Genomic DNA, 144,179 nt, shown 5'->3' with positions numbered 1-144,179 from the left:
AAGCTAATATATTCTAGCCCACTTCTCTGCTGAGGATTCAGAATGTAATCAATCAACTGCTGTTCTGTTAAACCAGCTTCACAAAACTCTGCCTTCACCTTAACAGCATTGGAGTTTACAGTATTTCCAACCTGAAGTATTCAAAAATCATGTCAGGGTTCAAAAAATGATGAGATTGGCTTTAAAATTATGAGATTTCAAAATATATTTCAGGTTTTTTATTTACTCTCTTGATTTCTGAGCCTTTAAAGGGCAGTTCAGTCACATTTTCAGGCTTAACTCTGTAACCACATGGGCTAAAAATCTATTTTTTTTAAATGAATGCTCACAGTCACACAACTTCAGAAGCAGGGTTTTATGAAAAACATCAAACACTACAAGACTTTGCTAAAATTAAAAGAGTTGGGAACTTGGGACACATTTAGTTTGGATTAGTGTCCTGTCATGTTCTGATTGGTCATTTGGGTTTTATGGATACAGTCTCCATGTACCAATTGACAAAGATGCACACTGGAACTTCTCCACACACAAAAAAGTGGGGAGACAGGTGAAATAATAAAAAGAATTTTCCAACTACTTTTAACGGGATATTTTAAAAATGAATATTATACAATTTAAATACAAAAATCAATCAAAGCTAGTAGTCAATTACTTCATAAATCCACTGGTTGCTGTTAGCATGTAGGTAGATTCATTTAACCTTCTAAGCTAAATTAAAAAAACAACAACCCTGAATTAAGAGACCTAAAATAGCTCCCAATTCAACTTTATGTCTAAAGTTTAACACCACCCTGACAGTGCTGAAGAACTGGAATTGGACTTGAGGGGAAATGTCATGGACTCCTTTGAGGTTCATCCATTTGGAGGACATTTATCAATGGAGTCATCTTAAAAGACCCAGAACAGGGGCCCACCCACTTAGCATCCAGGCCTATCCCCCAGCCACAGCTCTGCTCCGGCCCCAGCTTGCCCCACTTTGCCCACCTGCCTGGCGCTTCAGCCAGTGAGCAGGGTTGGGGCACGCGGGCTTGCTCTGTTCCACCCGGCGCTCCAGCCAGAGAAAGGAGTGGTGAGTGGAGGGGGCACATCAGGCGGGGGCACCCATTTTTCCAGGACCCCCCAATGGGCTGGAGCCCCTGGGCACGCCCCTTTGGCCTATTGTCTAATCCGCCACTGAGAGGAGGGTGAGCTTCAGGCGACCCAGTGGCAGAGCGTCCATCGCCCCCCACAAGGCCGGCTGGAGAAGTAAAATATGCCAACTACAGTCATGAGCAGAACAAATAGCCGAGCACGGGGATTGCCCAGAGAGGCGGTCCCACACTATGGCTACCACCAGGGCTACCACCAATCGGCGGCACTTTGGCTGCAGCTCAATCGTGCCGCTTCATTCTTCGGCGGCGGATCCTTCAATCCCTCTCTTCCTCTTCGGCGGCAGCTCTAAGAGGAATAGGGTGACCAGATGTCCCAACCAGTGGGAGAACACTTTAACCTGTCTGGCCATTCTATGACAGACCTGCGGGTGGCTATCTTAAAACAGAAAAACTTCAAAAACAGACTCCAACGAGAGACTGCTGAGCTGGAATTGATATGCAAACTAGACACAATCAACTCAGGATTAAATAAAGACTGGGAATGGCTGAGCCATTACAAACATTGAATCTATCTCCCCTTGTAAGTATTTTCACACTTGCTTCTTATCAAACTGTCTGTACTGAGCTATCTTGATTATCACTTCAAAAGTTTTTTTTTCTTACTTAATTGGCCTCTCAGAGTTGGTAAGACAACTCCCACCTGTTCATGCTCTCTGTATGTGTGTATATATATCTCCTCAATATATGTTTCACTCTATATGCATCCGAAGAAGTGGGTTGTAGCCCACGAAAGCTTATGCTCTAATAAATTTGTTAGTCTCTAAGGTGCCACAAGTACTCCTGTTCTTTTTGCGATTTTATAGGGACAGTCCCGATTTTTGGGTCTTTTTCTTATATAGGCTCCTATTACCCCCCACCCCCTGTCCCGATTTTTCACACTTGCTGTCTGGTCACCCTAAAGAGGAAGAGAGGGACTGACAGACCCGCCACCGAATTGCTGCCAAGGACCCGGACATGCCGCCCCTTCGCTGGTGCCTGGGGCCGGCCCTGCCTACCACTACCCTACTCAGCCCCCAGGGCACAGAGTCAGGCCTCTGCCGAGCGCACAGCGGAGCGAGTGCCCTGCTTTCCAACCGCCCCGGGCTTGGCTTGCGCTAGTGCCGGGGTGGGGGCATCTGGCAGGCCAAAGCCTCGCTCACGGGGGGCAGAGCCGGCGGGGAAACGCGCTGAAGAGCAGGGGGAGTCGAGGCAGCGGGCGGTCCCCGTCAGTCAGCGCAGTGCCAGAGAAGAGCCGTGTGCGGCGGCGGGAACCCTTCGCAGCAAAGGGCCGCCCGCAGGTGGGCCAAAGCTGTGAGGAGCCCCAACACCCCTCACTCCGGAGAGGAGCTGGGGGGGAGGGGAGGGAGGCGGAAATCGGCCCAGCTCACGCCAAATCCCAGCCCTTGGCCAGGCTGGCGGGCCTGCCTCGCACGGCAAAGCCTTTGGCCAGGGGGCGACCCAAGTCGCTCCTCTCTCCACGAAGTAACGTCCTTCCATCACCGCCCCCCAGAGTGCTTAGGGCTGGCCGAACGGCTGGACGTGAGTCCGTAGCCCCATCACCTGCTTCGCCCGCCCGGAGCAGACTACAGCTGCGCGACCCCTCACACAACGGCCGTTAAACTGCAGCTCCGTTGGTCGCGCGCAGCAGCCTCACGGCACCGCGCGCCCGAGACTCAGCGACGAGGGGACGGGGAAGCGCTCGCAGCGCGAGCCGCGGCGGAGGTCTGAACTTGGTGGGGGCGGGGCGGAACTCCGGTGGGAGCGCGCGGGCAGGGCAGGAGGCGTGGCTTGCTAAGACGTATAGCGGGAAGTAGCTTGCGCGGGGATCGGGGTGAGGGCTGCCCCTGAGCCGGGTAGGCGGTTGCCCTGCTGGGCGCTGCGGCCGCCACTGGGCACGCAGGTGACCCACCTGCCCCCATAAGGGATCAGCCCGGGGCCCTGGTCTCTGACGGGGTTTGCTGCCGGAACTCTGCTGGCCAAATCTCTCAGTCAGTGACCGTCACCCACCGCTGTGTCAGCGCCTCCCTCACCCTTTAAAGCACTAGACAAAGGACAGGTCTTTGCAGATAATACAACCACGCGCACTGATAGCATGGCTGAAAACTGCCAAATAGGTGATTACACGCGAGTTCACTGCCCTTTTAAATATAAATGCCAGTGCTTCCCTTCCCCCATTCAAAATCTAGCCATCCAGCTAAGGTGTAATTAAATACAAGATGTAAAGAGAACATACGGGATTTGGGGCTAAGTGTTTAGGTGCCAATGGAAGCATCGAGTAAGAGGCACAGGAGGTTTGGAAATAGAACAGGACATGGCCATAAATAAAGTACATACAGAATTATCCATACTACAGAAAACACCGCCTTTAATAAAGGCATATGGAATTTGGTTTACTGTAGGTCTAAGAAGCAGTAGCTAGAAAGATGATTTTGAAGGCACAGGTACGGGGAGCCTGCTGCTCCTAGAGCAGTGGTTTTCAACTTTTTGAAGTGGAGGTGTGGATCCCTTTGGAAATCTTAGACATAGTCTCTAGTGCCCCCCAGGGGTCGGTGGACCAGAGGTTGAAAACCACCATCCCAGGGGAAGCAGCTGCTGTTTCCCTCCCGCCTAGCAATTGCACAGATGAGAGATGCTATATACTTGAGAGGTGACCAATACAGACACCCAGTGGCTACACATCTTCATGTATTTTTTCATTTACTTTTTTTGGTCATAATTACAAATATAATAGCTCAGTGAAAAAAACTGCAGGACAACTATAGAGCAGAAGAAGTTGCAAAACAAATTACAATAATTCAAAAACACTTCCTTTACTGTATTTGATTCCTTTAATACTGCAACACTGAAAGCTAAGAACAGCAGTCTTATTGCTGTAGATTAGAAATATGCAACTGAAAACAGTAGATTAAGTACTTTGGAATTCATTATGGAAGGATAACAAAATGTGTTTGGGGGGGTTGGTTTGGTTTTTTTGAGTGGGGTCGGAGACAGGAAGGATTGAAGGTACTTTGGAAATAAAAGTGTTATTTAGATTAAGTGTTATTGTATTATAATATTTAACTATATAAAATATCTACAACAATAACCACAGCCATAAATATCCACAACAAATGGTTACAAATAGTTTTAGGCACAGTAAATTATGTTGTGGCACTGGAAACAGCAGTTACTTTTATCTTAAATCAAATTGACATTTTCATTCACCAGATAAGTTAGGAAAGAACAATATGGCAAGTGCAAAACACTTTAATACATCATACATAGTACATGCTTTATGGATCATATGGACAATAAATATTAAACAAGTACTGTTTAAATTTACTGAAAGTCCAAGAGAATGGTCTAATCAATAGATGAATGAAAATATGACTGCAGCAATATACTGACATGTAGGTAAAGAAAATATTCATTAATTTTTGTATGTGTGTATGTTTTGTAGTACCGGTGCAATATTATACTGAAAAGTTGTATTCTTGATTCATAATCTTCTGAATTTTTTGCTGTAAATTGTAATGGCTGAATATAATTATGTACATTCTCCCCTGTTCAGCACCAGCTCAAAAATCTTTGTGAAATTATTCTCCAGACCAAAGGTAGTTGATTATTTCTTGTCAAGGTCCAAATTTCTTCATCAAGGTATAGCCAAGGTCCAGACTCCAGAGAAAATAATAATAATAAAAAATAACAATAATGATATTAAGTAAATAAAAAGATTTTGGGGTCCATTCAAAAGCATCTGGCAGTCTGGATTTGGCCTGTGGTCCACCTATTGACTACCCCTGCTCCAGATCTAACTGTAGTTTTTATTATCTATAATCAGACATAGAGAAAATATTTAAAATGGAATAGTCATCTTTGTTTGAACCAAAGGTAAGATGCTTCCTTAAAGAGTTTGGAGACTATGGTCCCAATCCGACAACTTGATCTGCACAGGCAGTACTCCTGGGGGAATTCTGGGCCACTGTGGATGTACAGAATTCATGGCCCCTGCAGATTTCTTTGCTTCTCCCCAGAAAATGATGGGGAAGCAAAGGGAAGCCACAAGAGCAGTCATGCGTCCCTCCCCAGTAGTGCGGCGCATCGTTTTGGGTGCCTGGAGCAGCCAGCAGAGAGGTAAATCACCGAGGAGGGGGGCAGCTCTGGGGATGCCCCGGCTGGTGGCTCCTACCCTGTGCCGGGCTCAGCTGCTAGTCCCAGCTGGGGTGAAGGAGGACAGGACTTCCTCTTCCCCTGCAAGGAGCGGCTGAAGCTGGTCAGACCCACCCCCAGAAACCTCCCCCCGGCTTCAGGAGGCTCCACACCCCCTCCCGCTTCCTGCCCCCATTGCTTCTCAGCCATGGGTGGGAAGGATCACTGTATGAGGAGTATCAGAGGGGTAGCCGTGTTAGTCTGGATCTGTAAAAAGCAACAGAGTCTCCTGTGGCACCTTTAAGACTAATAGATGTATTGGAGCATAAGCTTTCGTGGGTGAATACCCACTTCGTCAGACGCGTGTGTCTGACGAAGAGGGTATTCACCCACGAAAACTTATGCTCCAATACATCTGTTAGTCTTAAAGGTGCCACAGGACTCTCTGTATGAGGAGCTGCTCCCCCATCCACCTCCTGTGCATCCATAGCCCCTCTGAACCTAGATGCCCTCCTCGCACTGAGCCCCACCCTACCTGCATCCGGACCCCCTTCCCCGAATTCCACCCCCTGCATCCGGGCCCCAGTCTGCCTCACAACAGAGGCTTAATTCATTATTAGTTCCGGTAAAAGATCCTTAGATGGAAGGTGTTATAGAAATGCAAAGTAGTATTACCATTACCTTATGATCCCCTGTAAGATAGTCAATTTCAACCTCAGAGAAAGCAGTTCCATAAAGAAAATATTCAAATGGTCAATCTTCCCCTTTATCCCAGTCCATATTTGTAACATGGCCTCTGATGGAGGAAACAAAGTTTTTTGGTAAGACTTCTGTGAGTTTTGGAAATACTGTATGTCTATGTGAAACTTATGAATTCTGGTTGATTTTATGAAAGTGTTGTATCACTGTATGTGTCAGTGTATAACAAATCAGCCAGTTGCTGCCAGGGCTGGAGTCACATATCTCCCAGCCCAGGTCATTAACCTGAATAGCCTTCCATTCAAATGACAGCACATTTGAACAATGGAATGATGCTGCCTAGGGGAAAATCAGTTCTACACAGGTTGTCTGCAGGTGGAATGGTTGGAGCAGTGAAAAATACCCAGCAGAAGAGAAGGAAAAAAGAAACAAAGTGTTGGAACTGGCTTTCAAAACAAAACAAACAACAACAAAAAGCCAGACTCTGGAAGATTCAGGGAACACAAAGGATGATGTCATGAGTGAGGGGAACCTTTTGACTGCTTGACCTGGCCAGACTGCTTGTTGCAGGAATCAGAGGAGACTCCATGAACAGGAAGAGAGGATGAGGACAGGGAGTGGGGTCCACAAGATGCACCAAAGGCAGTGACCAAAACTCAAAGAATGCTCAAGAGTAGTGAGGACTCTGAAGGTGGGAATTGTGTACATGTGTTTCTTATTTTGCCTAGATCTGTGTATTTCCTGTACTTTGTCTATAAGTAAACGAGTGATGATTGGTTTAGAAATTCTACAGAGTCTGTTTGATTTGCTTCAACTGTCATATGACCCCAAAGGGTTAAACTAAAAACCAGGGTACCCATCAGGGTGTTGCTCTGGGGAAAGTGTGCTTGAGCCACTGGAGTATCTTGCGAGCTGAACCATAGGGATCCATTCCCTAGAAGTGGCACCAGATAGTGAGTCTGTGCCCAGGAAGCGTACCTGAGAGGTCAGAGACTGTGACTGAAGCCTGTCCAGACCGAAAGGAACCTAGAAACACACAGATCCAGCATGTGGGTCCAAACACAGTTGCCTGTGTCACAAGAGGGAACTCGGCCAGGACTCTGACATCTTTTATATTAGCACAAATGTAAAATACCAGTAAACTGGATTTTAACAATTGTCAAAAAATTACACAAGTAATTATTTCAAAGTCTGTTTGCATTAATACATCAAATGCAAGTGGATATAATGTCCCAGGCATATACATGTAATAGGCATGTCCTGTGGGCACCTCCTCTATAGCCAAGCACCCTTGAAATCCCGGATTTCCTATTCATTTGGATGAATGGTCCATTCAAAACTACTGCGACACATGCATAGTCTAACAGCCCTTGACAGGGCAAATACATGGTCTAATCCACCACAGTGAGTGAGTACTGCCCAGGGGGTTCAATAATGGCCCTTCAATTTCACCCTAGGGGTTTATAAGAATGAAAAGATCCTTCATTTTGACTAGGGAAAAATACTAAATGCTTTGTGTACATACTAAAAATAGTTTATAGCAAATCCTTTCCCTACCCCCCCCAAAAAAAGAGAGACATAAAAAAACAACAATAAGATAGGTTAGTGGATTCACCTAGTAAAAAACCTACATGTTGCTTGGAAAGGAACAAAGAAAGGTTGAAATTGTCAAGGGGGCAGAATTAAAGTAGCTTAAGTGTAATATGTCTTACACTTAAGTGTTTTCATTTCTTGCACTTTTAATGATAACCTTGAATTTTCTGGCTTTTTAATGTTTGCTTCTTGCTAACAACCTTCTTGTAAGGGTTTTTCCCCCAAATCTTAACTATGTTTCTATATGGGAATCATAACTAAAGTCCACTGAAAACTCCTGAGACTTATGTTAAGTGACTTTGAGAATGATCATGTGCTTTCTGCACAAGCAAAATTCCCACTGAAATCAATAAGAATTTTGCCTTCATAGGGATTTGAGGGTTTGGCCTTTTATATTACAACCCTTTTTTGTATTAACTTTTATTTATGCATCTACATGATCTTTGCATGGAGTCTCAAATTGGTTACTCCAGCCAAGTAGAGCTCTTCATCCATAACACGGATGTAATCACGGTATAGTTTTACCAGTGACATGTTTAATGCCAGTCAGGTGCATGAGGGGATGACCCACTGGATCCCAGGAAAGCCGTTCTGTGTCTACAGCCTGTTTAGTAAAAAAAATCACATTATCTTCACACTGCAGTCTGAAACCTTGAACAGAGATATTTAATTAACACCTATTTGTTATAATTTAATACTAAGTGCAGAATAGGGGACCATCTGAACACCTGAGAGCTCAGCTAAATTCAAATATGGATTTTAAATACTCACACAGATTAATAAACAAGCTATTTTAATGAAAAGCCACTTTTTATGCACTTACACCTTTAACTGTTGATTTGGAAAAAAAAGATATGCCAAATGGGTCACAGAGGTCACTGATCTACACTCTTCTACAGCACCACAAGAGTGAAGGAGACGATGCATGGATGAAAACTCAGTATTTTACCACCAATGTCTTCAACAACAGACAAATAACATCATTTGTCATATTATATAGGATTCCAACAAACTCATGTTTAGAGCATTTACTATATGATCCGAATCCCACTCATTAGAGGGGGGTAGGGCTATCCCTTTATTTACACACAGCTATGAAAAAAACAAGCTTGCATGCCCTCTGTTGGTGAATTTTCACCAACATACTTTGTGTCTTATTTCTCAGCACAATCACAATTATCCAAACAACACTTACCCAAAAGCATTGTTGTCCCTCCCCACTCCAGCTGTTTCTGCAGTCAAACAGATAGATGCCCCTCCCCACTTTAGCAGGTTTCAGAAACATCATTTAGTTTATCAGAACCCTTGATTACTGGAGGGTTCATGTAAACCTTGAGACTTTTTTTTATTAGAGGCTATGCTGAATATCATTGTCTAGAGCTAAGAAAAGTCTGTTACACTCTAATACTAGCATTATTTGGTGTTTTAATTCTTCTAAGCACTCTTCAAACCAATCAATGCTCAGAGCTCCCCTTGAAATTGGTAACACAGGTAAGTATCATTAACATTATTTTACAGATGGGTAAATGGCATCACAGAGATGTTGTGACATGTTCAAGTCCACATACTAAGCCAATGGCAGAGGCGATAAGAACCCAGGAGATACTGGCTTCCAATTCCATGCTCTTTTGATTTTTGAATTCTTACAAGGTTAAAAAGCCATCATAACTCTCCTTAAGGTACACATGTGGGACTGTAGTCAGAATTCTTAATGATTTGCATAATCTCACTGACCTGGTACATTTATGAACGTCGAGATATTTTGGTTTGGAAGTCTTCTAGGGTGCTCACGCATGTCTCTGGTATATCACAATACCTACACTGGGATACTGACAGGAAGACAAGCAATGATCATTTCAGTACCGTTTTTAGAGATTTATATTTATTTCTTTTGAAAATTGAAAAGAGTTTGCAAATTATGACAGAGTCTGAGATTTTAAGTGGAAAATCCTATAAGAAATAACTTTAACTATTTAATGATTTGAGCAAATTGTGTAAAGAGCTTGTGCATAATTGTGGAATATATATGTACTAGACCCTTACTCCTTGTGAAGGTATAAGGAATACCATTCCTCTGGGGTCAGATGCCTGCAGCTAACTGATTAGCTCCATCTACTGCACCTGAGAAACAGCTAGAATTTAATTAGCTGATTCTTATAAAAGAGGGCAGCAGGAACTGGAGGGAGAGACTCTGACATGCTCCAGAAAGCTGAAGGACCAGGGGCAGTACTCCCAATGTATTGCTACTGGAACTACTACAGAAAAGAATTGTTCTGGAAGCCAAATTGACAGAATGGAGACAGAACATGTGGAGTCCTTTATTCCTGAGACTCTGAGGTAAAAGCCAGGAAATTTTGGTTATTGGAGTTATTGGAATGAGGGACAGACTTGGGGAAGGGACTACTCAACCTGCACAGACTTCTGAGGGAAGAGTCTGCAAGGTATTAATTTTGTTTGTTAAGAAGGCTTAAATAAAACAACTAACCCTGCTGGAAACTGCTTCCCTGGATTCCTTGAGCGAGCTCAGGTAGAATTAACCCAGGGAGTGAGCTGACTCAGCAAGAGCAAAATTGGACCTGGTAGGAGGAGAGCTCTATAAAATAGGCCATAATCCTTTTACATTCCTGCATAAACCAGCTGTGCACTGGGCTCACAAAACCTGAGGACAGCTGAGGCTGAAGCAGAAGAGGGATGGAGGGATTTTGCATTCATTCCACCTATTTGGTTTGTGCAACTACTCAGGGGACAACAAGCAGCAGTCTTTCATGGATCCCAGTCACCTTCTTTCTCTGAACAGCGCCTGTTTGGAGTTAGTGACAAGCAGACTATCAGCAACAAAAACTAACATGGTTGTAAAAAGACACCCGTCATCTGCTTCTTCCATCATACATCTTGCCCTGTCAGCCAGATAGCAAATTTGACAGTAATGTCAGGAGCCACATCAGAGCTGATCAGGAACCAGCAACTACCTTAGAGAGCTGCCTTGTCCCGCTGCACTGGGCTTGGTCTCATATCACTTTGGTCAAATGGGTGTTGGTTATAGCCACCCATGGCCATCCCATACACTTCCACACCCTCCTTCCTACCCCCCTCCTTGCCCCATTCTTCTTCAGGGAACTTTCTCATGAGAGTCTATTACAAAAACAAGCGACCTTGTTACTTCATCTAAGACAGGTGTTCTCCAACTGGGGGTCGGGACCCCTCAGAGGGTCGCAAGCTTATTACCTGGGGGGTCACAAGCTGTCAGCCTCCACCCCACACCCCGCTTTGCCTCCAGCATTTATAATGGTGTTAAATATATAAAAAAGTGTTTTTAATTTATTAGGGGGGTTGCACTCAGAGGCTTGCTGTATGAAAGGGGTCACCAGTACAAAAGTTTGAGAACCACTGATCTAAGAGTAGTAGAAGAGATTCCACAGAAGTATAGAGGAAGAGGCTTCTGCTTGCTGTACTTCCTTACTCTGAAGAAGAAAGGTGGTCCTTGTCCTATCCTAGACCTGAGGAGACTAATATATGATTCAGGATGGTTATATTTGCCTGTCATTCAGTATCTTCAGGCTCAAGACTGGTTCATGGCTCTCAACTTGCAGCATGTGTACTTCCACATAGCCAGCCATCCACCCAGCCTACAGGAAGTACTTGAGTTTCACAGAGGGACCAAACCATTACTAGTACAAGATACTGTCATTCAGACTCTCCACAGCACCAATAATATTAACAAAATGCCCTGCAATAGTAGTGGCCTGCTTGAGAAGACAAGACTTTCACATCTACTCCTACTTGGATGACTGGCTGATCAGAAGCAAGTCACAACAGGAGCCATCAGCAAGTAGGGTTGCCAACCCTCCCGGTTTCGCTAGGAATCTCCTGGAATCAAGCCCTATCTCCCAGAGGCTACTGATGTCAAACCAGGAGATTTTAGGCGCTAAAAGTCCGGTGATGCAGCGGGGCTAAAGCAGGCTTCCTGCCTACCCTAGCCCCGTGCCGCTCCCGGAAGTGGCCGGCATGTGCCTGTGGCCCAGGGGCTCTGTGCGCTGCCTCCGTCTTGAGTGCAGACTCTGCAACTCCCATTGGCTACAGTTGCCAGCCAATGGGAACTTCAGGGGGTAGAGCCTGCAGGCACGGGCAACACGTGGAGACCCCTGCCCCCCTTCCCGCCGCCTAGAAGCCACTGCTAGAGGGATGTGCCAGTCGCTTTCGGGAGCCACCCAAGGTAAGCACTGCCACCTCCTACCCCCAGCCCAAAGCCCGCACCCAAACTCCCTCCCCAGAGCCTGCACCCCCTCCTGCACCCTAACCCTCTTCCCCAGGCTCAGCCTGGAAACCCCTCCCACACTCTGAACCCCTTGGCCCCACCCCAGAGCCTGCACCCCAACCCCCTGCCCCAGCCTGGTGAAAGTGAGTGAGGGAGAGCGAGTGACAGAGGGAGGGAGGAAGGAAAGAAGGGGGGCCTCGGAGCAGGGGTGTGGCCTTGGGGCGGGGCAATGATGTTTGGGTTTGCGTGAGTAGACAGTTGACAACCCTATCAGCAAGTTGGGACCTATTCACCTGGCTGGACCTCTTTTTCAACTATGAAAAGTCATCACCTGCTCCATTGCAGACAACAGGTTTTCATAGGGGCACTGGTTGACTCCACATCAGAAAGAGCACCTGCCTGAGAACCTTCTAGTCTCTACACCAAGTCTTACTTCAGTTTACATCACAGCCAGCTACAACTGTATGAACATGCCTTGCCGCACTTGGTCATATGTTGGAGTGCACATACACTACACTGCTAGCCAAACTTTTCCTGTAGCCCCTCCAACTCTGGCTCAGGATGATCTAATTTCTGGTGAAACATCTAATAGATAAAAAGGTCACAGGACCATATTATGTCACCATAGAACTGGCTTGGTGGCTGGTCTCTGCAAACACGCAGAAAGGAGTCCTCTTTTCATTCTCCTGCCCAAGAAAGACCCTAACCACAAATGCATCAGGGTCAGGTTGGGTAACTCACATGGCAAGAATGGCAGATGAAATATAATATTGATAAATGCAAAGATAATGCACATTGGAAAACATAATCCCAACTATACCTACAAAATGATGAAGTCTAAATTAGCTGTTACCACTCAAGACACAAATCTTGGAACCACTGTGGCTAGTTCTCTGAAAAAAATGTGCAGCGGGAGTCAAAAAAGCGAACAGAATGTTAGGCACCATTAGGAAAAGGATAGATAATAAGACAGTAAATATTATAATGCCACTCTATAAATCCATGGTACACCCACACATTGAATACTGTGCAGTTCTGGTCACCCCATTGCAAAAAAAGATATATTAGAACTGGAAAAGATAGAGAGAAGGGAAACAAAAATGATTAAGAGTATGGAACAGCTTCCATATGAGAGGAAAGATTGAAAAGAGATAATTAAGGTGGGATAAGATAGAGGTCTATAAAATAGTGAGCAGTGTGGAAAAAGTGCTCAAGGCAGTGTTCACCTACCACAAGAACCAGGGCTCCCTCGATAAAAATAGTAGGCAGAAGGTTTAAAACAAACAAAAGGAAGTACTTCACACAACTTAGTCAACTTGTGGAACTCTTTGCCAGGTGATATTGTGAAGGCCAAATGTATAAGTGGGTTTAAAAATGAATTGGATACGTTCATGGAGGATAGGTCTATCGGTGGCTGTTAGTCAAGATGGTCGGGGCTGCAACCCCATGTTCTGGGTTTCCCTAAGCCTCTCACTAGCAGAAGCTGGGACTAGATGACTGGGGATGGGTCACTATAATTGCCCTGTTCTGCTCATTCCCTTTGAAGCATCTGGCATTGGCCACTGCCTGAAGACCGGACATTGGGCTAGACAGACCATTGGCCGTTCTTATGTTCTCAAACGTGTAACCGGAGTGTAACTACACGGACCTCTCTCCTCTGGAGTCTGCAGATAGCCTGACACACACGCGCTGAGAAATGTGACCTGCCCCACTAACCTCACTCCCCAGGTAGGGATCAGAGGAGTTGGGGGTGGTGGTGTCGCGCCCATGAAAACGGGGGCAGATTCGCGGTGCGGGTCCCCCCGTGGGGGATACGGGGCAGTTTGCAGTGCAGGGTGGGGGTGCAGCACCCCCCGTCCCGTCTCACCCCTGGCCCCACGCCCCGGCTCCGAGGCGCAGCCGCTGGGCTCCCGGCGGGGCCGCAGGGTGGCGCTGTGCGGGCTGCGGACAGTCCCTGTGGTGGCAGCGGCGGCGGCGGCAGCGGCGGGCCTGCGCTCGGTTACTCTCCCAGCCCCGGGGGTGGCGGAGCAGGTACTGACTCCTCTTCACGCCCGCCGGTTCGCGCCCCCAGCCCCTGCGCGCGGGCGAGGCCGGGCTTCTCCCGCGGGCTACGCTGAGTGGGCCTGAGGGGAGAGCCCGCCCCCTTGCACGGGGAGGGGGAAGGGCCTTGCTCCTGCGCTTCACCGGCCCGGCGCGCACGTTAGGTGAAATACGGCGCTCGCCACGGCGGTTCGCCTCCTCTCGGCGGAGCCGGGCCGGCGTCTCCCCTCGGCAGCCCTGCAGCGCCCCGCTGGAGGGGCCGGGACAGGCCGGCCGGTCTGGGCCGAGCGCGGCGATCGGCAGGCAGCCCGGCTGCGGGAAGCGAGGGGAGATCCCGGGCTTCGCCCGACTGCCCCGTGGGGGCGGAACGCGGGGGGGGGGGGGTGCCTGAGGGCAGGCGCCGGTCATGGGCGGCACCCACCGCGCCCTGGGGTTGTTTTGCGTAAACCCAGCCGCGCTAGGGGTGTGAAGGCAGATGGAGACTCCCGCCACGGCGGGTGTTGGACTCCCTGATCTTTGTATGATGCTGGGTTGTTGTCGGCCTGTCACATGAAATTACACCGCTGTGTGTAGCCCGGCAGCACAGACGTCACAGGGTAAAGAGCACTTGTGACTCTCCGCAACTCTGTTCATGAATAAAATATCATTGCACAGACTGGAAGTGCAGTGGCTTTTTAAAAAAAAATGCCACTGTTGGAGGCAGCTGCTTCGCCCGACAGTGAGATTAGCAATATGGGAATCCAGTGGAACAGTTGCCAATCTGCTTTGGTCATGGCTGCCATAATAAAAAGGATTCTAATATGTCTTTTACCTCCTCTAGTGATAGTGCAAGGCGTAATCAGTTCATACTTGTGACTGACTGGAAGATCCTCAGAAGGGTTGAGTGAGAAGTATTAATATACACAATGTGTACTTTTAAAAACAAATATTGAAGTTTCTCTTCTGATGCTTATGCCAAAATCTAAATCATACTGGGCCCTCATCTGCAGTCAACTCAGTGCCAGTAGACGCTTGCATCCACAAGGAACCCCACTGAAGTCTCACATTATCAGTATGACCGGTGAAACCACTTTTTGACAACACCGCCCTGTATTCAGCAACACAAATTAAAAACAGGTTTTTGAAGAGGCGAAAGGCACCATATCCCATTACTAGTCCTTTGAACTATGCAGTTTTTCACCAATGTCTATTTTTAAAATGTTTCCAAAAATACCTAAGATTTTTATTCCATAGTTGTTCACCACTACTTTCACATTATAGAGTGGCCAGGCAAAATTCTATGTACACATTTGCCTAGGGAGAGTAGTTGTGTGTGTGTGTTTGGTATTTTTTGTTTTTTTTCCTGAGTTAGTGAGATATACAATTTTTTTTTTTAACTTTGGCATAAAGGCAGATGATTCGCTTTTGGGCACTAGTAAATTTTTAGGATAATTTTCAAGATAGATGTACAGTATTTTTTGGCTTTGTTTTATTGTGTTACATTAAGATGCCCAAGTTGAACAATATTTACTTAAATGTGTTGTATGAAATATGCTTTCCTTGTATTAGAATTAACTACTTTTATTTCTGCAAATTTATTACAGGTTTTAATAGAACATAACGATATTAATATTGAAATTTGCAAATGCAATGGAAGACGGCAAGACTGAAGAGGTGCTAGATATTCTTCGACTTAATGTGGGAGGTTGTGTGTACACAGCCAGACGCAAATCTTTATGCCGCTTTAAGGATTCAATGCTAGCATCTATGTTCAGTGGACGTTTTCCTCTAAAAATAGATGAGTCTGGTAAATAAATCTAAGTTGTAAATATCTAACATCTGCTCAGGTGGCTTTAGAATCAGTTTAAATTGTCAGTTTAAATACTTTTCTACGTTACGCCGTATTCAAGTTACAGAGATACCGTATTAGTTACTGTAGCTAATAGGCAGAAAGTGCCATCATATATTCTTTCAATCTTGAGAGGCACCTATGAAAACTTTGGTTACAAATAGAAAAATAAATAAAAGTAATACATAGAAAGGGACAAGAATACTTCTCAAGTAATCTGAGTCAAGTCTCCAGAATCAGAGACACTGTAAGAGGATGGAATAGTGATAAATTATAAAGCTGCTATTTGGATACAATCCTGTGGCCTGAATTGCAGAGGTGGTGAACACCTCCAGATTCCATCAATTTAGTGGGATTTGTGGGTGCTAGGTACTTCTGAAAAAATCAAGCCACTAGCCTTCAGTTATGGACACCACAAAATTAGAGAACACTTTTTTTTTTTCTTTAAAAATTACGTTTAGTTTTTAGGGATAAAATCTTTTATGATTAATTGACCTTTACTAGCCTCCTCTTGTTTTTCAAATTAAAATGCAGTGTAGTCATTCAGGCTTAGGGCTTGTCTTCACTTACATTTTATAGCGCTCTAACTTGCTGGCTCAGGGGTGTGAAAAATCACCCCCCTGGGTGCAGCAAGTCTGAAGCTTTAAAGCGCTAGTGTAGACAGGCTCCGAGCACTGGGAGCTAGTCCCCTCGTGGAGGTGGATTACCAGGAGCGCACTTCAAAGCGCTGCCACGGGAGCATTCCCGCGGCAGTGCTTTGAAGTTTCCAGTGTAGACATACCCTTAGGTTGGAGTCCAGGCTCTGGGACTTTTTCACCTCATTGCAGGGTCTCAGAGCTCCTGAGCCCCATATCTACACTACAATTTTATAGCCCTGCCGCTCAAGCCCCACAAGCCAATCAACTGACCGGGGCCCGCCTCAAGTGTTTTGTTGCAGTGCAGACATATCTCTAGACTTTATCGGAAAATGAAGTTGAGAATTTAAGAGTTTACGATAACATTATATTCCAAAGTTGGCGTAAATTAAGTGTTATCACTAATTTTTAAAATGCAATGGAAAACTTTAAAGTTAAATGATAATGAATGATTTTCTAATATGGTTAATGAGCCTTTATACCATAAAAATTGTTTGAAGGGATTGATTTTAAGGGTGCAAAGTAACTTACAGAATGCGTCATTGCCAGTAAAGAAGACTGCATTTTTTAACTAGCAAAGAAGTTAGATATGAAAAGCTGATTTAAACTATTTTCAGTGGAATCAAATTCTGCTTTAAGTCATCGCTATGCAGCCTCACTGCAAAGAGTGGGGTTGCACTGCTGTTATTGGAGGCAGAATTAGACTCATTACTGTGTGCTCACTTTTATGAAGGGACACAGTCAACTTAAAAATCACTTCTGTTTGAAATGTTTTATCTGTTTTTTACATGTAAGATTACTGTAATCGAAAGACAGAGAAAAACAGCACTTTGTATATAATCAGTTTACTTGTTGGCCCTGTACAGTCAATTTCTCCTTTTGCTTCTGTGGCTCTTAGAAAAAACAAATAAGAATGTTGTAAAAGTCAAAAAGGGAAACTTAGGGACAAGTGCAGTACTGCAGATGAAATGGCAGAACTCTTTTTGAAGCAGACTGGATTTCAACTTGATATTGACTCCCTAAGAGCAAGATCGGATGCATCTAGAGTTAGTTTGATTTTATCATTTAAATAGAAGACATGTTTTGTAAGGTTATATTTGGTACAATCAGTTTAGGCCCTTATCCTTTAAAGTGATCTGCACAGACTGACTCCAGATTTCTCATTAGGACTCCAGCTAGCATAGGACTCCACTCCAGGATTGTAGGATTGGGAGTTTAGTTTGTTCATCTGCAAATTAAGAAATACAGTAGAGAAGCAAAGAAGCAGTTTTAAAATAAGTGATGACATATTGCTGGGAAAAGGATACCACTCCCAAGCAAGATACCTTTTTAAATAACTATTAAGAAAGTCATATATATTCACCACTTGATACATTATTAATTAAAGGATCCACTTGATAATTTGGTAGAATATGACAAAAATTCTGCCTTTAGTTACAAACCGTATTTTAAAAGATTTTATTTTATTTTCAGGGGCTTGCCTTATTGATCGAGATGGAAACCTCTTTGAGTACCTTTTAGATTATCTTCATGGAGAAGTTCGGATTCCTAAAGATGAACAAACGCGAATTGCATTGCAGGAAGAGGCAGATTACTTTGGCATCCCTTATCCTTACAGTCTGTCTGACCACTTAGCCAATGAAATTGAGACATATTCTTTAAGGTCAAATATAGAACTTAAAAAGGTCTTGGCATTTTCTTATGTTTCTAAAAGTGTTCCATAATTCATATTGTTCAGTTGGTACCAAATAATATTTGAATAACCTGTATATGTCATCAATCAACTCAGAGTTTTAGAGGAAAAAATCACTTGCTACTTATTAGAATTGCCAATAGAGTCATGGTAATTAAGGATACACCAGCATTTCTCTTCATTCTGCACCCTCTATTTTCATGGGTTTGTTTTTTTGAAAATTGTCAACATTTTCTGTAAAGCAGTACTCTAAATTTTACCTTCAGTTTCAAATGCAGATCTTCTGTGAAAAGTGACTTTGTAAAATTGGCATTGTGAAGTTCGATGTTTGTGTTTCAGTGACTTCAGATTTAATTCGATCATTTTACAAGATGTTTCTTTATCAGCCTTGAAAACTTTTCCCGAGATCTGAAAGACAAACTGTGTATTTTAATTTTCTTCTATCATCCCACATAACCATTGCAGTGCCACTCTGCTAAACTCTAATTAGATAATGCAGTTCAGGGATGCATAAACAGGGACATATCAGGAGTAAAGAGGTTATTTTACCTCTGTATTTGGCACTGGTATGTGCTGCTGGCACACTGTCCAGTTCTGTTGCCCACAGTTCAAGAAGGATGTTGATAGGAGAGGATTCAGAGAAAAGCCACAAGAATAATCAAAGGATTAGAAACATGTCTAATAATGATAGACTCAAGGAGCTCAATCTATGTAGTTTAACAAAGAGATGGTTAAGGGGTGACTTGATTACAATCTATAAGTACCTACATGGGTAACAAATATTTAATAATGGGCTCTTCAATCTAGCAGAGGAAGATATAACATGATCCACTGGCTAAAAGGTGAACCTAGACAAATTCAGCCTGGAAAGAAGACATATGTTGTGAATGGTGAGAGCAATTAGGCATTGGAACAGTTTACCAAGGGTCATGGTGGATTCTCCATCACGGACATTTTTAAAATCAGGATTGGATGTTTTTCTAAAAGATGTTCTAGGAATTATTTGGGGGAAGTTCTATGGCCTGTGTTATACATATAGTCGGACTAGATGGTCACAGTGGTCCCTTCTGGCCTTAGAATCTATGAATCTATGGCAACTGAGGGCAGTTAGAATTTAGTTTATTCTGTTGAGGCACAGAAGGAACACAATGCAGCACTCACTGTTTTAGGGCTTGTCTAGAGGATATTTTTTACTATGCTTGATTGCTAATTAGCTCAAGTTACCTATCACATTTAAATGTGAGAATCTAGACACCACGAACAGAAGTTCCTGATCTACTTTCTCTAGACCATTATTTTATATACTTTTATCATGTCTCCTCTTATTCAGCGCCTATCTAAAATAAACAATTACAGTCTTTTCAGTTTTGCTTCCATGTCCCTAATCATTCTTGTTGCTGTTCTCTGAATTTCCTCCAATTTCCAATATTCTTTGAGGTAGTAAGACTAGTACTGCACACACTCTTTTAGATGTGGCAGCACCATTGATTTACTTAGTAGAGTTCATTATTAAAGCCAAATAAACTTAAATGTGACAAAATGTAGTCATTTAAAAAAAATTCTTAGTATAACAACATTATATTTCCCCCCCCAGGCTTTGATAGACTTCTGTGATTCTTACGGTTTAGCCTGCACCAAGCCGACCGTTTGGGTTCTGCACTATCTCAACACATCTGGAGCAAGCTGTGAGAGTAGGATTATAGGTGTGTTTGCCACAAAAGCTGATGGGACTGATGTACTTGACAAGGAACTGGGAGGAAGAATAAATAATAAAAATATGTACAAAAGGTAAGATGATTGGACATCAGAGAGCATACTGAAATGAGATTGTCAGTTCCTCAGGGTGGGATCCTACCTTCTTTTCTGTTTGGAAAGCATCTAGTTAATACATTGTTGTTACTACTGGAAATTAGTAAAGTAAATATCTAAAATTAAGCAGGGAGTATAATAATTAGAGCCCACAAAAGATGGCCAGTTTACAGTTACTGTAAATCCTCATTTTGTTTTAAGGACTGTTTTAAAAACATCTTTCCCTTTTAAAATTACATTTTCATTTAGGCAGATACTTCCATTAAATAGTGGTGAAAAATTGTATATATTAATCCTTACTCAGATCAGAAAACAAATGCAACGTTTGTTAGTTACTAATGGAGTCACATTTTAAAATCTTATCTGACAAGACAGGAGGAAGAGATAGACAACAGGGGAATGAAGAAATGAAGGCAAAAGGAAACTGCCTAATTTATGCCCAGACTTATCAAAGGACATAGAATCCGTTGTGGAATCTCCATCACTGGAGGTTTTTAAGAGTAGGTTAGACAATCACCTATTAAGATTGCACTCAAGGCAGAACTAATTATTAGACCAAGGGACTGGAGTAGAAGATCTCTTGAAGTTCCTTCCAGTCCTACGATTCTATAATCATGTTCTTCAATACCACAACCGTTGTGCATTTTAAGAATAATAATGCTAGTTACTAGTACATCTACATATTTTTGGGTGGCTGGAAGCACTCTGCTTTTAACCTTGTACCTCATGGTACACCCAAGGGGCGTGTGTTTTGTAACAGTACACATATTTTGATTTTTTTGCTTAAAATAAAGGTGAAAAAAACAACAACAAAGTAGTAAATGTGGGAACAAAACCTGATTATATTGTAAAAAAATATTGGGAAAAAAAAAAGGTTGGGGAAAGTAGTCCTAACAGTCAAATCAATTCCCTTCAGAAAACGTTGGAGTCAGAAGTCATGTCTATACAATAAATACCAATTGCTGACAATTCATGTCAGCAGCAGGTGCAGTTAAGCTGGAGTTGGACACTTTTCAGCTACAAGTATAAGCAAGGACAAATTTTGTTCAGCTCAGGTTTCTGAAACTGATAAACCATTTGTCCACGTCAGCCATTGCACAAAAACAATGTTCAGCATGAGTTCAGCAGCATGCATGGCTGATGCCCATTTTCAGCAGTGGGTATTTTTTGCAGAAGACAGGTAAATCAGAGGGGTACTGATTTATAGAAATTAAAAGGATGTTAAAGTATAACATTTTCATATCCACTTTGCAAAAAGCCTACTAAGAAATCCTTGATTCTTTGTGCGTAAAGGAAGGGAGTGAAATATTGTTTTGAGGGTTTCGTACAACATATGTTGTCTAAAAAGTATAAACTAGATTAATACATAATTTTTACTTTTAAAATATTTCTAGAGAGGCTGGAAATAATGTCCAATACATCTGGAGTTATTATTCAGTGAGTGAACTGAAAAAGATGATGGATGCTTTTGATGTCTGGGAAGGGAAAGGTACAGTATTCATTTTTTTCTTCCATTTTAGTAGTTATACCTCTGTAGGGAAGTATAAGAAATCCCAAGTGCTTTGTTCTTCACCAAATGACAACAAAAATTACATTTCTGAATGTTTTCAATAACTCAGTAATGGCATGAGGTAAGAGAGCAACCTTAGTCATTTTTTGAAAAACACGTTTTCAGGTGTTCCTTAAACTGGGAATGTTGAATGGAGATGAATTTCAAGGAGTATTGAGCTTCATATCCTACGAGCTACTATCTCAAAGGTGCGATAGGCTGGCCAACATAAGGGAGGAACGCCTAAAAGACACATAGTATTGATGCACAGATACCTGTCAGTCATAATTCTAAAGCAGAGGTGTCTTGAATATAATAATAATTCTTAGCTTTTACATATATACACATGCATTGAGTATGTTCCCTCAGATGTTGTTAAGTATCTTGTCTTAGGAACTTCAGGTTTCAGCTATTGGAGAATGCCCCAGCTGATAGAATGTTGGACTCTTGAAGAACGCCCTTTGAGAGGAAGTCTCCATCATATGTCTCCAGTTTGTAAAAGGTATATTCACTGATTCAAACTCTGATTACTTGAGATACACCGTAGAATGCACTACTGCTTTTATAAGAGAAAACAACTTAGGGCTTGTCTTCACTATGGGGAGATCAACCCTGCTGCAGTCGATGCAGCAGGAGTCGATTTAGCGGGTCTAGTGAAGATCCGCTAAATCAATGGGAGAGCGCTCTCTAGTTGACCCTAGTACTCCAGCTCTCGGAGAAGAGTAAGGTAAGTTGACTGGAGAGCGGCTCCTGTCGAGGCAGCGCAATGAAGACACCGGGGTAAGTCAACCTAATCTACGTCGCTGGAGTAGCGTATTCATGTAGCTTTAATAGCGTAACTTATGTCGACTTACTCTGGTAGTGAAGACAAGCCCTCAGTCTCTTTATTAAAAATTTTAGACTCCATTTAAGTAAGCTTTTGAAATAATTATGAACTTCAAGTTTCTATCTTTCATTCTTCACTGTCTCTTCATTACACCTTCATTTCTATAAAATCTGTTTTTTATCGGGGGGAAGAGAACTGCAAATCTGACCTCAGTAGAAGAAATTTAACTTAATTTTGGCCTGTGGGAAGGTCTTCCTTATTCTACAGTCCTTCTCCTACCTCACAAACACACACTTTAAAATGGGCAGAGAAGGTTCTAAAGTTTAGAGAGAAGTTGTGTTTTGGTTACTGATCCAGTTATCTGTTGTTAATTGGATTGGCAGCCAAATGAAACGTCTGTCTGAAAACTGTCCTAAAGTTTTAACTATTCACTTGTTTATTTCTTGCCTTCCATTGCCTCCTTAATTATACCAGTATGATTTGTTTGTGTATTTGTATCTAGAGTTTTTGTGCACTTCTTATCTCTCCACTCCTTCCACAAGTTTTTCCTCTTCTTTATTTTGTTCTTTCTTGTGCTGGTGTTCTTCCCTACTCACTTTTTTTGGTGATACCCTTTCATTCTTACCCTGTTCTGAAGGATCCTACATAAAAGTGATCCCTGCATTACTCCTAGTCCATTGTTGGTGTGATGGTTCTCAGGGTACCCAGGGTTGTGAGCTACCTTGTTATCCCATGCCTCTAGGGAGAGGCAGTCTTTCTTGTGGTAGTTGGGTGTCAGCTCCCTGGTACCCCCAGCCTTTCAGCCACTCAAGGTCTCTTCTCTGGATTATGTCAGTGTTAACTTCACCTGGCAGGTTAACAGTAGGCGCACCCCTATTCCTAAATCTCTTCACATCTTTCCCCCCCTGTGATATCCAGTCCCTAGCACTGGCTACTTACAGAAATTCCAAATCTTCTGCTCCCTAAGGACCAGTGTACCCCAGTTTTGCCAGTTTACTTTAGACCACCAAACCTATAAACCACACAGCACTTGTGAGTACTTTTAACAAAACAAAATAAGGTTTGTTGAATAAAGGTTTAACTAGAAATGAGAGAGAGAGTGGTAGAAACAAGTGGTTACAACACTAACAAAACATAAAACGCAAACTTGGGTCTACACTTATCAATGATTACCTTTCCTATGTAATAAAGTAGATTTTCTCCCCAAAGTTTGGTCTTTTGCCGAGCTGGCTGATTTCAGACAAACCAGGATGCAAATATTCATGAAAACACCCCCCCCCATCACCAGGGGTTTTCCTCAGTGAATGGAGGTCCTTCCCCTCACCCTGTTATATTCAAAACAATCTTTTGTTTTCTATTCATAGGGTAAACCCCGTCTTGTTGTAAAGTTTCTTTTTTTCCCTTCAAGTGGTTTCGGCTGTTTTTCGTTGCCTCTGCTGGTTTCCCATTCAAAGTCTTAGTATTGCACAAGGCTAAACAATTGAACTTTGCATTGCATTACTGGCCATACAGGGTGGGGTAACTCCCTCTTGCCCAAATTGGCCGTTGCTGAGACATCCCCATGACTAATCTTTACTTTTTTCCAAGTCCATAAAGCATACTTTCAGTACAGATACATTGTTCCTTAAATATTACCCATATGTACATCTCACAATGATTATGAAGATTGAAAAGTTAGATGCTTTCTGTAGATACCTTACATGTTAGTCTTTATGGATAAATATCAGGCAAGATATTTGTTTGGCATAATGAGTTTGTCAGGTCTGAGGTGAGAGCTGTTCATAAAAAACAGGGTATCCTTTCCAAGGGGTCTCTGTGTCATAGTTGAGTTATCTGTTTTCCCATTAGATTGCCAAGCAGCCTCCATTCCCTCCTGTACACTTCCAAATTCTATTCCCTTGTATTTGTATGTTCACTGTCTCCTCCACTTACCCCCATCCCTCTCTCATGATGCAGAAGTAAAGGAGTTTGAAACTCAGTAGAATGGTATAATTGTAGTCCATTTCAGTGTGCTTTGATGCATCTTCATAGGTGCAGTCAATATGCAGAAGCACAAATGTGTGATTCCTGCTCAGTGGGATTTTCAGACACCCAGTTGAAACCCTTGATCTAGCCCATTATTCTGATGAAGCACTGTATAATTTCTTTTAGTTTACATTAGATAATCCTAGTTATTCCTATGGGAATATTTCCTCTTAATTACTGCTGATAAGAAGTGGGTTGAAGATTAGGTTGTTAGTTTTCATTTCCTCTCCCCTTCCTCCTTTTGTTCTGGTATGTATTATATGGACATGCAGGATACATTCCCTTCTCGTGTGTCTCTCTTAAAAAATGTCCTTTGCCTCATTACCTTACACTGGTTTTGCAAATCATTCCAAATAGTATTGCCTTTATCCTTCATATTGACTTCTCAGTTTTACAAAATTAGTGAATAACGATCTCTGATACTGTTAATTCTTCCAATGTGAATCCATGGGGCACTCACCAATCCCTTTTATTCCAAAGCGTTAAGTACTCACAAGAACATCCATTGTTTTGTCCTATATCTAAATCTGTTCTTTCACTACTCAGGTAGTTCACAAACTTCACATTCTATTTATAGTACTGACTTTCTAGTTGAATGTCTCTTGGTGATCACTACAGAAATCTTTCCTGAAGTTCAGGTCAATCATATCTACAGCTTTTCTTTGTCAACTCCCCAAAGTTCTCTCTATGGCAAATACTTATAGTTTGTTTCATACTCAGTGTTCTAGGCTTTGTTACTCATTGATAACAGGAGAATTTCCTTGTCTTTTTCACTGTGGCAGTCAGCATTACGGATTAATAGTTTGCTGGCTTTTGCCTTAATACATTTTAAAAGTATTGACAAAATTAGATAGGCTTCACTGCAAACTCTGTGCTCCCCTTTTTAACCCCCCCCCCCCCCCCGAGGTTTATATATAAATTTGCTAATTCTCTCTTTGACCTACTTTTGGCTTGGATCAAATATAGCCCTTATTTTGTCAACCCTTAAATGTTCTAATTTCTTCATCCGCTGTTTCAGTGTGACCTGGATTTCCACCAGTTTTATTTTTATTATATCCCTGATGAATTTAAATCTTCCTGGCATCTGTTCATTTTCCATTGCCACACAGACTGAGAGAAAGTGTTTGTTGAACATTGTAGAAATGCTAGCTACTTCTGCCAAGAACATAAATTTGCCTTTTTTTTTTTTTTTTTGGATGAGATCCTATTGTATCTTTCCTTCACTTACCCTTCATTTGTTCTCTTGAAAGTCTTTAGTGGAATCTTCTTTTCATTTGGGATCTTTGCTTTTCCTATAGCTGTTTTACTCTTTAAGTTGGTAATCTTGTCAGTGCTCTTATGTACCTGAGGTCTTTCATTTTTTAATATATTGGGGTCTTTTTATTGGGTATCACAGGAGACCTTTGGCCATACCCTAATTTATCTGAATATTTTCAACTTCCCCCACTCTTTTATCCTCTCAGTTCTCTCCTTCACTACTCTCTCATGCATTTTCATCTAGCACTTTCTGTATATCATCTCCTTTTAAGATATTCTTATAGTACTGTCTTAAAAACCTTTCATGACAGGTAAAAATATGTGGGGGTATGGCTGATAGGAAATAATGACTGCTAACAACTTGGAGTAGCATAAATGAGTAACTACAACTGACCTTGGAATAAACAAAAGATCAGATCTGTGGATGAATGTTGGAGACAAGCCATTTCATAATGATAGGTTAATTATGTGTGATGCATAGAATAACTAAAACACCTAGATTGCTCCTTTACGACATAGTCTTTTGTTTTACAGACGATTAATAGACTTTACTGAAGAGGAGGAAGATGGTCAAAACTTTAAAGCTGGTCCTAAACCAATTAGATTTTCTGGTCCTTCAACAAGTACCCACATCAAAGTCAAGAACTCTGCTTCATTAAAGGTAGCTGCCTGTAACACTTCTTCACATTCTGTGGTAACTCTTAAACGACCCATCAGTGATAGTTTGGTACAGCGCAAAGTAGTGCCAAAAACTGAACTTACAACGTGCCCATCATTGCCTACAAGTTCTCAGGCATCTTATGGAACTGAAGGTGCTGAAAATGGGGCAGCATATCAAACTACATTCAACATCTCAATGTCTAAGAAACCCATGACCACTCGTGTGGTAAAACTGAAGCGGACTCCATTGCGTATTGTGTCACCATCTCAGTCATCTTCCTCACTGAGTAAAACAGATGAACAGGAAGTTCCTGCTGTTGAAATTCCTACTACTTCTACATCACTAAGAGAGAAAGAATCCAGTATATCAACAGTGAATAGTAAGATCAAGAATAATTTGGAGAATGACAAACTGGGGGGGAGGGATAGCTCAGTGGTTTGAGCATTAGCCTGCTAAACCCAGGGTTCTGAGTTCAATCCTTGAGGGGGCCATTTGGGGATCTGGGGCAAAAATCAGTACTTGGTCCTGCTAGTGAAGGCAGGGGGCTGGACTCGATGACCTTTCAGGGTCCCTTCCAGTTCTAGGAGATGGGATATTTCCATTAATTATTTTATTATTATTATTATTATTATTATTTGGATGATGATGTTTAATTCTTTAGCAGAGATTTCCTGGCATAATCTGCTAAACCAAGAGTTTCTGACCCTGGTGTCAAAGGACACATCCTGGATTATAATTTATTACTAGAGCTGGTAAGCAATTGTGGAGAAAAATAGTAAAAAGTACATGGACAAAAGGTTTTGAAATTTATAGTGAGTTTTCTCGCTTTACTTTTAATTTTTGGGGGGATGGGGGCAGGATGTGTGGATTTTGAAAAACATTTTTGCAATACATGGTGACCATCTCTCAGATATTTACTTAAATCAAGTTGCCATGATGTTACTGTCTTTTAAAAATAGAATATGCACGCATACAAGCAAACCAAACCTAGCTAATTCCATTATTGATAAAGGTCAAGATTTAAAAAAAAAATTGAGACCACGGTTAGGTTCCTAAATTTATATTTTCAAATCGGAAAAAATAGGTCACATTAATTAATAATGGGGGAGATCCAGTCTTAGAGCCCGACTCAGTCTTCTACTCTCCAGGTATGTAAAATACTGGATATTGCAAAGGTATCTGACTTACCAAGAGTAAGGAGCAGGGTTGCTGGCTTCCAAGTGCTTTTTGGGGAGAATATAGGAAGAGCAGTTCAACAGCAATGAAAGGAGCCATCCTCCCACCTGCCACAGAGGAGGGACTAGGAAATGTAAGGGGAAATAGCTTGTCATGGAAGCAACAGGGCAGGATCTTTTCATAGAATTGAGACATACATGTATTACATTCCCAAAGGGGAGTGTTCTCCAGCGGGGAATTGAATGGGCGAGTTAGGCTTACATTGAATTCCTTAGAAATTGGAAACAGCCTGGCATTGCACCGTTATGGTCCATCCTGTCCTACAATTGCAGTAAGGCTCTTATGCCAGACGCACAGCTGTGATTGCTTTGTTCTGCCCCCGCTCCCTTCATATATGCGGGACTCTGATATATGAGCAGGGACAAGTTCAGCCTCTTTCAAGCCCAGACAACAAAACAGCAGAGTTTGAAAAATGGGTAAACAACAAAAATATGGGCTGAATACTGCTTTCAGTTGCACCAATGTACATTTGTAGGAACACCAATGAAATCAATGGGTACTGCAGATCTACACCCGTGTAGCAAAGCAGAATTTGCACCAATGTCTTGAAGAAGTGCCTTGATTCTTCTTGGGTGTTTAGACCAGCATTGCTTAATGAGATTTGTATAGTGCATATCTTTGCTGGTCTTGCTTGACTAAAAAGAGTTTTAACATTGCCAACCCCAAGTGTTCAAAAATCACATGATGGACTTAAATCATGAGACTTTTCAAGCTTTACTCTGCAACCATGAGGGCTAGAAACTTAGCTTTTATTTTATTTTTTAAAAAGTGAGATTCTCATGTAATAACATGCCTCCTGTAGCTGAGGCGCTAAGAAAAACACCAAATATTATGAAAGTTGGCAAAACTGCAGTTTTCTGGCCATCAACTTACATTTTGAAAGCCAGCTTGCATCTTTAATGGCCCAAGATAGAAACTTTGATTTTTTTTTTTAAAAGAAAGTTTGATTATGTAGAAAAGAACAAACATTATGGAAAAATGGTAACATAGTGTAGTACATTGTGTCCATAGGTCTAGAGTCTGAAATATTTTTAGAAGAGAGTTGGAATGAAAAACCAATTTTTTCATACATACTCAATTTTGTTTACTCATTACTTCATTGTTTTATAATGGCGCTGTTTGTAATGTACTTTTTATCTTTCTAAAATAAGTTTCCTAAGACTGAATATTTCCTTCCTACCTGGTCTTCAATGTTTGATGATTTTAAAAGATTTAAAAACATACACTAAAGTTCAGCAATAGTCTGGAATTATTTTACACACACACACTCTTTGAGAAAAAAATCTTGTGCAATTTTCTGTGCTGGCATCAGTTCACTATTGACTCTAGGTAATCTTCCTTGGGCAGTAAAGTATTATTATTATTAAATACATATTACTGCCAAATCCATAACATGACACTCAGAAGCCTGAACAGTCCAGCACAAGACCGAAATAAATGGCAGAAACTCCATCTGAGGTTGCTGGAGGAGAAATAAATAAATAAATTCATTACAATAGCCTTTAGCTGCACTGGTCAGGTCCCCCATTATGCTAGACATTGTATGTACTTGTAGTAAAGACAGGCCCTGCATCAGAGTTTACAATTTAATTTTTTGGCAAGATTCAACTGGTAGATGAAACAGTCGAGCAGACTGCGGGTGGTGGGGAAGTAAAACAGGATTTCTTTTTAAAGGGATTGATCAGATTCCCTGTTGACATAACTGGAAGTGGGCTCAAGCCCATCATTAATGGAGTGGGCACAAACATGCTTTCCTTTAGTTGGAGACATAAATATCTCTTTTGATCCATTTTTTAAATCTGTAAAGCTAGATATTGCCCCCTTTCACATAACCAATGTGTGTATAATTTTGTGCGTGGATAGAATTATGTATTAACTAGCTCCAACCTACAACTATCACGAGATTTTTAGGGAGGAGCAGCAATTGCACTTAGCTCCTGCCTGTGAGCATGCAGGTAACCTGAAACCAAAAGAAACTTGCCAGCTCAGTGAGTAGTTTTCATGGCATGGGACACACTTGGTGTTTTGGGAGGAGGGAACATTGGGCAGAATCTTTGCAAGTTAAAGGTTTTTGTGCAGATTTTTTACATTCCTGTGGTTCCCCTCCCCCTCCCTCCAAAAATGCAGCATGGGGCCTAATGTCTTGAACGTTTGCTATATTAAATTACAATGGTCTATTTCAGCAAAGGATGTCCTGTATGGCATTGTATATCTGCACTCAAACTCTTATGCAGATACAGGTAACATGAAAGATTTGGGGAAGTTGTATTAAAGATGAGAGTTGGTTCTTCATTTGGGATTTTACATGGTCTATCAAATTGTGCTTAATAACCAGGGTACTTTGAAAAATGTACCAAGTTAAATCTGTAAAAGAAACTGAATTCAGAAAATAACTTCAGTCTAGCAATCCATTGTGCTGACTACTAGCGTCCAGTGGCCATGATCTCATGTATAAAATGTATTGCCTATTTAGTTTGATGGATTAAACATTGCTGTCATTTTTTTGTTAACATTGTCACTCCTTCAGCCCTCTGTATAAGCAGAATTTTGTGTTTTCCAACAACCCAATCTTTGGCAGTGCAAGTGTTAAGTATGCAGAAGAGTACCATTCCAAGTTAATGCCTAGAAACTCATTCACATGTGACTGAGCATGGGGCTGTGAGACAGAAGCCTGTTATCACCAACAGTAGGTGTGATTCATACAGCTGTAATTCAATAAACTGCTTCAAAATATGGAGAATTTATTTGTATTTAATTGAAACAAATCAATGTTGTTTCACGTGATAGGCACATGTTCATTTTGAATGTCTAGGAGGAGAGTATTGATGGTGCTAAAAAGTTATTCAGCTAAGTCACAGAAATATTACAGAGTTAGTAATTGGTATTGGGTTCAGCTAACTGTTAAAATAGCTTTTTATAAACAAATAGGATGTTACTTGAAGGGAAACTGCCTGTTTCTAAACCCAGCATTATGATAGTTCAGTCTTGTTTTTTATGTCATCTCTTCTGCTCTGCTAATGACATCAGCTATGCCTGGCCATTTGTCTGCTTCTCCCACAAATATCTACATGCTTTCTTCCACGCTCTCCCTTATTCATGTAATGCCAATCCTAAACTGATCTGTAAGGCCAATACTCTGTTCCATTTCAAATCCTTCCTTAATACCCACCATTGCTGTAACCCCTACAAGAAAACGGACAACTAATAATGGATAAATTGAGCAGCCAGATGGCATAGCTGATTGGGCTATACACGGCTAGGCTTTAGTTCCTTCTCTGCACTGAGAAGTCTTCCTCCTGGGAGAGACTGGGATGCAGAGATTGCATACAATAGATATTTAATGTCTTGTCTCTTGTCTTTGTAATCACTGTAGTGGTCTCACTTTCCAACATTTTGCCAGAGAAGAGAGGAAACTAGTTTTAAATAATTTCTGTTTAAGCACCCAACTGATTAGTGCACCGTGGCTGCAGTTCATCCAGGGCCGGGAAGAGAGAGAATGATGTTTCCCAGTGAAAGGAAAATTTCATAGGTTTTTTTTTTTCTTTCTTCTCTCTTCAATTTATGAAGGTCAAAGCTCTCACCTGAGAAACTGAGCAGGAAGGAGTAGGTGGTACGTCTCTGAAAGTCTGAGAGAGAATGAGGCTTATAGGCTCCAGCCAGCCTTGCTACAAGTAATTAAAGGAGTCACAAGTGCAGTAATAATCAATCAGTAGGCTGTGAGGCAGTATGGGTGTTCTGCTATAGCAAAGCCCTGCAGTAGCAATCTAAGGTTCACTTCAGGCAAAAGCTCAGAGGAGGGGTGAGAGGGAAGTCTCAGGAGATGAAGTTTTAGAGCCTGGCTGCTTTGTGAGCTTCGTGGGAAATGTTGTTTGGTTTGCTCTAGTGAATAAATTTGGATGGCTCATGCAAGTTAGCTCCCTGACCCAGGTTCAGGGTCCCAGGACCCTGCAGGCCTGGAGGGTCTGAGTGTGCATTAAGCCAGGCCCCATGGTCTGAGCCCTATCACTTTGCAGTATAGACACAGCCCTGCTTGACTTGGGGCCTGGGAGTCAGCCTGAAGTATCCCACAATTCCATGGGACAACTTCCTTATTCCTTTCTAGCCCAACCATCTGCAATCCACTCTGGAAAACAGAAGTCACTCCCCCCATCCACCTTTGCAAACAGCAGGAGCTCAGGTTAGCATTAATCCAGTCTCTTCTGATCATCCATCTGCAAGCATGCGGTCAGTGAGCCTTTTGGGTTTGAAATGGAAAGCAAACCATTCAAGCCTTTTGCAAAGTGAGCTGCTTCCTGGTAATCTGCAGGGTGAGCAGTAGAGAAGCAATGCCTTGTTGTTGAGTAAATATTTAAGTACGAAATGTTTGTCCCCATATTTTTATTTTTTTCCTTCACTATCTCTCAAGATGAAGAGAAGCTAATTGCTTCTTAGAGCCAGATATAGCCCAATATCCACCTAGGGAACTTCCATTGATGTCACTCAGAGAAATGAGCAAAGATTGGACATAAATGATGTCCCTCATTTGAAAAGCAAACAAGGACATTCATGCTTTAAGATTTTTTTTGAAGGGGAAATAGCATCATGTAGTGCAACTGAATAAAGCTCTCTAGTAACAATTAGGCAGACGTAACTATGACAAAGTGAAGGGTAGTAAATAAGCCGCCTAGTCAGGCATTTCATTAATGTGGTGACAGAGGGCCAGATTCTCATACCTTCTGCTGAGTAGTAGGTTACTTCACAAGCAGTCCCTTTGAAGTCAATAGAGCTACTTGTGGCTCAAGGTGCTATTCAGCGTGACTCAGGGTATTGGAATCTAGTCCACAACAGAAAGTAAAGGCCGGATCCAGAATCCATTGAAGTTAGTTGAAAGACTCCAGTTGACATCAGTGAGTTTTAGGTCAGGTCCCAAATGTTGAAGATAAATTTCAACAAGCAAGGAATAAAAAGCCCTAAAAATCAACAAATAAGAGAACTGATCTTGGTGGGACTTTTACTTGAATAAGAACTGCAAGATTGGGCCCAAAGTGCATGTTGAGTGTGGTTGTTGCCACAAAGATGAGTATAAACAAATGAGACGCTCATGTGGTTTGGTACTGCAAAGCAGCAAACATTAGAGATTTTAGGGAGTAACTTAATTTTTTTGGAAGAAACAAGGTTTTTAGAACATTTAAAACAATCTAGGATTGTTTTAAATAGAAAATGCAGATGGATGTGATATCCACTCAAATATCCATCTCCACTTTCTGCTGCATGTTGCCATAAGAGATTTGTAAGAGTCATAGCTCTCCTGTGGGAGAGATGGTTCCTATAGCGAAAAACAGTTTGGATTCAACTGCAATTTTTCATACGCAAAAAAATAATTCCAATTAGTCATAGAAAAGTGACTGATAAAGGTGGAGAATTGGACTGTGCACCTGGATAACCGTGACTATATACATTCCAAACTTAAGAAATGAGCATTTTTCCAGACTCTGAGTAGTTTACCAATGAAAAATACCAATATATTATGTATTAAATACAATTTATACTTGATCTTACAGATCTTTCACTATGGAATAACAGACAGAAATCAAATGCATTATGTTTTTTAATTTGTTTTGTATAGAGCAATATTGTGTGAGTATATAATATAGATATAGATGGAGAGAAAGAGTGCTATATAGACTTGTACTGAAAAATTCTATAAGAGCATTTGTTTTCATTGCAGACCATGATGTATGAACTTCCTGTTATTTTTTCTAACATTAGCTGCTCTACAAACAACAGAGTGGACTGGTACAACCACATATCTATAGCAGGCATCTTGCTACTATGCATTTAATCTTCAATTTATTTTGTTCAATCTAGATTTGATTTTTCTAAGAAGCAAATACTGCCTGGCAAAAATGCTGCATTGTTATGACAAAAACAACCTTGAGCATATTGAGCAAAGCCTTGAAAGTATGAGGTGAACTACTGCTGATTATTTGGAATTAATAAAAATGCCAACAGGTTTTTAAGCAGCAACTGATTTAAATTGATTCTGTTTTCTGACACACTAGCTTTTTGTCAGCATTTCAACTAGCACCTTGAGTGAGAAACTGAAATGGAAAAAAATAAATCTGCTCTGTCTCTCTTCTTGGCGAGAATTTAAGCCACCAAAGTCACAGCTGGCACTGAAAGAACAGTGGCATCAGCAGAGGCCTCTATTCTTGCAGGGCATAAATTGCACTGAGATCCCCTAGCAACACTGCTGCGGAATGGTCTGGGCTCGGTGCTGGCTGGTGTACGATGCTTTCTTTGGTTTTTTTCTGTATTTGTGAGATTCTCTGTGGTCCTTGTAGCTGTGGACTGGTCTTGATTTTTCATAGCTCCTTTATTTTTAGGTCTGAAACTATTCTGCTGTTGTCTTCTGTGTTCATATCTGGAACTGCTCTTTATATTATTTTGATCTGTTTCGTTACTGGCACCTTGTGACTTGACAGACCCATTGAGCCGGATGCCGTGATACTGTGAGTTAAATCTTCGTCTCTGGCTAGACGGCCCATTCTATCAAGAAGGAAAATGAATGATCGTTAGGTTGCACGCCCCCTTAAAAGATGTTGTTAAAAACAAATATAACACAGTGAATATTAATAAGTATATGCAGAATCAAATTCCTTATGCAGCCAGTGCATTTGTTTAACCCTGGATGTAACAGAACATATAAGCTTGATCATTGCTAGCGCTCTGTTAAAAACAGCTACATCTACAAGACCATCACTACAGAGTTTGCACCTGAGCAGTTTGCAAATGCGTGTGCTGGTCAAAAGGTGATGATGTATTAGACAGCTCCACAGAAACACCAGCAGCAAAGGTAAGTAGCAGTAAAAAACGTGGGCCCTGACCCTCAAAGGTATTTAGGTGCCTTACTCCTATTGGAATCAATGGGAGTGAGGCACCTAAATACCTTTTGAGGATCTGGACTCAGGTTCACTTTGACTCCCCCCTCCCTGGTCCGGCAAAACTCAGCCTGACTTCCTCAGGAGCTTTACCAAAGTAAGCACTACAGGACAGGGTATTGCAGGGTACTCCTGTAAATGAAACAGATATAAATATGCCACAATATAGTAAGCAGAACTACTGAGCTTGTGAAATACACCTCTACCCCGATATAACGCGACCCGACATAACACGAATTCGGATATAACGTGGTAAAGCAGCGCTCCGGGGGCGGGAGGGGGGCGGGACTGCGCACTCCGGCGGATCAAAGCAAGTTCGATACCACGCGGTTTCACCTATAACGCAGTAAGATTTTTTGGCTCCTGAGGACAGTGTTATATCGGGGTAGAGGTGTAATATAATTCTCTTGAAATCACGCAGATTTCAAATTTCAAGATCTACCACGTCCTGAAGGCATGAGTTGATCACTTACCAATAGGAATAAATATTTCCCCATAGCATAGTGTAGGGCAATTAGGTACCATGCAGGGTCTTAAAAACCTTGCTCTGAAGCAAATGGTAGTGGTCACAGGGCATTGATCTGTTCCTGGTATGGCAATTCCTATCTTCCTCCATCACATATGTTCCACACAGTCATGAAACTGGATTTGGAAAACATCTACTAGTTCATTTTGTCCATCCCTGCGAATGGCGAATTGCATATGATGTATTGCGAAATGGTATTTGGTTTTGTGTTGTTCACTTGTAATGCTGCAGATTTTCCCATGAGTTTGTGAATGTTGAACTTCAGTCTAGCTTGTATCTAGTTTCTCACCTGTTTATTTGTTGGGGTTACTTGGGGAGAGGATTCTGTGGGATTGGAAATAAGATGATTTGGCATTTTAGTGCTGGCCGTTTTACTATCAAAGTTCTTGATGTGACTAGAGGATTTTCGGGAGTGTGTACTTTGCTTGCCAGATGCCACATGCGAAGTCACTGACAGCAGCACAGAACTGCATGGTGTTCTTGAGGAGTAGTTGTTCTTTGGATGAGAAACTACAAAAGAAAAACACTCAGTGTTATCAGGTACATCATCAGCACCAAAACACAAGGCCCAGATGCGTATCTCAGTTACACCAGAATTCAGTGGAGTCATTTCAGAATCAGCTCCATAGCCTTTTATTTTTTGCTGTGAAACAGCCTTGTTCCAGAAGACATTTTTGGAGATGAGGGGCCAATCCTGGTGCAACCCACTGACCCTGGTGGAGCTACCCCAGGGATGTGTTCAGCAGGAGACTATCTTGAAGAAGCTCCACAATTTCAAAACTCTTAGGAAGAGGTCAATATTTAGGAAAGGCTGCTCTTCCAAAGGGAAATATGGCTCAGAATGCAATAAAAACGAGAGGAATTGCCCTGGCATGGGCATCCATATTGGGCAGGCCTGGATCCACATTATGTTCTGCAGGATTTTTCTCTCTGTGCTGCTAAGACCCAAATCTCAAATTCCTTTTTATGGATTCAGTCCTCCAAAGTGCTAAGTACTCTCTTCTCCCATCAGCTTCACCGCTCAGCAGCTCACAGGACTGGGATCTATGTCAATCTAACCCTTCCTGGGATGTAATCCGGGTCAATACCTCTATGGACACAACCCAGTGAAACTGTGAGCTGGATTGTAGCACAGAGCTGTAACACCATGTTAGGGGCAGCGTGGAAGCACATCACCCCTTCAGGAGCTCTGGGAGCATGCATAATGTTTCCCAGGAGCGTGGCCACCTCACCCCCTTTGGGAAGGGTGCATGCAATACCCAGTTCTCTCTTAGTGCTGACACTGGTGTGGGCCCTGGGAAGTCCTTGAGTTCCCTGAGTGGAAAGTCTCTCATTGTACCCTTTGCCCTCTTGTCCAAGAGGCTTCTTGCTTCTTCTCCATCCCTTGTCTACCTGCACAGGGCCAGGCACAATCCGTACCCCAAAGGCAAAGAGAGAGATTGCTCAGTAGAGCTGCCTGAAGGTAAAAAGCACTGTCCCCCAGGAGTAAAACCAGAGCCTGGATGTCTATATTTGTGTGCTGGGGTGACCATCTTGGTGAAGGGAGGTGCTGTTTGTGACATTGGCAGAGAGAGGCTGTAAGCTGGTTTTCAAGCTGCTTTGATGCTGGCTAAGAACTCTAAACACACTGTGTAAAGACTGAAGGTATGTGAAACTCTGTTAAATCAGCAGTGAAATCTGCCGTCTCTTCCACTGGGTGTTTCCATTGCCAGCATCAGAAACGGCATCACTCCGATGGCTGCCTCCAGCACTAGGCTAGAAAAGGTCAGCTGGATTTGTAGCTAGTATTTTTTTAACAATAAAAAATGTAAAATATTGGCTCTTTATTCCTGGTGCCTATTGCTTCTTAGTCTGTGAACTTTTAAACTGTTGGGCTGAACAAACTCGCTGCAGGTTTCCTCACATTGAAATACTGTCTCAGTGCTTGTAATGTGAAAAACATAATGTTTTAATGAGCATCCCCTAGCAGCAGAGAGAGAAATACACAAAAAGAGTCAAGTGCCAATAATTCCCCCACTGCTCATGGTCAATGGGAGTTGTACCCAGTGCCAGCTTAACCCACTGTTGGCCTCTTTGGCAAACATACACTTCTGGGTCCCTACCTTCTAATATGCACAACAAAGAACAGCTGTACAGTACAGTCAGTGTGGCTGGGCTGGCCATGCTGTGGATCCACTGGGACTGGCTGCTCATCCTGCTGCTGCTAGGTGCACCGCTCACCCTAAGTTCCCTGTAAGCTACGCGGCTGCGCAGTTGCCTTCTTAGTGCCGCACAGGCACTCAGGGAACCTGCCCGGAGGACCGGCCGGGGAAGGGGTGCCCCTCCCCGGGCCCCAACCTAGCCCGGCCGCCCCTACCCCGGCCCGAACGTCCCGGCCAGACCCGAACCCAGCCGCAGCCAGTGCCTATCCTGCGGCCCCAGCCCTGGATGAGTGTATTGCATGGCTGTTCGGTAGGTCCTAGGCCTCCTCCCTGAATTTGGGCCCTAGGCACATGCCCACTTTGTCATGTGATAATCCAATGCTGGTTGTGCCCCTTTACACCTTGGACTGAATTTGGCCTGGAAATTGAAGTGAATTTCATGCTGATAAAAGGCTGCAGAGATGGAGTTTTCACTCCTTCCACAGAAGAGGTATAGCATGACTTGCAAGTTGCAAAGGCCATCTCTAGGAGTGAGAGGATAGTCCAGTCTCCATGGCTCATTCAATAATTAGCCTAGGGAGCCTGCCAACCCAGAGGCTTGATTGTGATATGGATGCTTGTCAACTACTACCTTGATGGAGACCACAAACTCATCTCATATATGCCACTGGAAAACTACTTGAGGAATTGCCACTGTTCAATCTCACATGTTTCTGTCATTCCTGCTACCACCCCATTCAAAGGGTTGCATCTCAAACACTTACAGATTTTGGCTTAAAGTTCACTAAAACCAACTCTTCCGTTCTGGATTCCTACAGCACTTCCATAGGGTCTTCAGCCATCTGAGTTTCTGGCCCATTAGCAGTCTCAGAAAGGGCTCTGGTGCGGTAAATAGATTATGGCTGCCCCACCTCGCTCTGCTCTGACTTCTGATTACAGAACTTCCTTGTCCCACTTTGTCTTACAAGCACATATGATGCAAATATGCATCAAGAGCAAGAGATGGTGGACAGAGTCTTCAGCGTCCAGAGAGAAGGGAAGTTTCCAGCCAGATACATAGTTTTATCTAATGTTCAATATTATTCAGGGAGGATTCCCCATCTCCCCACCACTAGGATGAAAAAAGAGGTTGCATCCTAACGCCAAGTGTATTTACAAACCAAGCACTAGCTAGTTTTTGTAGTGTTTTTTTTAATCTCTTATTTATTTATTTCCCACCACTAGGTGACCTCTTAGCAAAAATAATGTAACTCCATACTGCTGAACTGCACAGAGCAAAACAGTGAAATAGAGATCTCTCTTTTATAAGCAGAGAGGATGATCTGAGCTGCGCTGGCATTGCATTCTACCATTCTGTCTTTTTATGACAGACAGGCTGGTGTGGAAGCCAGTGCAAGCATCAAGCTACCTGTCAAAGTGGGCTACTTACTTTTTAACAGAAAATACATATTTTCCTTTAGGAAATTGTAAAAAAAAAAAATAGTACAATGAAGATGTGTTATATTTTAAAGTGATCTTATAGAGATGATTACACTTTGGAGAGAGAGCAACTGGAACACTTTAAAATCCATCACCCACAGATGTATATCATTCCTGTTGCTTTCATTTCACACTGACAGATGTCTTACACTGTCAGATTGTGCAGCTTACCCTCCCTGGCTGCTCAAACCCCACAAGTTCCTTACGTTGCACAAACTTGTGTTAGTTGCTCCTGCAAAAAGACCCCAATTCAGCAAAGCCTTTCAGCACATGCTTAGCTATAAGCACATTACTAATTATTATTTGTACTACAGCAGCATCTCAAGGTCCCATGATGGTAAGCATTATACGGACAGACAGTCCCTGCCTTGAAGATCTTACAATCTAAATAGGCAAGCCAAACAAAGGACGGGAGAGAGACAAAGGCCCAGAGAGAGGAACTGACTATTCCAGCAAAACTAGGAATAGAGTCCAGTTCTCTTGAGTCCCAGTCCAATGCCCTGCTGTCTCATCACTATCCTTAATAGTAGTAGCCCTACAGATTGCAATGTTCTGAATTCAGTGGGCCAACTCATGTGCTCAGAGTTAGGTAATTGCATTGATGAGCCAATTAACCTGTGAAGTTCACTGCAGCTGCAGGTTATTTAGGGAAATATACTCATTTTTTAAATTTTACTAAATATGTTTACATCAGTAGCAGCTGTGGTTACACTAGCTAGGATGACAATAAAAGAACTTCCAAATTCTTAAGCTTTAGGGCATGAGATAGTTACCATGAGATCACTGTGCATAATTGGATGCATTATTTGGAAATTCATGCTTTCCTCCAGCACATCTGGGATTGGTCACTAACAGAGAGAGGATACTGGGTTAGATGGATCCCTCAGACTGTTCTGCCATAACAGTTCCTGTGTTCTTGTGCATTAAACTGTTTGTGACTTGAGGGAGACAATTCTTAGGCGATGGAATCACAAGATTCATTCTGGCAGATTCACGATTTGTTTTTCTTGCTATTGTGACAGACCCAGACCAGTGGGGTACAGGAGTCTGGTAGAGGGCAAATATACTGGTCACTGGATGAGTAGTTTTCTGTTCCCTGAGTGACCAGAGAAGGGGCTGCCCTAGCGTAATCAGGAACCTGCTAGAACCAGTTAAGGCAGGCAGGCTAATTAGGACACCTGGAGCCAATTAAGAAGAAGCTGCTAGAATCAATTAAGGCAGGCTAATCAGGGCACCTGGGTTTTAAAAAGGAGCTCACTTCAGTTTGTGGTAGGAGTGTGAGGAGCTGGGAGCAAAAGGTGCAAAGAGCTGAGAGGGTGTGCTGCTGGAGGACTGAGGAGCACAAGCGTTATCAGACACCAGGAGGAAGGTCCTGTGGTGAGAATAAGGAAGGTGTTTGGAGGATGCCATGGGGAAGTAGCCCAGGGAGTTGTAGCTGTCATGCAGCTGTTACAGGAGGCACTATAGACAGCTGCAGTCCACAGGGCCCTGGGCTGGAACCCGGAGTAGAGGGTGGGCCCGGGTTCCCCCCAAACCTCCCAATTGACCTGGACTGTGGGTTCTTCCAGAGGGGAAGGTCTCTGGCTGTTCCCCAACCCACATGGTGAATCTCTGAGGCAAGAAAATCCGCCAATAAGCGCAGGACCCACCAAGATAGAGGAGGAACTTTGTCACACTATTTATAGTAACTCCTTGGAAACCTGAAACTGGAAATTGTTTTCTTCCTGAAATCATTTTTCCTCCACCATGCCATGTTTTTGTTTGCTCATGAGTGCTGGGGCTGCTAGCATGGTTTTTTCGGGGGTGGGGGGATAGATGGCTGGAGGGAGGAGAAAAGCATTGAAGTATTTGTTTTTTTTTTTTTAAAACATACAAAGTCTTGCACGATATAATGAGAAATAAGAGAGGTCAAATTTTGCATCCGGGGAACATGCCTTTTAGAGCAGACAATAGTTGTGAGCAACTCAGTAAATTTACAGACAGACAGGTGTAAAATACCTTGTGCCAAATTTAGCTTCTGCAAAAAACAATACACAACTTCTGAAATCAGTGCAGTTGCTCCCTCTTAGGCTAGGGCTGAATCTGGTCCCTTGACATCATGGTAGTGCAGAGAAGTCAAATAGTCACTACAATCACACAACACTTACTTTGAAAATCACCAGAACTTACTTTCTCCGCAGAGCTGAATTTGGGTTTTTAGCTGTTCTATGTCGCAGGAGAACCGGGCAGACCTACCCAGCTCTTCATCATATTTGCGTTCACTCACAAAGTGCTACAAAAATACATGGAAAGTAACATTGACTAACATTCTAATGTATCCCGCTTCATTATATGGATGGTGAAGAAATCACCCTAATGTTAATTATCCCAAAGTCACTGTAAGGTCTCCGCTGTCTGTCATCCACCAATGCTCAGGCTCTCTGCACAAAATCTGAGCAAATAAAACAGGAGGAGTTTCCCATTCTGTATTAAGTTCTGGCAGTGTAAAGGGACCTTGAAGTAGGTGTACATTACACTGTACAATACACCCACTTTAAGGTCCCTTTTCAATGCCAGAGATGGAATCAGGCCCAAAGTGGCCTGATTGTTAGCCCTCTCAGTGGCCTTTGATTTTGACCGAAAGATTTTGTTGACTCACTTGCAGAACCTGGTGGAAGTGGCTGGGAATGCCCTTCTGTAGCTTTGCTTCCTCCTCTGTGATAGGTACCAAAGGGTAGAAATAAGTCTCTTGGCTTCCTTCCTGAGAGCTCTGACATGTGGGGTTATACAGAGCTCCAACTTGTAGCCCCTCCTGGTCATTGCATATGCATCCACCAGGCAGGGGAGAGAGCAAGGTATTTTGGTGTGCTACAATAATATATCAGCAGTACTCTGTTCTGGGGGTTACCTGGTCACTTACAAGTGCACTTCAAGGTACTGGCTACAGTCCAAAAAGCCTTAGCAGCAACCATTCAACAACCATTATGGGGGGGATGGCCTCTTTCCTGATGTCATGTCGCCCCCAGTGTCAGTTTCTGTGCCAAGGCAATCTCAGCGAAGCTGTCACCTGCAGTCTGAGTTGGTGTGCTTCACAGCACAATACAAAAAGAACCTGATTGACTGATGGATCAATTTGATATTTGGGAAAAGGAGCTTGTGTCATTCTGCCACTGTGCAGAGGTTTTTGTTCTTTGGCCTTTAAGCTTACAGGCTCAATTTTGGCCGCAACAAATTGGGACTAATAACTCTGGGATGCACACACAGCAGAAGCCCCTGCTACACTATTTAATGGGGTGCAGCTTGGATCTCCTCCATACTAGTTTCTAGTCACTGGCCAGAAGTACAGAGGCTTGCCCTGAGCAGGTGCCCCTCCCTGCCACACCCACAAATGGTCAGCAACATTCAGGTCCTAAGCATTTTTAGCACAGAATAGGGATACAAAGTTATGTTGGCAGCACAGGCTCAGTATCCATGTAAAGAGAGCACACATCCAAATGGAAGTGTCTTGATGGACTAACCTTAATTTCAGCCCTGAGTTCAGCCAGTTGTGTCTCCGCCATCTGACTAGCTAAGTCTGTCAGTCTCTTTAGCTCCTCAGCTCTTTTCTGACGAGCAGTCAAGATTTCCACTGTCAAGCAAAAAGGATAATACATTAGTGCTAGGAACATAATCGCTTTTTAACTAAGTACTGTTTGTACATTAACATTGTTTGCAGCGCTGTTGTAGCTGTGTTGGTTCCAGGATAGTAGAGAGACAAGGTGGCTGAGGTAATATCTTGTATTGGACCAATTTCTGTTGGTGAGAGACACAAGCTTTTGAGCTTACACAGAGCACTTCTTTAATCTGGGAAGAAGAGCTCTGTGCAGCTGGAAAGCTTGGAAAAGGTATTATCTCACCCACCTTGTCTCTGTTCATTAACATTGTACATCAACATGGGGAAAACATACAACATGCCAAGCACATTTCCACCCATATGACCGTCTGCACCGATAAATCCATTGATTTGGATTAAACGTAACCATTTATTGTTAAGAAAGCTATGAAATTGATATGTTGTTAGGCCAGGTCTACACTACCGCGGTAGTTTGACGGCTGGCAATCGAAGTTCCGGGTTCGATTTATTGCGTCTGGTCTGGACGCGATAAATTGATCCCGGAAGCGCTCGCCGTCGACTGCGGTACTCCAGCTCGGCGAGAGGAGTACCGCGGAGTCGACGGGGAGCCTGCCTGCCGCGTGTGGACCGCGTCTGAACCGCGGTAAGTTCGAACTAAGGTATGTCGACTTCAGCTACGTTATTCACGTAGCTGAAGTTGCGTACCTTAGTTCGAATTTGGGGGTTAGTGTAGACCAGGCCTTACAAAATCAAAATTCCCACCCAAAGTTAAACCTGCCCTTCCACATTTAGACAACCAGATGGTACATACGGTGTTTTGAGCTTTTTCCAATGCTTTTTTTTTTTTAAAAGCACAAAATCATCGAGGACTCAGCTGAGATGTAGGAAGTGACTTGAGCCAACAGCCTTACATCCGGGTGCATGATGTCTTTTATTTAGATGTGACCATTTTATCCCCTTCTGAAAGAATTCTGTTAATATATAGTTTGTCTAATTTATAAGAGTTATGGTTTTGCTTTCAAGTACAGATTATACTCTTATGTAGTTTATCTAATGAAGCCATATTCATTTATGAATAATTTATGTAACAAATTCTAAATGCATAAGATTTTTATGAAAAATATTAAATATACAAGACTTCACATGTTGTATACCCTGTATAAGGAAATGATTATTTTACACTCCCTAATCTGCTATTAGAAAAAGTTTTTATGAACCACAATAGCAATGGCCAACTCTTTCTTGATGCTTAGGATTATGTAATATGACAAATTGTGGAGGACAATGAAATTTGCAGTTACTGCACACTAACATCCCATGTAGACAAGCCCTTACCCTCTTTATGCCTCCGTTATACCATCATTAAAATGAGGTGTAATATGACCAAATCTTACAGAGGGTTTGTGTTGATTAATCCCCTAATTTTTGTAAAGAGCTTTGAGTTCCTCACATGGAAGGCTCTGTGGCAGTGAAGAGCACTGATAGTTATGCTTAAGTGGTGGCCTTTTCTTTGCTCCTTAGCTGATGTTTTCATTCCACCCATCATCCTTAGCCATACGTGGAATATAGCCTCCAGCGTTGTTACGTGGGGAATCCCTGTTGGATTGCTAAACAAGTCACTACGTTTTATAGTGATCACCTTGCTTATACTTTATTCCTGGCTGAAGGATTATTTTAAATTGTGCTAACTGTGCTGTCTCTACAGGTTCAGGACCACATTTTCCAAAGTGACTGTCCAAATCATGTGCTCAAATTCCACAGCTGCAGATGCACGCTGGCATGTGGTACACATGCAAATACCTATTTTTGCACACTGTTAATGTTATCAATTTGGGAAATTTGACCTATAGAAATACACCGATATAACGCAACCTGATATAACACGAATTCGGATAGAACGCGGTAAAGCAGTGCTCCGGGGGGGGGGCTGCGCACTCTGGTGGATCAAAGCAAGTTCAATATAACGCGGTTTCACCTATAACACAGTAAGATTTTTTTGGCTCCCAAGGACAGCGTTATATCGGGGTAGAGGTGTAGTAAAAATGATCATCAGTTAAATAATCCTCCCACGTGGCAGAAAGATGTGAAGATAAATAATAACATAATTATTAATTAATACTACACACATTTCAGTAATAACAGCAACCCGAAGATCTAAAAGCACTTTACAGACTCTAACCCTCACAATAGCCCTGAGAGACAGCAGAAGCTGCAATTTAAAGAAAGGCACAGAAACCTGCCCAAACACACACATAGTGTCAATGGGAGAGCAGGGAATTGAATCCAAAGTGATATATTAATACAGCACAAACCCAATAGGTACATCCTAAGTGAGAATCTCTGTATAATATAACTAGTTTTACTTAACCCAAAAAGTGGATTCTAGCCTCAGACTAGATTAATGTGTAGCCCTCTGATAACATCAGAGCTGTACTGTGGATTTCTAAAATGTGGCTTTATTTGTGCATTGGATCCTGCTCCACTGACATCAATGGGAATTTTGCCATTGACTTCACTGAAGCAGGAGCATGCCCACCAGGTGATTATAACAGTCTCTGCAGGTAACCAAGGAACTGCTGGCATGTTTGTATCATCATCATAAAAAAAAAAAAAAAAATCCCCCCAGAACTCCAGATCCACATGTCTATCACGTTTGTGTTAGAAGATCTCTCACAGGAAACATTTTAAGTGTACATTATGGTCAAACTTTGCTAGAATAATTTGTTCTCTTTGGCCTCCACACATGTATAGTCACAAGGAACTTATCTGAAAACACAGATTTGTTGTTGTTGTTTTAAACACCTTTCAGCTAACTCAAGAGATCTACATACAAATGCAGCACTCAAGAACATGCGTATTTGTGACTTGCCCCCATAGCGCTTTAGGTTCAAAAACCAATGAAAGACAGATTGTATCTTCATCTGTGACAGACACAAATCTTCTTCTTGAGTTACTAATATTGGGACAAATCCTGAGCTCACTGCTCAGCCTTTTTAGTCCTTACTCAGACATATTCCCACTAGAGCTGGTTTAAGTGTTATTGCTAATATGGGGTGTGCCGCTGCTGCTGCAGTGTCCCATTAAATCATTGTTGTGTGTGACCTTGTCCCTCACCAGAATATACCTATCTAGATGACACCTATACAAGAGACAGAAATTAGATGAAAGTCTGGAATGCATCTGACCAGATTTGCCTCAACAGATAATTAGGAAAACAGGTTTTGAGCAACATCTGTTTTTTAAGATACCTTTTAAATTCATGAGCATAATTACAACTTTCCTTAAAAATGATGTAAAGCCAAATATAGCCATATTATGTGATATTTCACTATATATCTTCATATATTCAAAGTCATGTATATAGTACTATAGTGAACCTAATGAGATATATTTTCCTGTTTCACCATTAGCAAACGAATGCAGGGATTGAGAACGGAAAATGCAAGAAGCACTCTACAAGCTGTAACAGTAGGTTAAGTCTCAGCTTTGAAATCTCTAGATTACTTGGGATCACAGGTTTAAATCTTAACTGGGTTGATTCTTCAGCCCTCCAAGACAGATAAAATGATTTCCATGTGTGTGACAGGGTACTATCAGCAGTTAAAATATATATGTCACTAAAGTCAGCAGGTAAGTTTCTGAATACATGCAGGGGCAGATCTGTCATAAGAAGGTGCTGTATTTACAGTCACTTTTCAGAACAAAAACATACTTTAAAAACGGAGGTTCTGTCCATTCAGAGTCATTAAAAATCCCATGGACATTTTCATAAGAGAAGGGGTTTGGCTGCGTGTATACAGGACTCAATCCTGCAAGCCTGGTGCAAACAAAACTCCCATTGATATCAATGGGGATTCCACACATGGAATGTTTGCAGGACTGGATGTTTAGTCTCTAAAAAAGTGTGTTGAGTCATTCAGAATGAAAGCTGCCATATAAATAGAGAACACTAGAGAATTAGTGATGTCACCGCATCCAAATATTCTGATTGGTTAATAAATTCCAAGGCAAAAAAGTGACTTCTTGACTATATGAAATTCTGCAGCCATCTTTAGATTTTTGACATGCCTGCATTATTGACTATTACTAAGGCTATGTTTTAGTCACAGGTATTTTTAGTAAAAGCCATGGACAGGTCACGGGCAGCAAACAAAAATTCACGGCCAGTGACCTGTCCATGACTTTTACTAAAAATACCTGAGACTAAAACTTGGGCCGGGGGTTCTCTGGGGGTGGTGATCTGGGGGCGCCGCTGGTCCAGGGAGGGGGGGGCAGTGGTGGCACATGGCCTGGGACCCTCACTGGTGCTGGGGGGGGGGGGAGAGGGTTGGCGGGGCTGGCAGGCTCCCTACCGGGCTCCGGACAGCTTCCTGGAAGCAGACAGCATGTCCCTGCAGCTCCTAGGGGAGGGAAGGCCGGGGGGCTCCGCGCACTGTCCCCACCATGAGCTTCGGCTCTGCAGCTCCCATTGGCTGCGCAGCTCCCATTGGACAGGAACCACAGCCAATGGGAGCTGCAGGGGCAGCACGTAGAGCCCCCTGGTCCCTCCGCTTAGGAGCTACAGGGATGTGCCGGACGCTTTCGGGGAGCCCCCCCCCGATGTAAGCACTGCCCTGCACCCCAGCCCTGAGCTCTCTCCCACACCCAAACTGCCTCAGCAGTGGCCGGTGCGACTGGCCCAGGAGCTGCCTGATCTGCTCGGGCAGCCCTGGAGCCAGCCGCACCGGCGGCTGCAGAAGTCACGGAGGTCACGGAATCCATGACTTCTGTGACAGACACGGAGCTTTAACTAATACATGTTAACACTCCAGCTGAATTTATAGGGATAGAAATCTATTAAACTTTGGTACACAATTCTTTTAGCCAGAACTTGTTCAGGAAGTGGTAGAGAATACCAGAGGCCCTGTATACAACAAACAATGCTGTAATGCTGCTAGAGGAATTGATTTACTACTAAATTTTTCTGCAGAATCAAAAACACATGTTCTCCCAACTCTTCCAAAACACACACAGGCTCTCTAGTATGTTTTCTACTTACTGGCTTCTTCTTTAACTTTATCAACTTCTGCCATTAATGACACTTCTTTGTCTATGATGCTAAAAAGGAGGAAAAAAAAAAAAAGATTTAACCCAAGATAAAACTATGATGTGAAGCAAAACTAAAATATATCTTGTACTAATAAATGCTATTATACAAAAGACTTCAGAACACTGTTACTGAGAGATTTGGAATTAATAAAAGGAAAAATTAAATGGAATTTAAACTAGAGACTAACTGAATACAGCAGCCGGTGCTAACCGATCTCTAACGAAAGTTAATACATTATTAGCCAGATACTATCCTTTTGCATTTATATGTGGATATCTCTGATCTAGCTGCACAAGTACTGTCTGGGTGCAATGGTACTCAAGTCCATATTCTCACTTGTGGATTAGTAAAATGCACCCTAGCTAATATCCGTGTTGACCTGGTTTACCTCACGGTGCAGTTTGTTACAACAATGTAATCATGGCCATGAGCTAACAGCTTTCTCTCCTTAAATGATCAGGGAACAAGTTTCTCCAGAAGATGGTATTTTAATTGAGTAATTAGTCTGTCCTTATGTAAGGTACATAACCCTTGGCACATCACCCAGCAAGGTCACTAGCTGGAAGATTCACCCTCCTTGCCCAGTTTTTGTAGGATTTATGGGACGAGACAGGTACATGTTTGACTTCCTTCCCACCGTCTTCTCCTGCAGAGTTGCTGAGCTCCCCCACTCTAGCAGAACTCCTGCAATTCTCTGCCACAGCGCTCCCCAGTCCCCATCTGTGCCTTTTAACTGGCAAAATGCAAGCAGACAGGTGGATCTGTTGAGAGTTAACAGTGGGTCAAAGGAACTTTTAACATAATGATGTAATTTAGTGAAGTAACAGCACTAGAGAGCTCCCTAATAGATGGCGCTTTTGTACATAGCTCTGATATACTTTGTAAAAGAGTTCTTGTTTATTAACCATTATCAACATTAATTTTTCAGTTTTGCAGAATCAAAAGGGTTTTGGTCTTGCTTTTAAAAAAGGGGATGGCAAGTAGGTCAGATACCACAAGTGAAATCAGGCAGGCCACTACCGGGGGAAGTGGAAAGAAACATCATAAAATCATAAGCCGTGGCACAGAATGAGATATTAGGAGTTCAAGACCTAAAAATAGCACCATGAAATATAGCTTTCTTTCTGAATCAAACCTTACTGATGTGAGGAGACTCTCAGAAGTCAATGGAACTGAAACCTTCCATGAATAAGGCAAGGTTGATCAGGCCCTTTACATCTGGGTTGTTATTCTTTCAGTACTCTAACATAATTGCATTGGGTGATGTGATTAGTATGAAAAGCAAGGAACAGTGCAGCTTCACACCACCCCCAGTGTAGGTCTGTGCCTCTTTGACACAATCGGGCCCACAACGGGAACAATTATATTAGCAATTCATGTGTAAATACAGATATTAATGTACATATGGTCCTACAGCCCAATAAAGAGTATAAACCAAGAGTATGTACGTGATGTAACAGCAACGTGAAGTGTAGTTACACACAGTGTAAGCTTAGAGTATGTATGTAACAGTAACACAAAATGTGGATATAGATAGGCTCACTTATAATTATAAAATTGCTGCTTCTTGCCAAAGACCAACTGTACGTGCTTTAACTGTGCATACGTCCTTTGTCAGGAGACTATATTCTGCATTGTCAGATGGATGAAACAAGAACTACAGATGGGCGCGGAGTAAAACTCTGGCTCCGAACAGTCCCTCCTTTTAGTAAGGTTCATTTTCTAATCCAAACTTTGCACCTCTCCTCTCTCTACAATGGGCCAAACCAAAATCCCACATCCAAACACCCCCAAACTTTGGGGTTGTTCAGATCAGATCTGAACTTTGTAGCTAACACAAGTCTTTTCCATCTTTAGCTATACAGCCTGACTGGTACTAGGAAACTGAACAATCAACCCATTAAGTCTCAATCATACCTTCTAAAACAGCATTGAAAATGTTTTTTTTTTCTAGTCTACACCAACACACACAGATTTCATTACAGGTTCAGAGGCACCCATTGCTGATAAATATTTTCAACAATTCAGTTTCCTGCTATAGACCAATCTTATTATGATCCTAAATAACTAACAGGATACAAGGATATTTGTGTAAAAGCAAATACAGGCCATGATTCTTCTCTCTCTTACGCTTACACTGAAATAACTTTACTGACTTCCCCATCCAGCATGCCCTTTTAGGCAGCTGTTACTTGGCCCATACTATATATAATAGTTTACAATACACGAGAGCAAGAGTTCAGCTCTGCAGTTTCAGTACTGTGAACAAAAAGCTCTCATGAAGTCAATGGGAGTTGTGTGGATAATGATTGGTGAACAAGGTCTTAAAGGATTCACCAGAGCACTGGAAACTACAAGTTAGTTGTGGTATAAACACCTGACCAAGTGGAAATGGTTGTTTGCAGTGCCGTTGTAGCCGTGTTTGTCTCTGTAATATCCTGGGACCATGTGGGTGAGGTAATATCTTTTATTGGACCAACTTCTGTTGGTGAGAGAGACAAGCTTTTGAGCCACATAGAGCTCTTCTTCAGGTCTGGGTTTCCATTTCAGACAGCTAAATTCAGTATCTTCCATTGTTGCATGCAGTGTAGTTGTAGCTGTGTCAGTCCCAGGACCTGAAGAAGTAGGACCTGAAGAAGTGGTCCAATTGGTGCTCAATATTCTCCAGGCATCTGAATAGACTTGGGATCCAAATGGGCAATTGATAATTCCAGCTTATTGCTCGGAAAAGCAATTGCTTCCCAGAATCTATTTCCTATTAATCATTCATGACTACACAGGGTACTGAACTTCCTTGGCTGAATTCTCCAGGTGACAACAGTGAGTCTTGAAAATTGCACACAAAACAAAAAAAAAAGCACTTACAAAAGTGCATCCACAGTATGCCACGGGTTATATAAACACAACCTTCAGATTGGAAAAAAAATGAAGAAATACCAAGCAATAGGTTCATGTAAACAGAGTTCACAAAAAAGGCCTGGGCCAAATCACTTCAGACCAGCTCCCTCCCCATTCCAATAATAGATCTTTGAATATATGCTAAACTGCTTGGCCAGTTACATTATATTTTGATTCCAAATAAAAAAGCTTTTATTACCAAAGGAAGAACGAGATCATAGCAGCCCCAAATTTCTTGTATATTGTACAATTAATCACAGTAATAACTTGTCATTTTCTAGATAAGTTTTCACTCTTGATCTATTCTGGTTGGCTAATAAAGAACCCCTCAGGAAGGTGCTCAGATACAACACAGAAGTTCCTAGATAGACAGGAATGATTTTGAAATTCCCTTCACAGCTATTAACTGTAATTGAAGATTGAGGCATAAACAAACATGACATGTCTGTGGTTCATTTGCCACCAGCAGAATAAATAATATGTTAGACTAAGCTAATTTAAAGACGAGATCCTCAGCTGGTGTAAATGACATGGCTCCACTGAAGTCAAAGGAGGTACACGAATTTATACTAGGAGAGGATCTGGCCCCATAGCTCTAGTATTATAGAAGGAGGATGGCATACCTAATCCCAGCAGGTGGCTGTAAATCAACGGTTCTTAAACTGGAAATTGCGAATCACCAATACATCATGAAGGATTTGTAAGGGGTCTATGAACTAATGAAGGAATATGCCTTTCCCCAGTGAATGTCTAATGCCAAACAGCACTGGAAGGTGGCGACTCAGTGTAGTCCGCTTCTCATTTACTCATGGCAGGACCAGGGTCTGCTGGGAGTGAAACTGACTAGTCTGATTCAATTTCCCTTTCAGCAGAGCCCTGTGCAAAAGGAGGTTAGTGCAGAACTCTCTTAACTCTTCACCTGCCAATGGAACTTCACAGAGAAGGGAACAAATGAAAAAGAGTGACAAACAGAGGGGGAAAAAGATAGAAGACAAATGTACACCGAAAGAAGAAAAATAAATAAGAGTATATCTACCCTGAAATTGAAGGTGTGTTTGCAGCTTGGGGAGACACACCAACAGCAGCAACATGGACACTATATAAACTTGCCCTAAACCCTAGGTACATAACAGCGTTGCTAACCCACACTGGGGTCTGTGCCACCGCCTATTCACTGCCAGTTTTAGCCACATTAGCTAAATTACACCAAGCATAGGTATGTCTATCGGAGCTGCAATTACCCCTCCAATTGCAATGTAGACATTCCCCCAAGAGGGAGACATGGATGTAAAGAAGAAAGAAGACAAGTGGATGCTCCTGGGGCTGGTGTTGAGGCAAACCCATTTCCCTGCTATCTTTAGGGTACTGCAAATAAAAACTGCCGGCTGTCCTGTGCCAGCTGGCTTGGGCTGTGGGGCTGTTTAATTGCAGTGTAGATGACCAGGCTCAGGTGGGACCCTGGGCTCTAGGACTCTGTGAGGTGGGAGAGTCCCAGAGCTCAGGCTGCAGTCCAAACCAGAATGTCTACATCGCAATTAAACAACCCCACAGCTCGAGCCTCACGAGCCTGAGTGAGCAGGCCCAGCCCCGCCGCAGGTGTCTACATGCAGCGTAGACATACCCTTAATATTCCAAGCCATTCTCACACCGAAGATTTTGCTGCTCGTGCTTGTATTGAACAGTTTCTTAAATTGTAAGTAGTCTAATTGGTTTCAATGAGACTTCTCAAGGACTAAGGTACCACTCACCCTAAGCAACGCCATTAGATTCTGGCCCTATAAGCTACCAACACTTGAGGCTGCTCAGAGCATTGCTTACCAATCTCTGAAATGAGTCCACAGTATGACCTTTCCCTGTTGTAAATTGGCTCTCCGAATGCCTTTACATTATGCCTCAATATTGTCACTTTCAGACCTCATCAGTCTCCACTGGATACCAAAGCTGACAGGTGACCTCCTAATGTGTGTTTTGCAGCTGTTGGAGTGAAGGGTGAGTGGGAGGCTGAAAACTCATGTAGGGTCTTGGGGAGCTTGGGCCTATTGTAGGGTCATGGAGTGTGAAGGGAAGGAGAACTCCAAGTTTAGAGAGCTGAACATTTGGAGAGGAAGTCCCTTTTCCTTTAAAACCGAGTGAATGTGAGGCCACAATCATTCAGTTCTATATAAAACTTACATGTAGTTGAAAGAATGTTCGGTCACCAAAAATAAAAAATAAAAAAGGACAGATAAATAACAACAATTAGCATTTATATAGAGTTTCTAAGTTGCAGATCTCAAAGCATTTTACAAAGATGTTATTTATCTTCATTTTAAAGATGGGAAAAATTAAACACAGACAGGTTAAGAAATTTGCCTGAGGACACAACAATAGCAGCAGGAGGGGAGTAGAACTCCGTTTTTTGATTCCCAACAAATATTATTTTGCACAATACCCATCAGTCTCTTGGACTTAGTACTAAAGCCAAAAAAGTGTTGGCTCCTACAGCAGTTTTATAAAACTCTGTAAACAGATCAGCTAGGCCACATGTTAGAGACTCAGACTGGTTGAGCTCATAGATGGACAAATAATGAGCTCATAGATGGCATAAACTCTGTTTGCCATATTGAATTATATTTTTATAAAGATTAATAGCACAACGCCCTTCCCAAAAGACAATGTGGGTCAGAAGAAAACTACAGGTAAATATAATGTCACTCATGCCACATCAGAGATGATTACTTACGTATGGAATAAGGTCTGCCTGGTTTTTGCACTTGCTTTCTCATATGCCTTTCCTGGGGTAAAAATTTTGGGGATGGCTTTGCACAAAGATTCGGTATTTGAATTACAATATTATAGAGTCACCTTTTGTTATTGAACATGAAAAGGATTTGACTCTATGGATAAGCAATCAAATAAAACATCCAATGACAGAGCTTATTCACATCCTTTTTCCTCAAACAGCACTGGAAAGTCACAAAAATCCATATACAGTAGTTGCAAACTGCCCTTCAGCATAGAAGTTTGACTCAGACTGTAATTCAGGGAGAGAACTCAGGGTCTGATCCTGTGAGGTGCAAAATGTCTCCTTCAGTCAAAAGGGACAGATCTTAGCACCACGGACTACACAATCCTTCAATCGCAACCCCTCTACCCATGGACTCCCAAACTCCCTTAATGCTTGTGAGAAAAGCTGGGCTTCACAACATGCCCAAAGGTCACCATAACTGGGACTCTGGGAGAGCAAGGAGGGACATGCATTTCAGAGTTAGATTCCTTAAGGAAAATGCCCTGCTAATAACTCCTTCAGTAGCCCTAGGCCTAAAGAAAGAGCAGTGTTGTGAACCTGGGTTACCAATTACAGACATTTCCTTAACCAGGGGTGCAGAAGTCACCCTTGCCAGTATTTCAGGTTGGTTCAACAACATAATTTCAGTCATCAGCTCTCCCTCATCCATTCTCCACCTTTAACACTTGGCTGTTCATTTCACTGCACCATCTTGGTCTGATGTGATGGAAATGTAGAGCTCAGAATATCAGCAAACTGAATACAACGCATCCCATGTTTCCTCAATATCATAGCCAGGTTGGACAAGAAGAGGTGACAAAAACCAACCCTGAAGAATCCTTCATAAAAGGCACAAATGGGTGAATAGAGACAGGAGAGGAATTCAGCAAAGTAGCAGGGGAGCAAGCCATCTGGTGGTGTTTATACAATGAAATTCAGGCAGCAGGTTAAGTTTTGATAGTCTCAGTTTGGTGGCCAGTCAAAGCACCCTGGGTGCATAACCCTCATCTGTTGGGCAGTTTTATTTTAAATCAGCTTCCTTTTATGTTTTCTTAATTTAATTGTATTAAATGCAGAATAATAAAGTGGAATATTAGATTTTTCATAGCATCTTTCACAGAAGAATCCAAAGCATTTACGTGTTTCACAAACAACATAGTGTACAAATGCACCCACGTTGAAGTGGAGGGTGGCAACCAACTAGTGCACAGCACAACAATGTAAGGGGGGGGAATTTCGGCCAAGGACACCAGGCAAATCTCTAATTTTTACCAAAAGGGTCACGTGGGCCCTTACCATCCACCTGGAACAGGCTGAAGTTCAGTTTTAAGCATGTCTTCTGAAAGAATTACATAAAATCAACTGCATAGCACTCAGTTTGTTGTGAATGTACGTGTGGTCACCACCCTTGGTCTTTGTGTGTTCCTAGAGACTCTAAATCTGAAGCAAGTAGCAGAGGTGACTTCCACTCTGTTAAGCCTGAAACTGTAGTTGCCAGAGCCGAACCCATGATGGTGTAACACCACATTACAAAATTCACTTTCAATAAAATAAAAGGCGACATTGTCCAGTATTCACTTTATCACAGAATTGAGATCTAATTTATCCCTGCTGGGAGTTGAGCATTTATTACGTGTGGTGTAAGAAGCTAGGTAAGTGTAAGAATTTTATTTTCTGCATACATCACCTTTAAATTTCCAGGATGCTTCTGAATGCACCTGCCAGTTTGTAAGGGGGAGCAGATGCAGCCTGTCCCAGAGAAGATACATACTGTACTTTCTTACAGAGGATTTATTTTCATTTGTTCTTGTTTTGTTCTCTCTCTTCATTTATAATAAAAAACACTCCTACTGACAGTGTGTGGTTGTTCTTTGTATGTATGAAAACACAGCAATCTGAATGCAAACACCGAGTGCCCAAAAAGTCCATATAATTAGAGAGGTAGGATTGAATGGGAAAAGGGGTTGGGTTATTTCCTATTTGATCTGAACCAAGTTACTCATGTCTAGTTATAACCTCTTCCCTTTCTAACCAGTAGTTTGTGGTCAGTGTCAAATTATTTACTGTAATGAAGTCTGAAACTTGGTTCAATGGGGCTAGTTGTCAGTCCCTTCAAATCATCAGCACACTCTGTTAATCAGAGCAGACTGTTGATGGTTTTGTACAGAGGATTAAAAGGCAGGTCTATAGCATTGTTTGGTTACCAGAAGAAAAGCTGGATAAATGAAACTTTTCTGTGGCTGTGAACAGTGTGTGCAAGGAACAGGATTTTCTAAGTCATAACAGCATTACGTTGCATTGACTAAACACAAGGAACATCGACACTCAAGCTGGAGTGGATGTACATGTGCTAGTTTTGATTGAGCTAGTGCACTAAAAACAGCAGTGTAGCTTCAGTAGCATGGGCGGCAGGATGAGCTAGCCGGCTCAAGTACAGTCTTGCCCTGGACCCTGCATACTTAGGTGGCTAGCCTGTCCCACCGCCCTGGCTACACTGCTATATTTAGTGCTCTATCTCAATCAAAGCTAATGCAGGTATGTCTACCCCAGCTGGGCATTACACCTCGAGCTTGAGTGTAGACATCTCCATAGAGGAGATGCAAAGAGCATCCCAGAATAGGCAGGGATGTCAGAGCCTTTTCCGCGCATTAAGCGACGTCTGATGGCATGGAAAGGATTCACATGGAAGTTCCCGTAGGTTAATTTTGCATGATAAGTACTGTAAGTAAGAGCACAAATCCTATTCTTGGTCGAAGGGATTATGACTGGGCTTTTGACACGATTTCAAAATTCACACTAGAGTATCATGGCAAAACAGGCACAAACGCCACCCTATAATGAATAGCTGGCAAAGCACTGATAGCGGTAAGCTGTGGTGACAGCTGCCTCATTTCACAATTTAATAACTTTGAATTTCTTCTGACTTCAGTGGGAACAAATTCATCTTTCTCTGGTTTACAGCATGGAATTTAGTTCATGCAAAAGAAAAAGAATAGATGCTTGCCTTGGTTTTCCATAAGAATAAAAAGGACAGTGCTGTATTCTCTCTAAGATCCTTGTTAAATGATGAATGTTATTCAAACCTTTTCAGAAAGCTAGCTTTACATTGCCACACTGGCTGATTTGTGGTTGTGATCTACTGATGAGGTTCAAAAAACTCCCAAGTTTGAGGTGATTGGAATCACCTCTCTCTCTCTCCCCTCCAGCTCTAGTCATTATTAATAACCTATTATTCCTGAAAAGTGGCAATAAAAGGAGGAAACCTGGCATAATGTAAGAATCTAAACCACAGACGCTATTCAGGAAGGCTATTAATACAAGGTGCAACCATACTAAACCCCAAATAAGACTACTTCTGTACTGTGGGGTATGTATCAATCTTCCTTTCCTCATGACAACAAATTCATTTCTTATAGCAGCCCCTGGGGAGAGAGGGGACTAACTAGGTAGAAAAAGGAAAAAGGAAAGAAGAAATTCTTGTTTCGAAAGAAAAGGCAATACCTGCCTAGAAAGGAAACGGCTTCACAAAAATCAGGCTATGGTATGACAGGAGGCAGGGTTTGAAGTGCAATGGGCCTGATTCTCCTATGATTTACCCTGGTAAAACTCCATTGACTTCAACAGAGTTACGCCAGCATGACGTTAAAATCAGGCCCCAGGAGCAACTCCAACCTGTGCTGGGGGACAAATCAGCATCTGGCAACCCCAGCATGGTGGAGGCGCAAAGATGCCCCCTCCTCCCACCACTCACGCAGTCCCTGTCCTGAACTCAGCTCTGGTGAATTTGGCCCAAAGGATTTACTGTAACGACGGAGATGTTGAATTTCCCCAAGGAAACCAGCACCTTTTATAATTTTACCATGGAGATAGAATGCATTTCAGCTTGGAGGCTAAAGAAGGTGTGGTCAGAGGGGACACATTAGAACAGGGGTTCTCAACCTTTTTCTTTCTGAGTCCCCCCACCCCTCTTCGCCACATGCTATAAAAATTCCACAGCCCACCTGTGTTACAATAACTGGTTTTCTGCATATAAAAGCCAGGGCCGGCATTAGGAGGTAGCAACCAGGGCAATTGCCTGGGGCCTCATGCCACAGGGGCCCCAGCGAAGCTACATTGCTCAGGCTTCGGCTTCAGCTGTGGGTGGCGGGGCTCAGGGCCCGGGCTTCAACCCCATGCAGTGGGGCTCTGGCTTTCTGCCCTGGGCCCCAGCCAGTTTAATGCTGGCCTTGCTTGGTGGCCCCCCTGAAACATGATCGCAGCCCCCCAGGGGGCCTCGGAACCACTGTATTAGAGGACTGCAGTAGGGCTTATCCTTTGAAACTGGAGACTGGGTTGCTTTTCATGGTCAGGGATATTTTGTGGTTGGGATCAGCAGACAGAAAGTTGGATTGTTGAGTTAGAGGTAGTTGAGTCTTTCCTTAGTGAGGAAAGGGTTGTGGACTGAGTCAGCAGAAAAATGGTCAGGGCTGGGGAGTTACTGGGGCTTTGACAGCTGGGGATACAGAGAACTACAACATACATGGCCTCCTTGTGACTGTGCCCTGTCTTGTGTGATAATTCCACTGATTTTGGCTTTTACAAGCATGTATTCCCTAAAAATCAATTATTTTAGCGGCAACCACTTTAGGTCCACTGAGTGCTTATAAGACGTAAGTGAAAACTTTCTTCTAGAAGTTTACCAAACAATGTTGGCTGCACACTTTATTAGCTACCAAGTTGAGGAATCATTTTAAGAGAAGGACTGGATGGCTCCGGCAGGTGGATATGGAGGCTTTCGCCTTCAGGCCATTTGTAGGAACATAGCAATTTAAGATGAAAAAGATGTATTAGATCTTCACTTCTATCCTCCTACAAGAGCAGGTTATAGTCCTCTGCCACAGGATTGATCAAATGTGAGCTGATGTTAAAAATTTATAGAATACATAGGTTAAAAAAAGTGTCTGTACATCTGGGTCTAGTGCTTAGATTATCCACAAATACAATGTTTATTTTAAAAGTCATAAAATACATATAGTACATAATCAGCAATAACCCAAATTTAGGTGAATAAATTTAAAAATACAGTTTAGATATTAACATCCAAACAGTCGGGTACATCACTCATGGAAAGTTATACAGAGAGTTGGTTGTGGAAAGCAAATATATCAATGAGTGAAGATTGTACCTCAGTAATTGAGAATTAGAAAATTCAATCCTATTTTAGCCAAAAGACCAAGAAGCCAAATCAAATCAGTAGTGACCAAAAACTATTTCCATTTGACAGTTGTTTGGGGGCCTATGCCAAATGAACTGGTAGTCTCAGTCAGATCCTCGTGGACAAGTGTCCATCTCACAAAGCCACCATGACTTGCTGGCAGCATCAGAAGAGATTTTAAAGGTTAAAGAGGCACAGAGACTGAACTATCCTCTTCCATGAGATGGGGTCACTTCAGGGCTTAGTTTAAAGTTGCCACATATAGGTATTTTTCCTAAGGATTAAACAAATCATGCTGTGATGTTGCATCATCACATACTAATAAAACATCACACCTGAAAGAAATCTTGGACTCTTTAATGGCCTAATCCAAAGACTATTGAAGTGATGGGAAAGAAGCTCATTGACTTCAATGGCCTTTGGATCAGGCCCTAAATATCCTGCGAAATTTTGTGACAGTTGGCAACCCACTGAAATAGTATAGGGAAGGCTGAGAGAAGCTTATGCTGTGTCAGATACCTCAGAATACCAAATGTAAGACAAAGGTAAGGAGAGGGACCGCACATCAAACTTGGCACCAAATGAAAGCTATGTAATGAAAGCTTTCTACTCCCCTTGCAGCACATGTGGAAGGTAACCCAAACTGCCAGAATCTGCCAGAGGTAAGGGAAAAGAAACTAGGCACAAGCCCCTCTGCTGCAGTTCTGTGGAGTTTGGGATCTTCAGGCATTTCAGGGTAGCAGCTTTCTGAGGCATGCTCCCCTCCAGACTTCACAGATATTTGAGCAAATAACTAACTAGGAGTTAATGCTGCTCCATTAACTCTTTCTGGGTCTCCTTTCACAGTTTCTACTGCACAGCTAGTAGAGGCATGGCTTCTTCCTGGTGTGATCCTGGGGACTGTGTGGAGGCATCAGGCACCAATGGGTTTTCCAAGGTTCACGTGGATCTTAGGGTATCCATGCATCTGGGGTAAGATTGGTATCAACACAAACACGAGAAGGAGCTCTGGGAAGATTTGAAAGAAAATAGTTCAAAGGAACAAGGAAGACAAAAAGTCAGATGGAAAGATCTGGTGAAAAGGAACCTGGAAATACAGCCAAAGAGGACTTCCTGGAAATGCTGGAAGTGGACGAGAAGATAGTGAAGAGGCATTATCAAATTGGCTAAATGAGTCCTGGTAATGCCTGCTCTTGCTTACCACACAGCCAATTATTACCAGGGCATTGGGGTCACCAACACCAAAAAGATCACCTCCTCTTTGAGGCAGCATCCTCATTAAACCCCACCAAGTCAGCAGAGCATGGATGGGACTATCTGAGCAATAGAGAACAAACATCTTTAAATGCCATCGTGTTAGATTGTCAGGATGGGCATGCATTAGGTTCATTCTGCTACTCTAAAATTGGGACAGCTGGCAGCGCTACTTATCAGCCAATGCTCAAAGAGCACAGATACATCCTTTTAAATTATTCCAGCCTCTGTTTTTAAATTTAAAATGATACCGAGAAGCTGCCTTTTCCTACACGTACATAGAATACATGCTACCCATCTTTGCCCAGGATTTGTTTGAATACGTCTTTGTTTTTCCAACATTATTATGGAGCCAGTTACTATCCACCATATGGAAAAGCTTTCAAGTACTATTTGTTCACATCAAAAATCTTGACTGTAGTGTTTTTAGTGCTCACTTTAAGGCACTGGAGCTATGAATATGTCTGAGATGAAAAGGAGAGAGGATGTCTGTTTGGGCCAGTTCTGCATGCGATGTAATTAAATCTGCCCCTTATTATTCTCTACAGATTATTTTCCATTTGTGGTGGGAAGTGGACCATATGGGCAAATAACAGATGGTTCCTTTTAGTTCTCCATATGACTTTGTGCGTAGATGTCTGATATGTGAAAATGATTTTCTGGTGAAAGGTGTTATGAGGACTGTGGCTCCTTTTGTGCTTCCTACATTTCACTCAAATTTCCCGGGGGCTATTTCCCCCCTCCACCCCCCAAATCCTTATTCAGCCTTTTCATGGGAAAGTGAGAACATGCTATTACAGTCAGAGGCGTAGCGAGCGCCCTCCGTACCCTCCGACCGAAGGGGGCCCCGCAAGGAAGGGGCCCCCTAAAAGTGGCAAAATAAATACTGCATTCCAGTTTCTGCAATGTAAGGGCCCACGCCCGGACATATGTTCGGAGGGGGCCACCGTTCAGAGGGGGCCATGTTCTTTGTTGCTACGGCCCTGATTACAGTATACGAATGTTAGCCCCAGCCACCGTGTCTTGATCAAATTCTAATTGGGGGGAGGGTGGGAAGTACATTCTGCCTTCCTAAATTCCCCCTGCAGTCTAATTGGCATATAGAATTCTTCTTCACGTACTGTCCCACACTGGTCTATAATGTGGCTGTGTGCTGGTACACAGTTGCATCCCATAGTTGGCCTCATCTGAGTAGTGGATGAATTGATTTTTATTTATATTTTAAGGTCAAGTATGCCTGATAGACACATGCCAGTGTTGGGTGTGCTGAAGAACCAACTGGCCAAGGAGGCACTACAGGAGGGATACTCTGTAATGAAAAGTGCAATGTAAAACCCCCTTGATGGCTTCCAGGTGCATGTGTAGGGCACAGTGTGCATGCACCTAGGGTGTTTTCTTTGCATCCAGCCAGTTCTGCCTGCTAGGGTGGAGGAGGGATGAGATCCTGGCTTTGCCTCCCCACACCCTCTTTGAGGTTTGCTAGTATTCTTGAGGAAATGAGCAGGGCATAATCCCTGTGCTCCTCCCAGGACAGGGACTGGGCCAGTGCCTACTTGCTGCACAAGAGAAGGCATGGGGACAAGGCACAATCTGGAGAAAGGAGGGATGGTACATTGTGCACCAGGGAGCAAAAGGGTAATATAAGGACCACACATAGTCCAGCCCAAGGTCTACAAAATGCTTTGGATTCTTTGGGATGAAAGGCACCATATAAAAGTACGTCATTATCACATTATCTGGGGCTTAAGGGAAGAATTACACCTACTCTAGTGCCTCTTAAACTTCCTGTCCTGTGGTGTTTCTTTATTTTTAAACTGACATATTTCCAGGATTGTTTTTTGGCCCTGTTTCATTACAAGTTAAATGAGGAAATAAGCGCTGCATTCCTTCAAGATGTTACAGTGCGACACAGCACATCTGCTCTATATCATTCCTTTCCGTTAAGATGGAGGAAAAGCACCATTTTGTCACATAGGTGCTGACTGAGCTCGTTCAGGAGTAATCTTCTGGCATCAGTTAAAAACACAAGGTGATTTACAAGCTGGCTGGCGACATAAGACTTCCTCCAGCTGTTGCCACCCCTGGCCCTATGGTCTCTGCAACTAAGGACAGAAAACACTCTGGAACAATCTGCTGAAAATCTCAAGATGTCTCTGTCCACGTGCAATGTTAATTTCCCTTTGTAATAATGGGACAAGTTGTTGCTTAGGGGCAAGAAGCAGCCAGATGAAGTTGTCTCTGCACTCCTTTGCTCCTGCTGCAATTGGTAAGCCAGTGAAGTGAAAAACTAGTCACTCCTTCTCAGAAAGAGATATTGGAATACCCTAAAGACTGATTTGATACTGATTTCAAGGGGAACAGGCAGTAAAAATAAAGGAGGGAGGGGATGACACCTACTATTGAATCAAAGGAAAAAACAAAACTAAAAGAAAACAATAGAAACAACAGAAACTAAAACGTCCTTTATCCTTCAGAGGAGACCTAAGAACAAAAGTCCTGACCAAGTGTGTTAATTAAAAATCCCATGGCTCTTTTCCCAAGAATAGTGGTGCTAGCTTCATGTACTAGGAATGGGCCAATTTCCAGTCTGGCTTAATGCATTCAGCCCATCTACATACCCCCTGCAGTTTGACTGGGGATGTTACTTCTCAGTTCCCATTCTACACTGGTGGGTAGTGTTGCCGAGACCCTTCCCACCCCATAGGTGGCTTTGCTTTTGTGTCCGGGAAGTGAAGTGATTCCTCTACAGTTTGTAAGTGTTTTGGAATCACCAGCATGAAGGGAACAAGATAACATTATGTCACTAACATTCCTCACTAGCTCAGGCTGCTCTCCTCTTGGCCATGGAAACAAAAGTCTGGTTAAACTACTTACTTTTTACCGGACTGATAAATATACTGAGCTACAATGAACAGAACAGTGATAACTATTCAGTAGTCTGAGTGCTCTTCTTAATTACCTTATCCTCTTTCCACCAGCTGCTGATGCTTTCTTTAACTTTAAATTCAGGAACACGGGACATCAGTAACATAAGCAAAATCCCAAAGCCTGGTGCTACATGCTGAACATATGGGGCCCAATCCTGCAAACACTTACTACCAGTCACAGCAGTTACTATTGTGACTAGTCCCATTTAAGTTACCACACCATGGAGCAAGTGTTCACATGATCAGGTCACTTCTTATTGTGCACATAGGACATACAGTGCATACAAAGTTATCCCAGAAAGGATATTTATTTCCCAGGAAGGCTGGTGGAATGACTATGTATTAGTAGTTAAAACAAAGAGATTGATGGATTTTCCACACATTCAATCAGGCAAAAATTAGGCCTAACAATCAATTGCAAGATGATGCACCACATCACTGAGATTTTCACCCCAGACTTCATCCCATTAGGGTATCTGTGCTGTAACATTGTGATGTATGAAGGAAACTGTTCTGTAGGGCCTGAAACTTGAGAGGCATGGACCTGCCCTATTGCATTTTCTAGTTTCTTATAGACTAGCTGGCACGTCTGTACCCTAATGAGCACGATCCTGCTCCCACTGAAGTAGATGGGAGTTTTGCTATTGATTTAAATGGGAGCAGGAGCAGGTTCCATGTGCCTTTTGAACTGATTTCTTATCACTGTAAATATATTTTGATGCATGTGCTGTCTAGCATAGCAGCTCTTTATAAGCTAAAAGAGAAATAAATAGAGAAATGAATACTCATGTTTCTCAATCTGCTAACACACTAATATGGGAACACAGATCATTTGCAGGTGGACTCCTTGAGACAGACCTCTACAGCTCATGCGTCATTTTTATGACCTAATGAATATCATTTACAGATCTAACTAAGTGATTGCAACTACCTAAACTTAAAAATGTCATTAATTGCATTTGCAAAGCTCCCAGCACAAAAAGGAAGAGTGGGTTGAAGCTGAGCTGCAAATCAGACCCCTTCTGTCAGTTGACTTAGTTAAAAGGCATTAAGGCTTCCTAGCAAAATCTGTGAATGTGTTTTATAATGCAAAGTTCCATGCAATATATCTATGAGAACGAACGGTGATGCAATGGGTTAATGAACTCACCTTTCATCAGTATGCACCTGGGTTTGCAACTACTGCCACTTAGGCCATAAACAAATATTAATATGATGGCTTCAAAGCATTTTTCTCTGAAAACATTAAATACTTTTGCATGACTGGCAATGGCAGTCTCTGTTCAGCAGAGCTCCTAGGTTGCCACAAAAGGGGTTGTTGATGGTAAGCACTTAGGTGGGAGAAGCTGGCATGGCACCCTGCTCTGTGATGCCTGGATTCTAGTACCATGAGGGCCTCACTTTTGTGTGTCCTGAAATTCATTCTAAACATGTGGCTAAGCATAATGAGTGCCCCACTTACTGTTGGCCACCATCTATTTGTAAGTGGCCACTCTGAATTATATAACCTCATTCAGTATTATGGTATTCTCTGATAGAGAACTAAAAAAAAAAAGAGAATGATCAGATATGTAGATAACACAATATGTTGGGGGAGAGACAACACAGCTTTTGTAAAGGGAAATCATGCTTCACTAATCTATTAGAATTCTTTGAGGGTGTCAATAAATGTGGACAAAGGTAATCCAGTGGATATAGTGTACTTGGACTTTCAGAAAGCCTTTGTCAAGGCCCCTCACCAAAGGCCCTTCAGTAAAGTAAGCAGTCATGGGATAAGAGGGACGGTCCTCTCATAGATCACTAATTGGTTAAAAGATAGAAAACAAAGGATAGGGATAAATGGTCAGTTTTCACAGTGGAGAGGTAAATAGCAGCGTCCTCCTAGGATCTGTACTGGGGTCAGTGCTGTTAACATATTCATAAATGATCTGGAAAAAGGGGGTAAACAGTGGGGTGGCAAAGTTTGCAAATGATACAAAAGTATGCAAGATAGTTAAGTCCAAAGCAGACTGTGAAAAATTACAAAGGGATCTCACAAAATTGGGTGACTGGGCAAGAAAATGGCAGATGAAATTCAATGTTGATAATTGCAAAGTAGTGCACATTGGAAAACATAATCCCTACTATTCATACAAAATGATGGGGTCTAAACTAGTTGTTACCATTCAAGAAAGAGATCTTGGAATCATTATGGATAGTTCTCTGAAAACATCTGCTCAATGTGCAGCAGCAGTCAAAAAAGCGAACAGAATGCTGGGAATAATTAAGAAAAGGATAAATAATAGGACAGAAAATATCACAATGCCACTATACAAACACACAGTGCACCCACAAGTTGAATACTGTGTGCAGTTCTAGTTGCCCTATCTCAAAAAAGATACATTAGAATTGGAAAAAGTACAGAGAAGGGCAACAAAAATAATTAGGGGTATGGAACAGCTTCCATATGAGGGGAGATTAAAAAGACTGGGACTGTTCAGCTTTGAAAAGAGAGAACTAAGGAGAGATATGCTAGAGGTCTATAAAAGCATGAATGGTGTACAGAAAATGAATAAGGAAGTGTTATTTACCCATTCAAATAACACAAGAATCCATATGTCACCCAATGAAATTAATAGGCAGAAGGTTTCAAACAAACATGAGGAAGTACTACTTCACATAAAAACACAGTCAGCCTGTGGAACTCCTTGCCAGAGGATGTTGTGAAGGCCAAAAGTTTAACTAGGTTAAAAAAAGAATTAGATAAGTTCATGGCTATTAGCCAAGATGGTCAGGGACACAACCCCATGTTCTCTGGGTGTTCCTAAATCTCTGACTGCCAGAAGCTGGAACTGGATGACAGGATAATTGCCCTGTTCTGTTCATTCCCCCTGAAGCATCAGGCACCGGCCAGTGCCAGAAGACAGGATATTGGGTTGGATGGACCCACTGGTCTGACCCAGTATGGCCATTCTTATGTTTTTATGTAATCCATTACCACAGGAAATCGCTGAGGCCAAGAACATACCAATCCCTTTTTAAATCTTGTTATCAAGAACATCCATTATTACCGCAATTAATTATGACAAATATTTTGCAATGGGTATGAAGCCTCACATTTTAGGGCTAAAGTCAATCTCTGCCATTAGAGAACAGGATGATACCTAGGCGGGGCACAGATTATCCCCCATCTACCTAATGTGGGGTCCTTATACCTTTCTCTGAAGCATCTGGTACTGGCCACTATCACAGACAGTACACTGGCCTTGATAGGCCATGACTGTGATCTAATCTGACGCTTCCTGTGTTCTTCCACTGAGCCAAAGTGTATTACAAAGGAAAATCTATTTGTGTTTCAATTTCAGAAGAAAGGTGACCTGCTCTGTCTTTGCTATTTAGATGGATTGGACGATTATTGCCATATAAACATTTAACTTTATGCGTGGGATCATCTTCCCTAGTCCAGTATACAAATACAATTTTAGACAAACAGAATAATTAGAAGAGAAAACAGACCAGAACTGCAAAATTCAGCTTTTTTACTTTAAAAATAGTTGTGAATTTATCAGCAAGTAGTTTCTCGGTTTAAGGTTATTTTCCATACAGTAAAGCCATTGAGCAACCATCAGATGGTATCTACTTTCAGTCACTACTGACCTGAGCTGCAACATAGATATGAAAAGCTCAGTAGCCTGTTAGCAGTTTCATGAGTCATCAAGTCCCTAGGCTTTCCTTGTATTTACTCCCCTGCTTTTTCCTAGCAGACTTGCATCAGTTGCAGGTATGTCTCTCTAAATCCAGGACCCAGTCCCGTACTATGTATTCTTTAGAGGGTGTCTGTCCTATTAAATATTTCCATTCCCATCTGGGAGGTCAGGGGGACCTTGTTTTCAAATGATCTAAAATACATTTGGATTTGCAATGGAAGGTGATCTGCCACTGTACATTGCTTGGTGCAGATTCATTTGTTTTGTCAAATCACAGAGTCTTGCCAATGCTATAATCTGAAAACATCAGAAAGGCAATAGTTGGCACAGTAACTTATGTACAGTACCCAGCTATTGTACACAGTATCACTGAAGACTCTGGGACTAATTCTGTTCACACTTATGCCAGTGTAAAGGAGATGTAACTCTACGAAGTCAAAGTACAGTGCTGGAAGTGTGAGCAGTAGTAAGACCGCTGATTATTATCCTGAACAGGAGAGACTGCTGAATAAATGAATGGTACGAGGTCGTACGTTCAAGATTGAGTTTCCTATGCATTCTAGGATTTGATGTTATAATAAGACTGTTTGTCTTTGTCCTAATGTATTAAATTACAACATATAGAACTCCAGCAGCAAGCACCAAGAACTAGAGTCTCTGCTCAAAATAAAGGCCAGTGTTCACTTCTTGAGTTCCAGCCACTTTTGCTGTCAGAATGTAAGCAATGGCCCTTGATCACGGAGGGTGATTGCTCAGAGAATAAAATACCACAAGCTCCACACAATCCTTCTCCTCCCAGGGGAGGGACATGGGGCAGGCTGAGACAGCTCAAGAAGTGGGTGAAGCTAGCTACAGACCAGGAATGACCAGGGCACAGGAGAGAGGCACTGTTTTGGCATTGCTTTTAAACTGCCTCACTCCATTAGTGTGGCTCCCCATAGAATAGAGATCAACTCACTTTTCCCCCCTCAACACAGCAATGCCTCCAAGAGCATAGGGTATTGGTAGGGCACTAGATATTAACAGAAATCTATATCTGATATACTTAGAAAAGCCTTGGGGCCAAATGATCATTTCAGTTATTTGGATGCAACCCCATTAGCTGCACCCACAGAGGTGAGAGCAGAATTTCTCCTTTACTCTTGGTTATTTTTATTACATTTATTTTATCCTTGCTCATGAGTGATCCCTTTAGTTAGACCTTTCACTCCCTGACTCAAGACACTATTTGAGCATATTGGACTGTGTGCCTGCTCCTGCTCCTCGTGAAGGAACTGGAAATACTACCAATGACTTCAGTGGGAGCTGAAGCAAGCCCCATGAGATACCATAACAGATCCATCGCAGAATGATATCACATTTATATTGTTATATATCTGTAGGGCCAACTCCTTCAGATGTGTGCACAAGACCTCCATTTGAATTACTGGGCATCACGCTTATCCCTCTGAGGACAGAATATGGCCAGTAAGTTTTGTTATATACTGTATGGATTCTTTTGGGAGAACTTTAATGAATTCTATGGGTGGGATTTTCAAAAGTGTTCAATGTTGGCCTGACTCTGCTCCCACTGAGGTCAATAGGGCAAATTTAGGCCAAAGCAAAGGACCTTTCAACTCCCACCCTGTATGTCAGTTTATTTTATTGTTAGGAATTATGATTGGGCCCATGTGTCTTAATATATGCTTTTTTAGCATTTTAAGGTCTGAGAGGTGTGACTTATTGACACTGTATCTTTTCTGATTAAAAACAAATGATATACACAAACAGGTTTTAAACAAAGTTTCCCTGAGATGTTTGTGGCCTGCATGAGCCCCTCTTTGCCCAGGATTTGCAGAGGTCTTTCCCACACTGATTTACCTACCAGCTGTGTAATTCAGCAAAGGCAGCTTTGATTTTCTTCACTGAATTATCCACTTCCTCTTTGATCATCATGCGGTATCTAGTTAAAGAAACAGTGCAACGTTGCAAATCTTTCACGGACTTTTCAATGTTTGGACCTAAAAAACAAAAACAAAAATTGTATAAAAGTGAACAACCCGACTGTTGTCTAATCTGGTGGGAGAAAAAAATCTCAAAGTGCTTCTTGTAATGAATGGCTATAGTGAAATTCTGGTCCTACTTAATGTATTGAAAGTTTTCCCACTGACTTAATAAGGCCCCAATTTCACCCTTAACATTTCTATAGTGCTTCCACTTCTGAGAACATTAGACAAAATTCACCCCATTCCAGCCCCTGGATCAAAGCTAGGACAAACACTAGTTTTAGACACTGACAACACATTCTTAAATTCCCAAATGACACTTTCTTTGTGAACAAGCACTTCAGACAGAATAGGTATACTCCTGCCCACGTTAGTTACACTGAGCCTGATTCTGCCCTCACACATACTGGAGTAGTTTCATTAACTTCAGCGAAATTACCCTTGATTATAGGAGATCAGAATCAGATCCACTAAACCTATGAACCCCTCAGAATGATGAGGAGAGTGAAAAACCCCCACACAGTGGTCTTCTGTAAAGAGCAATATTCCCTGGTATCCCATTCCCAATACATTGCCTCTCCTCCTCATGTCAGCTCTTGATGCAGTTCTCCTATGATGCACTGCAAATCTGATCACCTCCCTGAACAACAACTGATGAATTGTAATAGGAAAAGAAATCTGTTTTACCTTTTTTCTTGATTGAATCATCTGGCTTTGTTTCAAGATGGGCTGCAGGGACGGATGCTTTAACTGTGGATGTTTTTGACTTCGGCCTGCCTACATTACTCAGAGGTTGAACTGATGACTGAAAAGTATCTCGCTGTTCTGTTCCACTTACAGACTTTAGGTTTAAATCTACAGATATTCTCTTGTGCTCCAGGTTTTTGTCTGAAAGAGAATATCAAATAGTGAGTAGGGAGTTACTCTGACTCATTGTTATTGGATCAGAATGTTTCTACATTGGTAAAATGAAGTTTCTGTTTCAGCAGTGTGCATTCTACAGAAAACCTGAAAGACTGACAGAACAGAATTACAATGGCTTTGTGATTAAAAACCAATTTGAGCAGATTTTTGTGTTTCACCAGTCAAAAAATGATAAAGAGATTTGACTTTTCTATGCTGAAATGGTACAAATATCTTACTCCATAAGCTATGTACTTCATTCATTTTAATCTTTCGTCAAATATCGTAGGCCTGAACTAGACAGGGGTAAGACTGCATAAGACTGGAGTAGCATAGGGGAGAAACAGGCCGCAAAATATTTGAAGTATGAATGTGTGGTGTGTAGAATGCTGTGATCATTTTATTTGTTTATAGAGGATTAGAAGGTATATTGGAGAAGATAAAGAATTAAACATACACAAAAATAGCCAAGTTAGAAAAATTTGTAGGGGTCTGTGGAAACAAGAAATATCAGACCGTCAGAGTCCTAATTATGCAGAATGTATATGCAAATTTTCACCTTTTCAATTCAGATGTAGTAGTCTGTACACAGGAGTAGGAGCCAAGAACTCGGCGCTTACATGACTACCTTTAACCTTCTGCAAGTCTTAATAGGTAGTTAAGGCAACCAGTCTAGCAGCTAAAGCCGCAGACAGGGAGTCAGCACTCCTGGATTCTATTCCCATATCTGTCCCAACTTGTTTTGTGACATTGGTCACATTGTTTGTAAAGGGCTTTGATATTCTTTATTTAAGTGCAAAATTACTATTATTGAACTTAATTAACAGTTTTGGACATTCATAAAGAAAAATGACAAATGAAAAAAGCCTTTCCTCTTAAACAAACCCACCTTGACCAGTGGTTATACTTTAAAAATAGTTTCTACCATTTACATATTTCATCTGTTATTTACGCTGGCATCTTGTTTGAAATGTCAAATGTTCTACAGTAGAACACCAGAGTTACGAACACCAGAGCTACGAACTGACCAGTCAACCACACACATCAGTTGGACCCGGAAGTACGCAATCAGACAGCAGAAGAGACAAAATAAAAAAAAGCAAATACAGTACAGTACACTACTGTGTTAAACGTAAACTACTAAAAAAAATAAAGGGAAAGCAGTATTTTTCTTCTGCATAGCAAAGTTTCAAAGCTATATTAAGTCAATGTTCAGTTGTAAACTTTTGAAAGAACAACCATATTATTTTGTTCAGAGTTATGAACATTTCAGAATTACGAACAGTCTCCATTCCTGAGTTGTTCGTAACTCTGAGGTTCTACTGTACTTTGAAGCCCAGTAGTAAGATATCGACATAGCCCAGCAAACAACATCTAAACATGTTGCAACAAGACTTTCAAGTTCAATTGAGGAAATTCAGCAAAATTAAAGTAGTTTGGGGAAGTCTGCATCAAATCCCTGCAGAACTGTGCCAGCTCAGCAACACTTACAACAAAGGTTAGGGATCTGTGACTCTAACAAACATCTAAATGAAAAATCAATGACTTATGTAATAAGAGCTAACAGAGTAAATTTTTGTGGCATTTTGTATTTCATGAGGGCTTGGAACACTAACTCTAGTCTAAGATGTGATCTCTGGTGTATTGATGGTTAAGCGTTTATCAGACATGCTAGTAATGGAACGCTCACAGAAACTCACTCTGAGTCTCCAGCTGCGCCACAGACCATGGAATGTGTGTTTTATCTTTTTATAACACCTTGACATTCAAAACCTTTAAAAAAAATTGCCTTGACAGAATCGTTTGCTGAGGAAAAGCTCTCTTGAGATGTAAACAGGTAGTTTGGGGAAGTTAGCACAATTGCCCTACATATGAAAAACAACTGAGAAAAGTGGGACTTAAAATGGCATGTGTGTATCCAGTTTCACAAAATCTAGTCCAGCCCCCTGTGCCAAGCCAGGTCCAGGCCGGTTTCAGCTAAGTCCAAAACCCACAATAAGTGGCAATATGGCGCTTTAAATTTTTCAGCCTGATTTACGTTTAGTATTAAATTATAGTGCCTAAGAGGTTACATGAGCTGATATTTAGCTATTTTTAGGACATTCTTTTAAATGGTGGCTGTTTCAGAGTAACTGTTAACACCTTTGCCCTTGGAAACAATGCCATAGGATCTTTAATGATGTGTGATCCAGAACTGGGTTTAGATCTCACAGGAAAGATGGCACCTGCAGCAGCACAGTGCCTCTAGTACCATGCTGGGTTTTATCTGACAGTTTATCTTCTAAGTACTGTCATGACATGACCATACTTAAACTGTGAGTTTTTACAAGATCATAGGAAAAGGTGGTATGGCTGCAGAAAGATATCACTGAAAGCACCATGTTAGAGAAAGATCATTCATTAAATGGACACATTCAACAAGGCACAATTAGTGTTCATTGGGCTAAGCCTTTTCTAAAAAGAGAAATAACAGCTGCTTAATGTACAGTACCAGTTATAACTGTCCCCAGGTAGTGTCTCAACTGCAATGGGATTCCTTATCCCCGCTCTGGTAAATGGTTGAATCAGAAGTATTTGAAATACACAAGGCCAAATTGTGGCTGGATGTAAATGGAGAAAGGGCCATCTAGCATCGTGGTGATTGAACACAGCAGATGAAAACTACTGGGAAGTATTAGCCACCAAATATGTTTGAGGGAGACACTGCTGTTTGACGGAGCAGTCCCAAAGGTCTCAGAGCAGCAGGAATGGAGCAATGATAAATAATGATTTGACAGCAGGGGCCAGATCCTGGGCCTTGCAAAAGTCACTATGTGCTGCCAGAGTGACACAAAGTGACCTTAGAGCTGCCCTGGTATGAGGGAATCCTGTGTAAAGCTGACAACAGACCTTCCTGAGCCACCTGCTACAAGGTGTGTGTCAGGGCTGGCAGGGGACAGGCAGATGGCAATTCAGGGTAGGGAGCACATTTGATGGAAACCATATGGCAGGGGTTCTCAAATTGGGGGTCAGGACCTCTCAGGGGGGTCACAAGGTTATTATATGAGGGGTCACGAGCTGTCAGCCTCCACCCCAAACCCTGCTTTGCCTCCAGCATTTATAATGATGTAAAATATATTTAAAAGTGTTTTTAATTTATAAGGGGAGGGGGTCACACTCAGAGGCTTACTATGTGAAAGGGGTCACCAATACAAAAGTTTGAGAACCACCGCCGTAAGGCATTCCTGGTTGACAGAAAGGTCCCCAGGGGACCATGTGGCTCAACCAGCAGCAGGCCAGTGGCTACTCTAACTTGCTTTGGGGATTGGTTGGGGCCCTGACTGTGCCCATGATTAAAGGAATCATAACAGTAACTGAGAACTACTTTTGCCTCCCCCACATCAGCTGCCTCAAGCAGGTACTTGGGACAGCTGAGAACTTCTGAGCCTGAGATGTATGCTCCAGGAGTAATGCTGTGAAGCAGCCAATGGCGAGGACATATCCAGGCCCTCAATGACCAGCTACAGAAGCTGATCCAGTCTCAGTCCCTCAATTCCTCCAGCAGGTCAATGAGGGCCAGGACACATCCTCCCCATTAGTCAGTGCTGATTATATAAAGCATGTGAAACTTAAACATTAAGACAATACAAAGTAATGGGAGAGTGCTGCGGGTTTATGTGGTGTTTAGTGGCCAGCCAGGTAAGAAACAAGTAAGCTGGACTTCACTCTAAACCTTCTCTTAGCTTTATAATCTGCTGACTGTTATATCACAACTCTCAATTAAAAAAAAAGTTTCTTAAAGAAACAACGAAAAAAAGGTACTTCAACTAAAGAGCAATGGACTGTGTCCAGCAGTAATAGCATTACCACTAGGTGAGCAAAGACAGTGGTCAACGGGTTACCTTCCACCACAACAGGTAGGATAGTAGAATGTGGTGTGAGGGGAGACAACCAGCTTTGCTGCATTCTCCCTTCTGGTCCCAGAAACCCCTCTGTGTGTTGAGGATTTCATGGCTCAGGAAGCTAAGTCAGGGAAGGGGAGGCAGGGGAGTTAATGCTGCTGCCTCACCCACCTAATGCTGAGGGGAGCCTAAAGAGCTGTAAGGAGACATATGAGCCTGGAGCAGAAGCCAATGTCCTCATTAGATCATGAGCATCTGATGGTTGCGGAAGGGAATCCCCTTCCATTTCCACAAGCCCTGCCTAGACCCATGCCTCTGACAGGATGATTCAGAGGAAACTCCATGAATAGGAACAGGGAGTGTATCCTAGTCCCTATGTCAGAAAACTTACATAGGCACACTGGCCTCTGGCTTAAAACTGTGGTCCACAAAGTCACACCAGGCTTGTCATTGCCTAAGTTCATTCATTCAAATGATAATTTTCAGGCTTGAACAGCTGGAAATACATTTAAAATGCCCCCTCACCTGAAACTGACCCTGGACCCAGTGTCTAGGAAACCAAATAAATGTACTGCTCAGAGCAGAGCTCAGAACTGAGAGCATTAATAAATGTCTGATGGAAAAGTATCACATGAACACTGGAAAACACAGAAGCAAGTGAAAAAAAAAAAAAAAGAAGGACAAACAAAACAAAGGAGATTACAATGGAAAGGGAACATCTAAACCAAGATGCTTAGAAATGTTAGACTTAATTCCAAACTGTTTTCCAGCTCTTCAATGCATGTCATGTATCTTGATCAGAAGCCACAAGAGTATGGCAGCTGACCTCTCAGGGATCCTACTCAACATTTTGATGTGTACCATTCCTTTCACTTCTATACGTGTTTAGCAAGATGTATATATATTGCTTCTTTGACCGAAACAAGGCTGCTACTGCGCTTTTCTATAGAATCAACATATTTCCTCATGCTCAAGTTGAAAGTGAACTAAAGGAGAAACTCTTTCCACCACATTTCAGAATGTTGCCAGGAAGATATTTTCCTAAATTTGAATGTTTCGGTGGCATAGTAGAATTAAGCAAGTATCTGCTTCTGCTGCAGAAAATTTGCAATTATACTTTTGTTTATTAAATAATTAATACTATTTGGATATGGTTAATACTTTCGTTTATATTAACATGTAAAATTATAGTAGAATTGTGAAATCAATGTCATTAATTGCAATTGCCAGACAGAAGGATCCTTAAATCTTTTTACATGTTTTTATTTTATACATATAAAATTTTTGTTTGCATCAACTGAAAGAGATGGAAAACACACCTAACCCCCTGGCCACACACACAACGTCCCAAATAATATAGGCACTCTCCTCAAAGCACACAAGTACCTTGCACTCACATCCACCATTTTTTTGAAAATTTCATGGAAACTTAAGTCCCACTTAGGCATGTGTATCTGTATTCATGCACCTTGCCAACTTTGAAAATTCCAGCCTTGATGGCACCTCCAAGACAGTTACTGAGGCAGCTTGATGTATTTGTAGCCATTACCAGATATTACAGAGAAAATAATACTACATGAATATTTATAGACTTCAGAATAAATGATCATTATACTTTGATATGGAAATTTGGAACTTCGTCGTCACAACACATTTCTAGCTATAGGAATTGAGAGCCTTTGCTGAAACATAAGAACATTGCTGCACCTCACCCATGCATCTCTTTTTCAAGACAGAGTTCCTTGCTCAGCTATTCTGTTTTGCTGGAATTTGTATCTCGTTGGCCAGAGGTTGGCACCGACACCAAAGTGTTCTATAAGTAGCACAGAATCAGTTTCAGGACAGCTATATATTTGGCATAAATCTTTAAAGTTTGGTTTGAGTAGCATGTTTGTAATCATGAACAAAGTGACTTCAAGGTAAGCTCCTTTAATGCAATGCAACTTTTATGTATTGCTTAAGATTTAGCAAGAACAACAATAACAGTGGCATTGATCTAGGCCCTTCAGAAGTTTTGAAATGCTAGGAGTTGAAAAACGTATCAGCAAGAAGTACAATTAAAAATAAACATGAACTTTATGGAAGGATACTTGAAGGCAAAGGCATGTAGGCTTTCATTGAGTATCCTCCCCAAAAGGCTGAGGTTTGTTTTCACTGATGTTACAAAAAAACAAACAAACCTCATTTCAAAAGAGCCCCACAGTGGGAGACGGCAACTTTCATCACTGCCTCCAGGAGTTCCAGAGACACCATGCAAATCCTGGTTGAACAGCATGTAATCAGAGAAGCTGCCAGATTGAATCTCCCAGCAGTAGGGCCAGAGGATGGTCCCAGGGAAGTCATTGGGAGTTTTGCAGCTATTCACCTAGATAGGGACTACAGTATGTAAATAAAAGCAGAAGGGGCTGTGACTAAGCAATAAGTCCATTAAAGCCAGAGTCACTTTGGGCTGTTTTGTGGGGCCTTGTCACTGCTGTCTCTCTCATACACTCAACTGCCTACACTGCCTGGTGATGGGGCACGTTCAACTAGTCTAATTAGACTTTAGTCCTTTTTTCTCTTGAGATAAGGACATTTAGGTCTTGATCTTGCAAAGAGAATTGTTCCCATGTAGGGTCCTCCGGCTTGGTTCTCCTTGTAAGACTAGGGCCTATTTTGCCCAAACTCAGCTGTCTGCTTGATGTTTTAAAATTAAATTTAACATTACTTCAGTAATGGTGCCAAGTTCTTTGTGCATGTTGGCTTGGCCCAGCCCTGGCTATAAAGGTGCCTCCTGCAGAGCACACTGACCTGTGAGTTCTGGATGTGCTTGCACCACCGCCTCGAATCCACAGCTTTTGTTCTCATGAGAAACGACTTCTGATTTCTCATTGGCAGAGTCATTGGAAGAGTTATCCTTGTCGCATCCATTCAGATGGCAGCTATATATCTCTTGGGGCTCTAGGGAAACCTTTTCAGTTCTATCATTCTTCTCTTTCATATCTTTATTGCCTTGATGCTGTTTAGATTTGCTTCTTTTTCTTTTATTATTCTAAATTGAGAAATATTTCAAGGACAGAAACATTACTCAGCATTGGTCAAACTAACTCAAAATATGAGCAATAAATTGTTCATTCTCTTCAGTTCTGAAAAAAGCCTCACAAGCTGTAATCGCTGTAATGATATTTACAGACCATGGTGTACTGTGATATGCTTTATCTGTTCAACTGAATATATACATTGTTTGAAACAAAAATAAAATGAAATATGCACAGAAGTTAGAGTCCTACACCACATTTATTTTTTCACTGCCTGGAATATTTGCATTTTTAAACCATGATAGCATCATAGTACAAGAAGCTTCTTTTCAAGTACCTGCTTTGAATTGTGCTGCTTCCACAAAAGTTTGCAATCATACTGGCTGAGCAGTTCATAATTGTCAAAAGCAAAAGTACTGACCTCGTAATGCGACTAATTCCTTGCGGAGCGTGTTTAGTGAGTATGTACACAATGGCATTTTGTTGTTTGTTTTAAATAAACAAAACCACTAGGATTCATTCTGGAAGGTGCGCACTAGAGCGGGGGTTCTCAAACTGGGGGTCAGGACCCCTCAGGGGGTCGTGAGGTTATGTGGGGGGTCGCGAGCTGTCAGCCTCCATCCCAAACCCTGCTTTGCCTCCAGCATTTATAATGGTGTTAAATATATTAAAAAGTGTTTTTAATTTATAAGGGGGGTTGCACTCAGAGATTTGCTGTGTGAAAGGGGTCACCAGTACAAAAGTTTGAGAATCCATGGCCCCAGGTAGTCCGTGATGTAACCCTTAGAGAACCAATCTGAGGGTGAGGGTCAGTCCTAGACATCTGGGGCATGATCTACATGATCCTGACTTGGTAATTATCCTTATACATTGCCCCAACACAGATTATTCATACTCCTGGCAGCCATAGCCTACCTTGGGTGGTTATTGGAGATTCTGCAAGGGGCTGCTGCTGGCCGGAATATAGGTATATATTAAAGCTTCTTGTGCAGTGTATGTGTACTATTTTGGCGAGCCATTCTGTGTATTTCTAGAGTTTGGTTCCCATGTGTGTACCCTACTGACCTGGAAACCCTACCTGAGCAGCAATCTAGAGAGATAACAGAGGTGAATTAGAAAATAAGGTGCACATTTACTTTGAAGCCTTTTGAATACAGATGTGGATCAAATCATGTATCATGTTAGCAAATTAGCACAAGATTTGGCAACAATGATTGCTGCTACACTCTACTACAGAACGCTGATAAATGGTGTTAATGTTTTAACTCTCAAGAGTGAGTCCTTACCTTCTTTTTCCCTGTCATATTCCATTCTTTTAGTACCTGAGCTGCACTGCCTAAAGTAGGAAAAGATAAAAATACTTCAACAAAAGTTTGGCTGTGATAAAAAACCACGGTGTTCAGAAATGATTCCCGGTCTCCTAGGTAGGTGATGTTTCTTATGTTCCCATTTGTTTTTACAAGTGTTTCACATGTTGGAGAAACAATCTGCTGTATTTCACTTTTTATGTTCCTCAATGTCATATTTATTTGATTTACAGTTCATGCATAGTTTTATTATTTGCATCTACCTGTCTCCCTATCATAACTAGTATTTTTTCCATCATTCTATTTTGAAGATTGGAAAAATTTTCTTAGAAATTCTCTAAATTAGACAAATTCATGGTAGGAAAACAGTGACACAAACTTGTATATGGTGAGTATCTCTATATAATATATCTATAATCTTCTGGTTTGAAATCTCTTATGCTTCACATTAGACTATAGCATGCAGGCTGCTTAGCATATATGCTCTTTGTGGCCCTGAATCAGCAAAGCACCTGCTTAAGTCCCATTGAAAACATATGCTTAAGTGCTTTGCTCATGTGTTTTAAATTAAGGATGCATTGCGGCCAAAGGTACCAAGGTAGCCTAGTTCATTACTAACGGTACTTGCCTCTCTAAGACAGCCTAGGTGGTACACTGGTGGAGGATTATTTAAAAAGAAAAATATTTAAAAACTTAACATTTTACTCTAATATCTCCTGTGAAATATCTGTCATATTCAGAAGACATGATGGTGAAATAAAAAGGCTTTATTGGCACTCTTTTAGGATGATCTGCCTAATTCACTCATCAAGAACATGGTCATCCAAACATATGCCCATGAACTTTTTATAACACACCACTCAATTATGTGCTTTCTATGTATATTCTGGACAACCCTTTAAAAAAATAAATCTATAGATGGAAAAGACCTTTCAGTTCATCTAACACATATCCCTGTAGATGTAGGATTGTTCCTTAATGTATACAGACTAGTACTGGGCACAATCTAATTTTACATGACTCAAGCAATGTCACACTCATTAAATTAATCCATCATGTCTGTGGTAAATTGTATGACTGGGTAAAAATAAGTGTCATTAGGAATTAACAACATTTATTTGCTTTATTTCTTTAGATTTCTAAAATGACAAGGAGGCACCTACTCAGCACTCATGCCTCTGACAATTATTTAAAACATGATAGGTCCACATAAATAAAATAAACAGCAACCTCTCACTGTATAATATTGAATAACCATGAAGCACAAAAATAAAATAAATTCCCCCACTTTCCCCAGGCCATACGTCAACTAGGAAAAATTGTTGTAGCTAGTTAAAATAAAATAAAAAAACATTATAATTCGATTTAATTCATTCACCCAGATCCATGTTGGGGCAGATATAGACTCTGATTTCCAGTACCCGCTAAATGTATCAAAATCCAACTGTTGTCAATGGCAGTGATAAATGGAGAGTAGGATGCCTGTATCAAGATGCACCGTCTGGATCTGATGGAAGAATTTTGATGCATGTGTATATAGTTTTTGTGTTTACATTTGCTTTCTGTATCTTGGTATATAATTTCTGGCCTAGGCGGACTGATGCTTCTTGGACCATATATTTTAGACAGTTATTCTAAAACAGAAATATATATCTATATCCCTACATCTATAAATATCTCCTTTTTAAACAACATGTATATAAAGTGAGTAATACAGTGGGATACTCAATGTCTCTATGGGTTATACTGTATTGAAATCAGGCTACATAGACCACCCAGCTGCTGCTGTTTGTTTTTGAATATGCCTAGGCCTTTTGAAACCAGTAAACATATAGCAACTCTTAAAGCAGTCCTAACACCCTGAGATTTGACAAGATTTCCTAATGGTGTGCCAAGCATAGTAAAAATAGTTTTTTTTACAAATCAAAGGATTTAAATGAGAACTCAAATATATTAGTGTTACATAAGGATTGTTATTTAAATACAAATGTCTTCATTTATCATTAAAGATGGGATCAAGCTGTAAAATTTGAAGCTGGCTCCAGATTTGGAATGCTCCAATGTTTCACTGGAGACTTGGTTCAGCTCATTATAAAGGTAAAGGCTATTTGCAAAATTCAAATCTATGTTTAAATTTCAATACACACACACACACACACACACACACACACACACACACACACACACACACACACAAAGTTCAGGGGATCTTGGCATTTGCTTCAGAACCATCCTTGCTTTTTATCATTGGTAACCTTCTTCTGATATATTCACTTTTATGTTTTCATTCACTTTATATTTAGAGACATTGTAGCTTTTCAAGCCACACATTTTATCTTCTTTATTGGTCAATGTTTAGAAGCAATCTCTGAAAGGCTGAAATAGGATATGAAAAACAGAATTATTTCTACGTATTGCAGTAACACCAAAGGATCCTATCAGCGCCAGGGCCCAACTGTACAAACACACAATAAGAGACTGTCCCTTCCCCAAAGATATTATTGCAAATCTATCCATCTTATTTATTTATATGCCCCCCACTACCATAGTATCTGAGCACCTCACAACCTTTAATGTATTTATCCTCACACCACCACTGTGAGGTAGGGAAATGTTACTATCCCCATTTCACAGATGGGGAACTGAGGCCCAGAGATACTAATCGACTTGAACATCATCATAGTGTGGAATTAATCGTGGGGCTCCTGAGTCACAAGTTAGTGCCCTAACCACTGGACCATCCTTTCTCTCTAATTTAAGACAAGTGAGACAAATGAATGTAGCAAACAAGAGAGGCAAGGAGGGGAAGGAGAATGCGTGTAATACATATGGATTGTATGTGCCTAAATTAATCATTCAAATTTTTAAAAAAATATAAATAAGTAAATAATACCAGCGATCCTCACTGGCCTTCATCCTAGCTACTATTGGATGGCAATTTCCTGTAAGTGTCAGGATGGAAGTGGGTTTTGAGGAGAGAGTTAAAGGAGGAGAGGAAAGTGACTGTACAGAATAGATCGAGGAGGGAGTCCCACATATAAAGAATGATGTGGCAGAAAATGGAAAGACAGGGAGAAGTAAATAATTAGGCAGTTCAGGCCGGCAACACTGGTGGAGTGAAGGTGAAAATTACTAGGAATTAACAGAAAATGTACAGACAAGCAGTCATGGTTCTTGACATTTCAACAAAATTACAGCCCACATTTCAGGTAACTAGAAAGTATTTAGTGTTAATTCCTCATGCTTTAGTGAAATATGTACAGTATACTCACCATCCATAAAAGCTTGAACTGCCTTGTCTACATTGTTATCAAATTGCTGCAACACCAGAACTATTTCATTATTGCTTTTGTTAGGAACAATTGATCGAACTGCATTGATCTGGAAAAAAAAAGATGAAAATATGCAATTTTAGCATATTCCTTTAGATGAAATAAAGTCATTCAGAAAAAAAAATGCATATGTACCTGAATTGCTTGCAGTTTTGTAATAGGTTATTTGTACAAAGTAATACTATACATCTTCTGTACCACTGCATGCAACCAACACAAGCAATTGCTTCTAGTGATTAAAACTGGTAGTCAGAACTCCTGGGGCCAAATCCTGCTGTCAGTTACATCTGGTGCAAATCTGGAGTAACTCCATTGATAGAATTTGGTTTCTATTCCAGGACATACCACTTGGAGGCCTTGTCTACACTACAAATGCTTTGTGGTATAGCTATAGCAGTACAGCTGCACCAGTGGAGATCCCTAGTGTAGACATAGCACATGCCAACAGGCGTCCTTCTGCTGGTGTAGAAACATCACCTTCTGAATGATGTTAGCTATGCTGACAGAAGCCCTCTTCTGTCGTCATACTTGTATCTACACAAGGGGGTTTGCCTGTATAGCTTTGTCGGCTGGGGGCATTGTTTTTTCACATTCCTAACATAGTTATGTCAACAAAACTGTACTGTAGTAAAGAACTGGACTGACACTGTGCGACTTTGAACAAGTCACATAGTTTCTCTGTCCTCTGGTTTATCCATTTATAAAATGGGTTTAAAATATAGACCTACCTTGCATAGGGGCGTGGCAAAGCTCTGTTAATTCACGTTTGTAATGTGCATTGGGATCCTTGTATGGTTGCAAAGTATTCTAATTAATAAAAGAAGTCATATGCTAAAACGAAGAGAATGTATAAAGCTTGTCCTCTGATTTATCACTCATAATAAATGCAGTCTTGAGAGCAAAGATCCAAAAACTTTTAGTATTAAATATCCTACTATTGGTATTTGAAACAATGACATGGTGGGCCAAATACATCCCTGCTGCACTCTACTGAAGTCAATGGAACCCTCAACCTATGTAAAGTGGTATTGCTCCATTGACTTCAAATTTACACTAAGGATGTCTTCTATTGGGTTTTGAATACAATATTTCCACTGGAAACCATCTTGATGTTTTAATTTCTTATTCCCACACAACATAGCTGAAAGTAAATAAAAATTATGTCAAACACATTGCATATGTCTCTTGTTTATGCTACTCAAGCTTTATTGGGCATTTAAATATAAAAACTCAGAAAAACAAACGAACATAGGCCACTGGCAGCACTTTCAGAAAGAGAGGGATCAGTTCCAAAAAAATCTGATTGTTCCCAATCAGCTTTCTGAGCTATTTTATTGAGAAATCCTGCATGCATTGATTATTGCCTTATAGCAGTGCAAGCATTATCTGGCACTCATTACTAGCCTACTCTCTAAGGGAATGAATCGAAGGGCACGTCTTCACTACCCGCCGGATCGGCGGGTAGCAATCGGTCTAGTGAAGACACAATAAAATCGATCCCTGATCGCTCTGCCGTTGACTCCGGAAATCCACCGCGGCAAGAGGCGGCAGCGGAGTCGACAGCGGCGCGGCAGCGGTCGACTTGCCGCCGTCCTCACAGCCAGGTAAGTCGACCTAAAATATGCAACTTCAGCTACGCTATTCACATAGCTGAAGTTGCGTATCTTAGGTCGACCCCCCGCTGTAGTGTAGACCTAGCCTTAGATCTGTTTACACCTTATTTTTGGATTAGTAACTAAAAGCACATGCTGTTGCATGGGTGTAATTGGTAAAATCATGTCTGTAAAAAAAGCCAAAAATGGAGGGCTCTCTCTGTTTCCATGCACTGTGTTGTCGTGAGCAATGATGCTGTTTATACATGTTCCCCAAGGTTTGTGTACAGAGCTGCACCCTTGCTGGAGGCACGGCCACCTCTATTCCCCATGTAGCTTCCCACCTTCTCTGATCAACTGTCACATTCCAACTGCCACAGAACCTTTGGACGTCAACATTCCATTGGGTTCTACCACGGGCCAGTGATGATTCAAGCTGGTGATATTCTGCCCCCAAAGTGCTCTCAACCATGCTTGTAGTTGTTTCCATCACTGCCCACTGACCCAACAGATATTCTAGGCTTATGAGTGACACACACAGCGTGACAATCCCATCTGTTAGGTCTCAGCACTCTGTCACACTCCTCCCTCTACCCAAGAGCATTTTTTCCCCTCACACCCTCCCCATTTTGTAGGAGGCACTTGACTCTCTACTTTCCTGTTTGTCCCAGGGAAGTCTTGTAGGGTCCCCTTTGTGGGTCCTTCCATCCTCGACCCACAGAAATCATAAGGAATGTCCACACAATTTGGTCTCAGTCCACAGATCTTCACACCATGTACAATGTGTAGGCCCATGTGCCTCATTTTCTTCCCCTCTGTCTTGGGGTCAGCCCTGTTGTTGGCCCCTGTCGCCCTCCTTCCCCAAAGCTTCTGGTTCTCCAAGTCCCATGAACTGACCCCTAAGCTCCTCCCCATGCCCTTTCTGAGGTGCAGAATCTCAGGACTCTTGGAGGCTTGGGCTGCTCTTCTCCCCTGAGCCTAGTTCTACCTTTTCCTTTTTCTCACCCTTTCCCCATGGGATGGTTCTATTCTCCTCCTGTCTTGTATCGTTCCATCTAGGGTGGTCCAAGTCTATCAACTCTTCTTCTGTACTAATGAGTACTATATCAGAAGTCATGTTGTATGTGCCACTTTCCCTCATCTTACTGAGTTATGAAGAGGGTTCAATGCATGGGGCGGGTGTGTGTGTGTGTGATAGTGATCCCTATAGTGTGGTATTAAAACCTGCTATTACCCTTCTCTCCCTTGTGTTCCTGAGCCTGCCAAAATAATAGCTGATCATGATCATTCTAAAGAACACAGCCCATGTCACTGCCGAAGCAGCAGCAGCACCACATGCTACACTGGGAACACTGGGTTGCTACTAGAGCAGGAAGACAGCTTGCCTGGGCTGAACCAGGCCAGACTCTCCCTCCTGGGACCATACACCTGGACTTGGCACATGGCCCCAGCATCCCATCCCCCTCTCAGGGGGACCATATGGGGCAGCAGTCCCCAGCCAACTTCCCAGGAGAGACGAGAGCCAAGCTGGGCTCCCCCACCCACCCTGGACCCAGCATGTGGTGTCAGTAGTCTATCTGCCACACAGGGATAATAGCCTTTTCCTGCTGCCAGCTAATGTAGTTAGTCCTGTAGCTCAAGTGGTAAAGTCTATGCTGAAGCTTCAGGGTACGGTGATCCAGGATGGGCTTTTACAGCTATACATACTGAAAACTGAGTTTCATCTTATTCTTCTTAAAAAAAAAAACCGCTAGGAAATTACATACAAAAACACTATGCTGCAAGAACAATATTCAGGTTGCAAAGTAATGCACTCAAAAGTTAGGAAATGCCAAATTTACAGTTGCCCCATCATCTTAATTTGGTCTCCATGTACGTATGTATTACGTTAGTCTTTAATTACATGATCACTTGCTTTTTTTCCCATAGAACCCAGTGTCTCATACACTGCACAGCATGGAAGCACCAGGGTTGCATGGGCAGCCAGAAATCTGGCATTTCCTAACTTTTGAATGCTTGGCTTCACAACCTACATTGTTTTTAAACAGATTTTGTACATAATAATAATGGTTTGGTTACAATTTTCACAATGATCTGCTCAAAGTGATTTAAGAATCCCACTCTCATCTGGGTATGATTTGATTCAGCTGCTGCAACACTAATACCAATGAAGACAGTGCTGCGTGAATTTTTGGGGGGAAAGAAATGCTCTTTGCAGTCCAATACTCTTGCATCACTGAAATTCCATAATTTAGTTGCCGTTTTTAGGATCTGCTTTCTGTCAGCAAGCAGATGTGTCTCAAGTGTGACCACATTCTCCTTGGATTATAATAGACTGGGTCAACTCAAGGGTTCTAAATTGAAACATAACCCTTTCATGCCTGGCGCTGGGATCTTGCCAGATGACACACATATGTAGCAAGGGACAGAATAGTTGAAACAATTTAATATTTTATATGATTGCACATCAGTAAACATAGTAAATTAATTTTATTATAGTTGTCACTGAAACACAGGATAAAAATTGGCACAAGAAGTTGGAAATAGTTTCTTTCATAAGCACTGAAATAGCATTAATACCTGAGAGTCTGCAAAACCAAACATTTACAGTTAGTCTACATTAATACTGGTATTTCCTTGTTTGAGAGAACTCAAAATATTTTCCTATTCAATAGAACCTGACCATAAGATGAAAAAATATTAAAAGTAAGACTAACAGAAAGTCAAATATTTGTAATGACTCCATGAATCACCACAGAATCTTAGAAATGTAGAGTCGGAATGGACCTTGCTCATACAGTCCATGCTCATGCAGGACCATGTAAACCTAGACCATCTCTGACTGGTATTTGTCTAACCTGTTTGTAAAAACTCCAATGACAGGGATTCCACAACCTTCCTTGGAAGCCTGTTTCAGTCCTTAGCTACCTTTATAATTAGAAAGTTTTCCTAACACCTAACCTAAATCTTTCTTGCTGTAGATTAAGCCTATTACTTATTGTCCTACTTGCAGTGAACATGGAAAACAATTGATTACTATCCTCTTTATAATGGTCCTTAACATACCGAACAAAACCACTAGGCTACAAGAACATTATTCAAGTTGCAAAGTAAAGCACTCATAAGTTAGGAAATGCCAAATTTACAGTTGACCCTGCTGTCTTAATTTGGCACCTTTGTGCTTATGCACTATTCAACAGTCTTTAATTTCATAATCATCTGTCTTTATCTGGTCGAGATGTAAGGACTTTAAATATCTTTCATGATTCCATGTCATCGTGTGGTTGCAGGACAGGCATTCTAGGGCATTAAGGGGTTAGTTAACAAACTTGCTGAACCATTGACAATTATTTGTTAATGTGTTCCATCTTGGCAGATGAGATCAGCTGGGATGCTCTTGCTGACAGTAGCTACATTTGTACATTTGGGGCCTAGACACAGAGCAGGTTTCCACATTGATTTGAAGGAGCCTGAGTTTGCTCTCCTTGAGATCATGCTGCAAGAGCTAACTACTCTGTGTTTCAGTTTAAACCACTTCCCTAAAAACAATCAAAACATAAAATACAAACCCCAAGTCCTAAAAATGACTGCACAGACAGACCCCTGCATCCATACACAGCCCCATTTAAGACCCTGATTCAGCAAAGCACTTAACCACATGCTTAATTGTAAGCAAGTGTTTAAATCCTGTTGGTTTAAGTGCTTTGTTGAATAGACTTAAGTACATGCTCAGAGTTAAGCATGTTTATATGCTTTGCTGACTTGGGGCCTTAAGCATGTGCTTAACTTTAGACATGTGCTTAAGTCACACTGAAGTCAATGAGACTGAAGCACATATTTAAAGGTTTTACAGAATCAGGGACCAAGTTAATGGTAGTCGATGAGGGCACAGGGGTTTGTGCACACTAAGTAACATGCAGAACTGAGCCCTAATTCAGGGATTACTGGGGATGTGCCAACAACCAGCAAAGAACAGATGTAGCAACAAAATTCAGAAAAGGGGGAAAATGTTAGCAAGTCCCTTCAAGGTAGCTAATTTCTACCCCAGTTTTATTAAGAACAAATCTTGTCAGACAAATTTAATTGTTTTTGTAGGATTTTTTTTAAATATGGGAAATCCCTCTGAAGACAATCCTGAATCAACCGAAAGAATAGTAAACTGATTTTTTTTTTTTAAAAGTACAGAACTGTTAACTTTGATGAGTGAGACATGCCCACAGAGGGCTGGAGGACACTGAAAATTTGGCCATACGTGGCTTCTGTCCACCTGAGACCCTCATGGAAACAAGATGCATGTCTCATAAGGCTATTCCAATAATCCAAGCTTGAAAATACATAAATATAGCATAAACTAACAGTGAAAGCAGTCTAGTAGCAGTAAATGTCCATGTCTCCACCAGAAACCAATGCGGACATTTTCATTTTTTCTTTTGGGTCTTTCAGGTTCCTGTCTAGTCTCGACTGGTCTCCTGGCAACTTTAACAATACGCATTAACAACTTTAACAATAAGCATTAGGCAGTAATTCCGGCCTGTTTTCTTCTCTCTTTTCTACTCCCTCCCTCATGGCATCTTCCCCAAAGAGGAAGTTTTTGATGAATAAGTAACATCTCTGGGGTTCGCTGAGTTAGTTTATACACTCCTGACAAAATGACAAACTAAACTACTTAGCTGAAAGCTCACACATCATGCCTGTTCTGAAACCTCTGTAAGTAGCTGCTACAATCCCCATGAAAAAAGTTACTACTACGGTCAATTAATTTAAAGTGTTTACTTACCATCCTGATATATGCCTGATCTTGATAACTAACAAGCCAGTTAACAACCAATTTTGTTTCAACCCCATTGAACAGTGCTAAAATCAATACTGGATTTTTTTCACTTTAGATTAAAAATTAAACTCAATAGATTCTCCTAGACATGAGCTGAACTGATTCTAAAAATATAGGTATCTGTGAGTACAGAGGCATGTCTTCCGTATTTATTTAATGCATGCCAGTGACAAAGCTGTGTGGTTCAGACTAATGCCCCAATTTTTGCAATGGGATCGTCTAGTGGGGACCCCTGCAGACTTCTACTGGATTCCAGAGTCCAGGCATTTTAGCCATAGTGCAGGAGAAGATAACACTTTTATAGCAACCATTTTTTAAGGTCATGGATTACTCCTACAAAAGTCAATTTAAAAAGAAATGGGCTGGTGCTGCTGCAGCTAGCATCAGACCCTAAAGCAACATGTATACATTTCTCAGGGTAGAGGACTTTTTCCAGTAGCTTAAGTATATGAATGAGTTTATCATAAGACACTGAGCAAGTGTTGTTAACATTCACTCTGAACAAAAGAAAAGCTTTGATAGCGTCCATACTCATTTGACATTTTTCTTCAGTCAAAAAACTGTTCATCACACTGAACACTCGTGACATTGGATTGTTTGTTTCTGGTAAATACTGAGCAAATTCTGCTTCATACAGCAATATGTCTTCAACAAATATTTTGGATTTATAATAAAACCAAATATTTGGATGAATGGAATGAAACATTGGGACATTTCAGGTGGAAAAAAAAAGGACTCTCTCAGTAAAACTGGGTCACTCTAAGAATGGAAATCTATATATACACTTTTTAAAGGCCTGATTCTTCAGCATCATTAAACACAAAGCCTGATCCAAAGCCCAATAACATAACTAAGTCTTTTCATTGACATCAATGACTTTGGATGAAGCCCACTGAAATCAACAGAAGCACATGAAACAGATGCTAAGTTAGGTCTTAAAAAGCCACAATGAAATATGAAAATGAAAACTGTCTAACTTTTCAAAGGCAGGTTTCACTCTAAACACTTCTCTTACCACTTTCACTTGTGATGAGTTCTCTTCCACCCCTGCCATCTCACAGCCCTTTGTTCACATTCTTGTTACGTTTTAAATACCAGCACATGTATCTAAATACATTTATTTGTTGTGCTTTACCACACAGAGACACCTGTTTGGTACTGTGGATACCTCTGACATTTTAAATGACAAAACAATCAAAGCTAAACTGTGACCAAACCCCCAGAAAAACATCAGCAAAACTCTACCCTCAACACAACCCCAGAAGAGATATTTTGCCTCACCAAAACCTCCATTCCTCAGGAACAATTGCATCCATCTTGCCCTAACCTCTTCAGCTACCGGGAGTGACAGAGAGAGAAGATGGGCCCTGCAGCATGCCCTGAAGGTTAAATAATCCTGATTATTTCAGACCAAGAACAAAGTGAGTCCCTGTCACGTAGAATGGTCCTCTGCAAACTTCCTCTCTATTAAACCCAGCTTGAGCACCTCCACTGATCCATGCTGTGGTAGTACCATATGAATACACTACACACTCAGTTGTACCTCCTATTCTCATTCCTTCCTGCTCAGAGGGCTCCATCACCCCAGAAACCGAGCGTCTGTTTCTTCTAGAGGGGTTCATTGGCAGTGCACTTTGCTTTAGTGTGAGTGTATCTCCACTAAGGAATTATTCTGGAGTTAAAGCAATGAGAGAGAGAGAGAGAGAGCTGATTTTGGCCCACTTTGCCCCAAATGTGATGAATTAAATCAGAACAGCTTTGGAATAGCACAACTGCAGCAGTCTTCACTAGTTATGGAAATTTTCATTAGGCTGCCTGGCTTTGCAGGCCAATGCTTATGCAATCTCTTAGGGAAAAGTGTTATACAATAAGACGTGTAACAGACTAAATGTACAAACTATTTTGGCTGAAACAGTATGAATTATTTACAGAAATATCACAGTGTATCTCAGCAATGGTAACATTCACTCAGAACTCTGAAAATCAGGCCATGCTTATCGTCTTTAGGAGCCCATATGTATTTAATACCCTAACTTTCGGTACCCTGCTTTGAAAATTTTGGTCTTAGTCTCCAAACAACTTGTAAAATGGCAATAAAGATGGTATTTCCTAGAAGAAACTAGTGACTGGTCATGGAGACAGCACTTTTCAGGGGGATGGACACCATTTGGATTAACCATTTTTAAACTCACTACTGCTAAACCTCATGGGTTTTGGACTATATTTTGGTTGTGGGGAAGATTACAGTAAAGGTGTATAATAGTTTCTTATATCCACATCCTCTGGTGCATACAACTGATGATCTGTTTTATTTCTTAAAAATATAGTTGTGAATAAAATTAAAATCAAGTCAGCCAGGCAAATTTGTTTTTTTCTTTGCTCAGATTTCCAATATCTTATTGAATGACAACCTAGATATGCCTTTAGAATTGTCTGATAGAAACAGCTGAATTCGCTTGGTGTATTTTCAGCAAAATGAGATGTATCATGGCCATTGGCCATGTAGTGGGTCATTAAATTTTATTTTCCGTAGTAGAAAACAAGCAATAAGATGCAACTGCTGTTAACCTCGTTTCCCCTTGGCATGAGGATTTAGTAACACTGAATGATAACGGAAAAAAACAGATACAAAAAAGTAACTATTTAATGTAATGTACTGATCCAATAATTTTCTTGCTTTAAAAATCTGTACACATATATAACCGATGATTTCGAAAAAAAACACCAACCAAACAAAAACCACTTGATACACCCAACATATAGTGCCTTATTGGGGTAGCAGATTTCTAGAGTCAGTGAGAGTTCTTCTTTTGTTTCTTCCAATGCTGCACTTCTTCATTCTTAATTTAAGGCAAAACAGGAACCAACGAGTTGAAATTTAAGTCACATGATAAATGATCATAACTTGGGTTGATTCACTGAATTGTGTATTTGGAATTACTGTAAGTTGCCCAGCACAAAGAGATGGGATTTACCAACATAATTTTCCATTGAAAAAGGCATTAAACACTGAGTAGCTTGAACTCCAGACTATCAAGGTCTAAGGAAGACCCTCATTTGTTGAAATACACATTCATATTGACATGCAACTTTTCAAGTATGATGAGTGTTCCACCAATCAAACATGAATTAAGACAAACATGAATTCTGAAAAACAGGCACCCAACTGTGCACATCAGAAAACAAATGATTCCCCATTGGGGGCTATAAGGCAAAGAGGTTCAATATGAAGGAAAGGAAACAAATTTGAAGAGAAGCAAACAGAAAGGGGGAGACAAACTGCTGGACAAGGGGAGAACACTCATCAGGAACTCATTCTCTCTTCTATACCAAATCTAAGCCATTACTGCATATGTTGTTTACTCAGCAGCTCCACTGACATATAGTGGGCATGAGTTAATATGTGACTATTCATCAGGCTCTTTCATTGATAATCTGTAAAAGCTCATTCAGAAAGACTTTAGGATCAGCAGTTGTCCTGGTTCATCAAGCCTGTAGAAACTAAAGGCAATGTCTAAGTTACCTGCAAGTGATGTGTATTACTTGAATGAAATGCTGATTACTCTATTTATGAATGCTGAGATAAAATGGCCATATACCTAAACAGATGATTACTTGCCCCAGATTCCTATTTCTTCTCTCTGTTACACAGTTTATATTACTCCTGAACTCTCTACCACTGTGGGAGAGCTGCATTTACAGTACCTTGGTTCCACGCATTTCTGGTGTCAAATCACTTTTTCCTATTGCTGGTCCAACCAAATTGTGGAATTGCAGAACTGAACCTAGGACAAACTTTTCCTGTGCTAAACAAATCATTTTACATCAGCTGGGGAAAAAATGCTCATTCAGGAATCCAAACTCTCAAATTTATATTCTCTCTCTTTCCATTGGCAACCTCAAGGATAAGAGAGTGACGTCACATTCTCACCACCCTGAAGGGTATGCAATGGGCCATAGCTGTGTCTTATGATATGATCGGGCTTGTGCATATTTTTCATTGTTGCATTGTCCCCTTTATTCTGGCTTCTTTCAAACTACTGTTTGAGCCAAGCTCTGCCCTTCTTTATATCTTGTGCAACTCCTGTGAAGGCAAGAGACTTAATGCTGCTATCACTGACACCTCTATATACTTGTATACCTGAAGTCACCTGTATATGCCTGGAGTATTTACCTGACAAATTGACACTGCTGACTTTAACATGCACTTACTCCTGACTTGAACCTGTGTCACAGAGAGACAGATTTGTCTTAATGAAACTACACATGGGGTATAAATCAGGCCACAATTTGGCCCTTTCTGCACGTCCCCAATTTAAAGCTCCACCTCACTTTTCCAAATAACATCCCACAAAAATATTCTGATATTAAAGGGGCACTGCCAATCTGAACTTTTTCAAACTGATGACTTTCAAAAAAAATCTAGTTTCTGTTACAGCATTTTTAAAAAAATTCTGTATTTTTTTCCTGCTTTCCTATTGGTATTGGCTAAGTCCTTGTCAGGAAAAAAGAAACTGACTATGGGCTAGATCCTCACTTTATGACCTGACCTGTGGCAAGAGGTCACAGACTGTCTCCTAGTCTTCTCTGTGCTACATGTAGGAAGTGTCCTGTGCTGAGTTTATACCAGGCACAGCATATATCATTTCCACCCATCACACACTGTGGGGAACAGAGACAGGACTCTATCCAACCCTGCCTCTTCTTCCCCATCTGTGGTGGAGGGGGGATGTGAGTAGCAGCTCAGAGCCTGCTTCCCCTGCAGTGCTGCAACACATGTACAGATGACCCATGCAAGAGAGTAATGATGTGCCTTATGGCCCTTGGTCCCTTACAAAGGGGTGCAGGGCTAGTGAGGATCTACCACTAAGCAGGAGAAACAGTGAAATTGACTTATACATACACACACTGTCAAATGCACAAACTGACAAATAGAAAAAAAATGTTTTTGCTAACTTTTCAATCAACGTAACTTTAGACATAGGCTGTAACTATAGTAGGAACATCACTTTAAAACAGAAACATGATTTTCAAGGGAATGGTATCCCTTCATGTGTCAGTAAGGGAGTTTCCAAGTGTGTGATGTCATGTAGGGGAATAACAGAAATCTAAATGACAAATATTGTTTTCTCACAGAAAAATAAAGATATTTTTCTTCAGCCAACATTCAGACCTGACCCTACAAACACTTGTGTGTGTGCTTAACTTTATGCATGAAGTCAATTTATGGTAAAGTTAAGCATGTTGAATAGGTATGTGCAAGATCAGGGGATCAATACGTATGTAAATATAGTTTAGGATTGTACAGATTGCACTATACGAATTATTCGAACCTACCTTTTCCTTGATATTTGCAGGAGAACTGATTTCTGCCATCTCTATTCGGATGAGAATAATCTCTGTGAAGAGGAGAAATAGTAAGAAAAAGATTAATTTACAGGTTTAGACTGCAAAGACTTATGCATGAGCGTAACTTTAAGCAGGTGAGCAGTCTCAATGACATCCCGTGGGCAGGATGGGGAACTGGGTCGGTCTTAAGGCTTCCTGAACGATCACAAACACGCTCACCAACAACTCCTGCTGCACATCACCCAAATTAGCTTTAAAAATGTGCTACAATATATTCTATAGCTCATTTGATGACCTACATCTGCTGTGTAATATGCTAAGAATGGCCAGTATGGATATAGGCAGCTGGAAGAATGATCCCCAATCTCCATCAAATTCATTGTTGCCATGCATCTTCAAAGCTTTAAACACAGGGTATATCTAGGGCATATTCAATTGCTCATATTTTGTTGGTCAGCAGTGGTCTTCGTTTTTGCCAAAATAGGGTTCCATAGTCTGAAAAATCCAGTCTTAACAAGCTAATGCATCTTGGAAGTGCTAGGAGACACAGCTGAAAAGTACTCCATGGCTGAGATCTTCAAAGCCAGTGAAGGACTTCAGCCATACAACTCCCATTAAAATTAATGGGGGCTGTGTGGCTAAATCTTCAAGTCTGCTTTGAAAATCTCAGCCTAGGAATGGAATATGTGTGTGGTTACAGATGCCAGTGGTGCTCTTTCATTTACACAGCCACTAAATTAAAACAGACCAAAATTGCACACACACACACAACACAGGACTGAAAGAGGGATGGGAGTTTGAAGGCTAGGTCTACATTTCAAACGTTACAGTCAGGGCCTCTGTAGAGCTTCAGTGTAGACACTCACTACAGTGACAGGAAGGGTTCTCCCATCACTGCAGGTAATTCACCTCCCTGAGAGGCGGTAGCTAGGCCGACAGAAGAAATCTTCCATCCGCTTAGCACAGTCTACCCCAGGAGTTAGGTCAGTTTAACTACCTTGAGAGACGCAGCTATGCTGATCTAAGTTTTCAGTATAGACCAGCCCTAACGGAATAATCCTGCTTTCACTGAAGTAATTTGCCTTTGATTTCAGTAGGGAACGAAACTGGACTTTACAGTTCAAAACAAGTCTTACAAAATACATATATACATAAACATAAATGTTTGGGTAGGGGAGAATTTAATTATAACAAGGGCTTGGCCATAGGGAATAAAAGCTTGATCACTCATAAAATCCCTATTCCAGACTATATTATACATTTATAAAAAAACAAATGGGAAGGAAGCAGTGTCCATTTTCCAGTCTTTCAAGCAGGAACATTCCCTTCACCCCACCCTCCCTTTCTTTCCATTCCAGCCCTTTGTTTGGCACCTCAGATTTCCCATAATTTCACTAAATCACCCTCACCATCGTTAAATGCAAACAATCATCTATAAACTCCTGCTCTGAAGCACAACATTTCACTAGAGTGTGAACTCCAGAAACTAAGTGCCTCCACTGTAATACTGGCTGAAAGCATTTATTTTTGTTGTGGGGTTTTGTGTGCATTTGTTTCCTAATTAAAAGGATGAGATTTATGGAAACAAGTTTTCAAAGACAGCATGGAAACTACAGAACCCAAACCACCAAAAAAGAAAATCAACCTTCTGCTGGGGGCATCGGACTCAAGATGATGAAAGTGAACATGCATCAGTCTGCACTGCTTTGGATCTTTGGATTCTTATTGAGTAGAACCTTGGGTGACCAGAGGAGAGGAAGAAAATATCAGGACACATGAGGGGGCGGGGTCGCCAGCGCAGCAAAAAAAAAAAAAAAAAAAAAAAAGCGGAGTGCCACGAAATATCGGGACAAATTGCGTCCCAACCAAACATTGGTCGGGACGCGGGACAAACGCCAAAATATTGGGACAGTCCCGATTTTATCGGGACATCTGGTCACCATAGCAGAACCCGTCATCAGCATGGATGCACGTCCTCTGGAATGGTGGTTGAAGCATGAAGGGACATATGAATCTTTAGCGCATCTGGCATGTAAATATCTTGCGACGCCGGCTACAACAGTGCCATGCGAACGCCTGTTCTGACTTTCAGATGACATTGTGAACAAGAAGCGAGCAGCATTATATCCTGCAAATGTAAACAAATTTGTTTGTCTGAGTGATTGGCTGAACAAGAAATATGTAGACTTGTAGGCTCTATGTACAAAAAAATAACTGCATTCAAAAATAAAACAAACAATGTAAAACTTTAATTCTACATTTGTAAGTTCAACTTTCATGATAAAGAGATTGCACTACAGTACTTGTATTAGGTGAATTGAAAAATACTATTTTTTTTGTTTTTTACAGTGCAAATGTTTGTAATAAAAATAAATATAAAGTAAGCACTGTACACGTTGTATTCTGTGTTATAATTGAAATCCATATATTTGAAAATGTAGAAAATATCCAAAAATATTTAAATGGTATTCTATTATTATTTGACTGTGCGACTAATTGCATAATTAATCAAGATTAATTTTTTTAATCGCTTGACAGCCCTTGTTCTTTTTATTAACTTTCCCTTTAAACACCTCTTTCTGTTTATACTGCTTCAAAGGTGTGAGCTAAACAGTGCTTTTAAATTTAAAGAAATTAAATTAGCTGATTCAATTTGCTAAAATACATACCCAGTATTTGTTCTTTGTAGCAATGCTCTGATTCAATTTTAAACTAGCTATGAAAACTTAATACAGCACCCAGCTAGTTCCCCCCTTGTGTCCCCTTTGCTGTGTGTTTCATGTATTACTATAACTATCAATGTCCACTGATGGATGTGATGCTGATTCAGCTATTTTGCAATTGCAAGTTACTTCAAAAAGGCGTTGCAAGCCATACAAAACTAACATGCCCTGAAAAGAGGATTTAAAAAAAAAAATCATGAACTATTATGATACTGACTTTTACAAAGTGGAATCATTCTTTTGTACTTCAGACTTTTCATTAATATGCATATTACAGCTGTCAAAATGAAGATACTAAAATTGAGTTTGAAGTATTTTTCATTCACTCTCTCCAGAGACAAATAGCTGAAATAACATGTATAAGAGACTTGTCCATTTAGTATTATTTGTTACATAAGTGAAATATGAATGATATATTTTAAAGGGAAAATATACTATAAAATTCATGGAGTTTTAAAAAATATTCTTTATTCATGTTATTAATAGCTACTTACGATAGTAAAACTTCTTTTTATAGAATGGGTTGATTTATTTAACTGACAGATATTTTTGTATGTGATAACTTTGTGATTCCAGACATTGAAAAATTGCCTCAGTCCCAATTCTGCAAGAAAAGACAAGTAACTTTATGGCTGTGAATAGGCCTACTGAAATTAATAGGACTTCTCACATATGTAAATTTACACACACACCTAGTCTTTGCAGGATCCTAGGAGTCCTTGTTCGTAATTTTTTCAAATGACTAATAAAACTGAATTGGAAGAACAGATTAGTAGGGGCCTGATCCATCAAACACTTATACTCATACTTAACTGTAAGCATGGGAGTAATCCCCATTACTTATATACTTAAAGTTAAGCACAAGTGTATTCTTTGCAGGATTGTGGCCTATGGCTATAAGAAGTTGAAAAAAAATCTAATTTATGTTTCACTATTTGTGCCTTTTGTTTATTTTTGCATTTCACTCAGCTCAGACAATTGAGACAGACAGGTTGGTTTCACTTTACTTTAGTCAGTTTCATTTTCTGGATCTCCAGCCCTACTCCAGTGATATTGTGAGTTTACAACATTGAAAGACAATGTTTACATTAAAATAACCCCTTAAATTTTTTTTTTAAAGTAAGCAGCGTTTCCAACTCCAAGCATTCAAATATCATGAGTTGGGCCCCCCCAAATTATGACATGGGTTTAAAAATCATGAGGTTTTTTTTTAAATGGGGGTCTTTTCATTTGCCTCTTAGTTTTGGGGCCTTTAGAATTCACATTTTCAAGCTTTTCTCCACAACCCAGAGAGCTAGTAACTTTTTTTTTTTTTTAGTGGAAAAAGTAGGGCCAGATATAATCACATGACTTCAGTAGCTGGGGCAGTAAGAAAAAAGCATGAGAATTGCAACACTGCATAAGCAAATTTTATTTATATTGGGCCAAAAATTGAGCTGTGCTAGGTGGCTGTGGAAAGGCCAAAAGTAATGAAAAATAGGCAAGGTACAGAAGGAGCAAAAGACACACCCTTCAAACATTTTGGAAGATTTCACCTCCATGGATCTCTTTGCTGCAAATTCCACAGCTCACCACAGAAGGAGGAAATATAGTGAGCCAGACATCTGGACAAGACAATGCAGCAGAGATCCACTTGGCCACAAACTTGCATATGCGAGGAGTACTGTACCATGTTTGCTGCTGCTCATCGCTTTCAGCTATAGCTGTGTGGCCTGCTAGCTATGCATGTGGCCCAGGTATGTGCAGGCTAGAGAGAAGATTCCATTTACCCCAACTCTCTCATAGTTCCTATAGGCAAAACTTTTGTACTTTGGCTTTGCTTGAAGGCTCAGAATTAGGCCCATAAGATTCTGTAAACCCTTTGTGTGGAAAAAAAAAGTGGGGGGGAGGGAGTCCTCGTATAGTCCTCTTGAAAGGAAAGTTTCCACTGAATGCAAAGGAGATTTTGCCTGCATAGGGGCTGCAGGATCAGGTCTAAATTCCAATACCCTATTATCGAGAAGCACCATACTATACAAGTGATCTCATTGATCCCAGTGCTGCTTCTTGTAGAGTAAGGGCAGCAGAACTGGCCCTAAATTTGGGGGCTAAAACTAGTTGAGGGTGTTGCTTTAATTACCACTGATAGCACAAAAGAAACAGTTGCAGCAAGACCTTTAGTGAAGATTTTTCTGCAGTAAAAAAGTACAGTGAAACCCCGCTATACCGCGATGTTTGGGGTCCAAAAAATTACATCGCGCTAAATGCGGGGTCGCGGTATAGCGGGGTTTCAAGCCCGTCAGTGGTCCCCAAGGCGGTGCATTGATGTGCGCCGCCTAGTGCCCCTAGTGCCTAGTGCCCAGCAGGGGAGAGAAGCTGCGGCCCCGCGCCTGCCGGGGACAGTGAGCACCGGCGCCGGCAGCCCTGTTGTTCTCTGTCCCGGGCAGGCGCGGGGCCGCAGCTTCTCTCCCCTGCCTGGCACTAGGCGGGGGCACATCAATGTCCCGGCAGCCATCATGGTGTTGGGGACCACAGATACAGTACATACAGTACTGTATTACTGTGTGTCTTAAAAGGGGGACAAATTGTGATCGCGTTATATGCGATTTCGCGTTATGGCGGGGCGCCTTATTGCGGGGTTTGACTGTATATTGTTTGAGTTAACGCAAGCACTGAATATTAAATACACTAAACATGCAGTATGAAAAGCGTGATGGAAAAGCTTTTCAGCCTCAATGTCAGTGTAAATGCTTTGCCTCTTCACAGCATCTCTCACTCACATTTCTGGTTCTGAAATGTCACTGCATGTCTAGCTATACCTCATAGACTTTAAGGTCAGAAGGGACCATTATGATCATCTAGTCTGACCTCCCGCATGATGCAGGCCACAAAAGCTGACCCACCCACTCCTGGAATAATTCTCTCCCTTGACTCAGCTGTTGAAGTCCCCAAATCATGATTTAAAGACTTCAAGTCGCAGAGAATCCTCCAGCAAGCGACCCCTGCCCCATGCTGCGGAGGAAGGCGAAAAACCTCCAGGGCCTCTGCCAATCTACCCTGGAGGAAAATTCCTTCCCGACCCCAAATATGGCGATCAGCTGAACCCCGAGCATGCGGGCAAGATTCTCCAGCCAGACCCTCCGGAAAAAAGTTCTCTGTAGTAACTTTTAATATCCCATTATTGACCATTGTTACTAATTACCAGCGATGGCACGTTATTGACCTATTGACTAAAATCACGTTATCCCATCAAACCATCCCCTCCATAAACTTATCAAGCTTAATCTTAAAGCCAGAGAGGTCTTTCGCCCCCACTGTTTCCCTCGGAAGGCTGTTCCAGAACTTTACCCCTCTGATGGTTAGAAACCTTCGTCTAATTTCAAGCCTAAACTTCCCGACGGCCAGTTTATATCCATTTGTTCTCGTGTCCACTTTAGTACTGAGCTGAAATAATTCCTCTCCCTCCCTGGTATTTATCCCTCTGATATATTTAAAGAGAGCAATCATATCCCCCCTCAGCCTTCTTTTAGTTAAGGTAAACAAACCGAGCTCCTCGAGTCTCCTTTCATACGACAGGTTTTCCATTCCTCGGATCATCCTAGTGGCCCTTCTCTGTACCCGTTCCAGTTTGTATTCATCCTTTTTAAACATGGGAGACCAGAACTGCACACAGTACTCCAAATGAGGTCTCACCAGTGCCTTGTATAACGGAACCAGCACCTCCTTATCCCTACTAGAAATACCTCGCCTAATGCATCCCAGGACCGCATTAGCTTTTTTCACGGCCACGTCACACTGCCGACTCATAGTCATCCTGCGATCAACCAGGACTCCGAGGTCCTTCTCCTCTTCCGTTACTTCCAACCGATGCGTCCCCAGCTTATAACTAAAATTCTTGTTAGTCATCCCTAAATGCATAACCGTACACTTCTCACTATTAAATTTCATCCTATTACTATTACTCCAGTTTACAAGGTCATCCAAATCTCCCTGCAGGATATCCCGATCCTTCTCTGAATTGGCAATACCTCCCAACTTTGTATCATCCGCAAACTTTATCAGCCCATTCCTACATTCGGTCCCGAGGTCAGTAATAAATAGATTAAATAAAATCGGACCCAAAACCTCTTCTATTGAAAGAAAGAAAGAAAGAATTCAATCTCTTATTTAAACGGGTCATTACCATCCAATACTGGTTTCCAAACACATTTCCTGAAACAGAAAAATGCTCTCAGTCACTCCTTGTATCGTGCCCTTAAATATATGGAGTAAGATGGCAGGTGGCTATAGTATTTCTATACCTGTTGCACACTTTCAAATTCTAGCTTTGTAAAATGGAGCATTTTAATACAACAATCACACAATGAAAACGGCAACTGCAGGAGACACACTTCAGGAAATGCTCCAAAGCCTTCATATTTGATAAAGCTTTTCCAGCCCTAACCAGAATGACATTCAAAGCCATGCCCTTCATTCCTTCCCTCCCCTATGAAACAAAACAAACAAACACAAACGACTTCACACCAACCAGAGTCTTCTGTAACCCTTAAAGGGAGAAGAGAAAGAGACTTCATAAAATCCGGTAGGCACTTTAATTACTGCCCATCTATTTCACGTGGAAAGAGTTCAGATTCTGCTGTGATGGGCAGCAGTATAAAACTCTAAGACAAATAGATAGGAGAGGAACTTACCTTTATTAAATACATATACACACAAAGTAAATCCCAGTACAAAGCAAATCTCATGGCATGCATAGTTCTGCATTTGAGTACTAGTAAAGATTTATGGATTACGGATCATTATTTTGACAAAACGTTCTGAACCCCCTTCAGCCTATCAGTATAGTGGAATTAAACACCAATGAAAGAAAATGCATACTATAGCTAAAACCAACATAAACAGACCCTGGCCAATACAAGAAATGCAAAAAAGGAAAACCTCATTAGCATTAATTTTTGTTCAATTCTGCTATTTTATTTGGAATGATTTTTCTATATTGACCTATTTCCACACACCAATGTTCTAATTCTTCTTTTATGATTGTAGCTTTGGGGGTTCTGTTACTTTAAACATTTTTCTCTTAAATTGAAAGGTTTTCATTTTGAAATTTTTTTAAAAAAAGTATTGTTCAGATATGAACAAAAGTGGTTGCTTATGTGTTTGATTTTATCTCTAAAACTTAATGCATAGCTACTGCATATGCTGGCCAGACATCCCAGTAAACAGAATCAGCCCACTTCTGCCCCAGTGCAGTGGTCCCATTGGCATAGCCAATTATATTGAAAGAGTTTTTCCACCCAGCTTCAATATCATTGGCTGACGGCTCGTCCTGCCCTTGTAGCCATTTCCTCTCTCTGTCTTAAAGGAACTCAGGCCAAACTGTCCTGTGCTCAGCCTCAGTGGTGCACCATGTGCCTGCTGGCCTGCTAATTAAACTGTGCAGATGTAATGCCTTTTGGGGCTTTCCAAATCATAGAGCACTCCAACGGGGCAGGTCTAGGGTAAAGATACCAAACATCACGCATTGTGTGTGACATTTCCGCATTGGGCAGCTCTGTGATGCCTGCCTGCATCTCTGGGAGAACTACAATATGCCACCTCCGTTGCAAAAACTTGGCAATTACTCTCTAGTAAACTGAAGCTTCAGTCCCAGCCCTAATAGTAAAAGAAAAAAAAATGCCAACACCCCTAGAGGGTAAAGGAACTATGATCAATAAGCTGCAGGAGTTTATAAAGAATGAATCTTGTCAGACACACATGACTGTTGTAATTCTCTCAGCTAAAAAAACATCCTGACAATGGGCACGATTAGAGTATGGATATCTTCCAACGGGATGTGGCGGATGCCCCACTGTTTGGGTCATTTAAAACTAGACTATGCAGCTGAAAATACAATGGACACAATGATCTAATACTGCAGGTTTTCCCATTTCTAGTTTTGTGATTCTAAAACAAGCTCCCTCAAACTGACCTCCCAGCTGCAAACACATGTCCTCTTCTGCCCAGCGACACATGTCCCCAAACAGGCCTCTTTTCGAGTTCCCCCTTTATCTCCTGAATGACAAGAGTTCCTAGTTTAACTCCCTTCTCCAATTGTCAAACCCTTGCATGTCCCCACCACTAATCCACTCCCTCTCTCAGGGCATTTCTACCCTGGGGCACTCAGAAGAGTTAAGGTGAATCAATTAAAGGTGTGAAATAAATGCACAGAAATTAAAATGTATTAAACCCTGTGACCCTAAAAGCATCCCTATGCCAGAAAGCAAGGGACTCCCTGGTATCTAACATGAGTTTCAGCTGGCCTGAACACTCACTATTGTTGTAATCTGTAGCTAAAAGGCATCATGTAATTGGTCACTGGAAAACAAATAACTCACTGATCAATAATATTCTTGTGTGATGTATGTATGGTGTTGTGGGGTAGGTACACCCTGCCACCAGGTGTCGGATCACATGTGGTCCAAAAGAAGGGAAAAGTCTGTACCGCAGCCAGTTAGTTCTTATATTAATGACCTTTAGTATGGCTGTGGTAGTTTGGCCTAGTGGCTGGTGTCAATAAGATGGCCCTTCCGCTCAGCGCAGCGTGGCCCAATGGCCAGTAAGTAGACAGCCCTTCCACTCGGAGCAAAGTGGCCCAAGGGTCAGAGTCAGTCACCGGCCCTTCTACACGGGGCTGTGTGGGCCATGGGCCAGAGCCGGCAAACGGCCCTTCTACATGGAGCAGTGTGGCCCAATGGCCAGAGTCAGTAAACGGCCCTTCTACCCAGGGCAGTGTGGCCCAATGGCCAGAGTCAGCATAGTAGCCCACCTCTGTGGGATTGCATGGCTTGTTGGCCCACTGGGAGAGTGGGGGACCACTCAGGGGGACTCAGGCCCTCCCTGCTCCTCTGAATCCCAGCCCAGGGCCCTATTGGTGGTGGGGGAGCTCACCACCGAGTCAGCAGGGATCCTCCCAAAACACACTGACTGGTTCCCCGGTTTACTCACCATCAAAAAGTTTAAGTCCCCTGGGCTGCTTCTGACCCTTTCCCCTTGTCGAAGATCCCTGGTTCCTCTGAGTCTCTGGGGCCCTCAAATGGCCCGGCTCCCACCGGTGCGGCCCCTTCTCGGGGCTCATTGGGCAGCCTGGAGTCTGTCTGGCACTCTGCGAGCTGTGGTCCCGCAGTCGGGGCCTGTAGCAACTCCCTGGAGAGAGCTCACAGCCTGCATCCTTCCCCTCCAGCAGCCTGTCCAGACTGAGCTGGGCTGCTACCTTTTATATGCTGCCCCCAGGCTGAGCATGCCCAGCAGGGGTGGGGCTTCCTCAGCCTGCAAAGCAGAGTTAACCCTCTCGGGGCTGGGTGCAGAGTAGGTACGTCCTGTCACCTATGGTCAACCCGCAAAGGATCATGCAGATATGCTAAAATTATAGTTAAAATGTGTTTAAACCAGGCATGCTGGGAGAATTGATGAACAAGGTTTCTCCAGACAAAGGAAAGAGGCCAACATCTCAAACCAGGTGTGGCTATATTCAATGGACTATTCATTTGTATCGGAAGTTACAGGAAGAGATCATTTGCATCGTAAAAATCATCAGCATGGGAGAAGACAGCATGGAATCTACACCATACAGAATGATGTCAATACCACAAGGAAAAAGGAACTTTATCTGGGATGCATTTCAGAAGAATACATTTCAAAGGTTTACTGCACTATAAAGAGAAGGGGATCAAGCTCCTAAGTTATCCTTCGCCTGAGGAGACAAGGATAGTCAGAGTCTTGGTCTCTGTGGGGATCCTGGCTAAGAGCTAGACAGCCATTGCTGGAAAAGAAAGATTGGTGAGGAACCTACCTGGAACAAAGACTGTAGCTTGTTAAGTCTTAGCCATTATAAAGCATATTTTACTTTTATTTGGAATCCTTTATCTCTATCTACCTATCTTTATCCCTTACACTTGAACTCACATAAAATCTCTCTCTTTGGTTAAATAATCTTGTTTTACTTCTTATCTAAACCAACCCAGTGCTTTGATTGAACTGATTAACTCCAGAAACTGTTGTTTCTGTCTCTTTAAAGGGGAGCAAACATACTAGCTTTTGTGAATGTATGGTGATAGGGGCTGTGCATTGCAGAGACATCTCTGAGGAACTCGTGGGCTGGAGTTCACTGATTGTTACCTGCTAGGCAAGGTTTGGGCTGGGAGAGCGCTGAGGAGTTTGCTGACAAGGCAGACAAGCTGGTGTCTCAGGGAGTTTTCACACATCTTAGCAGCAGCGAAGCTCCCACTGAGGCAGAGAGGGGTAACACAGTGTCTCACAGCTCTGGGTATCTGCAGCAGTTTGTCACAAACCGCCTTCTGGATGCTCGCTCTCATTTAGGAGTAAAGCAGCATTTGTTTGCTGTAACTTAATTCTAAATTACAGTGAACTAAGGCCACTTGACTCCTGAATGAAAGCATCCAGATGGGTATTTACCATGCTTGAATTTGACAGTGGCCAAAGCAGCCAATGCGTGGGATGCATAAATAGGGGAATCTTGAGTAGTAGCAGAGAGGTTATTTTACCTCTCTATTTGGCACTGGTGCGACCACTGCTGGAATACTGTGTCCAGTTCTGGTGTCCCGAATTCAAGCAGCATGTTGATAACTTGGAGAGAGTTCAGATAAGAGCCATGAGAATGATTAAAAGATTAGAAAACTTGCCTTACAGTGATAGACTCAAAGAGATCAAGCTATTCAGCTTAACAAAGAGGTTAAGGGACAACCTGATTACAGTCTATAAGTATCTACATGGGGAACAAATATTTACTAATGGGCTCTTCAGTCTAACAGAGAAAGGTATAACATGATTCAGTGGCTGGAAGCTGAAGCTAGACAAAGTCAAACAGGAAATAAGGCATACATTTTTAATGGTGAGAGTAATTAACCAATGGAACAATTTACCAAAGGTTGTGGTGGAATCTCCATCACTGACAATTTGTAAATCAAGATTATGTGCTCTAGGAATTATTTTGGGGAAGTTCTATGGCCCGTGTTATACAGGCGATCAGACTAGCTGGTCACAGTGGTCCCTTCTGGCCTTGGAATCTATGAATTTATGTGCATTGATTTCAAACATTATTTGATTTGATTTGCCTCTCCTGAGTGCCCGCATCTAGACAAGCCCTCAGACATCTGCTGCACTGTGTGTTAGCCTAACCCCCCTTTCTTCCAGCAAATTTCTTTTGCACGTCCTGTGACGAAGCACCTCCCGTTCCTGGATGCCACCCAGGATAACTCCCTCGCTGCCATCCCCCTCCCTGGTCCTTCAATAACAATATCAGACTGCTGTCCTACTTTTCCCTTTTAAAAGTCTGATCATCTATTACTGCAGTATCTCTTACAAAGACAACTGGCAGGAGGTAACAAGTTTATCAGCAGCAGTGCAATAAATCCATTCTTCAGTCCAACCAAATGTGACTGTACAACCTCTGAAAGTCAGAACAGTTGCTTGTGCAGACTTTCGCCATTCACTGCAGAGTGCAGTCTTTGCACTTTTATTATTCAGAATGTGCTCATGTAGTATATCAATGAAGGACTGAAGCGTATTTTCACTAAGGCTCATTTAATCATTTCCAAGTTACTCAGTCAAAATCCCGCTGCTAGGAGAGCCTGGCACACAATGTACAGGAAACCAAAGTAATCACAGTTTCAGAGCCAGCTTCAAAATACGAGACACAATGTACCAGGCATCTAATGAGATTGCAGTGGCCTGAACTGTGCTCTCTTCTTCTGCACGCCTACTTCCTCTACAAAATCAGATTCCCTTTTGAAATGAGTTTGCTATCTATCCCAGGTGTATTGTATTAGACTGTCTTCTCTGTAGTCTACCATATGTTTTAGGTAATGACACAAGGGAGCAGAGTTGGAGACATAAGGCCTTCAATTCACATGCATAATTTCCATAGACATTATCTTTGAGAGGTATCTGCCAAACTGGTACAGAATTCCAGATAAATACGAACGTGGGCCTTTGGTACATTTTCTTGTATAAAATCTTTGTTTAGAAATTTATCAAAAATCTTATAAAATGCAGTCAAATGCACCTATTTCAAAATGATACAGGGGATCACTCCTCAGTTCCCCACCTCTATTTTGTTTAAATAACTCAAACAAAATTATCCCTTCATGTCCCGGTCTAATTGCTGACCCGTATGTGACTGTAATTTACACATCCTAAATGTACTATCCTACCAGATGAGAGATGGACCAAAACAGAACCCCGATGCTGAGCCCCGTTGAATGCCAGGTATGCTGAGGTTGTGCTTGAATGCCCAGATGTGAAACTGCAATACTATTTTTGGTCTTACACCAGTACAATAGATATCTGGTAGGGCCCCATTCTCCTAATCATGGTCAGTTATGGCCCAGGTCACAACTGCAAAGGTGGGAGATTGCACACACACAAAGGGCAGGATGAGAGGGGCTTAGACTTGCCCCCGCCCCAGATCCTGGCAGGGGAAAATGTGAGGCTGAGAGGTCTCCCTCCCCTAATCCCCCTCACTTCCCCATGCCAATCACACCCCTATGTCCTCCCTCCCAGTGTCTTACCCTTCTCTTCCCCTCCCACTCTGCCTAATCCCCACCCTTCTCCCCTCTCCGAGCCCCACTACCCCTCTCCCCATCACCCACCCCATTTATCCCTCTAATCCCCCCTCCCTTCAACACAGCCTCAAACGATTCTCCACCATTCCCCCACTCCTCTGCCCCAATCCCCCTGCCCCACACTCTGACAGCCCCCACATCCCCAGCACTGCTCCCACACACACCCACGTTCCCCCTCACTGCTCTGACCGCCCATAATCACTCGCTATGCACAAAAAAGTGATAAGAATCTAAAAATTTTACAAGCACCTCATGTTAGGAGGCTGTGTCTCAGGAGTCCCTTGACCTTAAGCACACGCAGTTCCATGTTCAGGAAACATGACTATAACATCCTGTTGTTCATCTCCCCTCTGGTTAATCAATGGTAACTGATCAATCAGTGCTGGCACTTTGCTCTAATCATCCCCCAGGTGGAAAAGCAGAAACATGCCCAGCAATCACTCTCACATACAGGGTGGATAAAAATCAATGATTTTTAAAAAAAATAAAAATAAAAAAAAAATGGATTTATTTAAATCAGATATTTTAGATAAAATGCTTTTTGAGGGAAAAAAACTATCTAAAGATAGTATTAATTAAGATACATTAGAGCTCAAAGATATCTCATCATGGAGTAGGGATTATAAATTCTAATTCTATAGCATGAGACAACATATTCATGTAATGTTTAAGAAAAGTTTTGTGAATGAGTTCCAATAGTTCATGGATTAGGGATCCAATATTATAGTGTTCCAGGGGCTACTGTATAGATTATTTAGGTTAATCTTTCTATCTACCCAATGGGACTCAGTGCTCAGTCTAGAAGATACCACCAGAGATGCGTAGTTTTGCAGTTCTCAAACTGTGGATTTGTGTTAACAGCAAAAATGTTTTAAAATAAATAAATAATATATAGAGGTGAGAAATAACAGACCTCAACCCTATTGTCCCTCTGCAAATTTGTGTACACAGAGTCAATCCCTTACCTCTCTCTAAAAGTGCAAAGTTTCAAAAAGTTCAATGAATAGAAGATTGTTGGGGGCGGAATAGATCTGGACAAGGAGAAGAAGTCTGGAGATAAATTTAAGGGAGGGACAGGTAGTAGAAACAAAAGTGAAACTGTTTGAACAGCATATTCCAGAAGTCTTGAGGTCTTTCTGAGTGTAGCCTTCATTGATTTGAGATCTACCATACCATTCTCTCACTAGAAGGGAAAACCTATAATGGCAGCAGGCCGTAAAACAGACCCAGTTTGGGAATATTTTAATGAAGTTCCTCTACCTGTGGGTAAAACAGGCATGCATGCAAAATGCAAACAGTGCAACAAAGAAATGCAAGGCTGGTTGCCCGAATGAAACAACATCATGAGAAATGTTCCTTCTCAGGAGGAAGCTGCCTTGAAGATGATGAAAGGAACATGTCTGAACATGCAGGATCTTCAGGTTGGTAAACTTTTTTATTTCATACTTCTTAAGGACTTCCTGTCTTCTTTCTGGACTATTCTTGAATTCTCATGTTTGAGCAAAAAATATAGTTGTTACTCGATGGTACTATCATTTTAGATGTAGTTGTGATAAAAAATAAATAGCTGAAATAGGCAGATCTTCCTTTACAATTTCACCTTTAAAGTAGTACTGAGTGTCAGTGAATGCAATGAGTAATACTAAATGAGAAGTATGGTAATAATAATTAAATAACTGCATTGACTTATTTTGTTTAGGAGAATCCATCCTCAACATACAGGATTCTGAAGACTATCCACCTTCAAGATCACCATCATTTTCTATAGTTTCAGAGTTATCTGCCAATGATAGTGTTTCAGTCACATCATGTATGTCACATAGCCACAGTATATCACCTGTAGCAAAAAGGGAAAAAAACTCCATCGTCCAGAAACAACCATAGATAAGTTTGTGATGAGAACCAGCAGATTACAAAAAGAGGTGATTGATGAAAAAATTGCCCGGTTTGTTTATGCAACAAACTCTCCTTTCCGTATGATTGAGAACCCACACTTCATTAACATGGTTCAGTCATTAAGACCAGGATACTGTCCACCCAATAGAGCAGATGTCGCAGGCAAATTGCTGGATAAAGTGTATGAAAGAGAAATTAAGCAGTGTGCAAAAAGTCTAGAGGGTGAAATTGTTAACCTGAGTCTTGATGGGTGGATTAATGTCCACAATGATCCTGTTATATGTGCTTGTGTGACAAAAGAAGAAGGGAATGACTTCCTTACAGAAACAATTGATACATCAGGAAATGCACACACAGCAGTAGCAGTAAAAGCTATAACAAACTGTGAAAAAATATTCAAATGGCTAGTACGTAGCTTGGTCACAGACAATGCTGCAAATGTATCCAAGATGAGAAGAAATTATTTAGAAGAGAATGAAGAGAGTCCCAAACTAATAACATACGGTTGCAGTGCTCATTTGATGTACCTCCGAGCCGAAGACTTCAGTGTTCCAGAAATAAAGACTAATGTTGTTGAAATTGCAAAATACTTCCGTAACAACCACTTTGCAGCAGCTGCTCTGAAAAAAGTGGGAGGAACGAAGCTAAGTCTCCCACAAAACACGCGATGGAACTCAGTAGTGGACTGTTTTGAGCACTATATCAAGAACTGGCCTAATCTGATGACAGTTTGTGAACAAAATCATGAAAAAATAGATGGCACTGTCACAGCCAAAGTTCTCCACATTGGACTTAAGAGAAATGTGGAACACATGCTGAGTACTCTGAAGCCTATTTCTGTAGCCTTGAACAAAACGCAGGGAAATAGCTGTTTTATTGCTGACGCTGTTGAAATTTGGAAGAAACTGAGTGAGATCTTAAAAAGAGAAATAGGCAATGACAGAGTTAAATTAAAGCATTAAAAAATGAATGGGACAAGCACTATCTCCAGCTCATTTTCTTGCAAATATTCTCAATACTCGATACCAGAGTCAAACCTTAACTGCTGAAGACGAGGCGTTGGCTATGACACGGACATCCAGCAACCATCCCTCCATAATGCCAACTATAATAAACTTCAGAGCTGAGGGTGAACCATTCAAGAAATATATGTTTGCTGATGATGTTTGAAAAGAAAGTCACACCAGTGAACTGATGGAAATCACTTAAGCACTTGGATTCAGAGACTGTTGAAGTCATAATCTCACGTTTAATAGCAGTAGCTTCTTCTGCCGGTGCAGAAAGAATATTTTCTTCCTTTGGACAAATTCATTGCAAATTGAGAAATCGTTTGGGACCTGAAAAAGCAGGAAAGTTTGTTTTTCTTTTCCAGATTATGAACAATCAGGAAAATGAAGGTGAAGACGACTGAGTTAGCTGCAGAAGCCAATATTTTAAGTTTCTCGTGTTGACCTGGCTGACACAGTCGATTTAATATTTGTTTTAAATTTTATTTAACTATTTTAGTTAAAAACAATTTTAACAAAAACAAACCTGATTTCAAAAAACTTGAATGTTTAACTAAATTCAAAAATTCATATGCTTGTTTTGTTAAAATATTATATGTTTGCTGTTGAAGAAGACAATCCGGAATACATAACATTGTTGTTTTAGTTAAATAAAATAATTTAAATGTCTGTCTGGTGATGTTCTCCTCTAATACAGCATGGCAAGAAAATCCTCCAAATATTAATGATTAACCTGTTGAATTGGAGATAGTTCACCTCCCAATGAATTCATAAATATCTGCTTCAATTACCTTTGGTAAATGAAATAACCAAACAATTATTCATTTTCTGATATAGCTGTAAAACTAATCTGAAAAGTTTTCAAAATAAATCACTTAAAAAATGTATAGTGTGTACTTTCTAAAAATGAAACCTACATCTATCTCTGAGTTGTGAAAAATATGTATTAAGGTTATAATAACCAACAAGAATGCACTTTTATGTAGAAATCCATGATTAAATCGAGTCTTCCTGACTAGTGATTTAAATCAGTTTGATTAAATCAAATCCACCCTGCTCATATATCTGCGCAGAGCTTTATTACCTTTCAGAAAACAGTTCGGGCCCCTAATAAATTAGCTGTACAAATTAACAGGGCACATTTCCCAAAAGTAAAAAAAAATACATATCTACGTCCTTGCTAGAGGACAGTACCAACAGACCTGGAGCTCACACGCAGATTTCTGTCAAGGGTAGGGTTCAAATTTACAATACATGGAGGTAGCTCAGGTTCCATGACCACACCCTGTCCCCTCGAGCTATCCAGTTACTAGGTATGTCTCAAGTGCGATGGAAGGTGTGATAGCAGCAGGGGTAGGCATACCTGCAATAGCTTTAATCTATCTAGCACAGCTATCGTGAGAGCTCCAGGGCAGGTTAGCAACACGAGTACATAATCAGGGGCTAATACAGCCCACATTGAAGCCGGGGCCACTGCGTATTCCCTGCTATTTTTAGCTGTGCTAACTAGATTAAAGCTAGCAAGGGTATGTCTACCTGAACTGCAATTACACCTTTGACTGCAGTGTATCCTTATTGCTACAATGGGCTGTTTGCAAACCCTCTTATCTAGTCTTGTTACACATGTGCATTTCAGTCTCTTTGGAGAGCTATACTCTTTCTTTAATAATTTTTTCAATATTACTTTCTCAATGGGCCAGTGGATACCCTGCACTAGCTGAGATACATGTTGAGCGTCTGAAGTCCATTGGGGAAGAATTTGAGCCATACTATGTGGCCCAGGTCTGCACAAAAAAACAACCGTATAAGAAGCTGCTGTGTCTCAGGCACCTATTTTTCAAATGACCCCAAATTTGGACCACTAATGCTACCCACTACTCCTGTGAGGCACATATTTTCAAGACAATCCGAGTAAGCATGTGAATTTAGAAGCACTTAGAAGATTCAACCTTTAAACAGAAAGCACTGCTCGACCTTAAAAATATCAGAGATGATGCTCTGCTATAATAAATCAATAAAAATCATTCTCAGGAGCTTTTATCTCACTAGGGCAGAAATCTCATGAGAACACCCAACCTCAGGAGGATGCAAAATATATGTTTGCATTTGCAATAATAAAAAACAAATGGCGACACATAGTCATTATTCATCTTGCACTTGTGCAATTGGCACAAAAACAAAGGTGGCTTATGTATTTATTATTTTTACAAATACCTGGAATTAGAAATTACTTCTCTTTTCACGTTTAATTGTAAATACTTCGGTTCAAATTCTCACCCTTATGTCTCTGCAACCTTTCAGACTCTTTTAGGGCAGAATTTTGGCCATTATTCTTGCCATATTTGTATTTATTTATTTTAAAGCTATGATACAAGAAACCTGAAACACAGCACAGGCACAAGGCCAGTTCCTGCAGTCATTTGTTGCAACCATTTACTTGAATGCAGAAGCTGGCACACAACATAGTAAAAGTACACATTTCGCTATACAATTCAGAATACTAGAAGTACATATATATAAACACACACATATATGCATTACACACACACAGATATTTTGTTCGTATAAAACTATGCACAACACCTATGTGAATCTCATTATTGTTACCCTCATCTTCCTTATTGCTTGTCATTCTCATTTGTTACATCTTGCAGGAAGTTAAACTGTTAAGGGTTTAGGTAGGGAACTTGTCTACTTGTGTGTTTGTACAGAATCTAGCATTATGGAGCCCTGATCCTGATGTGGGGGTTTGAGTGCTACTGATGTTTTTGGTCTTTTGGCCCTGAGATGAAAGCCTTGTCTGTATCTCCTGGACCATGAAGTACAAACATTATCTTCTAAATAACAAAACACCTCCGTCACCATGCAGAATCATTAGTGGAATCTGAAGTATGTGCAACAGGTTAAAGCACAAAAAAGTTTGTTAGTACCAGGCAGAGTGCTTAGAATTGATCAGCAGGTCAGGTTAACCTGCCTCTGTCATTTTCAAAGTTCTGCTCTAGTGACCAAAGTCACAGTTAAGATAACTTTTGTGAAAAAAAATATACAGCAGACAGGGCAAAATCACAGATAAAAGGTAAAAACTGTATTGAAGGTAAACATTAAATTAATCAATCTGCATTTTATCTTGTACCCCATATAATGATATCTAGATGAATGGAAGGCAAGAGACTAGAAATAAAATTTAAATTAAACTGAGGGGGTTCTAATGATATTGTAAACATTAAAAATTGACCATTTATGGTATCATAAAAAATGTGGTAATCTCTCACTGCCTGTCCTTTTTCAAAAATACATCTATGAAATATGGAGAAGTTCAATCTTTATACGCTTATAAAATATTTTATTATAGAAAAATTAATCAAGCATTTGTTAAAGAAAGGACACACCTAACGTTTAGTTACCACACTAAGGCTTGGTCTACACTTACCCCCCAAGTCGAAGTAAGGTACGCAAATTCAGCTACGTGAATAACGTAGCTGAATTCGACATACCTTACTTCGAACTTACCGCGGTTCAGACGCGGTCCACACGCGGCAGGCAGGCTCCCCCGTCGACTTCGCGGTACTCCTCTCGTCTAGCTGGAGTACCGCAGTCGACGGGGATCACTTCCTGGTTCGATTTATCGCGTCCACACCAGACGCGATAAATCGAACTCGGAACTTCGATCCGCAGCAGTCGAACTACCCGGTAAGTGTAGACTAGCCCTAAATGTTTTCAGAAACATTATTAGAGTCAGTTTAGGCACAGCATCATTGGTAGAAACTCTGTCACTCTCTATATGGGTTGAAAAATGAGTACAAATGATCCCTCTGTTATTACTTGAAAAACCCCAATATTTTATTCGGCAGTCATTAAGAAAGTATACAATGCTATTATGCTTTCTGAGCAAGTAATGGGAACAGGGAACCATAAGAATACTACAAGATTTTTGGAACAGTTCTTTCATTAGGTAACACTGGGTAAGAGTCTGAAAACTATCTAATGCCAGATCCTCAAAGGTCTTTTAGATGCCTGTCATTGAAATCTATGGGAGTTAGGTGCCTAAACAGATTTGAAGAGCTGAGCCTAAGTGACTTAGGAGCATAAGTACCCATGAAAGTCAACAGGACTTGTGCTCCCAAGTCACATAGGCTCTTCTGAAGATCCCTCCTATTCTGTTTCTCATCCTGACTTTTAGAGAGTTTCACATCTCCATTCATCCCAGCCCCGGAAAGGCTACACAGAAATCTCCTATTCAGAGCAGCATGCAAGACCTCAGTTGTAGGAAACTGAAGCAGAGAGTGGGATCTTCTCTTATTTCTGCATTATTTAAATCACATTGTACCATATTGAGCCTCATTTTTACTTTGGTTTTGTATCCACTCCCAAGGTATATGATCATGGATTTCTGTTTGCCTCCAACAGCCATCCAAATGTGCCTAGGAAGACTCCAAGGCAGTGATTAAAGTGTAGATTTAGTTGGTTTAAACTGAGGTGTCACTGCTTTCAACCACTCCTTCATTCTAGACTATGCTTTTTCCTTTTGGACTACCTGATCCATTCATTCTCTTCCACAGCACTTGTACAATGCCTTTCATCTAAGGAAAAGAGCAGTCTCCAATGAAAATGCAACACTACTTCATATTCAGTCACTAAAATGTGATGAGTTATGTCCTGTTCTCCCACCTCTCCCATCCCCCCACACCAACAACAAGATAATATCCTAGAACCAGTAAAGGGGAGACTGGGGATGATACAACCATTGCCCCTACCTCTTCCCTGGGATTCTTGCAGGGAAGAACAGCTTTAAATTCCTGCACTACTCCAATAACATCCTGACAGAGGCTACCCAAGATGAATCAGTCATCCCCTTGCCCTTTACCAGGGAAGGCCCATCCACTGTAGGGACTGTGCCAGCCAGCTCAGGCCCCCTAGCAGAGCAAGAGTTGTGAGTAGCTTGCATTGATGATGAACCTTTTGTCACTGGGGTTTGGACTATGGGTTCTCTTGGCTTCCGCTCTACGAGTAAATCTGACTCATTGTATATTATTCAGCATGAACTGGATATGTCTCGAGTCCTAGTATTAATATGCAACTCTCACTGATATAACTGTGTACAACTAGTGGCTGGACTCAGCTACTCAGAGTAGGTAAAACAGTCCTCTCTCATATGCAGCGTGAAGAGGATTTCTCCCAGCATTTAGAAAGAACCGGTTTGAAAAAAAATTCACTTTCCATAGCAGAGTTTGCCAAAATAAACATTCAAATCTCACTCTTCACTAAGTGTCTAGAAGAGTCTTGCGAAACATGGTGATAAAGAGCAGTGAAATATAAAAATCTGCTCTACAAAAACTACACACTCCCTCTAAGAGTTTTTTCCGCTGTAAAACCAGAGTTAACTTCCAATTTCCACAAATTGTATCTTATCTATTAGTCATTCTAGCCAGGTATTTGAGTCATTCAAAATAATTTACACTGTCACTGATTTTAGCTTAGCACAAACTGTAGATCAATTTATTTCTGCTGCTGCCCACATTTGTACTGCCACATGGACTGAGGCACGTCTGAATATTACTGCCTGAACTAGCAGGATAGTTTTTTCTTAATTACAGTAGTATTTTTTAGGGCTGTCAAGTGATTAAAAACATTAATCGCGATTAATTGTGCGATTAACAAAATTAACCGCAATTAATTTTGTGATTAATCGCACTGTTAAACAATAATAGAATGCCATTTATTTAAATATTTTTGGATGTTTTCTACATTTTCAAATATATTGATTTCAATTACAACAACACAACACAAAGTGTACAGTGCTCACTTTATATTTATTTTTGATTACAAATATTTGTGCTTAATAAACAAAAGAAATAGTATTTTTCAATTCACCTCGTACAAGTACTGTAATACAATCTCTTTATCATGAAAGTTAAACTTAAAAATGTAGAATTATGTACAAAAAATAACTGCATTAAAAAATAAAACAATGTAAAACTTTAGAGTCTAAAAGTCCACTCAGTCCTACTTCTTGTTCTGTCAGTCACTCAGACAAACAAGTTTGTTTGCATTTGCAGGAGATAATGCTGCCCACTTCTTGTTTACAATGTCACCTGAAAGTGAGAACAGTGTTCACATGGCACTGTTGTAGTTGGCGTCACAAGATATTTACGTGCCAGATGCATTAAAGATTCATATGTACCTTCATGCTTCAACCACCATTCTAGAGGACATGTGTCCATGCTAATGATGGGTTCTGCTCGATAACTATCCAAAGCAATGCAGACCGATGCATGTTCGCTTTCATCATCTGAGTCAGATTCCACCAGCAGAAGGTTGATTTTCTTTTTTGGTGGTTTGGGTTCTGTAGTTTCTGCATCGGAGTGTTGCTCTTTTAAGACTTCTGAAAGCATGCTCCATACCTCGTCCCTCTCAGATTTTGGAAGGCACTTCAGATTCTTAAACCTTGGGTCAAGTGCTGTAGCTCAGGGGTTCTCAACCTTTTTCTTTCTGAGGCCCCCCCCAAACATGCTATAGAAACTCCACGGCCCAGCTGTGCCACAACAACTGTTTTTCTGCATATAAAAGGCAAGGCAGGCATTAGGGGGTAGCAAGCAGGGCAATTGCCCGGGGCCCCATTCCACAGGGGGCATCGTGAAGCTAAGTTGCTCAGGCTTTGGCTTTAGCCCCAGCTGGTGGGGCTTCGGGCCCTGGGCTGCAGTCCTGCACAGTGGGGCTTTGGCTTTCTGCCCTGGGCCCTAGCAAGTCTAACACCAGCCATGCTTCACGGACCCCCTGAAACCTGCTCGTGACCCTCCAGGGGGCCCTGGACCTCTGGTTGAGAACCACTGCTGTAGCTATCTTTAGAAATCTCACATTGTTACCTTCTTTGCATTTTGTCAAATCTGCAGTGAAAATGTTCTTAAAACGAACATGTGCTGGGTCATCATCCGAGACTGCTATAACATGAAATATTGGAAGAATGGGGGTAAAACAGAGTCGGAGACATACTATTCTCCCCCAAGGAGTTCAGTCACAAATTTAATTATCGCATTATTTTTTTAATGAGCGTCATCAGCATGGAAGCATGTCCTCTGGAATGGTGGCCAAAGCATGAAGGGGCATAGGAATGTTTACCATATCTGGCATGTAAATACCTTGCAATGCTGGCTACAAAAGTGCCATGTGAATGCCTGTTCTCACTTTCAGGTAACATTGTATATAAGAAGCCGGCAGCAGTATCTCCCGTAAATGTAAACAAACTTGTTTGTCTTAGCGATTGGCTGAACAAGAAGTAGGACTGAGTGGACTTGTAGGCTCTAAAGTTTTACATTGTTTTGTTTTTGAGTGCAGTTACGTAACCAAAAAATAAATAAATCTATATTTGTAAATTACACTTTCACGATAAAGAGATTGCACTACAGTACTTGTATGAGGTGAATTGAAAAATACTATTTCTTTTGTTTATCATTTTTACAATGCAAATATTTGTAATCAAAATAATAATATAAAGTGAGCACTGTACACTTTGTATTCGGTGATGTAATTGAAATCAATATATTTGAAAATGTAGATATTTAATAAATTTCAATTGGTATTCTATTGTTCAACAGTGCGATTAAAACTCCGATTAATCCCAATTAATTTTTTAAATCACGATTAATTTTTTTGAGATAACTGCGATTAATTGACAGCCCTAGTATTTTTTTTAATAAATTACAGGGTCAATATAAGTATCATGGGGATTTAGGAGCCAGATTTTCAGAAGTGCTCAGCGTCCCACAGCTTCCATTTACCAATGCTATTAGTGGTGTAGTAGTAGTGCCTACTGGCCCAGGATGCGATCAGGGCCTTGTTTACTCTGTGTATGTGTAGCATGTGGAAATAACAGTCCCTACCCCAAAGAGCTGACAATCTAAATAGGCCAGATTTGCAACAGTGCTCAGGCCATATGGGAGCTGCCGGATGCTGAGTACTTTGGGGAAATCTGGCCTCTTCATTGTAGATGCTTTGGTAGGAGCTGAACTCTTTTGAAAATCTGGCCCGAATTATGGGTGCTGAGCACTTCGTTCTGTCCCTCGAACTATACTCAACAGTGCAAGAAAGCGAGTGCCAACAACAAAACAAGGGCTACACCATTTCAAACACTGTCTGTGCCCTAGGCCATACCAAGAGCTCCTTGGACAGGGCACTGGACAGAGACTCAGGAGACCTAGGTTCAATGCCTGGCTCTGCCACTGCTTTGCTGGGTGGTCCTGTGAAAGTCACTTTCCTCTTGGTGCCTCAGTTTCCCCCATCTGTAAAATGGAGGATAAATGATACTGATATCTTTGTAAAAGGTTTTGAGATCTATGGATGCAAAGCACTGTATAAAGGCTAATTATTATTATTCCTGTATACAAAGCTTCATGCAAAGCAACCTCAATTTACTGTGGTTTTGCTTCCCCAGTTGCAAATGAGATTTCTCTGTACTTCCGCTGTACATTTCTCCGCAGGGGAAGGGGGTAGGCAAGCAGGCTATACTAGGGAGTCTTTGCACCCCCTGCAAGCCTTGGAGGGGGCAGTTTGGGGCAGGACAGAGGAGGGGCCCACAAAAAGAGGTGCAGAAGGGCAGCAGCTGCTACTTCAAGCTAAAATAACAGGAGTACTTGTGGCACCTTAGAGACTAACAAATTTATTAGAGCATAAGCTTTCGTGGGCTACAACCCACTTCTTCGGATGCATATAGAGTGAACCATATATTGAGGAGATATATATACACACACATACAGAGAACATGAACTTCAAGCTAGGGATCCAATGCCCACTGAATTCAATGGAAAGACTCCCACGGACTTCAATGAGGTCTGATTCATGGCCTTATGCTGTAATAAAAGCCAAAGAAGGGCTGCACTGCAGCCCTAATGAGGTATGTGAGGGTGGGAGGAGGTGGAACTTCAACCCCTCACCTCCCACTTAATCCCCAAATAACTCAGAGTATGTGAGGATGGGTGAATTTCACCAAACAGAAGAACGCAGTTCCAGTGCTCTGTAGAGTCTCGGCAGCAGCCCAGGCTTCCCACCTTCCAGTACAGACCAGTAGTTCACATTTTCTCACTTGGCTCAAACTGCTGCTGTGACCCTCAATACACACAGATTCCTCTTAAACACGGCACCCAACAAGTACTATTTTTGAACTGTGAAAATATTCTAAGCAGTTTGTAGTATTAAAGTCTTCATTCACAACTAACTGTCCTGGCAGACAGGACAACAGGCTTCAGCGTGTAGTAAAACCACTTCGTCAGCCCTGCCATGAGTTTGTGACTATGGTTTAGCCACTTCTGAGTTGTGCAGCCCTGGCGCGGCAGGCTTCAGACGAGATCTGTGGTTAGATTCAGAACACAACAGAGCTGTGTTGCTCGCCTCACTGGACCCAACAATTTTGGCTGAACAGAAACAGCTCTCTGTGGTTACTCCGTATGTGGACTTTCTCACACTAACAAACTTGAAAAAACAAGACACACACATGAAAAGCAATTTACTTGGGATAAGATTCTGCTCCCATAGCTACAAAGCAGCTCTTGACTGGTTGCTGCTCTCCTGAGATGGGCAGAGGTCTCAACCATGAAAAAGTGGGAGAGCAATGTGGGACAGCGGATCTGAGAGCAGAACTGCGTCCATGGTAGTTTGTCAGGGGGGTTCCTCGCTATTGGGGACCAAACATTAGCCTCCTCCCTCACATCCAGAGCTGAGTGAACAATGAATGATTTATTCATTCCATCTCCCTGGTCTCAAACTGTGTGTAAGCACACTGAGCTGGCTGGAGGGAAGGTGCAAGGAATGTTTCCTCCCTCTAGCCCCTTGTGCACCCTGCATTGGGGCAGGGGACAAATCACAGTCCATGCACTCTCTGAATCGATTCGTCCTACTCCCCGTATGGCTATACCCCTTTGCACTGTCCTGCACAGCTGGCTTGGTGCACTGGGATGAACAGGTGGCACAATCCAAAGGGATGGTACAGCATCCAGCTCCCTCTGCATGTCAGGGAGGGACTGTGCCTCCTAAATCACAATCCCTCTGAGAGCTCCTCTAGAGGAGAGGTGCAGCTCCCAGTCTGGCAGTTTGACTTGCTGTATTTCTACAAATAAGTTCACTCATCACAATTGTACAATGAATCTTTTCTTCAACCTATAGATTGCTTGCAAATTTTTCAATGCGAGTAGATGTGAACACATTTGATATTCACGATTTGATGTTTGCACTGTGTGAATTGGTTATGTGTGTCCCATGGCATTGTTTTTATTCCCCAACTGGACGATCTTACAACAATAGACCCACTAAGAGATCTGAAGATGCCCAAATTAGCACTTATGGTGCAAATTCTTGGGCAACGATACATTCACACAAGCATCGGTGACACTTTCTGTTGCCAAGAACAAAAACTCATCTGTACTACTGTTCACAGAAAGGAAATACGAGGGGCCATGAATAACAATGGAGCAAATTCTCAGTGTACATTCTAAATATAAAGCTCATCTTAAAGAACTAAGAACTTCATTAACCTTTGTGACTTCCTAATAAAGTGTTTATGAAACCCCAGTTCAAGTTGACATAAGTGTGATCAATTAAATCCGACAGGAGAAGTGCTTATTATGTTTCTTGCGTCACACAACCCCAAGTGTAATATTTCATTTAATACAGCATTAAGAGTCACAAATAAAACGTTGCCAGGAAGACTAGAGATACTGATAAGGAAGTGACTCATTGAAGTTCTCCACAAAACTGAACTCAGTTTTTCACCCTGCTTCAGATTTTTTTGTTATTTCATTTCCTGAGGTAATCGCACAACTTTAATTTTTAACGTATGTTAGTTTTGGAAGGACTTTATCTATCTGGCCTTCTGATAAACACAGGCTTTTCTGTTTCAAAACTAGAGTAGTTCCTCACTGTTAATGTGGAAAACTGCACAAGAGATCAGCCAACAATAGCTGCATGTTTATAAGTGGTCACAGAATTACACATACCTTTCTTGTTTAAGCCAAATGCCACCTTTACTTCAGACTTCTTCTCCCAAATCCACATAGTGGAACTCTGACATGCTCTTCTCTCTATGGCCCCAAGTCAGCAAATTGCTTAAGCCCATGCTGAGGTTCTACTGAATTCTATGGGGCATAAATAAATGCTTAAGTAATTTTCCACATAGGGATGAATTCAAGCATGTGCATTAGTGCTTTTCTGAACTGTGCGCAAAACTCACTGCTATGGGTACCCGCATGGCCCCACAGTATGCCAACATTTTTATGGCTGACTTAGAACAACGCTTCCTCAGCTCTCGTCCCCTAACGCCCCTACTCTACTTGCGCTACATTGAGGACCGATGGAAAAGAAGCCCTTGAGGAATTCCACCATGATTTCAACAATTTCCATCCCACCACCAACCTCAGCCTGTCCACACAAGAGATCCACTTCCTGGACACTACAGTGCTAATAAGCGATGGTCACATAAACACCATCCTATACCGGAAACCTACTGACCGCTATACTTACCTACATGCCTCCAGCTTTCATCCAGACCACACCACATGATCCATGTGAAACATAAACTCTTGTATCAAAGGCCCAGTCTGAGGCCTGAAGCCTGAACCAAAGTACTTCCAGGCATTGCTAAGAAAAAGCTGGGCTGTAAGCCAGAGGCAGGCCCCACTCACAGAAGTTGGCAAGAAGAGGGCTGCTAGAAGCAGGTGCATCTTAAAGACAGGGTCAAAAGGACAGCATGATGGATAGATCTGTTTGAAACAACATGATCAAAGAAGGAGACAGCCCCCAATGAGTCAAGGGGCTGTACTTCAATACGTCAGTAGGGATGAGTAATCTGTCCTGTAACTGTATAAAAGTAGGTCCCGGAGTGCGCATCTTTGTCCAGCCTGGGGGCAGTAGAGTGTCCCGCCACTGACTGAGCTGTGTCCATTGCCAGGGGGCACGTATTCGTAGTATGTCCTGTAGAGTCTGTTACTAGAGTCTATTACTGTGCTTTGTTTGACAATAAACCTTGCTCGGGTTCCTTCGTACCTGTGGTTTTTGGAGGTTCTCTCGTGGTTTGCTGTGTCAGCTATCTGCGCAGAGCCGGGGCAACACACAGAGGGAACACGCACGCAGCCGACTGTTATCATCGAACAAGAGCAGAGCACCACACCGGTAGCTACTGACAACACTCACCAGCAACCACACCCCACACAACAAAAACACTAACCCAGGAACCTATCCTTTCAAAAAAGCCTGTTGCCAACTCTGTCCACATATCTATTCAGGGGACACCATCATAGGACCTAATCACATCAGCCACACTATCAGAGGCTCGTTCATCTGCACATCTACCAGTGTGATATATGCCATCATGTGCCAGCAATGCCCCTCTGCCATGTACATTGGCCAAACTGGACAGTCTCTATGCAAAAAAATAAATGGACACAAATCAAATGTCAAGAATTATAACATTCAAAAACCAGTCGGAGGACACTTCAACCTCCCTGGTCACTTAATTACAGACCTCAAAGTTGCAATACTCCAACAAAAAAACTTCAAAAACAGACTCCAACGAGAAACTGCAGAATTGGAATTAATTTGCAAACTGGACACCATTAAATTAGGCTTGAATAAAGACTGGGAGTGGATGGGTCATTACACAAAGTAAAACCTATTTCCCCATGCTAATTTTTTTCCCTACTGTTACTCACACCTTCTTGTCAACTGTTGGAAATGGGCCATCCTGATTATCACTACAAAAGTTTTTTTTCTCCTGCTGATAATAGCCCACCTTAATTGATTACTCTCGTTATAGTTGGTATGGCAACACCCATTTTTTCATGTCCTCTGTGTATATATATCTTCCTACTGTATTTTCCACTGCATGCATCTGATGAAGTGGAAAACTTATACTCAAAAGCTTATACTCAAATAAATTTGTTAGTCTCTAAGGTGCCACAAGTACTCCTCGTTCTTTTTAGTGATATTAATGAGAATCTCACATGGAGGGAGAACACCGTAGCCAAGAAACCGCCATGATGAAGATCCGAGAGCAGAATTTTTACCTACTTGAGATTCTTTTTTAGAGTGACATTCAACTAAAAAATCACCCCCAAACCATTCTGAAATAAAGCAATATACTCATCTTAAATATGTGAGGTAGAGCTTGCCTCCAATATTCACTGTTCCCTACTTCCTATTATTTATCTACCTACTTACATGGCCCCCAGCACCGTAGCATCCTATAATTATAGAACATGTCCTCACAGGAACCCTGTGAGGTAGAGAAGTATTCTTATTCTCATTGTACCAATGGGGAACTGAGGTAGAGAGAGATTATATCCAAGGTTTTCAGACTAATGTGTTTGGAAAAGATCTGATTTTCAGAAAGTGCTGAGCATCCACTCTGTGAAAATAAATGCTTATAAGGTATGGGCACCCAAAACCACTACTCACTTTTTAAAATCTTGGTTTAAGTGATTTGTCCAAAGTCATATATTGACAGAATCCATTGATTTCAGTGGAGCTACACTGATTTCTACCAGATGAGGACCTGTGCCACAAAGTCTACTGGAGGCTAAGCCAGGAACTGAACCCAGAGCTTCAGAGTCTCAGCTCAGTGCCTTAGCCACAAGACTGCTCTTCTGCCCATGACAGACTCTGCACCTCTGGGTCTCACACTTCTCAGCCTCAGCCATGCAACACAAACATAAAGCCAGTCTCTGCCAAGAAGTCTTGCATTCTACAAGACAGACAAATTAATCCTGCCTCAGTGTGGGGATGCACTAGATGACCTCTTGAGATCCCTTCCAGCCCTACATTTCTATGATTCTAAGACAGGAAGCACTGGGGAGCCCAGACTCAGAAATAAAAATAGTTTTGATTTTACTGAAGACATAATAAGATCTTCCTGTGGGGATTGTGCAAGGAGTGGATGTTCAGGAGGGATTTGGAGATGAAGGATGGTGGTTTGATTAACTGAAAGAGGGATGTCATCCCTTCCATGGAGTAGAAAATGCACAGAGACTGGAGTAGAAAATGTGTGTCTAAATCTCCCATTTGAGAGCCGAGAGCACAATATGCTCATGAAGTGAGATTCATTAAATGACCTGCCCAGCTTTCATGACGCAGAAGCTCATACAAACTCATGTGGGCCTTTCAGGGTATGTCTGCTAGGAGGTGTAATTCCCAGAGCAGACAGACTCACTCCCACTAGTACTGCTCAAGCTACCATGCTAAAAATAGCATTGTGGATGATGCTGCATGAACAGAGGCTCAGGCTAGCTGCCTGAGTCAAAGCCTGTTTAACCCTCTGGGTCTCAGCTCAGGTGACCAGATCAAACTGCTGCTGGTGCTACAACGTCCACATTGCTATTTTTAGCATGCTAGCTCGAATGCTGGGAAACACATTCTAGTTGCAATGTAGACATACCCTTGGTCTATTTTCAGCACCCACGAGGTGCAGAAGCTGGGGGAAACTTCTAAGGCCCATAGGTGTGCGGGGTGGCGGCTGAGTGCTGAAGAAATCATAGAATCATAGGACTGGAAGGGACTTCATCTAGTCAAGTCCCCTGCACTCAAGGCAGGATTATCTAGACCATCCCTGACAAGTGTTTGTCTAGCCTGCTCTTAAAAACCTCCAATGACGGAGATTCCACAGCCTCCCTATGCAATTTATTCCAGTGCTTAACTACCCTGACAGTTAAGAAGTTTTTCCTAATGTCCAACCTAAGCATCCCTTGCTGCAATTTAAGCCCCTTGCTCCTTGTCCTATTCACAGAGGTTAAAGAGAACTATTTTTCTCCCTCCTCCCTGTAACAACCTTTATGTACTTGAAAACTGTTATCATATCCCTCATCAGTCTTCTATTCTCCAGACTAAACAAACCCAATTTTTTTCAATCTTCCCTCATAGGTCTTGTTTTCTAGACCTTTAATCATTTTTGTTGTGCTCCTGTGGACTTTCTCCAATTTGTCCACATCTTTCCTGAAATGTGGCGCCCAGAACTGGACACAATACTTTAGTTGAGGCCTAATCAGCGAAGAGTAGAGTGGAAGAATTACTTCTTGTGTCTGACTTACAACATTCCGGCTAACACATCCCAGAATTATGTTTGCTTTTTCTGCAACAGTAATACACCATTCACTCTTATTTATGACCCCCCAGATCCTTTTTCGCAGTACTCCTTCCTACGCAGTTATTTCCATTTTGTATGTGTGCAACTGATTGTTCCTTCCTAAGTGGAGTACTTTGCATTTGTTCTTATTGAATTTCATCCCATTTCTCCAGTTTGTCCAGATAATTTCGAATTTTACACATCCTCCAAAGCACTTACAATCCTTCCCAGCTTGATATCATCTGTAAACATAGGCTAACGTGGAGAAGCTCTTTGATCCCTCTCCACCTTATGTACTCATGCAAGGACTGGCCACAATCTGGCCCTAAGCTTTTAAATCCTAAGAGACATGTTCTATAAGAAATGAGAAGTTCCTTTTTTCCTTTTTTTTTGGTGGGGTGTGGAGGAGACTACCAGCTTAAACAGTTCCAGTCACTTTACAAACCACAACTCCACCAGGAAAAATCATCTTTTAATACTGCTGATTTCTGTTGGACTCACCTAAATGATCTCCCCAGTGTAAATGTGCAACAGCAGCAGATAGTGCTAGAATCAGCTTTACATCTGTTTAGCTTAGGCATTTTGTGATATGCCCATTGCCACAACATCTATGTGCCATGTACACAAATTAGAAAGCAGCAGTTCCATCCAAAATGACCTTATTCTCCATCTGTCTGTTATGTATGCTATTTTCTTCATAGGAGTGGCACAAGTCTGTGATATGATCCAGAATTCTTATTAAGTCGTATAGTTCTGGTTAAGTACACTTGATGGGACACATTATTCTGCTAAGATATGTACTCTCTATGCCATTATCTAAATCACTAATAAAGATATTGAACAGAACCAGACCCAGGACCAATTCTTGCGGCACCCCCTTGATATGCGAGCTTGACAGTGAACCACTGATAACTACTCTCTAGGAACAGTTTTCCAACCAGTTATGCACCCACCTTATAGTAGCTCCATCTAGGTTGTAGTTCCCTAATTTGTTTATGAAAAGGTCATGCAAGACAGTATCAAAACCCTTACTAAAGTCAAGTTATACCACATCTACCACTTCCCCCATCCACGAGTTTGTTACCCTGTCAAAGAAAGCTATTAGATTGGTTTGACAAGATTTGTTCTGACAAATCCATGCTGTTACTTATCACTATTATCTTCTAGGTGTTTGCTTGATTATTTGCTCCAAATCTTCCTCCTTCCCAGGCACAGCCAACCTGGGCCAACCGCAGGTGCTGTCTCTGTGCTCAGGAGAGTATAGGGTCAGCTGCTTGTTAATGCATGGTGCTCCAAAGAGGGTGGGGAGAAGATGAGACGATGGCTATCCCACCTTCATACACACTAGCTGGCCAGCCTCTCTGAGGGGAGTTCGCTAATCTCATGAGAGTGCACTACCTCTGGAGGTCTGGAAGGCATCCACTATAAAAACTACAAGTCACAACTAAAACAGTTGCATACATTCTGCTAGCTAAACCATGTACTTTCACACATTCTTCCATGGGTGAGACCTTTGGTCTGGAATTCCAGTCAGCTGGCTTCTAACGAGGAGATTCCTGTAGTGGTTTGTGTACTCTGGTACACTGCCATCCAGAGCTGGGCGGACAATCCATTTCACAAATTTAGATCTTTCACAGATTATCCATGGACAAACATTGTTATACCATTTCCTAAGAGGGATGGAGATGCGCCGCACAATATCCTGCACGACAGACAGGCCATCGTTTCTGACAGCTCAGAGCTTGGTCAGAAACTGACTTGATCATTCACTCAACTCTAGCGGGTAGAGCTAATACCTAGACAAGTAATTATTTACCATATATGTGGCCATACTCCGGGGTTGCAAATGTATGAGAACAGAATTTGTCTATGGAAGGCTTTGCTTCACACCACCACGTTTTGTTTGTTTTTTCTTTCCTCTGTGACAGCTACAATTTATGGCCACTGGATTTTAAACTGTTAAATAATGGGAGTATGTGTCTATGATACCACCTTCTCTAAACATTCAGCTGTACATGGCAAAACTACAAAGCCATGTAACAACTCTCTGTTTAAGCCTGTCGAAGCACATTTTCAAAGAAAAATTACTTTGCAAGGCACAGTAAGTGAATTCTATTGGAGGCTCCTTTATGAAATTTGTAAAATTTGGTAGCCTAGTTGACTATAGCATAAAAAAGGGTTGATATGTTGGTAAATACAGCAAGAAAAAGGCAAAAACTGCATTTATAACTCATTCAACACGCGGAAACTAGATATTTCTTCTACACATCTTGACAAGAGCTGAATATGTACTGGAAGAGCACACGGGTTACACACAAAGTCTGTGACAGAGAGGGGACGTGAACCCAGATGCACTGAGTTCCAAGGCAATGTATCAGCCTTGAAGACTATTATTAAATTATTTTTCACCTCTGTGACCCCGAAAATATTAAAAACCTATAAACCCCATTGGAATCATGTACTCACAGTTAGTCTGGTTTGCTACAGATTTCAGCTCACATTCTCATACGTACAGGACAGAAATGGACGGGCTGGTTTCAGACACTGATTACACTGGTCTACAATTTTTGAGAAGTCGTCTGCTTCAGAGATAAAATGTGCTATTTATTACGTATTTTGATGTGCTGAATTCAAATATGACAATTAAAACAACTGATTGGCTACTGTTTCTAAGATATTTAAGTTTTTACATTTTATGTCTATGTATATTGTGTAGATAGTAGAGTTTTAATCATAAATTGTAAACCTAGGTCTTTTCATGTGTTTATGGTTGCTTTACATGATAATATTTCACCTGTCCTGTTTATGTAACACTTTAAAAATCAGCAAAAGGGTTATATAAATAAAATTTATTATGAAACAAAAGGCAAAAAACTATTCTGTACATAGTTTAGTCCTATTCAGTGTCTACTCGGCGCTTCTTGGCTTGTCTCTTGTATTCATTAAATGGAGCATCTCTTGTCACTGTCCAGCAATAGTCTGCAAGCATTGATGGGCTCCATTTGCCCTGATAGCGTTTCTCCATTGTTGCAATGTCCTGGTGAAATCGCTCGCCGTGCTCGTCGCTCACTGCTCCGCAGTTCGGTGGAAAAAAATCTAGATGAGTGCGCAAAAAATGTATCTTTAGTGACATGTTGCAACCAAGGCTTTTGTATGCCTTGAGGAGGTTTTCCACCAACAACCTGTAGTTGTCTGCCTTGTTGTTTCCGAGAAAATTTATTGCCACTAACTGGAAGGCTTTCCATGCCGTCTTTTCCTTGCCACGCAGTGCATGGTCAAATGCATCATCTCGAAGAAGTTCACGAATCTGAGGACCAACAAAGACACCTTCCTTTATCTTAGCTTCACTTAACCTTGGAAATTTTCCACGGAGGTACTTGAAAGCTGCTTGTGTTTTGTCAATGGCCTTGACAAAGTTCTTCATCAGACCCAGCTTGATGTGTAAGGGTGGTAACAAAATCTTCCTTGATTCAACAAGTGGTGGATGTGAACACTTTTCCTCCCAGGCTCCAATGACTGTCGGAGTGGCCAATCTTTCTTGATGTAGTGGGAATCTCTTGCACGACTATCCCATTCACAGAGAAAACAGCAGTACTTTGTGTATCCAGTCTGAAGACCAAGCAAGAGAGCAACAACCTTCAAATCGCCACAAAGCTGCCACTGATGTTGGTCATAGTTTATGCACCTCAAAAGTTGTTTCATGTTGTCATAGGTTTCCTTCTTATGGACTGCATGACCAACTGGAATTGATGGCAAAACATTGCCATTATGCAGTAAAACAGCTTTAAGACTCGTCTTCGATGAATCAATGAACAGTCTCCACTCATCTGGATCGTGAACGATGTTGAGGGCTGCCATCACACCATCGATGTTGTTGCAGGCTACAAGATCACCTTCCATGAAGAAGAATAGGACAAGATCCTTTTGACAGTCATGGAACATGGAAACCCTAACATCACCTGCCAGGAGATTCCACTGCTGTAGTCTGGAGCCCAACAGCTCTGCCTTACTCTTGGGTAGTTCCAAATCCCTGACAAGGTTATTCAGTTCACCTTGTGTTATGAGGTGTGGTTCAGAGGAGGAGGATGGGAGAAAATGTGGGTCCTGTGACATTGATGGTTCAGGACCAGAAGTTTCATTCTCTTCCTCTTCCTCGTCTGATTCAAGTGAGAATGATTCTGGTGCATCAGGAACCGGCAGTCCTTCTCCGTGGGGTACTGGGCGTATAGCTGATGGAATGTTTGGATAATGCACAGTCCACTTTTTCTTCTTTGACACACCTTTCCCAACTGGAGGCACCATGCAGAAGTAACAATTGCTGGTATGATCTGTTGGCTCTCTCCAAATCATTGGCACTGCAAAAGGCATAGATTTCCTTTTCCTGTTCAACCACTGGCGAAGATTTGTTGCACAAGTGTTGCAGCATATGTGTGGGGCCCACCTCGTCCTGATCTCCAATTTTGCAGCCAAAATAAAGGTGATAGGCTTTCTTAACCATAGTGGTTATACTGCGCTTTTGTGATGCAAAAGTCACTTCACCACAAACATAGCAGAAGTTATCTGCACTGTTCACACAAGTACGAGGCATCTCTGCTCACTTTGGCTGAACAGAAATGTGTCCCTTTGCAAAATCAAACACTGACAAATAAGAGAGCACGACACTGTATGATTTCTAGAGCTGATGTAGGGCAATTTGTTCAGCAGAGTGATGTAAGCTTCGTTATGATTGCATCATCCATGACTTCTAGGAATAACATGATGCAATTCATATCATGTATGACGCAATACCAGCTTCAGATTGCATCATTCATTGTTTTGCCTAAAAAGCAAGTACTGTCCAAACCCAGTCATAGATTTATTCATTGATCCAGTCAAAGATGTATTTTAGTCATTTCTGGTTTAAATTGAGATCCCTTCCCTTTATAACTCACTTATCCTCCGCCATTCCCAAGTCAAGGGTCGTATATACTGACCCAATAGCATATCTTGAAAACTAGAGCCAATCAACAATTTTAAGCATCATTTTTGTTCTCGGTGACCCGGAATTAGTAAAGTTTGACTACATTTATTTCAGAAGCATTTTGGCTGTAGAGCAGTGTTAGCAGAAAGAAATCCTTGATATGTTTAAACAAATATATTCTCCAAAGAGAAAAATATTGGGCTCTGGTCACCTTTGAATTTTTGTCGTTACAAAAATAAACCTTACTGCATTTTACTTTATAGCTTGATCAAATTCATTTTCTCTCCCTCTAAGTAGCTGCCCTTTTCTATCTTCCTCAAAGGATCATCTTGCACAAAGTACTGGATGAGCTCAGAATATAAATTCAGCATGTCGTTCAGCTGCAAACCGTGATAGACCTTCACAGAAACTCAAACACTTAGGAAAAAAGGGACGGGGCGAGGAGTGCGGCAATAATGAGCCTAATTACTTCTGGTTTCATTGTAAGGCAATGGGTATGGAGCTAACAACTCAAATAAACAGAAATGAAACCAAGTGGGAAAGAATACATACAATCAAAAAAATACAAATCAATTTAGTTTCAAAATTGTTCCGACTAGCTGCTGTGCTATGGTGATGGGTGCTGCAAACTGCCTGTGCCTAGGTTTTACAGTGATGTAATCTATAAATAAGTGAAATGCCTTGTCACTCCAATTTCTATCCTATACACACACAAAATATAGAAAAGGACAAGATTTTCCATGCAGCTTTACCATGACAACTTAACAAATTCACCATAAACCGAAGGTTGTTTAACATTAAATAGAACATTGTGATGAAATGACAAGGTATGTACCACTGCCTCCACCGCATGGAATCAGAACTGTGCAACTGACCATACATCTACACAGCAGCTGGGAGGTGCGATTCCCATCTTGGCTACATGTATATGCCCTGGCTCTGCTCAAGCTAGCTCCTAAAACAGCAGTGTGTATTTGATGGCACAGGGGGCGGCTCGGGCTAGCCACCAAAGTACATCCCAGGGGGGTCGGACAGGATTGTACTCAGGAGGTTAGCCCGAGCCACTGTCCATGTTGCCATGGCAACACTGCTATTTTTAGACACTAGCTCGAGCAGCGCTAGCCCATGTATGACTACCCAAGCTGGGCATTACACCTCTCAGCTCCTTTGTAGACATTCCCTGAGCATCACAAGCCCTGTACTGCTAACAATTAATGGAGATCATCCCTTAGCTCAAGCAGCATGGACCTGTGCTTTTGGAGAAGGAAGATCTGTGTACTATCCCTGCTGCAGCAGTGAAATGCTAAGTAATTGTGATGTGCATCATGGTGACAACTGTGAGTCATATCTGTAGCAAAATAATGTGTCCCATCAAGTGTACTTAACGTAACCAGAACTCTACTACTTAATAAGAATTCTGGATCATATCACAGACTTGTGCCACTCCTATGAAAAAAATAGCATACATAACGGACAGATGGAGATTAAGGTCATTTTGGATGGAACTGCTGCTTTCTAATTTGTGTACATGGCACAGAGATGTTATGGCAATGGGCATATCACAAAATGCCTAAGCTAAACAGATGTAAAGCTGATTCTAGCACTATCTCCTGCTGTTGCACATTTGCACTGCGGAGAGGGACAGATTTGATTATTTAGGTGAGTCTGACAGAAATCAGCAGTATTAAAAGATGATTTTTCCTGGTGGAGTTGTGGTTTGAAAAGTGACTGGAACTGTTTAAGCTGGTAGTCTCCTCCACACCCACAGAAAAAAAAAAAAAAAAAAAGGGACTTCTCATTTCTTATAGAACATGTCTCTTAGGATTTAAAAGCTTAGAACCAGATTGTGGCCAGTCCTTGCATGAGCACATAAGGTGGAGAGGGATCAAAGAGCTTCTCCACGTCAGCCTATGAAGTGTCTGCCTGCTATTACAAGAGTGCAGAGAGAGCTCAGGGCTGGCAGCATTAGCACTGCCAAAGGAGCAGAGAGGATGCAGGGCTTCAGCTGTGGGGAAGTACACACTGCACCCCGTTTAAGGGTGACAGCGTGACTGTGACCCTTGGGAGCTCCAGAAGGCACAATGCTCCCTGGAGCTCCTGCTAGGGCAGTGAGCAGGCACAACATCCTCAGTTCAGGGATTGGGTTTAATGTTGCCATTTTGCCTTTGTATATAAAAGCTTGGAGCAGACATTTACATTTCCTGCATCTGCCTCAGCAATGGGAGTCCAATGACTGGGGGCTGCATTAATGGATTTTTCACTGTCAGCAACGGCACCTGTGGTAGAACATCATTTAAGAACATAAGAACGGCCACACTGGGTCACACCAAAGGTCCATCTAGCCCAGTATCCTGTCTTCCAACAGTGGCCCATGCCAGGCGCTCCAGAGGGAACATACAAAACAGGTAATCATCAAGTGATCCATCCCCTTTCGCCCATTCCCAGCTTCTGGCAAAGAGAGGTTAGTGACACCATCCCTGCCCATCCTGGCTAAGAGCCATTGATGGACCTATCCTCCATGAATTTATCTAGTTCTTTTTTTAAACCCTGTTATAGTCTTGGCCTTCACAACATCCTCTGGCAAAGAGTTCCACGCATTGGCTGCGCGTTGTTTGAAGAAATACTTTCTTTTGTTTGTTTGTTTTAAACCAGCTGCCTATTAATTTCATTTGGGGACTCCTTGTTCTTGAGTTAGGAGAAGGAGTAAATAACACTTCCTTATTTACTTTCTCCACATCAGTCATGATTTTATAGACCTCTATCATATCCCCCCTTAGTCATCTCTTTTCCAAGCTGAAAAGTTCCAGTCTTCTTAATCTCTCCTCAAATGGAAGCTGTTCCATACCCCGAATCATTGTTGTTGTCCTTTTCTGAACCTTTTCCAATTCCAATATATCTTTTTTGAGATGGGGCGACCACATCTGCACCCAGTATTCAAGATGTGGGTGTCTGATGTTGGAAAACATCAGGAGAACACTGATGGTCTAACGGGACAGTAAAATGAAAAATAAACGTCATGGCGGTAGGATAGAGATAATAATAAAGGAATTATTATTATTAGCAGATTTCTCTCTCATTGGGCTACTTGTTTATTACATTGATATATTAAGGGCCGTACAACATTCCTACATCTCTCATTTGTAGGAGTTAATGGGATAATTAGACCAGCAATCATCCTATGCCCTTGTGCATGCAAATTCAGGGTGTGTGCAGACACTAAGGGTATGTCTACACTAGGAAAATACATCATGTTAGAACACTTGTTAACTGACTTATTTTAAACGTGACTTAAGGTACAAATTTCAAAAGTGATTTAGGAGCCTAAGTGCCATTCTCAACGGTGGCTTGAGGCAATTAGATGCCATGGGTCACTTTTGAATACAGAATTAAGCGCTTTTGACAATTTTATGCTTCGCCCTTAGTGTGGACAAGGATAATTGTATTTTAAAACATGTCAGCTGGCCTCGGTTAACATTAGGGTCCCCCCACCACCAACCAAACTTATGGTTAACCACGACCAGCTAACATACTTAACTCATAGTGTGGACAAGGACGATCATGTTTAGGTCATGTTCAATATTGTGTTAACTAACATGTTTTCTAACATGATGCACTTTCCCAGCATAGACATACCCTGTGTTCTTATTATCAGATGTGCTGAGCACCATCTACAACAGAAGTCAGCAGACATAGCAGGTATTCAGCATGTCTGAAAATCAGTCTCTAAATGGATAGCTTTGTAAAAAATAGATCACAGTAAGTAATTAGCAGTAGAGGATGACGTGAACGTGGAGTCAAGAGTCTCAGAGATTAGTTATCTACAACACTATGTAAACTGTAAGGGTGGTTAGTGAGGAAAAAATCAGGTGTCTCACCAAACTGAATGGCTCCAGTTTCTCTCCCTCGTTTTCTAGATAACCCAGTTGGCTGTATCTTCTGCAATAGCTGTAAATTACAAGAAGAATTATTAGTTATACTGTTTCTGCTTATTGTTCTGGCTCTCTTGTCACGGGTGAGCTTTTCTTGAGCAAATCTCAAAACCTGATTGCAGTTGCCATCCAGCCCCTTATGCAGACAAACACAGTGCCTAAATTGTGGTATGCTGAGAGCCACGTTGGCAGTTTGCCAAGAGCCCACAGCTCTTGCCAATTTGCATATAAATGTACACAAGAAGTTTCTCAAAATCAAATGTACGCAAGCACAATTTGTCTGTACTTGTACACCCATTCACGGATAAACTGAAATTGATTTCCGGCACTGTTAATGAAAACCTGTACTTCATCAGCTTCATCCTCCCCCTGCAGTTAAGAGAGGGAGGGCAGTCCTGGGCTAGAGTTTGGGACTTCATTGCCCACACTCCGGACACCTTTGGTTGTACTGTGATTATACTGGTCCGATCACCACTTGAGTCAGACACTCACACCCTTGTCATGACTTGCTCTGGAACAGCCATTTCAGCAGAGATAGCAAGTTCTGCTCACTGGCCTCTTAATTAGCCCTTAATTCTCAAACTTCCTGAAAGGCAGACAGCCTTCGTCAAATCTAGCTGGTTTGCTTTGTCTTCCTGGACTCATTTTTCCTTTGATAATACGGAATACTCACTCTATTACAGAATGGGACTATACGACTGTTCTCATATTTCACCCTTTTTATACACAGGGAAACAATCCATTTTTCACAAAGGCCCCAGAGAGCCCTGTAGGACGTGAGTCCCACCTAAGCCGCAGCTTTTCTTTCAAAGCAGGATGCAAAGTTAAATTCTCCAGCATACAAAATAGCATGGTTCTCACTGAGTTACTGCCCTTGCAAAGATTTTTTGCAGGTTAGATTGGAAGGGTCCTTTACAATCTAAACACATACTTTGCATGGCTAGCTGAATCTCAGATCACAATTACATTCAAAATCTAGTGGAGGAGTGGAATGCTTCAGAGTCTGATGCTTCACTGAGGAAATACGAAAGGCGTTAAGCTTGTTACAGTGTAATAAAGCTCTTCAGGGCTCAGATTGTGCATGGTAGGCCCTGAGTATTAGAGACTACAGGCCCACAAGGGGAGTGTGCCCATTTCTGTAGCCCTGAGAAGGGTGCAGAATGCTCCACTTTGTGCCTCCAGAAAGCTCTGGGAGGTGTATGAGAGGGGGCAAATGCTATGGCCCCACCTCCCCTCTGCCACTTTGGTGCTGGAAGGGAATATTCCGGGCCTCCACTCAGGGAACATGGATGGGGGTGGGGAGAATGGAGAAGGCTCCTTCTGTCCTCTTCCTCATTTGAGTGCCTGAATGGAGCTCTGGCACAATCTGAGCCCAAATAGACATACCTAAAAGTTTACTAGAGATTCAAAGTCAGCATATGTAACTTCTCTTTGCCATTCTATTGATTGGCATGTCCTGTGCTGGTTATTTTAGTACTCTTGTCTTACACACAGGGTAACAGTGCACAATTACAGTCATTGCACGTTGGAGGATTAAGGTATGTCTACACTGCACACTTCTTTCAGCGAGCGTACAGTACATACACTGCACGCCCCTTAGCAGAGGTATAAATAGCAGTGCAGAAAGTGGGGCATTGCTTAGGTGTGTACAGACACACCTGAACCCCCAGGGTATATACCCTACATGGCGCTCAACATGCCCAAGCAGTACCTCCCCCGTTTATACTGCTATTTTTAGCAGTGCAGCGTCCCACTGCTGGAGTCTTTCCCACCGCAGGACAGACTTTGGCAGCGGTGAAAGGCTCAAGCAAGGGGGAGGCAGCGGGGAAAGACTCTGGCAGCTCCCTGTTGCCCAGCCTTTCCCTGTTGCTTTCTCCCTGGCAGAGCCTTTTACTGCCACTTGTAGCTACACACCCAGGGCCGTTGCAAGGATGTTTCGCGCCCTAGGCGAAACTTCCACCTTGCGCCCTCCCCCCTCCCCGAGCCCTGCGGCAGCTCCCCGCCCCCCACTCCGCCCTGAGGCGCCCTCCCCTGCAGCAGCTCCCCACCCCCCCTCTGCCCTGAGGCGCCCCCCCCCCCCCCGCGGCAGCTCCCCACCCCCCCGGCCCGGGGAGCCGTGCGGCAGCTCCCCACCCCGGCTCACCTCTGCTCCGCCCCCTCCCCAAGCCCTGTGGCAGCTCCCCACCCCCACCCCCTGAGGCGCCTCCCCCGCGGCACCCCCCCGGCCCGGGGAGCCATGCCACAGCTCCCCACCCCAGCTCACCTCTGCTCCACCTCCTCCCTGAGCACACCGTTGCTGCTCCACTTCTCCCGCCTCCCAGGCTTGTGGCGCCAATCAGCTGTTTGGCGCCGAAGCCTGGGAGGGAGAGAAGCAGAGCGGGGCAGCGTGCTCAGGGAGGAGGCGGAGCAGAGGTGAGCTGGGGCGGGGAGCGGCTCCCCTGTGTGCCGCCCCCCCCCTTTACTTGCTGCAGGTGGCCCTCCCCATGCCAGCTCACCTCCACTCCACCGCCGCCCCGGAGTGCACTTTTGTCCGCCCCCAACCACTTGGCGCCCTAGGCAGCCGCCTAGTTTGCCTAGTGGTTGCACCGGCCCTGTACACACCACAGTATTGTTTGTCACTGCAGCAAGTAGCTACACGCTACATGCCACCACCAGTGGCGTCCAGTGTAGACATAGCCCCAGAGTCATATCAATGGTCCTGTAGTCATGGTTGTAAGACATTTTATATTCTAAGCCCCAATTTTGATTCCCTCTCCCTCCCAACCCTAAATCTGTGGGGGAGAGGGGCGGAGAGGAAGGCTCCTCTCAGTCTAGGTATTGCTTACTCTAAGGTCAGGAGAACGTTTGTGGAAAATTCAAAATAAATCCAACAAGCCATCAAACAAGTACCTTGACTTACAAAAATGAATGGGTCTGTCTATTTGGCCAATTGTTCTCGCTGTTTTTTCCTATTGTATTTCAGGAATGGTTTGGGTTAGAAAGTTACAAATAGTCTCATGTGCTTGTTCTCAAAGAGCACTCATGAGGGCATAGGATCACATTCATGAAGTGATTCAAGTCAGAATTTCAACTCTTGTGCCTTGAGGTTTCTCATGGAAGTGGGCTATTTTTAAATTAGAGGAATAGTACAAAAATAATTCGAAGTCACAAATCTCCTTATCTTCTGGACTCTCATCGCTTTAAAATGGTGAATGTGATTTTAAACAAAAAAGCTAGATACCATATTTAAAGTTTGCACAAAAGTAAAGTTTTATGGAGATTGCAAAAGTTTTCTTCCTGGACGATACCACATATGTCAAGTTTGACAAAATGATATGTATTCCTCTGAAAAATAAATAGATTCATAAGGGACTTTTCTCCCTAATTTAACTACTTTCCTGACTCTCCATTTTGTTCTCTCTAAATGTTTGATGGCAGATAATCAAAGAGAACACTATACAAGAAATAATGACTAGAGGAAGAAGAGAGGAAGTCAAGAGTAAAGGTGCAACACTTAAAAGGGAAGCTCGTTTCATTTTTATTATCAAAGAAAATGCTGTAGCTTTAGTATGAAAATGTTTTAGGCAACTTCCTATCATAAAGAAAGATCAAATTTAGAAGTGACTTCACATTTTCAAACCGAAAAAGACTCTACAGTAGGAATATGCTCTTTTACTCTGTAGGAAAGAATGGAGGCTTTAAACATAGTAGCCCATATTCATCTTTTGCGGTAACTCCGTTCATTTCACAGGCAAATGTATAGTTAATGCTTGGAGGACATATGCCCTGCACTCACAAAGAGCCCAGTGCCAGCAGCAGCCTTGAAAATCCTCTCTCGCTGTTCTCTACACCTCTTCTGGCTGCCAAAGTGCAGAGGTGATCTTTGGGGAGCTGCATGTAGTCCCTCACATGATGTCCCCACCTCCTGCTTTGAATGCATCAGAAAGGGCTGGAGAGGTTGTAGCCAGCAGTTTGTTGTAAACATGGCTTTCACAGATTCTAAGGCCATTGCAAACATCTAGTCTGACCTCCTGTATAATACAGGCCACAGAACTCCCCCAAAATAATTCTTTGGAACTGTTAATTCACCATGCTACTGTACGCTCAATGCCCATGGAGCTTTTAAGGCATGATGCAGTGCTGTCCTAAAGCCACATGCATAGCAAAAAGAACAGGGAGATGGCTGGGTAGAAGACAAGAGGCAGATCTAGACCTTACTGATGGCCAGACACAGACAGGACAGAAGTGGAGACTCATAGCTCTCTCTATTTTTAATCATCACTTCCTTGTGGGAAGTTCAATACCACATCTGCGACCTCACCCAATCCAAAGAAGAAACTATCGGTGCTATTGGTCATGTAGGCCACAGATAGAGGCTCTGCAGGGCAGAGCAAGTGAGGTTTTGTTTATGATTTTGAGTGCTGGTAGAAGAGGATGGCTCATCCAGTCAGTAGGACGTGGGGCATAGCATGGCTCCATATTCTCCCTAGTTGTCAAGTCTATGTATAATTGGCACTAACACTTGGTTGTGACCCAGAGGAAGGCTGTCATGGAGTTCAGGATAGGGGAGTTTAGATTAAGTCTGTCTTGAGACTGGGAAGATGGGAGAAAGTATTTGACTGGGGAGCCAGAGTGCTTTCATTGGGGGAAAGCTCAGGTGGATCGTGGCCCATTAGTCAGAGCCTGCCATTATTATTTCCATATATTACAGTTCTTTAGACTATGTCTCTATATTATTTTCCTTTTTATTTTATTTTAAATATACAAATCAAGACCGGATGCCTCTCCAAAAGGTGTGCTCTAGTGCAAGCAGAAGTTATGGGTTTGTGCAGGAATCACGTGGTGAAATTCTATGGCCTGTCTTATGCTGGAGGTCAGATGAGATGGTCATACTGGTCCCTATAAATCTATAAAAATTGAACACCCAGGAGACCCTTCTTTGTGGGTACTCACTGTCATGGGGAAGCAGGTGAGTTCTGGTGAACGAAGGACCTGATCCTGACAGAGATAATGAGCACCTGCAACTTCTGATGTAGTCAACAGGAGCAGGAGATGCTCAACATCTATCAAGACTGGGCTCCAAGTCAATGGCCAGACTCTCATCGACTTCAGCACGAGCACCCTGTAAATCTGTGCTCAGGATCTATTTACCACTAATCCAGAATGAGTGACTGTTGATCCAGTGAGGTGCAGGGTGCTTCAGCTCCCATTAAAGACAACAGGAGAAGAAGAGAGTCAGCATCCTGCAGGATCTCACCCTCTGAGCACAAATCATGCAGGGGTTTATAATGCACATTTTTCCTTACTGTAAGAGAGTTACATATTTTCACTGAGGGGAGAAAGGGGATTTATTGAGCACCAAAACTGTAATGATCCTCTATTCACTACTAAACCAAAATGATAAGCTCTGCACGTGACTCAGGCAACTGGACTTCAGCCCTGAGAAACAACTGCATAAGGCCTGAAGGATTTGACCAGCTCTTACAAACAAGCCAGAATTTTGCCCAGTGGAAAACATCTATATTCAGTACTGATCCATACTGGAATTATGGTAAATAAAGAACAATTTACAATCAGGCAACATTCTGACTTCCTTTTGCCAGCATGTTTTAAAATGCAGGAGACCTGTTAGAAAGAAAAGGCAAATCGTTCTGTATGATCCTTTAGCAAAGAGCATGCCATGCAATCAGGCACACAGTTGACACTGTTTCGGGTCAAGCACGAAATAACATGGTTAGAAGAATAAACATGTTGCAACATGTTTACTGTGACATGTAGCTCTTCAAGGGCATGAATGCTAAGAGTCCAATTCTGCTATCTTATACTCAACCTCCCACTGACTGACCAGAAGTTTGGTATGAGTTCGGACTTCAGAACTGGGCCCCAAACTCATTCAAAACTACCATGTGTCTAGGAAACACGTAAACATCCTGTAAACACTCTTTTCCCCCATCCCAGTATTTAGTCATTATTTCATTCCTTTTTCTCTGCGGATTTGGTGCCAGTATTTTTTTCTTCTCCGGGTATTTAGGACCCAATCCAACTCTTGATGACACTATTGGGACTTGGATTGGACCCTTAGCAGGGACACCTGTGAGCCACATGTCAACAGAAGTTCACCATTACATGGTTAAGCACTTAAATATTTAACAGTAAATCATTCTTATAACTCCACTGTAAAATACTGGAACCACTGGAAGCTCCAAGATCGTTAAAAGGATGAATTGTAGATTCTGCTGTAGCACAAGACCTCAGAAAATTGGTATTCAATAAAACAAATTCTACCTACTTCACAAGCTCCTACAGTATCATACTTCCAACACCTGGGAGTAAATTTTTTTCATGACTGTGATGTTTACTTGCTATCTAAAGGCAGTTTAGCTTGTTTTCTGTTTGTTTGTTGCAGAAAATACAGTCAGGGTTTTTTTTGGCATCCATTACAGGTGTATTATTAATAACCCGATGGGACAGATTAATTCCCCATCTCTCCCAGATGCATGTAAATCACTCTTTTTCTCCTCATCAAGAAATCTGGTCATGCATTGAGCTTCCAGAGAAGCAGCGTTCTTTGGGGAATTTTTTAAAAATAAAACCATGTATAAATCATATCTATGGATGCACTATCACATGTCTTGGAGCAGTTACCTCTTGCAGCCTACTTGCAGAGTACAGTTTGAAACAGGGCTACATTCACGTGTACTAGGGAACTTTTAGTGCAAGCCAGCAGGGTCCACATGGGCCAGTTAGTGTACAACACACTTGCCTGCACTAGAAATTACACCCCTCTAATGTGGACTATGGCACTGTATAGGCAAGCCCTAGGTAGGTGTCTACATTGTGTTCATCTTCGTGAATCCTACGTACCATATCTGCTAACTTGATCCGAGGTGAGAATTTCTGCAAAGAATAAAGGAGACTGCACTTCTGGATGGTTCCCTCTATTACTATGAAGTTACATTTATTAATATTTGTAAAGTGCTTTGAGATGCTCAGGTGGAGGCTACATAAAATTGCACAGTATTGTTAATAATTACTGTTACTATCCCAGATATGCCAGAGCACATCCACAGCAGTTTAAGCATATACATTTCCCTCCCTGCTCCACATATATACACATATACTTACCCCTTCCAGGGGTGTGGCTTTATCAGTAACTAAAATAACAAAGCAACACTCATTTTAAGTTTCCAGCTCTAAGCTGTGGCTGCCTCAGAAAGACACTCCACTCTTTTTACATGCTGGTTGGGAGGTAACTAGAGCCACCTCCTAGCATGAACCAGCACAGTTTGTATCTTTATGTAGGATTCCAGTACCTGAATTCAGGGTGTGTCAGCAGAGGAACCTAGCAAGCTGCAAAGAGGCCTAGAAACTGCTTCTACACACAGATATAATATATTGGAAAACATATCTTAAAAGAAAGCTTATCTTACTACCCCAATGCAGTACTTGAGGCAAAAAGAGAAGGTCATTACAGAAGCAGCAGAGAATGAATGGTTTTGTTTTGTTTGGATCTGTACAGTAGCCCAGCCCATAAACAGAAACCAGTATTTACATTTGCTCTACTTTATTTGAAAGTTGTGGGATTGACTGTAATCAAGCAACACCACAGAGCCTGGGAGAGCTAGTTAAAACAACCCTTGGGTACCCATATTAGCCACCCAGTGCTCAATGCTGAGAGGTGCAGTGTGCCCCCAATTCTTACTGACTTCACTGGGAGCTGAGGGTGCACAGCACCTTTCAGGATCAGGCCCTAATTCTTTTACTCTATAGGTCTGGTTTAAATCCCAATATGTCAAGTGTGGCCAGATAAATGTCCAGAGAAGTGTCATGGTTCACAGTTAAAATGGATTTCTATGACCTATGTTAAAAAAACGCTCCACGGTGTAATTAGAAAATCCCTAGAATCAGCCCATATAAATGTTATTGAATGTGTTAACTTGCACGGAATGTAATCTAATAATTATTTTAAATTATTTTTAAGAAAGGATCATTAAAAAAAGTTAAAGTGTGTTCCAACAAATCCCACAGTGGCATTATTCTGGGCACAAATTGTCACAAACTGTCCATCTCTAGCAAGCCAGAACAATTAAGCATTTTACATCTACTATGATTAACAATTGGAGTTATCTGATTCATGGTTAACAATGCAATTGCAACTATTTTCAACTGGCAAGTCCTCCACTTAATCTGTCCCTCGCCTCCCAACAGAATAACAGGAGTTTCTGAAGTAAGTTTTATTTCGTATCTTTCCCAAGTAAGTGGAACCAGTTGTGTAGGGTTACCATAATTTAATTTAAAAAAAGGAGGACACCCGGCCCCGCCCCAACTCCGCCCCTTCCCCGCCCCCAGCCCTGCCCCAACTCCGCCCCTTCCCCACCCCCAAAGTCCCCGCCCCAACTCTGCCCCCTCCCCTGAACGCTCCGCCCCCTGCTCCTCCCCCTCCCCTGCTTCCCGCGAATCAAATGTTCGCGGGAAGCCTGAAACAGGGAGGCAGCAAGTAAGCTGGGGCAGGGGCGGGGTGTGGCCCAGTCCGGCCCCACCGGCCGAGCGGCTCCCTCCGGCGGCCAGCCGGCCCAGGCCAAGAGGCTCTGGCCCCGGCGTCTCCTGCCCAGCTCGGCTCGGGCCCTGGGGCGCCGGCGCTGGCCGCCGGCCCCGGCCGAGCACCGCCGGCCCCGCACCCCCGGCCGAGCACCGCCGGCCCCGTCCCGTCCCCCGGCCAAGCACCGCCGGCCCCAGCCTCCGGCCCCGCACCGCCGGCCGAGCATCCCGGCCCCCGGCCGAGCACCGCCAGCCCCGGTCCGGCCCCGGCCCAGCACCGCCAGCCCCGGTCCGGCCCTGGCCCCCGGCCAAGCACCGCCGGCCCCTCCCTCCCTATTTTCCCAGACATGTCCGGCTTTTTGGGATTTCCTCCCGGACGGGGATTTGAGGCCCAAAAAGCCGGACATGTCCGGGGAAATCTGGACGTATGGTAACCCTACAGTTGTGCCCCCACTCTGTTGGTCGGAAAGGGCTGCCAGAAGTTACACATTGACTTTTTCAGCTGCCCAAACAACAAACTAGAGATTTCCTTAATAATTATCCCAATAGGCTTTTTTGTTTGTTTGTTTTTAAATCACTCCACTGTACCTTGAAACAGTATGGCAGGCACATTCAGAAAATCCTTTGATGTCAGGATATAACTTTATAAACAGTGCTTTTCCTTTTTTTAAAAAGATAAAATGAATTACTAATCAAAACAAACGCTAAACCGAAAACGTATGTCTGAATATGTAAAGTGTTTTAACTAAGCATGAGCTGGAATTTTAGGAGACAAAGCAAAGTGTATATCACACGTACAACAAATAATGTGTGATGCAAAAGATACTAACACCTTATATACTGAGTTTGTGGTGCAATGCAGCAGAGGGAAATACAGCGGCTAAATGTAATGGGCATATATATGTTGTTAAAAAACCCTGGAAGATATAGAAAATATTACAGATATAGTGAGTACTGGATAGCTGAGGGGACTGGTAATCCGATTCACAGCTTTGGCTTTCCTGGTCACCATTTTAAAACCAGGCCAAGTCTGTAGGGACAAAAAAACCATACTGTTCAATCTTTTCAATACAGTCCCCAATGGACAAGTAGACACATACTGAAAAGTCACTCCTAGCAGCATTGGTCCTTCCATGTCACACTGAGACACACGGACAGGGTGGTTTGGGGAATTTGTACTGCGGCGGCCTGTGCTGTGCTTGTTCTGTTGGTCAAGAGGAGACTTCAGGCCCCATGGATGTCAAGTCAGCACCTTCCATCTGCACTAAGTTCTCCTATACATATACTATTGCATAATCAGGCACAAAGCCTAATGGAGCAGACACAATCTCTCCCGGGGCTACTTGGTGTGCAGGGGGTGGGGAATGATCACTCTACACCATCCACAGGAGTGGTGCATATTACTCACAACAGTGCACCAGCTTGGGTCCATGGGCCAGTGTAGTGGGGAATGGGGCATGGCCCCACCTCCTCCCACCCCTATCTGGGTGATGTGTTCTCTGGAAGGAGGCAGGACTGAGCATTCTCAGAGACTGCTGTTGTGATCTGCCCTTGCACACCTTCCCTTCCCATGCACTCATGCAAAGGCAGATCACTGTTTGACTCACTGTATTTTTTTCTGTACAGTGTGGTTTCTGTGCTTGGGTTTTTACATCATGAAGCTCTCTGGATTACAAATTTTCCCTCTGATATAAAGCCCTAAGCACACTGGTATTTATTAAACACTCCATTTAGAAGACAAAAAAACCTCTCATTCTTGCATACAAATTCTAAGAACGGGGTTGTAATGGAACTGTGTGATGTTTGTACAGAGAAATGAATACTGAATTCAATTTACACATGTAATGATAGCATTAGACTGATGTTTGTCATACAGAGGAGGAGAGAAATTACCAGTGAGACCTTCAGTGGATGTAATCATGAGTGTAATGAGAAAACTCATTCCCATGTGGTCAGTATTTCACATCACAAAAGGAGTCACACGTAGCTCTCCGAATCCAAAGACAGAAGGCTCTACGAAATAATAATTTGTGTATTAAAGCAGCAATTTCATGAGAATTATAAACAAATAAAAAAGTTGGGAGCAAACTTTAACTTTGGAATTTACCATTTCTTTCGATGTTCTTCAAGCTTTTTTTTGCCTGGTAATAAGTAGAATCACTGGTCTCACTCTTCCACAAATGGCATTGGTTGAACAACATATGTATTTGGAAGGGAAACAGCATGAAAAAATAAATTCTTTTTTAAAATTGTGAGTTTGGATGACATCGAGCTAAATTAATCTACTTTGTTGTAAATCTGGAGTTATTCCAATTAAATCACATTTACCCCAGTCTAAAGGAGATCTGAATTTGGCCCAGGGTCTGCAGACTGGTAATTTATTCAGGATTTAAGCATTTACTTACTTTTTTAGGAACACATGTATATTTACCGCTGTGCCCCAGCAACTGATATATGACTTGGCACTTCTGTTCTGAGTGTCTGATCCAGCAATGTGCACTTACTCACATGACATATTCTGCATATTTTATGGTATGCTAAAAAAAAAGTTATGTTACAGTTAACAAGGAAAAGCTGAATGGAAAATGCTACATGTATGCGACGTGGCTGAGTTGCCATTGCCAATGCAACCTTATCTTTTGGAATTTCCTGACTTCTGCACATTTAATCCTGCAAGCTCAACACTGCATTTATGTTATTTATTTTTAATTTAATTTCCTAGTGGTTCTGTTTGTTTGTTTTTAAGAAAAAAGGGGAAGAGGATAAAAAATAAATCTGGCTGTAATCAGCCTGCACTGCTTACAACTCTACAGGCTTCAACAGAGGAATCTACAAGTTATTTTAACTATTGTGTGACTTATAGCTTGGATTCTGCACTGCATATGAGCTGTGCTCATTTCAGTCAGTGATATTAAGCAATATGCATGACCTTCCTGAGGTGGGCTTTTCCTTTACTATAAAAAGGTATGTTTTTAACATGGTAATAAACCCATATTAAAATCCTGGCTGAAATCCTAGGTGTAATTCAGGTCCCCCTTGACCAGCTGACACATGTTAAAACTACAACTTGCTTGTCTACACTAGGATTTTAACATATGTTCACTAAAATTAAAAACACACCTTTTTCCTAGTTTTCGCATGGCCAGTGGGGCCAGTCAGCTAGAGGGGCAGTCCCTGACATAAAGTAAAGCAGCTCTTAATGTCTATTCAGAGCTAAATAAGTTCATGTACTAGGCTGAGTTGTTTCCTACATGGTTTGCCCTACTGAAGTGTTTCCCCAAATGGAAGACATGGCCCTCTGGGAGGGCACAACCAGACCTATCAATTATTCTCCAGAGTCTGATCTTTCATTTTTTTAAAAGAGTAAGTCTCTACCTGTTACTGTTGTGAAGGAAACCTTCAAAATGTGACCTGA

The 144,179-nt window shown here is 41.9% G+C and overlaps 2 protein-coding genes across 2 annotated transcripts; one reads left to right on the top strand and one right to left on the bottom strand.

The window, feature by feature from the left end:
• The first annotated feature begins 13,803 nt into the window (after positions 1–13,803).
• KCTD18 (potassium channel tetramerization domain containing 18) lies at positions 13,804–26,569 on the top strand. The gene is made up of 7 exons (XM_065413708.1): positions 13,804–13,836; positions 15,429–15,631; positions 17,782–17,993; positions 19,596–19,789; positions 21,205–21,299; positions 21,753–21,861; positions 26,002–26,569. Exons 2-7 carry the CDS (start codon positions 15,475–15,477, stop codon positions 26,567–26,569), a joined length of 1,335 nt encoding a protein of 444 aa, XP_065269780.1. The 5' UTR covers positions 13,804–13,836; positions 15,429–15,474.
• Positions 26,570–33,493: 6,924 nt separating this feature from the next.
• SPATS2L (spermatogenesis associated serine rich 2 like) lies at positions 33,494–93,717 on the bottom strand. The gene is made up of 12 exons (XM_065413572.1): positions 93,680–93,717; positions 92,023–92,084; positions 80,203–80,311; positions 76,910–76,959; positions 75,397–75,637; positions 68,510–68,710; positions 67,702–67,837; positions 47,061–47,119; positions 41,928–42,037; positions 40,600–40,702; positions 35,100–35,320; positions 33,494–33,892 (listed from the first exon to the last, which is right to left on the bottom strand). Exons 1-12 carry the CDS (start codon positions 93,693–93,695, stop codon positions 33,494–33,496), a joined length of 1,707 nt encoding a protein of 568 aa, XP_065269644.1. The 5' UTR covers positions 93,696–93,717.
• Between the last annotated feature and the right edge of the window lie 50,462 nt (positions 93,718–144,179).

Source organism: Emys orbicularis, chromosome 11 (assembly GCF_028017835.1).
Source record: "Emys orbicularis isolate rEmyOrb1 chromosome 11, rEmyOrb1.hap1, whole genome shotgun sequence".
NCBI classification, from domain to species: Eukaryota; Metazoa; Chordata; order Testudines; family Emydidae; genus Emys; species Emys orbicularis.
This window is presented reverse-complemented; position numbering and strand designations above follow the sequence as displayed.

What these genes read in the sequence shown, in the direction of transcription:
- KCTD18 (XM_065413708.1), top strand. Translation starts at nt 15,475, where the DNA reads ATGGAAGACGGCAAGACTGAAGAGGTGCTAGATATTCTTCGACTTAAT. An exon ending in CAAATATAGAACTTAAAAAG is followed by an intron (nt 17,994 to 19,595) that starts GTCTTGGCATTT and finishes TTCCCCCCCCAG; the next exon opens with GCTTTGATAGACTTCTGTGA. An exon ending in AATAAAAATATGTACAAAAG is followed by an intron (nt 19,790 to 21,204) that starts GTAAGATGATTG and finishes AAATATTTCTAG; the next exon opens with AGAGGCTGGAAATAATGTCC.
- SPATS2L (XM_065413572.1), bottom strand. An exon ending in ATATGACAGGGAAAAAGAAG is followed by an intron (nt 75,638 to 76,909) that starts GTAAGGACTCAC and finishes TTCTCAATTTAG; the next exon opens with AATAATAAAAGAAAAAGAAG. An exon ending in AGCACATCCAGAACTCACAG is followed by an intron (nt 68,711 to 75,396) that starts GTCAGTGTGCTC and finishes ATTCTCTTTCAG; the next exon opens with ACAAAAACCTGGAGCACAAG.